The sequence below is a fragment of the Coregonus lavaretus genome (genome assembly GCF_964263955.1).
Source record: "Coregonus lavaretus genome assembly, chromosome: 2".
Classification (NCBI taxonomy): Eukaryota; Metazoa; Chordata; class Actinopteri; order Salmoniformes; family Salmonidae; genus Coregonus; species Coregonus lavaretus.
The window spans coordinates 22,465,640-22,609,818 of record NC_139989.1 but is presented as its reverse complement, the minus strand read 5'-3'; the positions used below and the strand labels follow the sequence as shown (position 1 = coordinate 22,609,818).

The 144,179-nt window shown below is 43.7% G+C and overlaps 4 protein-coding genes across 6 annotated transcripts; 3 read left to right on the top strand and 1 right to left on the bottom strand.

The window, feature by feature from the left end:
• Positions 1-30,130: 30,130 nt before the first annotated feature.
• Positions 30,131-54,211, bottom strand: eci2 (enoyl-CoA delta isomerase 2). Its single transcript, XM_084147009.1, has 10 exons — positions 54,063-54,211; positions 52,819-52,981; positions 38,818-38,916; positions 38,513-38,695; positions 38,116-38,185; positions 36,478-36,580; positions 36,253-36,373; positions 35,680-35,769; positions 35,299-35,442; positions 30,131-31,549 (listed from the first exon to the last, which is right to left on the bottom strand). The coding sequence occupies exons 1-10, from the start codon at positions 54,113-54,115 to the stop codon at positions 31,394-31,396; spliced, it is 1,182 nt and encodes a 393-aa protein (XP_084003135.1). The 5' UTR covers positions 54,116-54,211; the 3' UTR covers positions 30,131-31,393.
• A 24,028-nt stretch (positions 54,212-78,239) lies between these two features.
• cidea (cell death inducing DFFA like effector a) lies at positions 78,240-95,099 on the top strand (the record flags this gene model as incomplete). Its single annotated transcript, XM_084173352.1, has 5 exons — positions 78,240-78,307; positions 87,689-87,827; positions 88,895-89,041; positions 92,614-92,786; positions 94,943-95,099. The coding sequence occupies 5 exons, from the start codon at positions 78,240-78,242 to the stop codon at positions 95,097-95,099; spliced, it is 684 nt and encodes a 227-aa protein (XP_084029478.1).
• Positions 95,100-97,755: 2,656 nt separating this feature from the next.
• Positions 97,756-104,865, top strand: tubb6 (tubulin, beta 6 class V; the record flags this gene model as incomplete). 3 transcript variants are annotated; one of them, XM_084184340.1, is made up of 4 exons in its annotated part: positions 97,756-97,812; positions 98,353-98,461; positions 103,093-103,203; positions 103,802-104,865. In XM_084184340.1, the coding sequence occupies 4 exons, from the start codon at positions 97,756-97,758 to the stop codon at positions 104,863-104,865; spliced, it is 1,341 nt and encodes a 446-aa protein (XP_084040466.1). The 3 variants fall into 3 exon arrangements, with proteins under 3 accessions (XP_084040466.1, XP_084040465.1, XP_084040467.1); XM_084184339.1 differs by having other exon boundaries at positions 98,353-98,467; XM_084184341.1 differs by lacking the exon at positions 98,353-98,461 and having other exon boundaries at positions 97,756-97,789.
• A 19,557-nt stretch (positions 104,866-124,422) lies between these two features.
• On the top strand, positions 124,423-143,635 carry LOC311101013 (divergent protein kinase domain 1C-like). The gene is made up of 4 exons (XM_084142020.1): positions 124,423-125,175; positions 138,207-138,890; positions 141,506-141,670; positions 142,986-143,635. Exons 1-4 carry the CDS (start codon positions 124,981-124,983, stop codon positions 143,244-143,246), a joined length of 1,305 nt encoding a protein of 434 aa, XP_083998146.1. The 5' UTR covers positions 124,423-124,980; the 3' UTR covers positions 143,247-143,635.
• The last annotated feature ends 544 nt before the right edge of the window (positions 143,636-144,179 follow it).

Genomic DNA, 144,179 nt, shown 5'->3' with positions numbered 1-144,179 from the left:
TTAAAATCCTAGCATGACACTTTGTCCCTTTAAGGTGTTTAGACAGCGCATTCGGAAAGTATTCAGACCCCTTGACTTTTTCCACATTTTGTTACATTACAGCCTTATTCTAAAATTGATTAAGTAGTTTTCTTTTCTCATCAATCTACACAAAATACCCCATAATGACAAAGCAAAAACAGGTTTTTAGAAATGTTTGCACATTTATTAAACCAAAACAACTGAAATATCACATTTACATAAGTATTCAGACCATTTACTCAGCACTTTGTTGAAGCACCTTTGGCAGCGATTACAGCCTTGAGTCTTCTTGAGTATGACACTACAAGCTTGGCACACCTGTATTTGGGGAGTTTCTCCCATTCCTCTCTGCAGATCCTCTCAAGTCTGTCAGGTTGGATGGGGAGCGTTGCTGCACAGCTATTTTCAGGTCTCTCCAGAGATGTTAGATCGGGTTCAAGTCCGAGCTCTGGCTGGGCCACTCAAGGACATTCAGAGACTTGTCCCGAAGCCACTCCTGCATTGTCTTGGCTGTGTGCTTAGGCTCGTTGTCCTGTTGGAAGGTGAACCTTCGCCCCAGTCTGAGGTCCTGAGCGCTCTGGAGCAGGTTTTCATCAAGGATCTCTCTGTACTTTGCTCTTTTCATATTTGCCTCGATCCTGACTAGTCTCCCAGTCCCTGCCACTAAAAAATAACCCCACAGCATGATGCTGCCACCACCATGCTTCACCGTAGGGATGGTGCCAGGTTTCCTCTAGACGTGACGCTTGGCATTCAGGCCAAAGGTTCAATCTTGGTTTCATCAGACCAGAGAATCTTGTTTCTCATGGTCTGAGAGTCTTTAGGTACCTTTTGGCAAACTCCAAGCAGGCTGTCGTGCCTTTTACTGAGGAGTGGCTTCCGTCTGGCCACTCTACCATAAAGGCCTGATTGGTGGAGTGCTGCAGAGATGGTTGTCCTTCTGGAAGGTTCTCCCATCTCCACAGAGGAACACTAGAGCTCTGTCAGAGTGACCATCAGGTTCTTGGTCACCTCCCTGACCAAGGTCTGTCTCCCCCGATTGCTCAGTTTGGCCGGGCGGCCAGCTCTAGGAAGAGTCTTGGTGGTTCCAAACTTCTTCCATTTAAGAATGATGGGGGCCACTGTGTTCTTGGGGACCTTCAATGCTGCAGAATTTTTTTGGTATCCTTCCCCAGATCTGTACCTCGACACAAACCTGTCTCGGAGCTCTACGGACAATTCCTTCAACCTCATGGCTTGGTTTTTGCTCTGAGAAGCACTGTCAACTGTGGGACCTTATATAGACAGGTGTGTGCCTTTCCAAATCATGTCTAATCAATTGAATTTACCACAGGTGGACTCCAATCAAGTTGTAGAAACATCTCAAGGATGATCAATCGAAACAGGATGCACTTGAGCTCAATTTCGAGTCTCATAGCAAAGGGTCTGAATACGTATGTAAATAAGGTATTTCTGTTTTTTAAAATCAAATATGTAATCAATTTTAGAATAAGGCTGTAACGTAGCAAAATGTGGAAAATGTCAAGGGGTCTAAATACATTCCGAAGGCACTGTATATCAAGTTAAAAAGGGTGAGGATGGCATCATCTACACCTATGCATGCTCTATATGCAAATCGCAAGGGGTCTATGAATGTTATCAACCATCTCCACTACTCTATGATTACTTTGGGACCAATTCAGAGTTGAGAGAAGTACGAGCCACTCATATTTTCACGTAATGTCAATTGGAAACTTGTGAGTTAATCGTGTAGATCTCAAGTCAGAACAATTGCACCATTTCTGAAGTAAGTCTGGATCAGTTCCCTTTGGCAAATATGATAACATAATGAGTCATATAGTGTGTACTGGATGTAGCATAGGACATGTGTTTGTTAGAAAGACAACCCTTTTTATGACAAACTCTCAATGCTTGCAGCTTTTTTTTTTCTCTCCTCAAAGCCCCTTCATGTGATTGCTACATCAAATGGAGATATAATAAAATAGCATATTGTCTGGATCGAGCACTGTACTGTACACGTAGGTTCATAGGTGCGTGTTTCAGTGCTACAGTAGTTACCATCCCAGAAAGTCAAAATTGGTGCTGTGAATGTTTTTAGAACATTCATTAGGATGCCCCAAAAGTTGTAATAACACAAACACTGTCCAGTCGCCTGATGTTGCAAGAACATTCCTAGAACACATTTTGCTATTTGTCAAGGGCTGATGTGAGTGTGGTGTGGAAGTCAGGCGCAGGACACCGAAGCTTAGTCCAACAAAGTTTATTAGTTAACCACTAGGCAAAAATACAATAAACGGCCTCAAAAACACACAGAGGCGAGCGATTACGCAAACTGTGCGTAAACTCCAAAACAACAAACAGAGCAAACACACAGCACTAACTGACATGCGAAAAACAACACACAACCTAACCAATACAAAACAGGCAACTTATAGAACACATAATCAGACACAAACGGACACAGGTGCAATAGACAGACAAAAGCAATCAAACATAGAAACATTCAACGGTGGCAGCTAGTACTCCGGGGACGACGAACGCCGAAGCCTGCCCGAACAAGGAGGAGGAGCAGCCTCGGCAGAATCCGTGACACTATTACATTACCTGGAAACCTAATAAGAACATCAGGGGAATGTTCTGTGGTGGTTGTTACAAATGTTGAGCACAAAATTTTAGTGACTGTTAGGAGAACATTCCAAAAATATTTCATTCAAAACATAAACAATAAAGAACATTTTGGGATGTTATCATCCTAGTGTTAGATAAAACCCTAACTAGAACTTAATGTGAATGTTAGCTAATGTCCTGGGAATGTTCCCAGTTTGCTGGGATAACACTAAAATGTAAATATATATTAAAAACAATAGTTGGGTCATTTCACCAATTTGGTGCCTTTTGAGAAGTGTAAGTTGGTAAAAAAAAAAAATTGATGTTGATTTTACAGAAGACAAAGGACAGTGAGACACAGGTTTTTATCTTGGACACATGAAATGTAGGATGGATACGGAGGGTGCGGGGCAACAGATGGCTAACAGCGGGGAGCAGGGGTCCGGTTGCAATCCGCTTGTCGCGATACCTGGATGTGGTCTTCAAAAGAGCGGCCCGGGCTCTCTTCCAGGTACGGTGACAGCGGCGGATGAACATCTGGGCAGAGGGTATGCTGACTTCTTCCTCTTGCTCAGAGAAGAGCGGGGGCTGATATCCCAAGGAACACTCAAAGGGCGAAAGACTAGTGGCCGAGCAGGGAAGGGTGTTGCGGGCGTATTCCACCCACACAAGTTGCTGGCTCCAGGTGGTGGGGTTGACGGAGACGAGGCAACTAAGGGCGGTCTCCAGGTCCTGATTGGCTCGCTCCGACTGGCCATTAGATTAGGGGTGGAAACCAGAGGACAGGCTGGCCGACTAACCCAATGAGGGTGCAGAACGCCTTCCAGAACCGGGACGAGAACTGGGGACAGCGATCGAAGAGCATGTCGACCGGAAGTCCATGGATCCGGAAGACGTGCTGCATCATGAGCTGAGCCGTCTCCTTGGCTGAGGATAACTTGGGAAGGGGAATAAAATGGGCGGCTTTAGAAAACCTATCCACCACCGTCAGGATAGTAGTGTTGCCGTCTGACGGGGGAAGCCCAGTAACAAAGTCCAGGGATATATGGGACCAGGGGTGGTGAGGAACAGGAAGCGGTTGAAGAAGGCCAGCCGGAGCTTGCCGCGGAGTCTTATTTTGTGCACACACCGTGCAGGCGCCAACGAATGCGGAGACATCTGGCACCATGGAAGGCCACCAAAAGTGTCGTCATCCGACGGGAGCCTGGATGGCAGGTCAGTCTAGAGGAATGTGCCCATTCCAGGACCGGGGAACGGGCAGAGTCTGAAAGAAACATCCGGTTTGCCAGAACCCCTCCGCACAGGGGATAATGGGGAATATGGGCAACAACTGGAATGGGTGGAGACAAGCACAAAGACAGCTGAAACCGATCAGTGTGTGACAAAGTGCCTATTAAGTGCCAAATAACATAACAGGGTTGACAATTTCATTTTAAATCAGCCATGAATCCCCTTGTGACAGTGGGAATAGAAGCTTGTTGTGAGCAATTGAATGCAAGCTTCACCATTTTTTTTTTTTGTTGACTTTTTTTTTGGTCTATCTATGGGTTGACGTGTTATGCTCGACATGCTGTTCCCCACCACAAAACACCAGAAAATTGCCAAAAATAGAACCAGCTCAACTTGCTTTAACACTATGATTTGGCTATTAAATGTTCAATATTTATTTAGAACAAAAATATTTAAAAATGAATAGTTTCACCATATTAAAACGAGAGTTCAGTTCACTTAACAGGGTTTACCGTAAAATGATGGACAGATTTAAATGAATCACTAATGACATGAAATAAATTATCATCTTTAGAAATTACTTTGTCAAAGCAACAAATAACGAGGACATTACAATGATGGTGAAAACGTGGAGGCATTTTGGGGTTAAGTGGGTTAAATCTTCTTAGAAGTCACAGAGGCTGCACGAAAGGACATTATAAATTCTTTATTCATATTAAAAATCAGATTTATTGAATTCTACATGTGGTCTATATTAAATGGCACTTCATTTAATATAACATGCTTTTAAAATGCAATATTGGTGCACAATTTCTACTTAAAATATCAAAGGGATGCAAAAGGAACTCTTTTCGTGGAACGACCCACTTGTGTTTAAAGACAACACATAATGAATTGCAAAGAAAGTCAGAAGAAAACCTGCATGAAACATTTGTATCATCAGCTGTATCATCATGACTCGGTAGATCGAATGATTTCCTGTGTAGTAATCAGTGTGGTCATCTTTCGGTTAATGGTTTTCTTGCCGTCGTTGAACAACTTCTGGGGGAAACTCACTCAGCCCATATCTGGCACTCTGAATAGCACGTCTGAAATGCTAGTCAGAGGGTTTGATATGAGTCGAGTGAGTTTTCCTCAGAAGTTATTCACCAGTGGTGTGAAAGCCTTTGACGGAAAGCTTGCCACACTGTTTAAAACACACAGCGGGGATTAAAGCAAACACAGATAAACAACCTGTGCACTGTGACAGACTTTTCAAGACAATTTCTCATGTAAATCGCAGTGCCTAGTTCATTTATCTGCTTTTGGTTCAATCCCAGCTACAGATTCAATCCCGGAAAGAGGTAGGAATCTTTGTAGTGATTGGGTGTATTGATACACTATCCAAGGTGTAATTAATAACTTTACCATGCTCAAAGGGATATTCAAATTATTTTTTACCCATCTACCAATAGGTGCCCTTTGCGAGGCATTGGAAAACCTCCCTGGTTTTTGTGGTTTAATCTGTGTTTGAAATTCACTGTTAGACTGAGAGACCTTACAGATAATTGTATGTGTGGGGTACAGAGATGAGGTAGTCATTCAAAAATCATGTTAAACACTATTATTGCACACAGAGTGAGTCCATGCAACTTATTATGTGACTTGTTAAGCACATGTTTACTCTTGAACTTATTTAGGCTTGCCATAACAAAGGAGTTGAATACTTATTGACACAAGACATTTCAGATGTTTTATTAATTTGTTAAACTTTCCACTTTGACAATATGGGGTTTTGTGTGTAGGGCAATGACAAAACATCTCAATTTAATGAATTTTGAATTCAGGCTATAACACAACAAAATGTGGAAAATATCAATGGGTGTGAATACTTTCTGAAGGCACTGTAGATTCATATACGAACAAACACCTTTTCATAACATCCCCATATTATCCAAAGCTCTGAGAGATGGTATCACATTTGTATGGTTCAACAAAGGAATCCAAACATTTGGTCAACTGTATAGGGATGGTGAACTATTGTCCTTCCAACAACTGGAATCTCATTTTCAGTTACCACAAACTAATTTCTTAAAGTACCTGCAGGTCAGGCATTATGTAGCCACTCAACAGGAAGGTAGGATTCAGCCCATGAATACATCCACAACTGATAAACTGTGGTTGAAGAGGAGAGGGGTAAAAGGTTTCATTTCTTACATGTACTCTGGTCTTCAATCTCTGATAGGGAATGATGAAATTCTTGAAGATGAGAAGTGGGGAAAGCTATTTTTAGATGCTCAATGTCTTTAATTTAACACAAGGCACAAGTTGATGCAGTTCACTCTTTTACATAGGGTCAACTTTACACAAGAGAGACTATATAAAATCCATTCTTAATACTCTACATATTGTCAAAGGTGTAAAACAGGTACGGGCACCCTAATGCATATGTTTTTGTCCTGTCCTGAACTGGGTCCGGTTGCAACAGTTGGTCGTAAGCGGGTCGTAACTCTACGTCTGACGTAAAATGTGCTTTAAATAATACCTGTTACAACACCTGGGCATATGCCCGTCTACTGCCCGACCTATGACTGGGCATAGATTCTACGCCTAGTAAGGAGCAGGCGTAGGGTGTTAAATTGGAACTATCCTCTTTCATGATATGAACAGAAAATAAAAGCAATCTATATTTTCAAAAGAATGTTCATATTTCACAACATTTGCTGGCTTTTTGAGTTGCCTATGCACGGGTCAATATCTAAGTAATACACTTGATTTACAGTGCCTTGCAAAAGTATTCATCCCCCTTGGCGTTTTTCCTATTTTGTTGCATTACAACCTGTAATTTAAATGGATTCTTATTTGGATTTCATGTAATGGACATACACAAAATAGTCAAAATTGGTGAAGTGAAATGAAAAAAATAACTAGTTAAAAAATTTCTAAAGAATAAATAACGGAAAAGTGGTGCGTGCATATGTATTCACCCCCATTGCTATGAAGCCCCAAAATAAGATCTGGTGCAACCAACTACCTTCAGAAGTCACATAATTAGTTAAATAAAGTCCACCTGTGTGCAATCTAAGTGTCACATGATCTGTCACATGATCTCAGTATATATACACCTGTTCTGAAAGGCCCCAGAGTCTGCAACACCACTAAGCAAGGGGCACCACCAAGCAAGTGGCACCATTAAGACCAAGGAGCTCTCCAAACAGGTCAGGGACAAAGTTGTGGAGAAGTACAGATCAGGGTTTGGTTATAAAAAAATATCCGAAACTTTGAACATCCCACGGAGCACCATTAAATCCATTATTAAAAAATTGAAAGACTATTGCACCACAACAAACCTGCCAAGAGAGGGCCACCCACAAAAACTCACGGAACAGGCAAGGAGGGCATTAATCAGAGAGGCAACATAGAGACCAAAGATAACCCTGAAGGAGCTGCAAAGCTCCACAGCGGAGATTGGAGTATCTGTCCATAGAACCACTTTAAGCCGTACACTCCACAGAGCTGGGCTTTACGGAAGAGTGGCCAGAAAAATGCGATTGCTTAGAGAAAAGAATAAGCAAACACATTTCGTGTTCGCCAAAAGCCATGTGGGAGACTCCCCAAACATATGGAAGAAGGCATTCTGGTCAGATGAGACTAAAATTGAGCTTTTTGGCCATCAAGGAAAACGCTATGTCTGGCGCTATGGCTCTCATCACCTCGAGAACACCATCCCCACAGTGAAGCATGGTGGTGGCAGCATCATGCTGTGGGGATGTTTTTCATCGGCAGAGACTGGGAAACTGGTCAGAATTGAAGGAATGATGGATGGCGCTAAATACAGGGAAATTCTTGAGGGAAACCTGTTTCAGTCTTCCAGAAATTTGAGACTGGGACGGAAGTTCACCTTCCAGCAGGACAATGACCCTAAGCATACAGCTAAAGCAACACTTGAGTGGTTTAAGGGGAAACATTTAAATGTATTGGAATGGCCTAGTCAAAGCCCAGACCTCAATCCAATTGAGAATTGTGGTATGACTTAAAGATTGCTGTACACCAGCGGAACCCATCCAACTTGAAGGAGCTGGAGCAGTTTTGCCTTGAAGAATGGGAAAAAATCCCAGTGGCTAGATGTGCCAAGCTTATAGAGACATACCCCAAGAGACTTGCAGCTGTAATTGCTGCAAAAGGTGGCTCTACAAAGTATTGACTTTAGGGGGGGGGGGGGTACGCATGTTGTGTAAGTCAAATGATACAAACCACCCAAAAAACAATTTTAATTCCAGGTTGTAAGGCAACAAAATAGGAAAAATACCAAGGGGGGTGAATACTTTCGCAAGCCCCTGTATGCTACATTATAGCATGCTAAATGTGTTTGATCAGATATTAGCAAACTAATAGATGAGCTGCCATCACTTATTTGCCCAGCCAGAGATCAAAATCATTTTGGGGGGATGCTTGTAAAAAATATATAAATAAATATATTGTTAATAAAAAGATTATAAAGTCTTGAAACTTTTGCCTTTCATTCCAAACAGATTGTGTTTGAAGTGTCATTCCTCAGTTTACAACAGCAGTATCTTAAAGAGGCTCTACTGAAGTTTAGTTGCTAATTGTTTACCTCCAAATGTGTTGCCAGCGGTTCATATAAACATATGATGCAACATTAATACATTTCTTAACTCATGAAGCCTCCAAAATCTTAGTTTTAGGCAAACAGTAACATGCTTTTGGGCGTAGGGAGGTGTGCCCCTTTTTGTCCAATAAGGTCATTTCTGGGCAATATTTATATCCGTTTAGGTGATCTCTTTTGGCTCAGCACCCCCAGAGTTGAAAGTTCTTTATAGCGTCTTTAATGTACGCATATAAACACTGTTTAATAGCCACATGGTAAGAATAATTTATCAATAGTCTCATTTTAGTGTTTTTCATGAAGTGGGAGTGTCACGACTGTCTGTGAGATGCGATAAACGAAGTCAGGCGCAGGACACAGAACTCTCGGATACGTACTTTTAATACGAAAAGGATCCAAAAGGACACCGAAAATAACTCCACGCAGGGAGGAAATAACCCGCTCACAAAATAGACAACCGTGAAGGGGAAAACAATCACACACAAAGTACAGATGAGAGACAGGGGTAATTATAAGGGAAACAATTAACATAATGACGAACAGGTGTAAACAATACAGACAAAACTAAACAAACACCGATAACATCGAACGGCAGTAGCTAGTACTCCGGGGACGACGAACGCCAAAGCCTGCCCGAGCAAGGAGGAGCAGCCTCGGCAGAATCCGTGACAGTACCCCCCCCCCCCCTTGACGCGCGGCTCCAGCCGTGCGCCGACCCCGGCCTCGGGGACGGCCAGGAGGACGCGGAGCAGGGCGAGTTGGGTGACTCCAGTGGAACTCTGTCAACAGGGAGGGATCTAGGATATCCCTCCTAGGGACCCAGCACCGTTCCTCCGGACCGTACCCCTCCCACTCCACGAGATACTGCAGACGCCTCGAATCCACGATGGAACGGACTGAGTACGCCAGAGCCCCTTCGATGTCTAGTGGGGGCGGAGGGGCCTCTCGTACCTCATTCTCCTGGAGTGGACCAGCTACCACCGGCCTGAGGAGAGACACATGGAACGAGGGGTTAATGCGATAATTAACAGGCAGCTGTAACCTATAGCATACCTCGTTCAATCTCCTCAGGACTTTAAATGGCCCCACAAACCGCCGGCCCAGCTTCCGGCAGGGCAGGTGGAGGGGCAGGTTTCTGGTCGAGAGCCAGACCCGATCTCCCGGTGCATAAACCGGACCCTCACTGCAGTGGTGATCGGCGCTCGCCTTTTTGCCGTCTGATGGCCCGCTGCAGATGGACGTGCGCAGCGTTCCATGTCTCCTCCGAGGGCCGAAACCATTCATCCACCGCAGGAGCCTCGATCTGGCTCTGATGCCAGGGTGCCAGAACCGACTGATAGCCCAACACACACTGGAAAGGAGTGAGATTAGTGGAGGAGTGGCGGAGTGAGTTTTGGGCTATCTCTGCCCAGGGAATATACCCCGACCACTCCTCCTGCCGGTCCTGGCAGTAGGACCTCAGAAACCTACCCACATCTTGGTTTACTCTCTCCACCTGCCCAAGTCTCCCGAGTGGCGCAGTGGTCTAAGGCACTGCATCGCAATGCTAGCTGTGCCACTAGAGATCCTGGTTCAAATCCAGGCTCTGTCATAGCCGGCCGCGACCGGGAGACCCATGGGGCGGCACACAATTGGCCCAGCGTCGTCCAGGGTAGGGGAGGGAATGGCCGGCAGGGATGTAGCTCAGTTGGTAGAGCATGGCGTTTGCAACGCCAGGGTTGTGGGTTCGATTCCCACGGGGGGCCAGTATAAAAAATAATGTATGCACTCACTAACTGTAAGTCGCTCTGGATAAGAGCGTCTGCTAAATGACTAAAATGTAAATGTATTACTCTCAGGGTGAAAACCCGAGGTAAGGCTGATCGAGACCCCCAAACGTTCCATAAACGCCCTCCACACTCTAGAGGTGAACTGGGGACCCCGATCAGACACTATATCCTCAGGCACCCCGTTGTGCCGGAAAACGTGAGTAAACAGGGCTTCGGCCATTTGTAGGGCTGTAGGAAGATCTGGCATAGGGATGAGACGGCAGGCCTTAGAAAACCGATCCACAACGACCAAGATTGTGGTATTCCCCTGGGAGAGGGGAAGGTCCATGACAAAATCCACCGACAGGTGAGACCACGGCCGTTGTGGAACAGGGAGAGGTTGTAACTTCCCCCTGGGCAGGTGTCTAGGCGCCTTACACTGGGCGCACACCGAGCAGGAAGAAACGTAAACTCTCACGTCCTTAGCTTAGGTGGGCCACCAGTACTTCCCGCTAAGACAGTGCACCATCCGACCAATACCAGGATGACCAGAGGAGGGTGACGTGTGATCCCAATAAATCAGTCGGTCACGGACCTCGAGCGGCACGTACCTCTGTCCCTCTGGACACTCTGGGGGAGAAGGGTCGGTACGTAACGCCCGCTCGATTTCCGTGTCGACCTCCCACACCACCGGTGCCACGAGACAAGACTCCGGTAGTATGGGAGTGGGCTCAATGGACTTCTCCTCTGTGTCATATCGTCGGGACAGGGCGTCTGCCTTAACGTTCTGTGACCCGGGGATATATGTGATCTTAAAGACAAACCGGGCCAGAAACATGGCCCACCTAGCCTGACGGGGGTTCAGTCTCTTCGCTGCCTGGATGTACTCCAGGTTACGATGGTCAGTCAGAATGAGAAAAGGGTGGTTAGCCCCCTCAAGCCAATGTCTCCACACCTTCAGGGCCCGGACCACAGCTAGCAGCTCCCTGTCCCCAACGTCATAATTGCGCTCCGCCGGACTGAGCTTCTTAGAATAGAAAGCACAGGGGCGGAGTTTTGGAGGCGTGCCCGAGCACTGAGACAGTATAGCACCGATCCCCACCTCGGACGCATCCACCTCGACTTGGAACGCCAAAGAGGGATCCGGATGTGCCAGCACCGGAGCTGAGGTGAACAGGTCCTTCAAATGACTAAACGCCCTGTCCGCCTCAGCCGACCACTGCAAACGCACCAGGCCCCCCTTTAGCAGGGAGGTAATGGGAGCCGCTACCTGTCCAAAACCCCGGATAAACCTCCGGTAGTAATTGGCAAAACCCAAAAACCGCTGCACCTCCTTTACTGTAGTTGGAGTCTGCCAATTACACACGGCTGAAACGCGGTCAATCTCCATCTCCACCCCTGACGCAGACAACCGGTGTCCCAGGAAGGTGATGGACTCCTGGAAAAACAGACATTTCTCTGCCTTCACATACAGATCATGCACCAACAGTCTACCCAGCACCCGACGTACCAGGGACACATGCTCGGTACGTGTAGCGGAGTATATCAGAATGTCATCAATATACACCACTACCCCCTGTCCATGCAAATCCCAGAAAATCTTGTCTACAAATGATTGGAAGACTGAAGGAGCATTCATTAGACCATATGGCATCACGAGGTACTCATAGTGACCCGAGGTGGTACTGAAGGCTGTTTTCCACTCATCTCCCTCCCGAATGCGCACCAGGTTGTACGCGCTCCTGAGATCCAATTTTGTGAAGAAGCGCGCCCCGTGTAATGACTCCGTCATACTAGCAATCAGAGGGAGAGGATAGCTGTATTTAATAGTGATCTGATTGAGACCACGGTAATCAATACACGGGCGTAAACCCCCATCCTTCTTCTTCACAAAAAAGAAACTAAGGACGCAGGAGAAGTGGAAGGCCGTATGTATCCCTGTCTCAAGGATTCGGCGACGTATGTCTCCATACCAGCCGTCTCCTCCTGAGACAGAGGATACACATGGCTGCGAGGGAGCGCCGTGCCAACCTGGAGGTCTATCGCACAATCCCCCTGTCGATGAGGTGGTAATTGAGTCGCCTTCTTCTTACAGAAGGCGCTTGCCAAATCGGCATACTCAGGAGGAAGGTGCATTGTGGGCATTTGGTTCGGACTCTCCACCGTCGTTGCCCCTTCGGAAACACCTACACACCGCCCCACACACTGATCAGACCATCCCTTGAGAGCCCTCTGTTGCCATGAAATGTTGGGGTCATGAGATATTAACCAGGGAAGTCCCAACACCACTGGAAACGCAGGAGAGTCAATTAAATACAACTGTATAGTCTCCTCATGACCCTTCTGCGTTTTCATCTTCAGTGGCGCTGTGACCTCCCTAATCAATCTCGACCCCAAAGGCCGGCTATCTAGGGCATGGATAGGGAAGGGCACATCGACTGGTAATATAGGGATCCCTAACTTATATGAGAAATGGCGATCGATAAAATTCCCAGCTGCGCCTGAATCGACTAGCGCCTTATGCTGGGAGTAAGAAGAAACTTCTGGAAACATCACTTGGATACACATATGAACAGCAGAGAGCTCTGGGTGAGTTGGGACCTTACTCACCGGGAATGACTCATCAGTGCGCTGCCTGCTGCCTCAAATCCGAGGAGACCCTCCCCAGCACCGAACCGCCGTGTGTCCTCGGTGGCCACAGTTGGTGCAGGGGACAGCCTCCTTCCTGGCCTCCCTACTACCAGCACCCCCAAACTCCATAGGGCTCGGATCGGAGGTGCTGGGGGATGGAATGGACGGCCCCAGCGCTGGACGTCCGCGGGTAGCCAACAGGGTATCCAAGCGAATCGACATGTCCACCAGCTGATCGAAGCTTAGGTTGGTGTCCCTGCAGGCCAGCTCTCGAAGAACGTCCTCCCTCAGGCTGCATCTGTAGTGGTCGATGAGGGCCCTCTCATTCCATCCCGAATTGGCAGCCAGAGTCCGGAAGTCCAGTGCGAATTCCTGCGCGCTCCTCCTCCCCTGTCTGAGGTGGAATAGACGCTCACCCGCCGCCTTCCCCTCCGGGGGATGATCGAACACTGCCCTGAAGCGGCGGATGAACTCCGCATAGTTCACAGTAGCGGCGTCTATCCCTCCCCACTCGGCGTTGGCCCACTCCAGTGCCTTGCCGTACAGACAGGAGATGAGGGCGGACACGCTCTCGTATCACGAGGGTGCCGGGTGAATGGTTGCCAGGTAAAGTTCCACCTGGAGCAGGAAACCCTGACACCCGGCTGCGGTGCCATCATAAGCCCTCGGGAGCGAGAGCCGAATCCCACTGGACTCCGGATGTGAAACGATAGGAGTAGCCGATGGTGGTGGTATCATTGGAGGAGGTGTGGGCAAACCTCCTCTCTCCCATCGTCCCAAAGTGTTCATAACGTTATCCATAGCAGCACCAAGATTTTGGATAATCGCTGCCTGTTGTAGGACGCGCTCCTCGAGTGATCCAGTCGGTGCCGTCGCTCCTGCTGACTCCATGGTAAGGTGTGTGATTCTGTCACGACTGTCTGTGAGATGTGGTAAACGGAGTCGTGCGCAGGACACAGAACTCTCGGATACGTACTTTTAATACGAAAAGGATCCAAAAGGACACCGAAAATAACTCCACGCAGGGAGGAAATAACCCGCTCACAAAATAGACAACCGTGAAGGGGAAAACAATCACACACAAAGTACAGATGAGAGACAGGGGTAATTATAAGGGAAACAATTAACATAATGACGAACAGGTGTAAACAATACAGACAAAACTAAACAAACACTGATAACATCGAACGGCAGTAGCAAGTACTCCGGGGACGACGAACGCCGAAGCCTGCCCGAGCAAGGAGGAGGAGCAGCCTCGGCAGAATCCGTGACAGGGAGAGGGGTGTTAACAAAGAAACAACATACACTGCTCAAAAAAATTAAGGGAACACTTAAACAACACAATGTAACTCCAAGTCAATCACACTTCTGTGAAATCAAACTGTCCACTTAGGAAGCAACACTGATTGACAATACATTTCACATGCTGTTGTGCAAATGGAATAGACAACAGGTGGAAATTATAGGCAATTAGCAAGACACCCCCAAGAAAGGACTGGTTTTGCAGGTGGTGACCACAGACCACTTCTCAGTTCCTATGCTTCCTGGCTGATGTTTTGGTCACTTTTGAATGCTGGTGGTGCTTTCACTCTAGTGGTAGCATGAGACGGAGTCTACAACCCACACAAGTGGCTCAGGTAGTGCAGCTCATCCAGGATGGCACATCAATGCGAACTGTGGCAAGAAGGTTTGCTGTGTCTGTCAGCGTAGTGTCCAGAGCATGGAGGCGCTACCAGGAGATAGGCCAGTACGTCAGGAGACGTGGAGGAGGCCGTAGGAGGGCAACAACCCAGCAGCAGGACTGCTATCTCCGCCTTTGTGCAAGGAGGAGCAGGAGGAGCACTGCCAGAGCCCTGCAAAATGACCTCCAGCAGGCCACAAATATGCATGTGTCTGCTCAAACGGTCAGAAACAGACTCCATGAGGGTGGTATGAGGGCCCGACGTCCACAGGTGGGGGTTGTGCTTACAGCCCAACACCGTGCAGGACATTTGGCATTTGCCAGAGAACACCAAGATTGGCAAATTCGCCACTGGCGCCCTGTGCTCTTCACAGATGAAAGCAGGTTCACACTGAGCACATGTGACAGACGTGACAGAGTCTGGAGACGTGGAGAACGTTCTGCTGCCTGCAACATCCTCCAGCATGACCGGTTTGGCGGTGGGTCAGTCATGGTGTGGGTTGGCATTTCTTTGGGGGGCCGCACAGCCCTCCATGTGCTCGCCAGAGGTAGCCTGACTGCCATTAGGTACCGAGATGAGATCCTCAGACCCCTTGTGAGAGCATGTGCTGGTGCGTTTTGCCCTGGGTTCCTCCTAATGCAAGACAATGCTAAACCTCATGTGGCTGGAGTGTGTCAGCAGTTCCTGCAAGAGGAAGGCATTGATTCTATGGACTGGCCCACCTGTTCCCCAGACCTGAATCCAATTGAGCACATCTGGGACATCATGTCTCGCTCCATCCACCAACGCCACGTTGCACCACAGACTGTCCAGGAGTTGGCGGATGCTTTAGTCCAGGTCTGGGAGGAGATCCCTCAGGAGACCATCCGCCACCTCATCAGGAGCATGCCCAGGCATTGTAGGGAGGTCATACAGGCATGTGGAGGCCACACACACTACTGAGCCTCATTTTGACTTGTTTTAAGGACATTACATAAAAGTTGGATCAACCTGTAGTGTGGTTTTCCACTTTAATTTTGAGGGTGACTCCAAATCCAGACCTCCATGGGTTGATAAATATGATTTCCATTGATAATTTTTGTGTGATTTTGTTGGCAGCACATTCAACTATGTAAAGAAAAAAGTATTTAATACGATTATTTCATTCATTCAGATCTAGGATGTGTTATTTTAGTGTTCCCTTTATTTTTTTGAGCAGTGTATGTTGCGAATCAAAGAAGTCTATTTGTTGTCGTCGATGAATTATGAAATGTGTAGAGAACGCAGAATCAAATCCCATAATTATAATTTGGTCGACTCCCTTTTTGAACTTCATCATCGTGGCAAGTGTTTAACCAAGTGCATTCGCTTCACTCCCAATGCATTCCAAATTGACCCAAAAAGGCATGTCTCATGTCTAGACAGCCACTTAAAAACTTTATTTCCTTTAATGCAAACCACTTCCAAAAATATGCTCTGCCTTGTTGTACAGCAATTAGATTTTTTTAAAGATCACTGGAAACTAACTGAATGAAATTATTCATTACCAGTCGTAATTTTCCAAAAATGTCAAGGTTCTTTTTCACTTTCCTACCAGTAGTTCCATCTTAGCTGCACATTGGGATTCCTGTTTATTTGACGACTTGTCACGGGTAGGGCTGTGGCTCTCTGCAGACCTGAATTTTAAATGAACAGAATGTTTTCCCAGCTCTTGAAAGCATCTAGAGCGCAATGCTTCTCCAAAACTGTAGCTTCATTGTAAGAGAGAATTCCTAATGGTAGGAGTTGAATAAGTCAGAAGTGTTAAGAGAACCTGTGATGGAGTATCAGTCATGGTTTAGGGTATTGCACTTGGAGTTTTGTCACTTTGTCTGTCCCTGACAAGTTAGCCAAAACTCAAACTCTGAATGAGACCTCTATTCCAGGAAATATGTAATCTCGATTTCTGTGTGGCCCTGGTCAGATTGACACTACTAAAGGGATTGCTTTTTCCCAAGCCATACACATGTAAAATGTCACTGCCAAGATGTTAATTTATGTCTCCTCATCCAAACTCCTCTGAATATTACCTGCAACAGGAGACTGGAAGACGGGACGGAGAAACATCCTCCAAGTGCTAATGCGAGGTGCATTGACCTCGAATCGGAACCCAAAGCACTTAAAAGACTGTTATGGATCTTCACGTGTTGCATTTTCTCACCACTTTTTTAAACCGTGTCTCTTCCCCCTCTTTCTCGACCTCCCAAGAGCAGCAACGCTGGTACTTTCGGCCTGTCTGGTGTGAACGGTGCACAGGGCACAGAGCTGTCTGGACAAAGAGCTTATAAACCTGCACTCCTGCTTTTGGATATGAACAAGTGCTGGGAAAGAGAGCCCGGGAGAGCAGAGGGGGCTCCCGCTTTTGCAATATAAACGGTGTCAGTAGAGGTGAATGAGGTGCGAAGACTGCGTAATAATCCAACATTTCCGTCTCAATGTTTCCACAGAAGCCTAGGGAGAGTGGGACAACTCTCTTAGCTTTGGAGGAGGTCCAGACTCCACTTCCTCTATAATGGTTATGGAGCTGGTGGTCTGTGGCTGGCCCAGACACGCTTCAATGACTACTAATACCCAGGTACAGGACAAAGAATAAAGGCTGCCCTTAAACTAATGCTGTTAAAGATACACTATGAAAGTTTTAGGGGAAACCCTTTTGGCTCAACAGCAAATGTTCCAAACAGCCTCTTTCAAAGTCCAGCCTCAAATCTACCTCAAAATAAAATGAACTAGGGCCTCCTGAGTGGTGCAGCGGTCTAAGGCACTGCATCACAGTGCTAGAGGCGTCACTACAGACCCTGGTTCGATCCCAGGCTGTGTCGCAGCCGGCCGCGACACCCATGAGGCTGTGTACAATTGGCCCAGCATGGTCTGTGTTAGGGGAGGGTTTGGCCGGCCGGGATGTCCTTGTCCCATTGCGCTCTAGTGACTAATTTCACATTACATTTTCGCTCTTATCCAGAGCGACTTACAGTTAAGTGAGTGCATACATTTTCATACTGGCCCCCTGTGGGAAACGAACCCACAACCCTGGCGTTGCAAGCGCCATGCTCTACCAAATGAGCTACAGGGCACTCCTAGTGGCAGGCCAGGCGCATGCATGCTGACTACAGTCGGCAACTGTACAGTGTTTCCTCCGACACATTGGTGTAGTTGGCTTCCGGGTTAAGCGAGCAGTGTGTCAAGAAGCGGTGCGGCTTGGCAGGGTCGTGTTTTGTAGGACACATGGCTCTCCCGAGTCCGTTTGGTAGTTGCAGCGATGGGACAAGACTGTAACTACCAATTGGATATCACAAAAAAGGGGTAAATAAAATGAACTAATGGTGAGGCTTGATGGGTTTGACTAAGATGTATTATGACCTATTTTGAACACAAAAGTCAATGGAGGTTTAGCAGGTAAACATTAGTATCACAGCATAATACTGCTATTAGTAACTTTATTCTGCACCACATCCCCTTACTGTCAAAATTGTTTTGATGAATAATGACATCTAACAGTTGTTTCTATACAGAACCCCATTGGACCCTAGTGGGCCCACAGCTTGAGTGGTTTAATGCAGCCATAGAAAACAGCCTCACTTTTCTGGGCCTGAGGCCACAGACGCTCAGCCTCGCGTCTGTTCTCACTGTTGTGTGTCAGCATCGAACCACAACATTGCACATTTCAACGCCCAAACTTTGATGAGGGCTCCAGATCAAACAAGCAGAAGTGAGGAACAGCAGTGCAGTTTAAGGTTTTCACTTTGACTCTTTGAGCTATAAAAGCTGAAAGCTCACTTAGTCAGTAAACACAAAATAGAAGCAGACAGCCCTTGACATGAAAGAATGACATCACGGGGCGAGAAGGTGTCCTCCATTTTAATAATGCCCATTTAAGGATTTGTCAGAAAGGCAAAAGTGAAGGCTACCTCTGAATTTCCGGCACCTGAAAAACCACTGATTAGTCAGCACTGCCATTGAGCATTCAGCTACTGCTACCCCAGCTGGGCTGATTTTATTGTCCCATCTTGTAATGGGGTCGAGGTGTGTGTGTGTGTGTGTGTGTGTGTGTGTGTGTGTGTGTGTGTGTGTGTGTGTGTGCTGTAATACAACTGGTTGCCACAGTAAACATATTAGAGGCACACACCAGGAGATGATTCATGAAGCTTACTTTTTTGGGTGGGCTAATTTTATGAGGCAGATACTGGTGCCTAGGCTGTTAACGAATACAAATACTTTGGCTTTCAACATCTGGTAAATACTAAATTGAATGCAAGCGCACACTCACAGAAGTGGCTGACGTTATACTGCAATGGCCCAATGGTTCACATAACATGGATAGCCTGATCTTCAAATTCAGTGTCTTACACTTATTGCGCTACAAAATCACCGGTAAGTTTCTCTTGGAAACATAGGATCCTATATTCCTGGAAATACCTTTCTATCAAACGTTACAGTATAAGGCCACAATGGGCCCTAATTCATTCTAGAGTAAGTAGATTAAGTCAGAGCATGAAAACTATTTGGCTTATTTAGTTTTCTTTAGAGTAAAGTGATTCTAAGAGAGTCCAATGTAATAGGAACATACAGATACTATCACTGCAGTGGGAAGAAAGGTGAGCTGTGCAACATTTTACAAATTATTGCAATAAAATAATGTGCCTCAACCAGAAGAATTATTTGATAGACAGAGCAAAGGTCTGATCTATATTTCTACTAAAACAATGGTTTCCAGACTAAAATCTTTGCACAACATCATGGGTAAACTCAGAATGTTGTTTTCCATCTTGAAAAGTTGAGAAAACACTAGACTGGGCTTCTAACTAATTGTAATCTTTCATAAAAAATCAATAAAAAAATTAATGACATCAAATACAAAACATACACATACGAAACAACAACATACAGACGCACACAAACAACAACTAAATGTATTCTGCCCAGACCCGCATGCTCACACCTCCATCCCTCGTGCCTGCATTAATGTTCGCCACATGGCCTTAAATTTAACCAATTTGTTTTTCTTGGTCGCCCATGCTATTTCAATATTTCAATAATAAATCATTAGATTTTTCCATTGTGTTAATGACGGCGGATTAATTGATTTCCACGTTTTTAATATACGTTTTTTCAAGATGAGTGATGAGAAAATAATCGTCCAGCTCATTGGGTATCTCACTACAGCCCCATATGCCATATCTTGAAATATGCAGACAGACGGATTAAAAGTAAGTTTACATTGTAAGACTTCTGACAGCCAACTTTCTAGCTCCACCCACAAATTCTGGACCTGATAGCATTCCCAGAAAGCATGGATTATTGAGTCATTATTCGTTTTTCACTTAAGACATGACTTCGCCATTGTGCTGTAGAATTTGTGAATTTTGTCTCTTGTAACAAGTTGTAATCTGATGTCACTTTATCCAGAAAAATAGATTTCATCCAGAAAATGCTGTCATTATGACTTCTCATGCCAAATTTCAGTCCACTGGGAAAGTATTGTTGGGCTGTCCTGAAGACTAAAGGTTGTATTAAGCAAATTATGTCTCTGTTTGTATACTGTATGTTGTAGGTTAGTTACTTTGGAAGAGTGTATTCAGGCTTTACTTGCTGAGCTCGGCTCACGTCTTATGTGGATTTATTTAAAACATAGGAATTCACCTGGTTTCCTGAGCAGTCATTTAAACACATTCTGAGAGGGATAATCCATATTTTATTTTAAAGCTAACATAACATCCACTCACTGTTGAATTGTGATTCTAGTATCTGAAAATGAGTTTGGAGAAATTGGTTAATTGTACTGGGATCAAATGTACTGGAACCGAGGCCAAAAGGGAGAAGGATGTTTGACCTAAACTCACCTGAACATTCCTCACACCAAAGAAAACAGACATTGGAATTCCAATAAAATTTGGTCAGGAGACTGAGGAGAGTTTGCTAAATTAAAAGCATGGAATCTCAGGAAATATTTATGGTCATATCAAAAGGGAGCAGACTGCAGAGCTTACTTTAAAAAGGATGCACCATCGAAGTTCATTCAAGTTTATGCCAGGGAGGAAAATGTTTTGGCGATTAAACGTTTTTTGAAGATATCATGATTTACATTTATTCACGACACAAACCTCTTATTGAGTGTCACTATCCTACCCAATCTTAATAATTAAATCTAAGTAGTCTAGGCTTACTGTATGTATAGCAGTGGAGTGGAATAAGGGACTTTCAATGAGCCTGAATTCGAAGTCCTTGGATAACCCTTGTGGATATTTGATTTGTACACCAGCAGGTTGATGGATTTGTATTGTGACGAGACCAGCATAGTTGTGCGGATGTATTAATCAGTTCAGGATGTACAGTATTAGAGTGATATTACTTCTTTTTTTTATACTGTTTATATATTATAAACAAATTAATATACTGTAGCTACTCACTAATCGTATTTCATAGGTACAGTATGACTTGCAATCAATCATATGGATTAGGGAGACTTTACTGTAATTTGACCCCCATCTCTAAAGATATTTTTAAGCAGGGCTTTGTGACCTGAACTCGTGACCCCATGGCAAAAGGGATCCCAGTGGGAAAAAGATGTCATATGATGTCTTAAAGGTACACTCCAAAATCAAATGTTTTCACCCTGCAAACATAGTCTAGTGTCAAGATACATCATACTTTTTCAGTTATTTATTTAATGTTACTTTATTATTGCTGTTCATATACTTATAATAAAATATACATTTTTACAATAATACATTTTCCATATTACTTCCTTGCTATTCCTTTCAATTCCTCAAAGTATAGTGCCAAAGACAACAAATTAAAAAGAAAAAGAAAACATAACATATACTTCTTGGCCTGTATTCGTGACGTGAGTCGAACATGCTACTTTTTGGGCAACATATCAGAATTGGGCTGCCTGTGAGACGGTTGTGGCTAGATGGTATACAGCTACGGTAAAAAAGTTGCATGTTCGACTCACGTCAGGGAGAATTTTAACATTTTAGCTAACACTAAACCTAACTCTTTTACTAACCTTAACCTAATTCTCCTAACCTGCTACGTTAATTCTCCTAACCTGCTGCACACGTTCTCCTAACCTGCTACGAAAACTCACATATTATTGATAATAACATATTCCATCTTGTCAAAACCTGACATGACGTAATAGTTAAACTCAAGTCTTAGAGGTACAGTGCAAATCTAACTGACCCAAACAAAGGGACAACAGTTTATATTCAAATGAATTCATTTTATCCAAAGCTACAAAAACTCAAATGTGACCCATACAGAAACAACTAAAACACTAACTTTGCAAACAGTGTACAACCTGACTATGATGTCATAAAATACATCACAATGATGTCATTACAACCAGTTTTGCCCACTGAGGCACTTTAAACCTTTCCCTGAACAGTCCAGTGAGGTCATGGCTCAGAGCCATTGAACATCCTGGTTCATTATGCAGATATTGTACACTGAAAACCCACAGATTATCCAGTGACCTGGTGAAACCTCCCAACCCTCTCATCCTCTCAGCATCTCTCAATAAGGTACTTAACTTGGGATTGCTGTTTGAGTGTGGAGCCGCAACATCCATAAGACAAACCACTAAACTGTTTTTCATGCCTAAAATGTAATCCTGATCCCATTTCAGTTCGCTGAACTCTCTTTAGGTGAACAGTCCTTCAGTGATATTTATGTTATCATAGTCAACTCAATCAAATGCCTTTTACAATTAGAAATGAAAGTGAAGTCTAGGTAGCAGGTAGCATACACAAGGTGCAAGCAAAACATCCGCCGCCTTTTTCATCATTGGTGCCTTCCTTTGAGAAGTTGGGGGAGTGAATATTTTCTTTTTTACTATAGGACACGAAATGTGAAACTTTGAGAGAGTCAGCAGCCCATGCCTGTGTGACTTCCCGAGCCCCCAAAGTGCACTCGTGAGATAATAAACATTTCACGCCAAGGGCTTCCTTTTAAATGGCTATGGTCCTCGGTGTGAGACAGTACTCAGCACCAGGTATTCTAGGGCCGGGGCCCTCTCTTATTCTCCTCCGCTCTTCCCCTCTTGTCCTAATCGAAGCCCCTGGAGCCTCGTCGTTTCTCCCCCCACCACCACCTAAATGTTAACTCAGGACTCCCAGCTTAGGTTGGCCTTGCTTGGGGTCAGACAGGCAATCTCCCCTGGGGAACATCACTCATCTTGTGGCATGGGTGTCCCGGGATCCTTCAGTCTACCACTCCAGCTGACAGGGGCCTTCCTCTCTCTGACTCCTAAAATCCCACAGACCCCTCGCTCCTCCTTCCACATAGTGATGGTCCACGGGCCTTATCTCCTCACACCCTATAAACAAAGTGTCACGTGGGATGCTTCAGCGTATGTAGGGTACGTCGAATGCTTGTATCCGAGCACTCAAAGACACCTACTTAACACACACTGACAATGAACGAGGTAAATGGAGCGAGATGAGTCTACCAGGAGACCTAAAGACCAGGTGGATCGTAGCTACAACCCTGGTGTACTTTTAAATCACGGAGTCACTGGGACACATTATTTATGACCTTTAGAGGTTCTCCTTGGATTAGCAATAGGATACATTCTGAATCCTTCTTTACTGGACATGGAGGAACTGCATGCACAGTAATGGTGAAATATGTGACTCACCAAGTACACATTATGGATAATACCACACTAAACGTACATGGGATATGGGAACAATATTTAAGGAGGAAAGGAATAAAACATGTTTGTTTTTTCTACTGCAGCCTGTTTACATCGATGTATCCCTACTCTGCAGTCTGCATGTAACACAGGAAGGACGTGATAAGTAGGAACTGAAGTCCACCTTGACCATTATAGTGCCAGTGGAATCATTGTTCTTCGGGGAAAAAACAGACCAGACTTTTCATGGGGAAGACAACTTTATGTTACCATATTATGTAGTGTCTCCAAGGCACTCTGAATCCTAATTTGAAGCGGACCAAGGCCCAAAGCAGTATATTCCTACAAAAGAAAAGAAGGACATTAACATGTGTTGTCGTTTGGGTTAATCTTTGCCTTGTAATAAGAATGAACTTTACTGTACCTGATTTAGGCTGAATAGCAAGTGTGTGAAATTGCCAGCCAATCAATACACCAATTGGCCAATTACCTTGTCAGCGATAAAAGTGAATATGTTCCTTCCAAGTGTCATGCCATTTGCAAACGACCTGTTAGAAAATGATCTTGTGCACCTGTAAGAGCAGAGCAGCTCTCCCAGATGTCTGACAACTATTTCCACCCCCACCCCCTCCCTCACTCTCGCAGGGTCCTTGGATGTGCTAGCCTCTCTCTATTTGTACCTGTTTGACTTCCTCCCCATGGCTGTGCCTCCAGTGTCTGTGGTAATACTAGACAGAGGCCTGATTGCCAGTCCCTGTTGGGAGGGCTCATTCATTAGCAGTGTGACGGGCTGTGCTTAACTGCCATCTGTGAAACACAGAGTGGAGTGGGAGAGGAAGGAGAGGTCTGTCTGGGCTTGCGTTCAGCTTCCATGCTGTGGCCCCATTTAGGCCTACAGTCGAAAATACACAACTTTTCAAAAGTATAGCTAGACCGCCAACGCATTACTGACAACTTAAATTAATGGCCAAATCTGGTTGTTCACATTTCAAATGTCACATGAATAATACCACTAACGCATCATATGTCAGGCATTTTAAGATAGACAGGTAAATTGTACTTGTAGCTCCGACAACACTGTAGCTGACAGAGATGCAGATTCAAATCTGAGCTCATCAAGAACTCCTGGTTTTCAATAAAAGTATCAATTATTGACATTTTAATCATTTAGCAGATGCTCTTATCCAGAGCAACTTACAGTAGTGAGTGCATACATTGTCGTACTGGTCCCCCGTGGGAATCGAACCCAGAATCCTGCTGTTGCAAGAGCCATGCTCTACCAACCGAGCCACACGGGACAAGCAAGTCTGTAAATTCCATCATATACTGTAATTACAGATGACTAGGATGGCCTCTTTTATTGCAGTTGATCTGATTTCAGCTTTAGAAGGAAAGGGGGTTTGAGATTATGCTGTAGGTTTATGTAATATGGGAGTGTGTTATATTACATATACAGTATGTTGCGCCTACAAGTCTTGAGTTTATGGCATTGATCTTATGTGTCTATCACGTTGGAATGTTTAAATCAGGCCACAAAAGATAAGAAACAATCTTTTGAATTGCCTCATCCCATCATTGAGCTGTTTTGTTATGCCAATACCCATGTAAAAGAAAATAGACATGGGTTTCAGAGGCCTCCACTCCACACTTGTAGTGGTAGAATAACTGCTCTGAATAAGAGATGTGCTTTTTCTGATTTTAAATAATTATTGTGACTCAAAATTAACATGACACAGTCTGATGTCTTTTCGATGCGACTTCGTCTCAAACAGTTGTAGATCCGTAGGGGCCCGATGGTCGCCTTGCACATTCTACCACAAAACCACAACAGTCCATTATGCCGGGCCCAACCCACTGAAACACAGATGATTTAACGACAAGGGAGCTGCCGTCTAGCTTTTAACTCTCCCTCGCTTTTTCCCAAAAAAATCTCCTACCGGTATAATCCCTCCACCCGCACCACCCGTCTTCCCATCCTGCTGTCCTTGGGGACAATGGCCTGGGTCGCAGCGCCAAGAGCACCATTCAAAATTTAGTGGGTGTGGGCCTCGCTCTGTGGCGTCACGCAGGGGAACATTATCAGCGTTATTGCCCAGCCACTTCTGGCAATGCAAACATTTGGTCGGATGGGGCCTAACCGTGAAGGAGCGCTCAGTGCCCAGAGAGGAAAGTTGGGAGATAAAGAGTGGCTAACTTCCTGGACAAAGGAGACTGGTGTTTCAACAATTGCCTTTCAGTGACAACGCTCACGTGCCGCTAATGACCTCCAAGAGTTATCACTGCAAATGTTCGTTCCCTTGCTATGTGTTGATATCTAGGCAATACAGTATACATTGACATTTCCTTTTCTATATATCTACTCTTGACTTCATTGCTTCCTCAATGTCGGTTCACTGTAGGATTTCTAATCTCCTTGCTAGGTTTGTTCAGTGCTGATGCTGTTTGAATATAATCAAATGAGTCAACACCATTCTTTGTCTTTAACACCACTGATTTACTTGAACAGGCTTAGCTATTCAAAGCAACTGGCGAAAGGTGGTAGTGTAGTACAACCTTACAGCCATCATTGTTTGAATTTACACTATTCTAAACACCCAAGAGTCTAGTACGTCGTAATTCAAACTGTAGGCCTGTTATTTTAGTGTTTCATCCAACCTATCACATTCCATATCCATTCAGTTCACAGCCATTTGAATTTTCAGCCCACAGATAGGAAAGCTAACCTTTGCGGACCGCTTTATCGTTACAAGTGATTTGCTTGGCAAAAACAAGTTGTTATGTAGGCCTAGCTGCTATCGGTCAGGGAAAGGTTAAGCAACCAGGTGTGACATGCAAACCAGGGCCCTTAAGTGGGTTACGGACAGCCCAGTGTGGGGGCCCCTCAGTGGATGACGTGATAATGCATTTCCCCGTCAGTTGTGTTTGTCTGAAACGTCATGCAAGGGGGAAATTAACTAATCATTAATGCCTTGAGACCTACTGCGTTGGCCTATCAAACCTAATCCAATGGATAGAGGACCTACGCCATCTAGTGCAGAGGGTGTGAATAGAAGAAGTATTGGAATGCGCCTCTGGGGTGCTCTTGGGCCAAAAGGGGTCGCTCCAAATGGACAGAAATAGTGTCCTGAATTTAGCTCATTGGAAACAGACGCACACCTCCCCATACCCATGAGCAAAAGCAGACAGGTTTCATGAGATAAGAAATGTATTAATATTATATAATTTAGGTATACCAACATTTGAACCAAAATGTTATGTATACAATTAGCAACTAATCATCCTTAGCTCATCTTTCAAATGAAAACTGGCGCCGGAGAAGATGGCTGCCGTTTTACAGCCCTCTAACCAATTGTACTATTATGTGTGTTTTTCCGCGTTATTTGTAATTTATTTTGTACATCATGTTTCTGCCATCGTCTCTTATAACCAAAAAGAGCTTCTGGATTTCAGGACAGCGATTACTCACCTCGTATTGGACGAATAATTTTTCTTCAACAAGGCGGCCGCGAATGATATCCTACAGACATCCGACAAGGCCCAAATCCCCGTCATTCGCATGGGAAGAGACGGAGATATCGTGGACGTAGGTCGGGGTGCCTTGTAAGGATCCGACGGCGAGCGAGTAAACTGCCGCTCCCATCAATCCTATTAGCCAATCTTCAATCATTGGAAAATAAATTGGATGACCTAAGATTACGGTTATCCTACCAACGGGACATTAAAAACTGTAATAGCCGGCCGTGACCGGGAGTCCCATGGGGCGGCGCACAATTGGCCCGGCGTCGTCCAGGGTAGGGGAGGGAATGGCCGGCAGGGATGTAGCTCAGTTGGTAGAGCATGGCGTTTGCAACGCCAGGGTTGTGGGTTCGATTCCCAGTATGAAAAATAAAAAAATTAATGTATGCACTCACTAACTGTAAGTCGCTCTGGATAAGAGCGTCTGCTAAATGACTAAAATGTAAATGTAAATGTAATATCTTATGTTTCACCGAGTCGTGGCTGAACGACGACATGGATAACATACAGCTAGCGGGCTGTACGCTACATCGGCAGGATAGAACGGCTGACTCCGGTAAGACAAGGGGTGGCGTTCTGTGTATATTTGTAAACAACAGCTGGTACACAAAATCAAATACTAAGGAAGTCTCAAGGTTTTGCTCACCTGAGGTAGAGTATATTATGATAAGCTGTAGACCACACTATTTACCAAGAGAGTTTTCATCTATATTTTTCATAGCTGTCTATTTACCACCACAAACCAATGCTGGAATTAAGATTGCACTGAAATGAGCTGTATAAGGCCATAAGTCACTAGGAAAACGCTTATCCAGAGGCAGCGCTCCTAGTGGCCGGGGACGTTAATGCAGGGAAACTTAAATCCGTTCTACCTAATTTCTACCAGCATGTTAAATGTGCAACCAGAGGGAAAAAAACTCTAGACCACCTTTACTCCACACACAGAGACGCATACAAAGCTCTCCCTCGCCCTCCAGTTGGCAAATCTGACCATAACTCTATCCTCCTGATTCCTGCTTATAAGCAAAAACTAAAGCTCGGTTAATAAAAAAGTGGTCAGATGACGCAGATGCTAAGCTACAGGACTGTTTTGCTAGCACAGACTGGAACATGTTCCGGGATTCTTCAGATAGCATTGAGGAGTACACCACATCAGTCACTGGCTTCATCAATAAGTGCATCGATGATGTCGTCCCCACAGTGACCGTACGTACATACCCCAACCAGAAGCCATGGATTACAGGAAACATCCGCACTGAGCTAAAGGGTAGAGCTCTAACCCGGACGCTTATAAGAAATCCCGCTATGCCCTCCGACGAACCATCAAACAGGCAAAGAGTCAACACAGGACTAAGATTTAATCGTACTACACCGGCTCTGACGCTCGTCGGATGTGGCAGGGCTTGAAAACTATTACAGACTACAAAGGGAAGCACAGCCGCAAGCTTCCCAGTGACACAAGCCTACCAGCTAAACCACTTCTATGCTCGTTTCGAGGCAAGCAACACTGAAGCATGCATGAGAGCACCAGCTGTTCCGGATGACTATGTGATCACGCTCTCCGTAGCCGTTGTGAGTAAGACTTTTAAGCAGGTCAACATTCAAGGCCGCAGGGCCAGACGGATTACCAGGACGTGTACTCCGAGCATGTGCTGACCAACTGGCAAGTGTCTTCACTGACATTTTCAACATGTCCCTGACTGAGTCTGTAATACCAACATGTTTCAAGCAGACCACCATAGTCCCCGTGCCCAAGGACACTAAGATAACCTGCCTAAATGACTACCGACCCGTAGCACTGACGTCTGTAGCCATGAAGTGTTTGAAAGGCTGGTCATGGCTCACATCAACACCATTATCCCAGAAACCCTAGACCCACTCCAATTTGCATACCACCCCAACAGATCCACAGATGATGCAATCTCTATTGCACTCCACACTGCCCTTTCCCACATGGACAAGAGGAACACCTACGTGAGAATGCTATTCATTGACTACAGCTCAGCATTCTACACCATAGTGCCCTCAAAGCTCATCACTAAGCTAAGGATCCTGGGACTAAACACCTCCCTCTGCAACTGGATCCTGGACTTCCTGACGGGCCGCCCCCAGGTGGTAAGGGTAGGTAACAACACATCTGCCACACTGATCCTCAACACAGGGGCCCCTCAGGGGTGCATGCTCAGTCCCCTCCTGTACTCCCTGTTCACCCATGACTGCATGGCCAGGCACGACTCCAACACCATCATTAAGTTTGCCGACGACACAACAGTGGTAGGCCTGAACACCGACAACGATGAGACAGCCTATAGGGAGGAGGTCAGATACCTGGCCGTGTGGTGCCAGGATAACAACCTCTCCCTCAACGTGACCAAGACAAAGGAGATGATTGTGGACTACAGGAAAAAAAAGAGGACTGAGCACGCCCCCATTCTCATCAACAGGGCTGTAGTGGAACAGGTTGAGAGTTTCAAGTTCCTTGGTGTCCACATCACCAACGAACTATCATGGTCCAAACACACCAAGACAGTCGTGAAGAGGGCACGACAAAGCCTATTCCCCCTCAGGAGACTGAAAAGATTTGGCATGGGTCCTCAGATCCTCAAAAAGTTCTATAGCTGCACCATCGAGAGCATCCTGACTGGTTGCATCACCGCCTGGTATGGCAACTGCTTGGCCTCCGACCACAAGGCACTACAGAGGGTAGTGCGTACGGCCCAGTACATCACTGGGGCCAAGCTTCCTGCCATCCAGGACCTCTATACCAGGCGGTGTCAGAGGAAGGCCCTCAAAATTGTCAAAGACTCCAGCCACCCTAGTCATAGACTGTTCTCTCTGCTACCGCACGGCCAGCGGTACCAGAGTGCCAAGTCTAGGTCCAAAAGACTTCTCAACAGCTTCTACCCCCAAGCCATAAGACTCTTGAACAGCTAATCATGGCTACCCGGACTATTTGCACTGCCCCCCCACCCAATCTTTTTACGCTGCTGCTACTCTGTTAATTATTTATGCATAGTCACTTTAACTCTACCCACATGTACATATTACTTCAACTACCTCAACTAGCCAGTGCCCCCGCACATTGACTCTGCACCGGTACCCCCCTGTATATATATAGCCTCCCTACTGTTATTTTATTTTACTTCTGCTCTTTTTTTCTCAACACTTTTTTGTTGTTGTTTTATTTTACTTTTTTATTTAAAATAAATGCGCTGTTGGTTAAGGGCTGTAAGTAAGCATTTCACTGTAATGTCTGCACCGGTTGTATTCGGCGCATGTGGCCAATACAATTTTATTTGATTTGATTTGAAAAGCTGTTGTATTGTTTTTTGGTGCAGTACGCCCTCTACAGGATACTAAGTGAAATGGCAGACCTATCCTACAATCCTTCACCATAATTGTCCCTTCGTCACAAAAATACACATTGGAGAAAAAATAATCCTCGAAAATGTATTTATTACTGCAATCAAATAGATATAGATGTGTGAAACAATGATGCCATCTCCAATAATCATTTTTAGTGCATATAAAATACCTTTGGACACAATCCTCTTTGCTCAGTCCTTTTTGGACTGTAAGGCACTACCCACCTTCAATTGACCATATGCACCTCTTGGAAGCTTAGTCCATGAAAGTTACAGGTACAGCCAAAATAATGGAAACACTTGCATAAATGAGGGACACAAAGTATATTGAAAGCAGGTGTTTCCACACAGGTGTGGTTCCTGAGTTAATTAAGCAATTAACGTCCCATAATGCTTAGGGTCATGTATAAAATGCTGGGCAGGCCATAACTTCTGCCATTTTCCTGGCTACAATGGCTATGTCCCCATAGGATGACAATGCCCCCATCCACAGGGCACGAGTGGTTACTGAATGGTTTGATGAGCATGAAAACAATGTAAACCATATGCCATGGTTTACACTGTCACCAGATCTCAACCCAATTGAATAATTCTAGATTCTGGAGCGGTGCCTGAGACGGCGTTTTCCACCACCATCAATAAAACACCAAATGATGGAATTTCTCATAGAATAATTGGTGTTGCATCCCTCCAATACAATTTCAGACACTTGTAGAATCTATGTGAAGGTGCCTTGAAGCTGATCTGGCTCATGGTGGCCCAACGCCCTATTAAGACACTATGTTGGCGTTTCCTTTATTTTGGCAGTTACCAGTACATTCCATTACTGGTGTTTCAAAACATCGAATGCCCAGATATGTTAATTGAAAAACAAGCAAAATCAACAGTTAAACATCTACAGAATGTACAGAACGGGTTTTTGTTTGTTCATACTGTACAATAATACTACTATTATAATTAATTTACAAAACCCATCTGATAAAATTGTACGAGAAAAAAGGCATCTGCTCAAGGCTCAGCGTGGTTACAGGCTTTATCCCATTGACATCTCTTCTTACAGGTTAGTGAATCTAGGCTGGTGCGGCCCACTGGGCACCCTAGAGCTGTACTATGGGAGGAAAGGGGGGGGGGGGGTTCAGGTTGGTGTGATGTGAGTCATGATCATTAGGGCACATAACAAAATACATTTTCAAATGTTTTGCAACGGGAAACGTAAATGAGCGTTTCCAGGTTGTGGTAATGCCTCCGTGTTTCGGTCTGTTTTCTTCCTAATGAGCATGACTCAGGTTAGGTGCTCTTGTCTGTGGGTCTCTGGGGGGAGGGGGTGGATCCCCTCACAGCTTAGCCTTAGCCTGGAAGAAGCTCATGATGGCCTGCATGCACTCGTCTGAGAGCCAGCGCTCCACCAGGCGCTCCACCTCCTGGTCGTTGACAGTGTGGAGACGTTCCTTCTCTGTTCCACGGATCAGTTGCTTGGACAGGGCTAGGGACTGGACAGCCAGGGAACAGCCATGGGAAAAAGGTAGAGGTCAAATAGATAGGATTAGAAAAACGTTACTGTCCATCAAAATAAAAGTGGAAATGTGTCTTTGGTTTCATAATAGGCCGCGGCTGCGGATCCGTAGGTAACCGCCCCGTTCTGCCCTCCCTGGATACCCTAGAAAGAGCTGTATCATGTTCTGCATGCGTTTCTTTACCTCTATTTTATGTACAAAGTGTTGTGGTCACCCTCCATTCACATTTCTCACTTTCAATCGTGAAACGTCCATGCAGCATCATTTAGCAGATGCTCTTATCCAGAGTGTCTTACAGTTAGCGCATTCATCTTAAGATAGCTAGGTGAGACAACCACATATCAGTCATACTAAGTAAAATAAGTTACAGTGTGGGAAAAAAGTATTTGATCCCCTGCTGATTTTGTACGTTTGCCCACTGACAAAGAAATTATCAGTCTAAAATTATAATGGTAGGTTTATTTGAACAGTGAGAGACAGAATAACAACAAAAAAATCCAGAAAAACGCATGTCAAAATGTTATCATTTACATTTTACATTTACGTCATTTAGCAGACGCTCTTATCCAGAGCGACTTACAAATAGATTATAGTTATAAATTGATTTGCATTTTAATGAGGGAAATAAGTATTTGACCCCCTCTCAATCAGAAAGATTTCTGGCTCTCAGGTGTCTTTTATACAGGTAACAAGCTGAGATTAGGAGCACACTCAATTAATCAGATTCCAAACTCTCCACCATGGCCAAGACCAAAGAGCTCTCCAAGGATGTCAGGGAAAAGATTGTAGACCTACACAAGGCTGGAATGGGCTACAAGACCATCGCCAAACAGCTTGGTGAAAAGGTGACAACAGCTGGTGCGATTACTCGCAAATGGAAGAAACAAAAGAACTGTCAGTCTCCCTCGGCCTGGAGCTCCATGCAAGATCACACCTCGTGGAGCTGCAATGATCATGAGAACGGTGAGGAATCAGCCCAGAACTACACGGGAGGATCTTGTCAATGATCTCAAGGCAGCTGGGACCAGTCACCAAGAAAACAATTGGTATCACACTACGCCGTGAAGGACTGAAATCCTGCAGCGCCCGCAAGGTCCCCCTGCTCAAGAAAACACATATACAGGCCCGTCTGAAGTTTGCCAATGAACATTTGAATGATTCAGAGGAGAACTGGGTGAAAGTGTTGTGGTCAGATGAGACCAAAATCGAGCTCTTTGGCATCAACTCAACTCGCCGTGTTTGGAGGAGGAGGAATGCTACCTATGACCCCAAGAACACCATCCCCACCGTCAAACATGGAGGTGGAAACATTATGCTTTGGGGGTGTTTTTCTGCTAAGGGGACAGGACAACTTTACCGCATCAAAGGGACGATGGACGGGGCCATGTACCGTCAAATCTTGGGTGAGAACCTCCTTCCCTCAGCCAGGGCATTGAAAATGGGTCGTGGATGGGTATTCCAGCATGACAATGACCCAAAACACACAGCCAAGGCAACAAAGGAATGGCTCAAGAAGAAGCACATTAAGTTCCTGGAGTGGCCTAGCCAGTCTCCAGACCTTAATCCCATAGAAAATCTGTGGAGGGAGCTGAAGGTTAGAGTTGCCAAACGTCAGCCTCGAAACCTTAATGACTTGGCGAAGATCTGCAAAGAGGAGTGGGACAAAATCCCTCCTGAGATATGTGCAAACCTGGTGGCCAACTACAAGAAACGTCTGACCTCTGTGATTGCCAACAAGGGTTTCGCCACCAAGTACTAAGTCATGTTTTGCAGAGGGGTCAAATAAGTACAAGCTTTCTATTTTTAAAAAAATTGTATGGGGGGAGGGGGGGGTTATGGAATAAGACTGAGATGTCATATTTAAGAAACTCTTTGAAGAGGTAGGGTTTCATAAATTTTTTGAAGATGGGCAGGGACTCTGCTGCCCTAGCGTCAGGAGAGAGCTCGTTCCACCATTGGGGTGCCAGGAGAGAGAAGAGCTTTGACTGGGCTGAGCTTTGACTGGGATGGCCAAGAGACCAGAGCTGGCAGCACTGAGTGCTCGGGTTGGGGTGTAGGTTTTTGCGCTTAGCCCGAAGGTAGGGAGTGTGTGGAGGAGCGGGGTGACATGGGAGAACTTGGGAAGGTTGAACACCAGGCGGGCTGCGTCGTTCTGGATAAGTTGCAGGGGTTTGATGGCACAAGCGGGGAGCCCAGCCAACAGCGAGTAGTCCAGACAGGACATGACAAGGGATTAGGACCTGCACCACCTCCTGTGTGAAAAAAGGTTGTAGAGCATGAACCTGCAGGAGCGAGTCACTGCTTGATGTTTGCAGAGAACGACAGGGTGTTGTCCAGGGTCACGCCAACGTTCTTTGCACTCTGGGAGGGGGACTCCGTGGAGTTGTCAACCGTGATGGAGAGGCCTTGGAGTGGGCAAGCCTTCCCCGGGAGGAAGAACAGCTCCGTCTTTGAGGTTGAGTTTCATGGGAATATGTTTAGATCTTCTTAGATATGTACAGTGTTGTTTTGAATTATGTAGGCCTACAGTGAGCCAATTTTAGATGGTGGTGTTAACTGTAGCCTACCTGTGTTTTGTTTCAATCAAAGCACATATTTTGCCTAGTGGCGCGTGCTGTAGAGTTGTGGCCGCATGAAAGAAAAATGCGACCATTCGCAAAATCATCCTAAAATCTAATTTTGTCTTACAGTAACGTTATACTATTATATTCGGTTATGTTATGTACAACACTATCATAATGTGGTCTTGCATACACTGATTTATTAAACGAGCACCATTCACCATAGTAGCCTGTTCTCTACGAGTAGAGCAGAGACTGTGCGTAACTAGAGAAGCTTCAGGACCTTTAGACCCCGGGATAAGGGGTCCAGAAAAGTCAGATCCGCAGCCTCTCCATTCATAATAACACGACTGACATAAAAAATACATTTTAAATATATATATATATTTTTTCAAGTACAGTGCTCCATATGTATTTAGACAGAGAAGGTTTTTATTTGTTGATTTTTGCATGCAATGAAGGCATCAAACCTGCGACTTTATGAATTCTTTGCATACATTTACATTGTGTATTGGTTATGCCTTGCCCAATAGTAACAATAGTAAGTGAATGATACATCCCAAATGACGGCAAAGTTTGTCACAAAGCAGAATCAAAGGCTGAATGTGAGATGAAATCTATTTTGGCATGCATGACAAACAATTATAGGCTTATCTCTTCTACTGATCTGAAGCAAAACAATCTGCATTTTAACCATTATACAACTACAATTTTGCTTCCCAGTTGTCTGTAACTCCCTGCCAATTGTTGTCTGTAACTCCCTACCAATTGTGCAAATATTGTAGCCTTGCCATCATTGCTATCCAGACGTAATATCCTGTAATATTTTCTCTGCTTGTGTTAGCGATTATGTAATATTGTGGTTTAAATATACTGCCATATCATATATTAGTGACGCTTCACTAACAGTTTTGAATATTCAACTGTGCTGTCCATCAGGGGTGTCTGAACTAAATTCAATTTGCACAATGTGGCGCCCTCTGGTCCACGGAAGCGCAGCTACGGCCAATAACATAATAAATAATGCAGAATTCCTGGAACATTCCAAAGGAAGTTCTGTAAAATACAACCAGCTTTCATCAATATTGATACGTTCCAGGAATATTGATTAATACATTCCACAAAATACACAAACATTCAATATTTGCTGGGGCTTTTACTCACGTTTCTGGGCAGCTTGGCGTAGGCCTTGAGTCTGGTGGCCACCTCGGTCTGGAAGCTGCTGTCAGGGAAGACCTCGGTCACCAGGCCCTGGGCACACGCCTGGGTGGCTGTCAGCTTCTTGTTGAACAGCAGCATCTCACTGGCCTAGTCACAGAGTATGGCAATGTCTATTAGTGGCATTTCATTCAATTCCAATTGCAAATTCAATACATTCAAATAAAATACAGAGGTATAAAAAAAAAAATTGATCCGTGTGTAGGCTTTTTTGCATCAATCATGCATTGATGTTGGAAATAGGGAAACTGAGAAGATAGCTGCCTGAGAATACCCCTCTATGAAGTGCATCAGTTGCAGCAAAGGAACAAGTTTGTGCATCCATACCTTCGCATTGCCCATCATTTTAGGGAAGGTGTAGGAGGAGCAGCCCTCTGGGCTCTGTCCCAGCTGGCTGAAGGGGGTGTGGAATGTAGCCTGTCAGGAGGGGGGAGAAGCACACGTTAGGCAGGAAAAACCCCAACCTCTTACTGCAGAGTATAGTGAAGCATGGCAGTAGAGAATGGCAATGTGGACGTTGTGGTATTATGGGTGGTGCACTAGTGGTCACAACAATCGGGACCATGCTTAGCAGGTATGTTAGTGCTGGTGGGCAGGAACAAAAGCCTGGACACCCAGTATCTCTCCAGGACTGGAGTTGGAGAACCTTAATATAAACCAGGGTTGGGTTCAATTCCAGGCAATTCAGGAAGTACACTGAAATTCCAATTCCTTTGCTTTTCAATGAGGAACATTTGGAATTGGGTTTATTTTCTGAATTGACTGGAATTGAAATGGAATTGACCCCAACCCTGATATAAACCAATGCTAATCTTGTATTATCAACTAACAGACATGTATAGAGATACAATATAAATGTGTTCTTAGCCAACACTGAGTGGACATGACAAAGCACCTTACCCTCTCTGTGGCATAGACAATCTCGAACAGGCCCAGTAGAGTGACAGACACGCCCACAGCCGGACCGTTGATCACTGCAATCAGGGGCTTAGGGAAGTCGATAAACGCTTTGACAAACTCCCTGCACACACACACACACTGATTTGTCAGCAGAGGATATCAACAGTGATGAAAAAGGGTCTCTCAAGGTAAACTCTTGCCTGCTCCTCTTGGGTAAGTCCTTACCTTAGCAACTCGCCTGAATTCTTTGCCATCTGCTCGATTCCGCCCTCAGGGATTTGGGTGAAGTTTGTCAGGTCATTGCCACTGCAGTAGAAGTCTCCACTACCTTGAGGGGGTGAACAAGAACAGCTTTCATCAATTAGGGACAGCCACATAGAGCAATTGAGAAGACTGGAGCAGTGCAAGTTCAAATCAAATCTTATTGGCCACATGTGCCGAATACAACAGGTGCAGACATTACAGTGAAATGCTTACTTACAGCCCTTAACCAACAGTGCATTTATTTTTAATTTAAAAAAGTAAAATAAAACAACAACAAAAAAGTGTTGAGAAAAAAAAAGAGCAGGAGTAAAATAAAATAACAGTAGGGAGGCTATATATACAGGGGGGTACCGGTGCAGAGTCAATGTGCGGGGGCACCGGCTAGTTGAGGTAATATGTACATGTGGGTAGAGTTAAAGTGACTATGCATAAATAATTAACAGAGTAGTGGCAGCGTAAAAAGATGGGGTGGGGGTGGGGGGCAGTGCAAATAGTCTGGGTAGCCATGATTAGCTGTTCAGGAGTCTTATGGCTTGGGGGTAGAAGCTGTTGAGAAGTCTTTTGGACCTAGACTTGGCACTCCGGTACCGCTTGCCGTGCGGTAGCAGAGAGAACAGTCTATGACTAGGGTGGCTGGAGTCTTTGACAATTTTGAGGGCCTTCCTCAGACACCGCCTGGTATAGAGGTCCTGGATGGCAGGAAGCTTGGCCCCAGTGATGTACTGGGCCGTACGCACTACCCTCTGTAGTGCCTTGCGGTCGGAGGCCAAGCAGTTTACATACCAGGCGGTGATGCAACCAGTCACGATGCTCTCGATGGTGCAGCTGTATAATTTTTTGAGGATCTGAGGACCTATGCCAAATCTTTTCAGTCTCCTGAGGGGGAATAGGCTTTGTCGTGCCCTCTTCACGACTGTCTTGGTGTGTTTGGACCGTGTTTGGTTGGTGATGTGGACACCAAGGAACTTGAAGCTCTCAACCTGTTCCACTACAGCCCCGTCAATGAGAATGGGGGCGTGCTCAGTCCTCTTTTTTTCCCTGTAGTCCACAATCATCTCCTTTGTCTACGTCACGTTGAGGGAGAGGTTGTTATCCTGGCACCACACGGCCAGGTCTCTGACCTCCTCCCTATAGGCTGTCTCATCGTTGTCGGTGATCAGGCCTACCACTGTTGTGTCGTCGGCAAACTTAATGATGGTGTTGGAGTCGTGCCTGGCCATGCAGTCATGGGTGAACAGGGAGTACAGGAGGGGACTGAGCACGCACCCCTGAGGGGCCCCTGTGTTGAGGATCAGTGGCAGATGTGTTGTTACCTACCCTTACCACCTGGGGGCGGCCCGTCAGGTCAAGTTACTGTATCACGGTAAAGCCTTGAAGGTATAAAGAAAGAAAAGCCTGCACACAGTAAATCTTGCTCCCACATGCTTTTTTCCTGCACCGTAATAATATACTGTGTGCTGACTTTTCTTTATTCCTAGTGTTAATTTCTGGTCCAGCAAAATAGTGCATATTCATATCACTGATACTCTCTTCAACTGTATAAGGTCTCCATAATGCATTCATTATTTCCATGGGAGAAATAGGTTGGTTTGGCTCTACCTGTGATTACAGTAATGACAGAGTCATCTTTGCCAGCTTGCTCCAAAGCCTTGATGATCTCGTTGTACATCTGGATATCAAGAGGGAAACAATTGAAATAACAGAATTGAAGAACTGGATGATTACTGGATATTTGGGATGTTAGTAATTGCTATTTTCATAGACAGTAAGTAATCATTCACTATGACAAGGCATTTAATTGAAAAAAACACCAAATCATACTACAACATATGTAACACTTTGCCTTAGGACACTTTACCTATGGTCCCACATTGTTATGTAGTACTTACAACTGTCTATCTACAAAATGTGTCTACTGTTTAGACTGCCACTGATGTTGGGCGGGGGGAGATAGACTATGACACTAATGCTTAATAAATTAATGCTTTTGAAATACCTCCACAGTGATGGCATTCTTCTTCTGTGGCCTATTGAGGCGGATAGTGGTGATGTTGTCCTCCGTGGAGACCAGCAGCGTATTAAAGGTAGCAGCGCTCCCAGTGGGCTGTGTAGCTACCGCAGGCCCCTCAGCAGCCAGCAGAGTGTCAATCAAGTCCACATACTGCTGTCTGGCATCCTCCTGAGAGGAAGGAAAAAGGAGATATACAGTGTATTAATTAATGTCTGTCAATTCCATTGTGTGAAGACAATGGCACATGTTTTGTATCCTCAGTGTATATGCAATGTTGGAATGTAGATTACCTGAGCTACAGAGCCCAGAGACTTCCAGGCATCCCATTTGGCTTTGCCGACAAAGTCAAGCATCCCTGGCTTGGGGGTGTTACAGGGTCCCTGAGTAGCCTAATAAGACACCAAAGAGAGAAGAGGAGATACTGAAATGAAATACAGCCGGTGTCTCCAATACACTTTAAGGGCTCACTTTCCTGGTCCTGTCTCCTTCATGAACTCTAATAGGTTAAAAATATGGGTCATTTTCATTAGATGGAAGAAAACATACTTTTTTTTATGCTACACAGCAAATTCTCCAGTGTTAAAGTGGGGGGGAAAAGTATTTAGTCAGCCACCAATTGTGCAAGTTCTCCCACTTAAAAAGATGAGAGAGGCCTGTAATTTTCATCATAGGTACATGTCAACTATGACAAACAAATTGAGGAAAAAAAATCCAGAAAATCACATTGTAGGATTTTTAATGAATTTATTTGCAAATTATGGTGGAAAATAAGTATTTGGTCACCTACAAACAAGCAAGATTTCTGGCTCTCACAGACCTGTAACTTATTCTTTAAGAGGCACCTCTGTCCTCCACTCGTTACCTGTATTAATGGTACCTGTTTGAACTTGTTATCAGTATAAAAGACACCTGTCCACAACCTCAAACAGTCACACTCCAAACTCCACTATGGCCAAGACCAAAGAGGTGTCAAAGGACACCAGAAACAAAATTGTAGACCTGCATCAGGCTGGGAAGACTGAATCTGCAATAGGTAAGCAGCTTGGTTTGAAGAAATCAACTGTGGGAGCAATTATTAGGAAATGGAAGACATACAAGACCACTGATAATCTCCCTCGATCTGGGGCTCCTCGCAAGATCTCACCCCGTGGGGTCAAAATGATCACAAGAACGGTGAGCAAAAATCCCAGAACCACACGGGGGGACCTCCTGAATGACCTGCAGAGAGCTGGGACCAAAGTAACAAAGCCTACCATCAGTAACACACTACGCCGCCAGGGACTCAAATCCTGCAGTGCCAGACGTGTCCCCCTGCTTAAGCCAGTACATGTCCAGGCCCGTCTGAAGTTTGCTAGAGTGCATTTGGATGATCCAGAAGAGGATTGGGAGAATGTCATATGGTCAGATGAAACCAAAATAGAACTTTTTGGTAAAAACTCAACTCGTCGTGTTTGGAGGACAAATAATGCTGAGTTGCATCCAAAGAACACCATACCTACTGTGAAGCATGGGGGTGGAAACATCATGCTTTGGGGCTGTTTTTCTGCAAAAGGGACCAGGACGACTGATCCGTGTAAAGGAAAGAATGAATGGGGCCATGTATCGTGAGATTTTGAGTGAAAACCTCCTTCCATCAGCAAGGGCATTGAAGATGAAACGTGGCTGGGTCTTTCAGCATGACAATGATCCAAAACACACCGCCCGGGCAACGAAGGAGTGGCTTCGTAAGAAGCATTTCAAGGTCCTGGAGTGGCCTAGCCAGTCTCCAGATCTCAACCCCATAGAAAATCTTTGGAGGGAGTTGAAAGTCCGTGTTGCCCAGCGACAGCCCCAAAACATCACTGCTCTAGAGGAGATCTGCATGGAGGAATGGGCCAAAATACCAGCAACAGTGTGTGAAAACCTTGTGAAGACTTACAGAAAACGTTTGACCGGTGTCATTGCCAACAAAGGGTATATAACAAAGTATTGAGAAACTTTTGTTTTTGACCAAATACTTATTTTCCACCATAATTTGCAAATAAATTCATTAAAAATCCTACAATGTGATTTTCTGGATTTTTTTTCCTCATTTTGTCTGTCATAGTTGACGTGTACCTATGATGGAAATTACAGGCCTCTCGCATCTTTTTAAGTGGGAGAACTTGCACAATTGGTGGCTGACTAAATACTTTTTTTCCCCACTGTACACACTGGAACCAGTGTTAAATTAAACACACTGCTTAGTGTCAAATCTTATTCAATAATTTCCCAGAGTGCCTTGCCTTGAGTGAATTGTAGTTACCACCCATATTTCTATTTGTTAGTGACAGAAGCATGGTTATTGAATTCATACAGTTTCGGTCCTATGGACTTCACCAAGTCAAATCAAATGTTATTTGTCACGTGCCGAATACAGCAGGTGTCGACCTTACTGTGAAATGCTTACTTACAAGCCCTTAACCAACAATGCAGTTAAGAAAATATTTACTAAATCAACTAAAGTAAAACAAATAAAAAAGTAACAATAAAATAACAATAATGAGGGTATATACAGGGGATACCAGGTCAATGTGCGGGGGTACAGGTTAGTTGAGGTAATATTTCCATGTAGGTAGGGGTAAAGTGACTATGCATAGATAATAAACAGAGAGTAGCAGCAGCATAAAAATAAATAAGAATACATTAAACAAAAAAAAATGCTAATAGTCCAGTTAGCCATTTGATTAGCTGTTCAGAAGTCTTATGGCTTGGGGTAGAAGCTGTTAAGAAGACTTGGCACTCCGGTACCGCTTGCCGTGTGGTAGCAGAGAGAGAGAACAGTCTATGACTAGGGTGGCTGGAGTCTTTGAAAAAATGTTGGGCCTTCCTCTGACACCGCCTGGTATAGAGGTCCTGGATGGCAGGAAGCTTGGCCCCAGTGATGTACTGGGCCATACTCAATACCCTCTGTAGCGCCATGCGGTCGGAGGCCGAGCAGTTGCCATACCAGGCAGTGATGCAACCAGTCAGGATGCTCTCGATGGTGCAGCTGTAGAACTTTGAAAAGATTTGGCATGGGTCCTCAGATCCTCAGTCTCCTGAGGGGGAATAGGCGTTGTCGTGCCCTTTTCACAACTGTCTTGGTGTGTTTGGACCATGATAGTTTGTTGGTGATGTGGACACCAAGGAACTTGAAGCTCTCAACCTGCTTCACTACAGCCCCGTCAATGAGAATGGGGGCGTGCTCAGTCCTCCATTTCCTGTAGTCCACGATCATCTCCTTTGTCTTGATCACGTTGAGGGAGAGGTTGTTATCCTGGCACCACACTGCCAGGTCTCTGGGACTATTTTTACCCTACAACGGGGCTGAAACTCATACACATCACTGTGAACCAAAACCACACCCATCATTATCATATTTCCCAGCATGCTCTATTGCAGGTTGACTATTTGAAATGTTTCTTTCAATATCTATGTCTGCGTATTGATTGATTAATTAATCTTATGCTGAAACAAATATAAATGACATTCATTTTCTAAACTAATCTATAATGTAACTTGGACTTAATGCACCCATTAATTAAATGGTTATTCCTGTTTAGATGCTTTAGGTAGCCTCATACAGTGAGGGAAAAAAGTTTGATTTTGTATGTTTGCCCATTGACAAAGAAATGATCAGTCTTTAATTTTTAATGGTAGGTTTATTTGAACAGTGAGAGACAGAATAACAACAAAAACATCCAGAAAAACGCATGTCAAAAATGTTATAAATTGATTTGCAATTTAATGAGGGAAATAAGTATTTGACCCCTCTGCAAAACATGACTTAGTACTTGGTGGCAAAAACCTTGTTGGCAATCACAGAGGTCAGACGTTTCTTGTATTTGGCCACCAGGTTTGCACACATCTCAGGAGGGATTTTGTACCACTCCTCTTTGCAGATCTTCTCCAAGTCATTAAGGTTTCGAGGCTGACGTTTGGCAACTCGAACCTTCAGCTCCCTCCACAGATTTTCTATGGGATTAAGGTCTGGAGACTGGCTAGGCCACTCCAGGAACTTAATGTGCTTCTTCTTGAGCCACGCCTTTGTTGCCTTGGCTGTGTGTTTTGGGTCATTGTCATGCTGGAATACCCATCCACGACCCATTTTCAATGCCCTGGCTAAGGGAAGGAGGTTCTCACCCAAGATTTGACGGTACATGGCCCCGTCCGTCGTCCCTTTGATGCGGTGAAGTTGTCCTGTCCCCTTAGCATAAAAACACCCCCAAAGCATAATGTTTCCACCTCCATGTTTGACGGTGGGGATGGTGTTCTTGGGGTCATAGGCAGCATTCCTCCTCCTCCTCCAAACACAGCGAGTTGAGTTGATGCCAAAGAGCTCCATTTTGGTCTCATCTGACCACAACACTTTCACCGAGTTCTCCTCTGAATCATTCAGATGTTCATTGGCAAACTTCAGACGGGCATATATATGTGCTTTCTTGAGTAGGGGGACCTTGCGGGCGCTGCAGGATTTCAGTCCTTCATGGCGTAGTGTGTTACCAATTGTTTTCTTGGTGACTATGGTCCCAGCTGCCTTGAGATCATTGACAAGATCCTCCCGTGTAGTTCTGGGCTGATTCCTCACCGTTCTCATGATCATTGCAACTCCACGAGGTGAGATCTTGCATGGAGCCCCAGGCCGAGGGAGATTGAGAGTTATTTTGTGTTTCTTCCATTTGCGAATAATCACACCAACTGTTGTCACCTTCTTACCAAGCCGCTTGGCGAAGGTCTTGTAGCCCATTCCAGCCTTGTGTAGGTCTACAATCTTGTCCCTGACATCCTTGGAGAGCTCTTTGGTCTTGGCCATGGTGGAGAGTTTGGAATCTGATTGATTGATTGCTTCTGTGGACAGGTTTCTTTTATACAGGTAACAAACTGAGATTAGGAGCACTCCCTTTAAGAGTGTGCTCCTAACCTCAGCTCGTTACCTGTATAAAATACATATCTTTCTGATTGAGAGGGGGTCAAATACTTATTTCCCTCATTAAAATGCAAATCAAGTAATAAAATTTTTGACATGTGTTTTTCTGGATTGTTTTGTTGTTATTCTGTCTCTCACTGTTCAAATAAACCTACCATTAAAATTATAGACTGATCATTTATTTGTCAGTGGGCAAATGTACAAAATCAGCAGGGGATCAAATACTTTTTTCCCTCACTGTATATCTTTGTCTGCCAGGTAGTCTTCTCAACCCTGGAATTCATTCTGAAAAATACCAAATGTTGGATATCCCCTCTGGCTGGATTCCAATAGGTAGTGATGGGGAAATGAAGCACTGAGGTTTTCCAGTATATTGTGTCAAAAATAGGTTCATTACTTGAGGCTTTGATCAACGCAGTGTACAATAGTTGCACCTGCTGGTCAAAATAATGTATAGCAGCCAAATTATTATAGACCACGTCCCACACTCCATAGCATGTGCGCAGTGTAGTCTTCATGTCTTCTACCAATACCAAACCAATCAGGTGGTTGTTCGACGAAACAAAGCTTCGTACGTCGTTAATCATGTGCTTCTAATAAAGTGATCCAGGCATCGGCACTGTGCTGCCATCCTGTTAGAAGTTAGAGTAGTCATTCTGCACGCAGACAAGCAGCTAGAAACAACACTACTGTACAGTTCTTTCTGTGCAACTATTTCTTGTTACGCTTCAGCCTCGGAAAATATTTGTTTGTAAGTTCAATTCAAGCATATTGCTAGTGATGATAATATTGTTATTGATAGAATTACTTATCAATGTTAGTTGGTTACATTTACTCACGCATATTGCATTGACTTTCATGGATGTCGTCAGCGGTATTAGTTTGCTCGTGCGTCATGTAAAAGAAGGGTAAAACATACTATAGTTGTTACTGTTTCTAGTGTAATATGCTTTGTTATTTTACAGAGGTGTTTGTACATTATTAGAGTAATGAAAGGAGTTGGCTAGTTGTTACTCATACAGTAATTATCTATTTGGTTTGTCGTCATGTCAGATACATGGTAACTTGGCACTTGCTTTGTATTTATGCAACTTCAACTTGAAATGTATAATGTACAGCTACAGTATGTCAATGTGAATTGAATACTAAAGTATATTATTTTCTGTATTTGCAGTTTCACAACATAAACGTTTTCAATACATTCGTTCAAGAAAAGTCACGCCTTGGAAGTTTTATTGAAGTTGTTAGCCATCTGTCTAGTTTTGCATGGGAACGCAATTCCAGGGCAGAATAGGCACACTGCTTTGAAGTACACTGCTTAGCGATTTCGGTGCATTCCTCAGAGCTCCGGCATCAAACGTAACATCACTACCAATAGGAATTACGAATCACTTTGCAAGCCAGCACAATGTGACTTGCAGGCCTGTGTATTACTCATACAATTGTTTTTGTTTGTTTTGTTCTTAAGGGGTTATAAACATTTGCTTTGTACCATTAGTTATAGGTACATACAGTGGGGGAAAAAAGTATTTAGTCAGCCACCAATTGTGCAAGTTCTCCCACTTAAAAAGATGAGAGAGGCCTGTAATTTTCATCATAGGTACACGTCAACTATGACAGGCAAAATGAGAAAAAATAATCCAGAAAATCACATTGTAGGATGTTTAATGAATTTATTTGCAAATGATGGTGGAAAATAAGTATTTGGTCAATAACAAAAGTTTCTCAATACTTTGTTATATACCCTTTGTTGGCAATGACACAGGTCAAACGTTTTCTGTAAGTCTTCACAAGGTTTTCACACACTGTTGCTGGTATTTTGGCCCATTCCTCCATGCAGATATCCTCTAGAGCAGTGATGTTTTGAGGCTGTCGCTGGGCAACACAGACTTTCAACTCCCACCAAAGATTTTCTATGGGGTTGAGATCTGGAGACTGGCTAGGCCACTCCAGGACCTTGAAATGCTTCTTACGAAGCCACTCCTTCGTTGCCCGGGTGGTGTGTTTGGGATCATTGTCATGCTGAAAGACTCAGCCACATTTCATCTTCAATGCCCTTGCTGATGGAAGGAGGTTTTCACTCAAAATCTCACGATACATGGCCCCATTCATTCTTTCCTTTACACGGATCAGTCGTCCTGGTCCCTTTGCAGAAAAACTGCCCCAAAGCATGATGTTTCCACCCCCATGCTTCACAGTAGGTATGGTGTTCTTTGGATGCAACTCAGCATTCTTTGTCCTCCAAACATGACGAGTTGAGTTTTTACCAAAAAGTTATATTTTGGTTTCATCTGACCATATGACATTCTCCCAATCCTCTTCTGGATCATCCAAATGCACTTCAGACGGGCCTGGACATGTACTGGCTTAAGCAGGGGGACACGTCTTGCACTGCAGGATTTGAGTCCCTGGCGGCGTAGTGTGTTACTGATGGTAGGCTTTGTTACTTTGGTCCCAGCTCTCTGCAGGTCATTCACTAGGTCCCCCCGTGTGGTTCTGGGATTTTTGCTCACCGTTCTTGTGATCATTTTGACCCCAAGGGGTGAGATCTTGCGTGGAGCCCCAGATCGAGGGAGATTATCAGTGGTCTTGTATGTCTTCCATTTCCTAATAATTGCTCCCACAGTTGATTTCTTCAAACCAAGCTGCTTACCTATTGCAGATTCAGTCTTCCCAGCCTGGTGCAGGTCTACAATTTTGTTTCTGGTGTCCTTTGACAGCTCTTTGGTCTTGGCCATAGTGGAGTTTGGAGTGTGACTGTTTGAGGTTGTGGACAGGTGTCTTTTATACTGATAACAAGTTCAAACAGGTGCCATTAATACAGGTAACGAGTGGAGGACAGAGGAGCCTCTTAAAGAAGAAGTTACAGGTCTGTGAGAGCCAGAAATCTTGCTTGTTTAAAGTTGACCAAATACTTATTTTTCACCATAATTTGCAAATAAATTCATTAAAAATCCTACAATGTGAGTTTCTGGATTTTTTTTTCTCATTTTGTCTGTCATAGTTGACGTGTACATATGATGAAAATTACAGGCATCTCTCATCTTTTTAAGTGGGAGAACTTGCACAATTGGTGGCTGACTAAATACTTTTTTTCCCCACTGTAACACATTAGGTATCACCACACTGACAAAGCCATTTGTTCCTTGTAAGTGGTAATAATGTACCTCTACCATAGACCAAAAACTGATACAACACCTCCACTCAACACTTCCACCCCCACTAAGCCATGCCTCCAATATAATCTCCCTTTGTACCTTGCCTTTGAGTGAATTATAGAGTTACTACCCATGACTGTATTTGTTAGTGACAGAGACATGGTTGTTGAATTCATTCATTTTCAATCTGTGGTCTTCACCAAGTGAGTTCCTAGGTGAATGTTATCATAAAAATTCATGCCAATAAATTACATATTTCACAAGGCCTAATTTTTAGGCCTAGTGTTACCCAAATACAGTGGCCTGACACTCATGGTTTACAAGCCACATCAGGCCTGCAAGTAAAGTTTTCCAGAAATCCTGGTTGAAGGATTCTGGATTTCCTGATAATTCCCTCCAGTTGAGAGGCAGATTCCAAATGATTTCAGGAAAACCTGGGAGATTTGGGAAAGTTACCAGAATTCTGCAACCCTACATGCAAGTCACATTATACTGATGTTTAATGCCTATTGGAATCCACCCAGAGATAGGACATCCAACAGTTGGGATTTGTATTAACCTGCATTCAGAATGACTGCCAGGGTTAGGAACATTGTGAAAAACATTGTGATAAAATATTCACTTAGGATCTCACTTGTTGAAGTCCACAGGACAAAAGATTGATGAATGCAACAACCACGTCTCTGTCACTAACAAATACAGTCATGGGTGGTAACATTATTTAGCAGACACTCTTATCCAGAGCGACTTTCGGAAAATGGACAGGGACTCTGCTGTCCTAGCTTCAGGGGGAAGCTGGTTCCACCATTGGGGTGCAGGACAGAGAAGAGCGTGGACTGGGCTGAACGGGAGCTACCCTCCCATAGGGGTGGAGACCATGAGACCTGAGGTGGCAGAACGGAGTGCTCGTGTTGAGGTGTAGGGTTTGAGCATAGCCTGAAGGTAGGGAGGGGCAGTTCCTCTTGACGTTCCGTAGGTAAGCACCATGGTCTTGCAGTGGATGCAAGCTTTGACTGGAAGCCTGTGGAGTGTGTGGAGGAGCGGGTGACGTGAGAGAATTTGAGAAGGTTGAAAACCAGGTGGGCTGCTGCGTTCTGGACAAGTTGCAGGGGTTTGATGGCACAAGCGGGGAACCCAGCCAACAGCGACTTGCAGTAGTCCAGACGGGAGAGGACAAGTGCCTGGATTAGGACCTTCGCCGCTTCCTGTGTGAGGTAGGGTTGTACTCTACGGATGTTGTAAAGCATGAACCTGCAGGAGCAGGTCACTGCTTTGTTGTTTGCGGAGAACGACAGGGTGTTGTCCAGGATCATGCCTAAGGCTGTTGCGGTGACCGTATTACCGCCACACCGGCGGTCACGAGTCAAAAAGGCAGTCAAATTCCACGTGACTGTTTAGTCACGATAATTAGGCTTCTCCAAGCTCTGATGCTGCTGATGGTCATTAGTAGCCTACCAAACTTGCTAACTGCCTGGTACTCAGCACTCTATTGACCCTCTAATCACTCTGACATCAATGCAAATGTAATCGAAAATCTAATGAAACACTACATGAGAGCCCATGAGTTCATGTTGCGCAACATTTCAATAGGCTATGCAATTCCGCGAGAAAACAGAGTGATGGCCTCTACTAAAAAGGAGGAGGATCCCATCAGCTTTCTATAGGCTAGACCTACTATATTTATTTCTCAACTTTCCTAATATTAAGCACATTGCTTCTCTTTACAAAAGGAGTATAGCCTACCTGGCTGGCGTGAAAATAAACCACGGGGAAAAGCATCCTCCATTTGCTATTTAATTGCATAGATGAGATGTATTTTTTTCCGCTGACCCTGTTTCGATACAGGTGCATGATAACGGTCCATTCTAAAGCAAAACAAATTTCACACATATTATTTAGTATATGTAAAGACAAGATTAAATCAATAATAGTCTGATGGTGACAATATTAGCCTATCACTTGTGAATTCTATATTATCACTTGTGAATGATGCCCAGCATAAGAAACCATGGCTTTTTTTTTTACATTTGTAAATCATAGTCACACACCTCAGGTAGCCTAGCCCATAGGCCTATATGTTTTAATAAGGTTTGTATCACAACTAAAGTGGCCAAATTAAGCACATTCATCCGCTTTACAAGGAGTGTAGAGACTAACTGGCATACATAAGCAGCGCGTGAGTTTCAAGTTTGGGGAAGATAATTTTCACCATAAAAATGCACCTTTATAATAAAAGCATTACATGCATAATTGTATTTACGTCACTTTTGATAATGGTGTTTTCCACTAATGGAACATTCGCGCTTATAGCCTACTACCACGTGCGCATTGCTGCGCTTATAATGTGAAGAAATTGCCTAATATTTTATCATCATTTTAAGCTAAACATTCTGATCTCTTGCGTCAGCCACATTGCGTAAAAAAAGGTTTTTTGATGCTAGTGGTTGTATTAATTTGGGATCTATCGCATCCCACAACATGTTTGGAATATTTATTTCTCGCACAGAATAGGTTGACCTTTGTACTATGGGGGATAGTAGATTGACATAGGCTAGAGCTTTTGCTGTTCGTTAGGCCTACTCATATTGTTGGCTGACAAAAAGTAAATGTGGACAGTTCTTCCAATATCTTCAATATGCATCTCGGAATTGGATAAGGACGAGCGCAATTGCGTCACCGATGTGTCCGTCTTCACTTGTAGCTTGTGAGGAAGACCCGAACACGTGATGGAGAGCCGTGTGAGATGAGAGGTGCTTCGGAGCGGGCAGCATTTAGGGAGAAGGGCTGGAAAAGGCGCAAAAAACTAAGCAGAGCTCATGCCTTTCAAGTGACTTTTTTCAAATCATCATTAGAGTTGCATCATGCAGCCATACAATGTATTAAAAATCAAAACATATAGCCCAACATTTGTAGAACAACTAAAGTTACATTAATAACTCTAAATTAAGCACATACAGTTGAAGTCGGAAGTTTACATACACCTTAGCCAAATACATTTAAACTCCGTTTTTCACAATTCCTGAAATTTAATCTTAGTAAAAATGCCCTGTCTTAGGTCAGTTAGGATCACCGCTTGATTTTAAGAATGTGAAATGTCAGAATAATAGTAGAGAGAATGATTTATTTCAGCTTTTATTTCTTTCATCACATTCCCAGTGGGTCAGAAGTTTACATACACTCAATTAGTATTTGGTAGCATTGCCTTTAAATTGTTTAACTTGGGTCAAATGTTTCAGGTAGCCTTCCACAAGCTTCCCACAATAAATTGGGTGGATTTTGGCCAATTCCTCCAGACAGAGCTGGTGTAACTGAGTCAGGTTTGTAGGCCTCCTTGCTCGCACACGCTTTTTCAGTTCTGCCCACAAATGTTCTATAGGATTGAGGTCAGGGCTTTGTGATGGCCACTCCAATGCAAGCTGCCCCCTTTTTCCTCCAAACATAACGATGGTCATTATGGCCAAACAGTTCTACTTTTGTTTCATCAGACCAGAGGACATTTCTCCAAAAAGCACGATCTTTGTCCCCATGTGCAGTTGCAAACCGTAGTCTGGCTTTTTTTATGGCGGTTTTGGAGTAGTGGCTTCTTCCTTGCTGAGCGGCCTTTCAGGTTACAGTGGGGGAAAAAAGTATTTAGTCAGCCACCAATTGTGCAAGTTCTCCCACTTAAAAAGATGAGAGGCCTGTATTTTTCATCATAGGTACACGTCAACTATGACAGACAAAATGAGAAAAAAAATCCAGAAAATCACATTGTAGGATTTTTAATGAATTTATTTGCAAATTATGGTGGAAAATAAGTATTTGGTCAATAACAAAAGTTTCTCAATACTTTGTTATATACCCTTTGTTGGCAATGACACAGGTCAAACGTTTTCTGTAAGTCTTCACAAGGTTTTCACACACTGTTGCTGGTATTTTGGCCCATTCCTCCATGCAGATCTCCTCTAGAGCAGTGATGTTTTGGGGCTGTCGCTGGGCAACACGGACTTTCAACTCCCTCCAAAGATTTTCTATGGGGTTGAATCTGGAGACTGGCTAGGCCACTCCAGGACCTTGAAATGCTTCTTACGAAGCTACTCCTTCGTTGCCCGGGCGGTGTGTTTGGGATCATTGTCATGCTGAAAGACCCAGCCATGTTTCATCTTCAATGCCCTTGCTGATGGAAGGAGGTTTTCACTCAAAATCTCACGATACATGGCCCCATTCATTCTTTCCTTTACACGGATCAGTCGTCCTGGTCCCTTTGCAGAAAAACAGCCCCAAAGCATGATGTTTCCACCCCCATGCTTCACAGTAGGTATGGTGTTCTTTGAATGCAACTCAGCATTCTTTGTCCTCCAAACACGACGAGTTGAGTTTTTACCAAAAAGTTCTATTTTGGTTTCATCTGACATTCTCCCAATCCTCTTCTGGATCATCCAAATGCACTCTAGCAAACTTCAGACAGGCCTGGACATGTACTGGCTTAAGCAGGGGGACACGTCTGGCACTGCAGGATTTGAGTCCCTGGCGGCGTAGTGTGTTACTGATGGTAGGCTTTGTTACTTTGGTCCCAGCTCTCTGCAGGTCATTCACTAGGTCCCCCCGTGTGGTTCTGGGATTTTTGCTCACCGTTCTTGTGATCATTTTGACCCCACGGGGTGAGATCTTGCGTGGGGCCCCAGATCGAGGGAGATTATCAGTGGTCTTGTATGTCTTCCATTTCCTAATAATTGCTCCCACAGTTGATTTCTTCAAACCAAGCTGCTTACCTATTGCAGATTCAGTCTTCCCAGCCTGGTGCAGGTCTACAATTTTGTTTCTGGTGTCCTTTGACAGCTCTTTGGTCTTGGCCATAGTGGAGTTTGGAGTGTGACTGTTTGAGGTTGTGGACAGGTGTCTTTTATACTGATAACAAGTTCAAACAGGTGCCATTAATACAGGTAACGAGTGGAGGACAGAGGAGCCTCTTAAAGAAGAAGTTACAGGTCTGTGAGAGCCAGAAATCTTGCTTGTTTGTAGGTGACCAAATACTTATTTTCCACCATAATTTGCAAATAAATTCATAAAAAATCCTACAATGTGATTTTCTGGAATTTTTTTTCTCAATTTGTCTGTCATAGTTGACGTGTACCTATGATGAAAATTACAGGCCTCTCTCATCTTTTTAAGTGGGAGAACTTGCACAATTGGTGGTTGACTAAATACTTTTTTTCCCCCCCACTGTATGTCGATATAGGACTCGTTTTACTGTGGATATAGATATTTTTGTACCTGCTTCCTCCAGCATCTTCACAAGGTCCTTTGCTATTGTTCTGGGATTGATTTGCACTTTTCGCACCAAAGTACATTCATCTCTAGGAGACAGAACACGTCTCCTTCCTGAGCGGTATGACGGCTGCGTGGTCCCATGGTGTTTATACCTGCGTACTATTGTTTGTACAGATGAAAGTGGTACCTTCAGGCGTTTGGAAATTGCTCCCAAGGATGAACCAGACTTGTGGAGGTCTACTTTTTTTTTTTCTGAGGTCTTGGCTGATTTCTTTTGATTTTCCCATGATGTCAAGCAAAGACGCTCTGAGTTTGAAGGAAGGTCTTGAAATACATCCACAGGTACACCTCCAATTGACTCAAATGATGTCAATTAGCCTATCAGAAGCTTCTAAAGCCATGACATCATTTTCTGGAATTTTCCAAGCTGTTTAAAGGCACAGTCAACTTAGTGTATGTAAACTTCTGACCCACTGGAATTGTGATACAGTGAATTATAAGTGAAATAATCTGTCTGTAAACAATTGTTGGAAAAATTACTTGCGTCATGCACAAAGTAGATGTCCTAACCGACTTGCCAAAACTATAGTTTGTTAACAAGAAATGTATGGAGTGGTTGAAAAACAAGTTAATGACTCCAACCTAAGTGTATGTAAACATTTTCATGTTAAAATATTATGGGATGCATTTTTCTCCACCGTTTTTGATGGTTGGCCACTCTGGTAGGCCTACATGATCAAATAGCCACAGTAGCCTTATTGGCCACTTAAAACTGCAACCTAAAGCGGGTACAGCCTCAGTGTTCACAGTAAATGCCCTGGAGGTTGCACAGAATTTTCACAATATTTAAGACCTGAAATTTGCTCATTGACGAAAAAGATTAGAGGGAACATTGCTCTTGATGTTCAGAGACATAACAGCCAAGTAGTTAAGACTAAAGCACAATGACCTCTAACCTGTTTGAAGAGAGCATAGATTTTCAGCTTGGCCTCATTGCCAGGGTCTTCCTTCAGCGTGCCCATCTGACTCTTGGCATGATTGAATTGCTCCACCGTCGCCCCCATCATAGAACCAGTCGTGTGCAGCTTCAGATTGGGAATGTGTGCGACTTGGACTGCCCTGAAGAGATGATTTCAGGACAAATTAGTGACATAACTGGTACAGTTTCAAAAACAATTACTGACTGCCACAAAGGCTAAATTATTTTATAAGCCTAATTTTTCCAATAAAATGGTGAAGCACAAATTAACTGAACTTGGCTGAGGACATTAAATTAGATCCAAACACCTACAGTGGCCTTTCTAAATAATTAATTGTAATATATATGAGGAGGATCAGAACAAGACGAACCTTAACAATGTACTGAGAGTTACAGTACAGTTTCTGATACAATGTAGTGACAGCATTGGATGGGCCATCAAGAATGAGTTATGCGACCTTTCCTCTGGTTTTCATTCATTGGTAGCTAGTTAGACCAAAGAGGGTGTCTTTGGATAGACAGGGCTCCAACCTACGCCTGGATGTGGGGCCAAGGGCATGGCTAGCTGTTGAAAGGCTAACTAAAGTAACTAGCCTTCTAACAGCTAGCTATGCCCTTTGCCCCACGTCCTAGCAACAGGTCATTGTGCAGGTGTTTGTCGTGGTAGCTGATACATTGGAATGTTAGGTCATTTATGTGCTGTTTTTATATTGTCCCTTACAAAAAAAGATGGCAGTTTGGAAACTGCAGTAAAAGTGCTGTAAATTCAGTCGACTGTGGTATTTTGGACGCAGAAATTGCAGAATAACTGCAGCGTACTGTACGGTTGCACTCCAGAACAGCTTAGAGATAGCTAACGTTAGCTAAACTAGCAAGCTAAACTTCATTCCAAGCAAGACAGACAGCCCTAGCTCGTGCAGAACATTACATCTTTGAGACAACTTCTTTAAATACAGGCACCGAGTTTTAACAGGCTCTCGTGGCAACCAGCCAAAACTGCATGGTGAAAATAAAATAATAACTATTCGCAATGACGATTGGGCTATAATGGTAGCTAACGTAGCTCCCGGCATACACAACAACTAAAGGTAAAAAATGACATTTTCCAGGCAACTCAGTTTATGGTCTATGGTTTGACCTCAAATTCGTGCACCACAGGCTATATTAAATTAGCTGTAAATCCACTTTGCAAGTGAGTGTATTCTTTATAGCTAATCTTACCTGGCAAATCTGACAAATCGCCACGGTGAAATGTTGCGTAAAACCACAGCCATGACAGTGAGGTACTTTCAATCCAAAATACAGTACTTCGTTGTTCAAGACAATCCAGTGAAATTCATTAGCTGTTTACAATTCTGAACCCGCCCCTTGACCTTCGTCGTTCTTCACCATTGGCTAAGGCATTTGGATTGCGCCACCCTTTCCTTCAAGGGTGCGTTCCAGACTGTTGTCGTGTTGCTCAGGTAATGACAGTGGGGACTGGGAAGCTCTGCGCAAATTATTTCCCACAGAGTTAGATAGGTCATTACTCACTGGGAAAGTAAAGTACCTTAGTTTCTGCAATGTTAAACACTACTGTGAGCGAGCCCATGTTGCCTTTTTATACATCTACTTGTTTATAGGTATTTGTAGCGACCTTGTTTTAATTGTAGCGACCTTACTTCAACACCTATACTATAGCAACCACTTCAAGAGGCAACCTCTTGGCAACAGTTAGTGACAGTCGCAGGGACCCGCGGGGAGAGTGTTATGCTGCGTTCATAACCAAGTGGGAAGGTGTTATTTACCACATACGACTGGGAAAAATCGACTTGATTGCCCCTCCAATTGGTAATTACTAGTGGGAAACCCGTCTATCAGCTCTGAGCTCAGACTAACTGCTCCCACATGCTGAACGCTGACCTCACCTAGATAACATACTTTTTGGGCAGTTAAATGCAACAACAAATAATTTATAAAAAGCTTTTTTCACTATAATTTGTTTACTAGCATGATAGCTGTACTTTTAGTTTATGGTTGATGCAGCTTGTTGGCCATTAGCCAATAAGCGTTTCTCAACGAGTTCAAGGCACGTGAATGCATTGCATCCAACTGGTATTTACCACCTCATAACTTGTAATTACCACCTTCCCACTTGGTCAGTGGCAGACATACAATTAGGCAAAACAGGCAATTACCTGGGGCTTTACATCATCACAGGGCATAATAATAATGATGTAAAAAATAATGGTAAAAAAATACATTAAGCGTTAACGTTAGGTAGTAAGTAGCTACTGTGCTCGAAATGTAGCTAGCTTGTTGCTACCTGGATAGCTACTAAACAATAGCTGGAACGACCTAGCTAACAGACGCAAACTGGCCGAATCGATTCAGTGGCTAGCTTTGCACTTGGCTAGCTAACAGTAGCTGCTGGGGGTAAGTTATAACCTACATTTGCGTTTTGTTTTTCCATACTGGTAGCCAGAGTCGTTCAAGGGAATTTGGGACATGGGTGACTAGTTAATGTTAGCTTGGCTCTCTCTGTGTGTTAGTGCCGTGGGAGGACGGGTTTCTTCGTTGGCAGAAAGCAATGGCTAGCTAGTATGCTAACTATTCTAGCTAACTAACTGGCTGAATAAGTTGACGACGGACTCGCTCAAGCTGTCAGGACTAACCCACAACGTTAGACATGGACACGAATGATCTGCTTGGCATGTTGACACACTGGTGGTTTGTTGTGGCAGAGTATTGGTGCTAAACAGTGTTGTTGGAGGCCGGCATGCTAGTTGGCTGTGGCGTCATATGACTAGGTGCCCTGGACGGTTTTCACGGAAGAATACTGTACCAAGTTAGCTAGCTGAATAAACTAAGTTAGTCTATTCCTAGAAAACATTGAACCGCTGTAGTTTACAACAATTATAGTTTCTGAGGTGGAAGTTGGGAGAGTTATATTTGGGTGTTTCAGTGAAACGTAAGTGAGGGAGGCCCCGCTCTCTCGCTTTCCCAGATGTTTAGTTCATTTCATTCCGATCTCCTTTGCATTATTGTAGCCATTTTCTGTAGCCTGTCAACTATGCCTCTGTCTATCCCTGTTCTCTCCTCTCCGCACAGGCTATACAAACGCCTCACACCGCGTGGCTGCTGCCTCTCTAACCTGGTGGTCCCTGCACGCACGAGTTCCGGCAGCCTCTGGAACTGCCGTTCTGCGGCCAACAAGGCAGAGTTCATCTCAGCCTATGCTACCCTCCAGTCCCTTGACTTCTTGGCGCTGACGGAAACATGGATTACCACTGAAAACACTGCTACTCCTACTGCTCTCTCCTCGTCTGACCATGTGTTCTCGCATACCCGAGAGCATCTGGTCAGCGGGGTGGTGGCACAGGAATCCTCATCTCTCCCAAGTGGACATTCTCTCTTTTTCCCCTGACCCATCTGTCTATCTCCTCATTTGAATTCCATGCTGTCACAGTCACTAGCCCATTCAAGCTTAACATTTCCTTTTCATTTATCGCCCTCCAGGTTTCCTTGGAGAGTTCATCAATGAGCTTGACAAGTTCCTTTCCTGAGGATGGCTCACCCCTCACAGTTCTGGGTGACTTCAACCTCCCTACGTCTACCTTTGACTCATTTCTCTCTGCCTCCTTCTTTCCACTCCTCTCCTCTTTTGACCTCACCCTCTCACCGTCCCCCCCTACTCACAAGGCAGGCAATACGCTTGACCTCATCTTTACTAGATGCTGTTCTTCTACTAATCTCACTGCAACTCCCCTCCAAGTCTCCGACCACTACTTTGTATCCTTTTCTCTCTCGCTCTCCTCCAACACTACTCACTCTGCCCCTACTCAGATGGTAATGCGCCGTCGCAACCTTCGCTCTCTCTCTCCCGCTACTCTCTCCTCTTCCATCCTATCATCTCTTCCCTCTGCTCAATCCTTCTCCCTTCAATCTCCTGATTCTGCCTCCTCAACCCTCCTCTCCTCCCTTTCTGCATCCTTTGACTCTCTATGTCCCCTATCCTCCCGGCCGGCTCGGTCCTCCCCTCCTGCTCCGTGGCTTGACGACTCATTGCGAGCTCACAGAACAGGGCTCTGGGCAGCCGAGCGGAAATGGAGGAAAACTAGACTCCCTGCGGACCTGGCATCTTTTCACTCCCTCCTCTCTACATTTTCTTCATCTGTTTCTGCTGCTAAAGTCACTTTCTACCACTGTAAATTCCAAGCATCTGCCTCTAACCCTAGGAAGCTCTTTGCCACCTTCTCCTCCCTGCTGAATCCTCCTCCCCCCCCCCCCCCCCCTCCCTCTCTGTGGGTGACTTCGTCAACCTTTTTGAAAAGAAGGTTGACGACATCCGATCCTCGTTTGTTAAGTTAAATGACACTGCTGGTCCTGCTCACACTGCCCTACCCTATGCTTTGACTTCTTTCTCCCCTCTCTCTCCAGATGAAATCTTGCGACTTGTGACGGCAGGCCGCCCAACAACCTGCCCGCTTGACCCTATCCCCTCCTCTCTTCTCCAGACCATCTCCAGTGACCTTCTCCCTTACCTCACCTCGCTCATCAACTCATCCTTGACCGCTGGCTATGTCCCTTCCGTCTTCAAGAGAGCGAGAGTTGCACCCCTTCTCAAAAAACCAACACTCGATCCCTCTGATGTCAACAACTACAGACCAGTATCCCTTCTTTCTTTTCTCTCCAAAACTCGAGCGTGCCGTCTTTAGCCAACTCTCTTGCTATCTCTCTCAGAATGACCTTCTTGATCCAAACCAGTCAGGTTCCAAGATTGGTCATTCAACTGACACTGCTCTTCTCTGTGTCACGGAGGCTCTCCGCACTGCTAAAGCTAACTCTCTCTCCTCTGCTCTTGTCCTTCTAGACCTGTCTGCTGCCTTTGATACTGTGAACCATCAGATCCTCCTCTCCACCCTCTCCGAGCTGGGCATCTCCGGCGCGGCTCACTCTTGGATTGCGTCCTACCTGACCGGTCGCTCCTACCAAGTGGCATGGCGAGAAGCTGTCTCCGCACCACGTGCTCTCACCACTGGTGTCCCCCAGGGCTCAGTTCTAGGCCCTCTCCTATTCTCGCTATACACCAAGTCACTTGACTCTGTCATATCCTCACATGGCCTCTGCTATCATTGCTATGCTGACGACACACAACTAATCTTCTCCTTTCCCCCTTCTGATAACCAGGTGGCGAATCGCATCTCTGCATGTCTGGCAGACATATCAGTATGGATGACGGATCACCACCTCAAGCTGAACCTTGGCAAGACGGAGCTGCTCTTCCTCCCGGGGAAGGACTGCCCGTTCCATGATCTCGCCATCACGGTTGACAACTCCGTTGTGTCCTCCTCACAGAGTGCGAAGAGCCTTGGCGTGACCCTGGACAACACCCTGTCGTTCTCCGCTAACATCAAGGCGGTGACCCGATCCTGTAGATTCATGCTCTACAACATTCGGAGAGTACGACCCTGCCTTACACAGGAAGCGGCACAGGTCCTAATCCAGGCACTTGTCATCTCCCGTCTGGATTACTGCAACTCGCTGTTGACTGGGCTCCCTGCCTGTGCCATTAAACCCCTACAACTCATCCAGAATGCCGCAGCCCGTCTGGTGTTCAACCTTCCCAAGTTCTCTCACGTCACCCCGCTCCTCCACACACTCCACTGGCTTCCAGTTGAAGCTCGCATCTGCTACAAGACCATGGTGCTTGCCTACGGAGCTGTGAGGGGAACGGCACCTCCGTACCTTCAGGCTCTGATCAGTCCCTACACCCAAACGAGGGCATTGCGTTCATCCACCTCTGGCCTGCTGGCTCCCCTACCTCTGCAGAAGCACAGTTCCCGCTCAGCCCAGTCAAAACTGTTCGCTGCTCGGGCACCCCAATGGTGGAACAAGCTCCATCACGACGCCAGGACAGCGGAGTCACTCACCACCTTCCGGAGACATTTGAAACCCCACCTCTTTAAGGAATACCTGGGATAGGATAAAATAATCCTTCTACCCCCCCCCCCAAAAAAAAAAATATATAAAAAAAATATATATATAAAAAAATTTATAAAGTGGTTATCCCACTGGCTATAAGGTGAACGCACCAATTTGTAGGTCGCTCTGGATAAGAGCGTCTGCTAAATGACGTAAATGTAATGTAAATGTTACCAATGCGATGTAGCATGCGGTTGAAACATTTAATTGTTAAAACACATTCTCCTCAAACTATTTTAAATAATTACAGTGGTCTATGAATATTCTAAGAACGTGTTGTGGGTTGTCTATAAAAATACATTTCCCGGATTGCATTAGATCACACACTGCAGTATGAAAGGGAAAAATCTAACATCTCATGACAATTAAAAATACTGTTTGACAGTAATATTTGAAATGGTATGTGAACACTTTACATTAATAAGATTCGATCTCTCTCTCCCATTACTCTCTCCTCTTCTATCCTATCATTTCTCCCTTCTGCTAAATCCTTCTCCCTCCTGTCTCTTGATTCTGCCTCTTCGACCCTACTCTCCTCCCTTTCCGCATCCTATGACTCGCCCTGTCCCGTTTCCTCCCGGCCAGCTCGGCCCTCCTGTCACATTCGTTGAGTACAGGATTGGACCAAGGTGCAGCATGGTATGCGTACATGTTCGTTTATTGAAATAAACACCGAACAAAACAACAAAAGCAACGTAACGTGAAGTTCTACAGGCTAACATCAAACAAGCCAAACACACAGAAACAAGATCCCACAAAACAGGTAGGTAACATGGCTACCTAAGTATGATCCCCAATCAGAGACAACGATCGACAGCTGCCTCTGATTTGGAACCACATCCGGCTAACATAGAAATACAAAACATAGATATTCACATACATAGATATTCACACCCTGACAAAACCAACTAGCGAACTCTATGTCAGGGTGTGACAGTACCCCCCCCCCCCCAAAGGTGCGGACTCTGGCCGCATAACCTAACTTAACAGGGGAGGGTCCGGGTGAGAATCTAGCCTCGGTGGCGGCTCCGGCTCCGAGCAGTGACGTCCTCTCCCTTTCTGCCTCCCCGTTGCACCCCTGGTCCGGTCTGGACCTCGGCGCGATGCTTCCCCTCTCAGTCCTCCCACGATGCACCATGCCCTGTCTGGACCCTGGTGTGGGAGGCCCCGACCCTGGAGAGGGGCTGACGTCTGGGCCTGGACCGGCAATCCCCCCGCGATGCAACAAGCCCTGTCTGGACCCTGGTGTGGGAGGCCCCAACCCTGGAGAGGGGTTGACGTCTGGTTCTGGAATGGAGCCGCTGACCGGAGCTGAACTGGACCCCGGTGGAGCGGACTGCTCTGGCTCTGGACTGGAGCAGCTGAACGGGACAGGACTAGGCACCGGTAAAGCGGACTGCTCTGTCACTGGAGTTGAGCCGCTGACCAGAGCTGAACTGGATCCCGGTGGAGCGGACTGCTCTGGCTCTAGACTGGAGCAGCTGACCGGAGCTGGACTGGGCACCGGTGGAGCAGACTGCTCTGGCACTGGAGTGGAGCAGCTAACCGGAGCTGGACTAGGCACCGGTTGAGCGGACTGCTCTGGCTCCAGCCGTACCGGGCTGGGAACACGCACCACTAGTCTGGTGCGATGAGCAGGCACGGGCCGCGCCGGGCTGGAGACACTCACCACTGGTCTGGTGCGAGGAGCAGGCACGGGCCGTGCCGGACTGGAGACAGGCACCACTGGTTTGGTGCGGGGAGCAGGTACAGAGCGTACCGGGCTGGCGACACGCACCACTGGTTTGGTGCGGGGAGCAGGTACGGGCCGTACAGGACTGGATACACGCACCACTGGTTTGGTGTGGGGAGCAGGTATGGGGCGTACCGGGCTGGCAACACGCACCACTGGTTTGGTGCGGGGAGTAGGCACGAGCCGTACCGGACTGGAGACACGCACCACTGGTTTGGTGCGGGGAGCAGGTACGGGCTGTACTGGACTCGATACACGCACCACTGGTTTGGTGCGGGGAGCAGGTATGGGCCGTACAGGACTGGATACACGCACCACTGGTTTGGTGCGGGGAGCAGGTACGGGCCGTACCGGGCTGGGGAGGCGCACTGGTGACACCGGGCTGGCGACACGCACCACTGGTTTGGTGCGGGGACTAGGTACGGGCCGTACCGGGCTGGATACACACACCTCTGGTTTGGTGCGAGGAGCAGGCACAGGCCGTACCGAACTGGATACACGCACCACTGGTTTGGTGCGAGGAGCAGTAACGGGCCGTACCGGGCTGGGGAGGCACACTGGTGACACCGGGCTGGTGACACCGGGCTGGCGACACGCACCACTGGTTTGGTGCGGGGAGCAGGTACGGGCCGTACCGGGCTGGATACACGCACCTCTGGTTTGGTGCGAGGAGCAGGCACAGGCCGTACCGAACTGGATACACGCACCACTGGTTTGGTGCGAGGAGCAGGTACGGGCCGTACCGGGCTGGGGAGGCACACTGGTGACACCGGGCTGGTGACACCGGGCTGGCGACACGCACCACTGGTTTGGTGCGGGGAGCAGGTACGGGCCGTACCGGACTGGATACACGCACCACTGGTTTGGTGCGGGGAGCAGGTACGGGCCGTACCGGGCTGGATACACGCACCTCTGGTTTGGTGCGAGGAGCAGGAACGGGCCGTACCGAACTGGATACACGCACCACTGGTTTGGTGCGAGGAGCAGGTACGGGCCGTACCGGGCTGGGGCGGCGCACTGGTGACACAGTGCGTAGAACCGGCGTAGGATATACTGGACCGTGGAGGCGCACTGAAGGTCTGGAGCGTAAAGCTGGCACAACCCGTCCTGGCTGGATGCCCACTTTCTCACGGCACGTGCGGGGCGCTGGCACAGGACGCACTGGGCTGTGAAGGCACACTGGCGACACAGTGCGTCCTCCGCATAACCTGGTTCCACAATGAACACACGCTCCTTACAGCGAGTGCGGGTAGCTGGCTCTGCTAACCTCTGCTCTAACGACTTAACTCTCTGCTGGAGGGTTAATTTCTCAGCTTCTCTTGTTGCCTGGCCAGCTCCTCTCCCTGTGCAACCATTGACTCCTTCTCCCTAAGGGCCTCCTGCAGCGCCTCCTTTTGAAAGGAGCTCTCCTGCTCTATCTTCGCGATCAGCCCCCGTAAGGTGGTTGCCTCTTCTATCAGAGTGCTAATCTGCAGGTCTCTCCGAGCCTCCTGCTGCTTAGCCAACCACCCCGTGTGCCCCCCCCCCCAAAAAAAAAAAAAAAAAAAATATTGGGGTTGCCTCTCGGGCTTCCTTAGCGGTCAGCACCGTTGGCGTCGCCGTTGATCCTCTCCTACCTGGGCTTCTACCTACGCCCAGGGTCCTTTACCTGCAAAAATCTCCTCCCAAGACCACATCTTCCCCACCTGTGCCCAGGGTGTTTGCTCCTCCTGGGCACGCTGCTTGGTCCGTTGGTGGTGGGATCTTCTGTCACGTTCGTTGAGTACAGGATTGGACCAAGGTGCAGCGTGGTATGCGTACATGTTCGTTTATTGAAATAAACACCGAACAAAACAACAAAAGCAACATAACGTGAAGTTCTACAGGCTAACATCAAACAAGCTAAACACACAGAAACAAGATCCCACAAAACAGGTAGGTAACATGGCTACCTAAGTATGATCCCCAATCAGAGACAACGATCGACAGCTGCCTCTTATTGGGAACCACACCCGGCCAACATAGAAATACAAAACATAGATATTCACATACATAGATATTCACACCCTGACCAAACCAACTAGCAAACTCTATGTCAGGGCGTGACACCTCCCCTCCTGCTCCGTGGCTGTGTGAGTCATTGTGAGCTTACAGAACAGAGCTGCGGGCAGCTGAGTGAAAATTGTGGAAAACTAAATGTATAGAGGACATGTCATAATTTTACTCCCTCCTCTCTACCTTCTCTTCCTCTGTATCCGCTGCTAAAGCCACTTTCTATCATTCTAAATTTCTAACCTTAGGAAACTATTTTCCACCTTCCCCTCCCCCTTAATCCTCCCACCCTCCCTCCTCCCTCTCTGCAGACGACTTTGTCAAGCACTTTGAAAAGAAGGTTGACAACATACGCTCCTCATTCACTCAGCCTATTGAGTCCACTGGTCCCACTCACACAGAACTACCCTACGCCTTGAACTCTTTCTCCCCTCTCTGCAGATGAAATCCTGCAACTAGTGAAGTTCGGCCACCTGACAACCTGCCTGCTCAACCCCATCCCCTCCTCTCTTCCTTAGACCATCTCTGGAGATCTCCCATTCCTCACTTCCCTCATCAACTCATCCCTGACCACTGGCTGCGTCCCCTCTGACTTCAAAATGGCCCGAATCGCTCCTGTCCTCAAAAAACCAACACTCGACTCCTCCGACGTCAAAAACGTTTCTTTCCAAAAACACATGAGGGTGCTGTCTCTGACCAACTCTCTCACTATCTCTCTCTGAACGATCTTCTTAACCGTAACCAGTCAGGCTTCGAGATGCGTCACTCAACTGAGATTGCTCTTCTATGTGTCACGGGGGCTCTCTGCACTGCCAAAGCTGAATCTCTCTCCTCTGTTCTCACCCTCCTATATCTATCCACTGCCTTTGACATTGTGAACCTTAAGATCCTCCTCTCCACCCTCTCAGGGCTGGGCGTCTCAGGCTCTGCATACTCTTGGATTGCATCCTACCTGGCAGGCCGCTCCTACCAGGTGACGTGGAGAGGATCTGTGTCAAACCATGTACTCTCACTACTGGTGTCCTCAGGGCTCGGTTTTAGGCCCTCTCCTCTTCTCTCTATACACCAAGTTACTAGGCTCTGTCATATCCTCACATGGTCTCTCATATCATTGCTATGCGGACGACACTCAACTACTTTTCTCCTTCCACCCTTCTGACACCCAGGTGGCGACACGCATATCTGCGTGCCTGGCAACAATCTCAGTTTGGATGTAGTCCCACCACCTCAAGCTCAACTTCGAAAGGACGGAGCTGCTCTTCCTCCAAGACCTCTCAATCACGGTTGACAACTCCACGGTGTCCCCCTCCCAGAGTGCAAAGAACCTTGGCATGACCTGCAAACATCTGCAAACATCAAAGCAGTGACTCACTCTTGCAGGTTCATGTTCTACAACATCCATAGAGTACGACTCTACCTCACACAGGAAGCGGTGCAGGTCCTAATCCAGGCACTTGTCATCTCCGGTCTGGAATACTGCAACTAGCTGTTGGCTGGGCTCCCCGCTTGTGCCATCAAACCCCTGCAATTTATCCAGAACACTGCAGCTGTCACAGAATCAGCCGAGGCTGCCCCTCCTCCTTGCTCGGGCAGGCTTCGGCGTTCGTCGTCCTCGGAGTACTAGCTGCCACCGATCTATGTTTCGGTGTTTGTCTAGTTTGTCCTGATTGTTTGCACCTGTTTCCCATTATGTTATATTGTATTCCCTTTATAAACCCCTGTCTCTCATTGGTTATTGTGTGTGATTGTTTTCCGTTAGGTCGGCAGTGCTGGTTGTATGCGTTATTTGTTCCTCCCTGTTTGGAGGTTTGTTTTGTACTTTCTTTACTGTGTTAAGTAAAGTACGTTCTGCCAGTAGTTTGGTGTCCTGCGCTTGACTTCGTTTCCCGCCTACACGTCACCTTGACAGAATCACACACCACTCATGGAGTCAGCAGGAGCGGAGGTGCCAGCTGGATCAATGGAGGAACGGGTCGAACACCAAGCGGCCATGATCCAGGCTCTCGGCACCACCATGGAACAGGTGGTGAGCACTATTGGGCGATGGGAAAGAGAGGGTCTGCCTACGCCTTCTCCAACGATACCACCACCATCGGCGATGCCCATCGCTTCACCTCCGGGGTCCAGTGGGATTCGGCTCTCGCTCCCAATGGCTTATGATGGCACAGCGGCCGGGTGTCAGGGTTTCCTGCTCCAGGTTGAACTCTACCTAGCAACCATCCACCCAGTGCCCTCGGGATACGAGAGCGTGTCCGCCCTCATCTCCTGTCTGTCGGCAAGGCGCTGGAGTGGGCCAATGCCGAGTGGGGGGGTATAGACGCCGCTACTGTCAACTATGCGGAGTTCACCCGCCGCTTCAGGGCAGTATTCGATCATCCACCAGAGGGTAAAGCGGCGGGTGAGCGTCTATTCCACCTTAGACAGGGGAGGAGGAGCGCACAGGAGTTCGCGCTGGACTTCCGGACGCTGGCTGCCAACGCGGGATGGAATGAGAGGGCCCTCATCGACCACTACAGATGCAGCCTGAGGGAGGACGTGCGTCGGGAATTGGCCTGCAGGGACACCAACCTCAGCTTCGACCAACTGGTGGACATGTCAATTCGCCTGGATACCCCGTTGGCTACCCGCGGACGTCCGGATTCAGGGCCGTCCATTCCATCCCCCAGCACTGGTGCTAGGGAGACCAGGAGAGAGACCAGGAGGGAGGCCGTCACCTGCACCAACTGTGGCCGCAGAGGACACACTGCTGGTCGGTGCTGGGGAGGGTCTCCTAGGAATCAAGGCGGTAGGCAGCGCACTGATGAGTCATTCCAGGTGAGTAGGCACCCAACTCACCCAGAGCTCTCTGTTGCGCATATGTGTATTAAAGTTGTGTTTCCCGAGGTTTCTCCTCACTCCCAGCATAAGGCACTAGTAGATTCAGGCGCAGCTGGGAATTTTATCGATCGCCAATTCACCTATAAGTTAGGGATTCCTATTGTACCTGTTGATGTGCCCTTCCCCATCCATGCCCTAGATAGCCGCCCTTTGGGGTCAGGATTGATTAGGGAAGTCACAGCGCCGCTCAGGATGAAAACGCAGGAGGGTCATGAGGAGATACTACGTTTGTATTTGATTGATTCTCCTGCGTTTCCCATGGTGTTGGGGCTTCCCTGGTTAACATCTCATGACCCCAACATTTCATGGCAACAGAGAGCTCTCAAGGGATGGTTTGATCAGTGTTTCAGGCGCTGTGTAGATGTTTCCGTAGGGGCAACGACGGTGGAAAGCCCGAACCAAGTTCCCACCATGCACATTCCACCTGAGTATGCCGATTTGGCACTCGCCTTCTGTAAAAAGAAGGCGACTCAATTACCACCTCATCGACAGGGGGATTGTGCGATAGACCTCCAAGTAGGCGCTGCGCTTCCGCGTAGTCATGTGTATCCTCTGTCTCAGGAGGAGACGGCGGCTATGGAGACTTACGTCACCGAATCTCTGAGACAGGGATACATACGGCCGTCCACTTCCCCTGCGTCCTCGAGTTTCTTTTTTGTTAAGAAGAAGGATGGGGGTTTACGCCCGTGTATTGATTACCGTGGTCTCAATCAGATCACAATCAAATACAGCTATCCTCTCCCTCTGATGGCTAGTATGACGGAGTCATTACACGGGGCGCGATTCTTCACAAAATTGGATCTCAAGAGCGCGTACAACCTGGTGCGCATTAGGGAGGGAGATGAGTGGAAGACAGCATTCAGTACCACCTCGGGTCACTATGAGTACCTCGTCATGCCATACGGTTTAATGAATGCTCCTTCAGTCTTCTAATCATTTGTGGACGAGATTTTCCGGGACTTGCATGGACAGGGTGTAGTGGTGTATATTGATGACATTCTAATATACTCCGCTACACGAGCCGAGCATGTGTCCCTGGTGCGTCGAGTGCTTGGTAGACTGTTAGAGCATGACCTGTATGCGAAGGCGGAGAAATGTCTGTTCTTCCAGGAGTCCATCTCCTTCTTGGGACATCGGTTGTCCGCGTCAGGGGTGGAGATGGAGATTGACTGCGTTTCTGCCGTGCGTAATTGGCAGACTCCCACCACGGTGAAGGAAGTGCAGCGGTTCTTGGGTTTTGCCAATTACTACCGGAGGTTTATCTGGGGCTTTGGACAGGTAGCAGCTCCCATTACCTCCCTGCTAAAGGGGGTCCGGTGCGTCTGCAGTGGTCGGCTGAGGCGGACAGGGCGTTTAGACATCTGAAGGACCTGTTTACCTCGGCTCCGGTGCTGGCACATCCGGATCCCTCTTTGGCGTTCCAAGTTGAGGTGGATGCGTCCGAGGCTGGGATCGGCGCTGTGCTGTCTCAGCGCTCGGGTATGCCACCAAAACTCCGCCCCTGTGCTTTCTATTCTAAGAAGCTCAGTCCGGCGGAGCGCAATTATGACGTGGGGGACAGGGAGCTGTTGGCTGTGGTTCAGGCCCTGAAGGTGTGGAGGCATTGGCTTGAGGGGGCTAAACACCCTTTTCTCATTCCGACTGACCATCGTAACCTGGAGTACATCCGGGCAGCGAGGAGGCTGAACCCTCACCAGGCAAGGTGGTCTATGTTTCTCTCCCGATTTGTATTTAAGCTCACCTATAGACCAGGGTCACAGAATGCTAAGGCAGACGCCCTGTCCCGACTATATGACACAGAGGAGAGGTCCATTGAGCCCACTCCCATACTCCCGGAGTCTTGTCTGGTGGCACCGGTGGTGTGGAAGGTTGATGCGGACATCGAGCGGGCGTTACGTACCGATCCTACTCCCCCACAGTGTCCAGAGGTTCGGAGGTACGTGCCGCTCGAGGTTCGCGATCTATTGATATATTGGGCTCACATGTCACCCTCCTCTGGTCATCCTGGTATTGGTCGGACAGTGCACTGCCTTAGTGGGAAGTACTGGTGGCCCACTTTAGCTAAGGACGTGAGGGTTTATGTTTCCTCCTGCTCGGTGTGTGCCCAGTGTAAGGCGCCTAGACACCTGCCCAGAGGGAAGTTACAACCCCTACCCGTTCCACAATGGCCGTGGTCTCACCTATCGGTGGATTTTGTCATGGACCTTCCCCCCTCCCAGGGGAACACGACGATCTTGGTCGTTGTGGATCGGTTTTCGAAGGCCTGCCGTCTCATTCCTATGCCAGGTCTCCCTACTGCTCTACAAACTGCTGACGCCCTGTTCACACACGTTTTCCGGCACTACGGGGTGCCTGAGGATATAGTGTCCGATCGGGGTCCCCAGTTCACCTCTAGAGTCTGGAGGACGTTTATGGAACGTCTGGGGGTCTCGATTAGCCTTACCTCAGGTTTTCACCCAGAGAGTAAAGGCAGGTGGAGAGGGTGAACCAGGATGTGGGTAGGTTTCTGAGGTCCTATTGCCAGGACCGGCAGGAGGAGTGGTCAGGATATATTCCCTGGGCAGAGATAGCCCAAAACTCACTCCGCCACTCCTCCACTAACCTTACGCCTTTCCAGTGTGTGCTAGGTTATCAGCCGGTCCTGGCACCTTGGCATCAGAGCCAGATCGAAGCCCCTGCGGTGGACGAGTGGTTTCGGCCCTCAGAAGAAACCTGGAACGCTGCGCATGTCCATCTGCAGCGGGCTATCAGGCGGCAAAAGGCGAGCGCCGATCGCCACCGCAGTGATGCTCCGGTGTATGCACCGGGAGATCGGGTCTGGCTCTCGACCCGAAACCTGCCCCTTCGCCTGCCCTGCCGGAGGCTGGGTCGGCGGTTTGTGGGGCCGTTTAAAGTCCTGAGGAGATTGAACGAGGTATGCTATAGGTTACAACTGCCCATTAATTACTGCAATAACCCCTCGTTCCATGTGTCTCTCCTCAGGCCAGTGGTGGCTGGTCCACTCCAGGAGAATGAGATACGAGAGGCTCCTCCGCCCCCATTGGACATCGAGGGGGCTCCGGCGTACTCAGTCCGTTCCATCTTGGATTCGAGGCGTCGGATGGGGGGCCTGCAGTATCTCGTGGAGTGGGAGGGGTACGGTCCGGAGGAACGGTGCTGGGTCCCTCGTTTCCCGCATACACGTCACCTTGACAGCAGCCCACCTGGTGTTCAACCTTCCCAAGTTCTCCCATGTCACCCCGCTCCTCAGCATTCTTCACTGGCTTCCAGTCGAAGCTCGCATCCACTACAAGACCATGGTACTTGCCTACGGAGCAGCAAGAGGAATAGCCCCTCCCTACCTTCAGGCTATGCTCAAACGCTACACCCTAACCCGAGCACTCCGTTCTGCCACCTCTGGTCTCTTGGCCTTCCCACCCCTACGGGAGGGCAGCTCCTGCTCAGCCTAGTCCAAGCTCTTCTCTGTCCTGTCCCCCCAATTGTGGAACCAGCTTCCCACTGGAGCTAGGACAGCAGAGTCCCTGCCCATCTTCCGAAAACATCTGAAACCCTACCCCCCTTTTGTGAACTAACACTGGCACTAGACTTTTCTCTCCCTTACTAGCTCTGACTTTGCTGATAGCTACTTTATTGAGGAAAAACTTACTTACTAAGACGGTGATATTACATTTACATTTACGTCATTTAGCAGACGCTCTTATCCAGAGCGACTTACAGTTAGTGAATACATATTATTATTATTTTTTTTTTTTTATTTATTTATTTATTTTTTTTTTTTTTTTTATACTGGCCCCCCATGGGAAACGAACCCACAACCCTGGCGTTGCAAACGCCATGCTCTATCAACTGAGCTACATCCCTGCCGGCCATTCCCTCCCCTACCCTGGACGACGCAGGGCCAATTGTGCGCCGCCCATGAGTCTCCCGGTCGCGGCCGGCTGCGACAGAGCCTGGATTCGAACCAGGATCTCTAGTAGCACAGTTAGCACTGCGATGCAGTGCCTTAGACCACTGCGCCACTCAGGAGCTATGATATGTGGTTGTCCCACCTAGGTAGTTTAAGATGAATGTACTAACTGTAAATCGCTCTGGATGAGAGCGTCTGCTAAATGACTAAAATGTCAAATGTTGCTGCTGGTTTTTTTAACTACACATATTCAAAAGATTAGCCAGATGGCTTGGCTATGGCTGGTTTTGGAGCTGGATTTGTCATAAGCATTTAGGGAAAACTTCACCAAAGATGGATACATACAGTATATTTCAAATCGATATTAATATAATCCAAGTTTTCCTCACAGTAGTAGAAACAAGTGTCATTAATCACCCATAGACTGGTTCATAATGAACTATTCCAGTGCATTGTTAAATTAAGCTGTAGCAATAAGGCGCTTTCAGAGCAGAGCAGAGAAAGGAAAAATAAACACAATATTAATTTTAACAGAAAAATGACCTAAGTTAACAAATGTCTTTATTTAAAAAAACAGGTGCTGCTGATAATACTGCCATCGTCGTTGAGGCAGAGAACATGTGCACTGAACAAAAATACAAACGCAACATGTAAAGTGTTGGTCCCATGTTTCATGAGCTGAAATAAAAGATCCCAGACATTTCCCATATGAACAAAAAGCTTATTTCTCTCAAATTCTGTGCACAAATTTGTTTACATCCCTGTTAGTGAGCATTTCTCCTTTACCAAGATAATACATCCACCTGACAGGTGTGGCATATTAAGAAGCTGATTAAACAGCAGGATCATTACACAGGTGCACCTTGTGCTGGGGACAATAAAAGGCCACTAAAAAGTGCAGTTTTGTCACACAACACGATGCCACAGATGTCTCAAGTTTTGAGGGAGTGTGCAATTGGCATGCTGACTGCAGGAATGTCCACCAGAGCTGTTGCCAGAGAATTTAAAGTTAATTTATCTACCATAAACTGCCTCCAATGTCATTTTAGAGAATTTGGCAGTACGTCCAACCGGCCTCACAACCACAGACCAGTCATGTAGGCGAGCGGTTTGCTGATGTCAACGTTGTGAATAGAGTGCCCATTGGAGGCAGTGGGGTTATGGTATGGGCAATCATAAGCTACAGACAATGAATACAATTGCATTTTATCGATGGCAAAGTTGGAAGCAGAAAATCGTGTAGAACGTCATTGTATGCTGTAGCGTTAAGATTTCCCTTCACTGGAACTAAGAGGCCTAGCCCGAACATGTTTCCACTGCTCCAGAGTCCAATGGCTGCGAGATTTACACCACTCCATCCGACACTTGGCATTGCGCATGGTGATCTTAGGCTTGTGTGCGGCTGCTCGGCCATTGAAACCCATTTCATGAAGCTCGCGACAAACAGTTACAGTGAGGGAAAAAAGTATTTGATCCCCTGTTGATTTTGTACGTTTGCCCACTGACAAAGAAATTATCAGTCTATAATTTTAATGGTAGGTTTATTTGATCAGTGAGAGACAGAATAACAACAAAAACATCCAGAAAAACACATGTCAAAAATGTTACAAATTTATTTGCATTTTAATGAGGGAAATAAGTATTTGACCCCCTCTCAATCAGAAAGATTTCTGGCTCCCAGGTGTATTTTATACAGGAAACGAGCTGAGATTAGGAGCACACTCTTAAATGGAGTGCTCCTAATCTCAGTTTGTTACCTGTATAAAAGACACCTGTCCACAGAAGCAATCAATTAATCAGATTCCAAACTCTCCACCATGGCCAAGACCGAAAAGCTCTCCAAGGATGTCAGGGACAAGATTGTAGACCTACACAAGGCTGGAATGGGCTACAAGACCATTGCCAAGCAGCTTGGTGAGAAGGTGACAACAGTTGGTGCGATTATTCGCAAATGGAAGAAACACAAAAGAACTGTCAATCTCCCTCGGCCTGGGGCTCCATGCAAGATCTCACCTCGTGGAGTTGCAATGATCATGAGAATGGTGAGGAATCAGCCCAGAACTACACGGGAGGATCTTGTCAATGATCTCAAGGCAGCTGGGACCATAGTCACCAAGAAAACAATTGGTAACACACTACGCCGTGAAGGACTGAAATCCTGCAGCGCCCGCAAGGTCCCCCTGCTCAAGAAAGCACATATACATGCCCGTCTGAAGTTTTCCAATGAACATCTGAATGATTCAGAGGAGAACTGGGTGAAAGTGTTGTGGTCAGATGAGACCAAAATCGAGCTCTTTGCCATCAACTCAACTCGCCGTGTTTGGAGGAGGAGGAATGCTGCCTATGACCCCAAGCACACCATCCCCACCGTCAAACATGGAGGTGGAAACATTATGCTTTGGGGGTGTTTTTCTGCTAAGTGGACAGGTCAACTTCACAGCCTCAAAGGGTCGATGGACAGGGCCATGTACCGTCAAATCTTGGGTGAGAACCTCCTTCCCTCAGCCAGGGCATTGAAAATGGGTCGTGGATGGGTATTCCAGCATGACAATGACCCAAAACACACGGCCAAGGCAACAAAGGAGTGGCTCAAGAAGAAGCACATTAAGGTCCTGGCGTGGCCTAGCCAGTCTCCAGACCTTAATCCCATAGAAAATCTGTGGAGGGAGCTGAAGGTTCTAGTTGCCAAACGTCAGCCTCGAAACCTTAATGACTTGGAGAAGATCTGCAAAGAGGAGTGGGACAAAATCCCTCCTGAGATGTGTGCAAACCTGGTGGCCAACTACAAGAAACGTTTGACCTCTGTGATTGCCAACAAGGGTTTTGCCACCAAGTACTAAGTCATGTTTTGCAGAGAGGTCAAATACTTACTTCCCTCATTAAAATGCAAATCAATTTATAACTTTTTTGACATTCTTTTTTTGTTGTTACTCTGTAAACCTACCATTAAAATTATAGACTGATCATGTCTTTGTCAGTGGGCAAATGTACAAAATCAGCAGGGGTTCAAATACTTTTTTTCCCTCACTGTATTGTGCTGACGTTGCTTCCAGAGGCAGTTTGGAACTCTGTAGTGAGTGTTGCAACCGAGGACAGAAGATTTTTACGCACTATGCGCTTCAGCACTCGGCGGTCCCGTTCTTTGAGCTTGTGTGGCCTACCACTTTGCGGCTGAGCCGGTGTTGCTCCTAGACATTTCCACTTCACAATAACAGCACTTACAGTTGACCGGGGCAGCTCTAGCAGGGCAGAAATTTGACGAACTGACTTGTTGGAAAGGTAGCATCCTATGACGGTGCCACGTTGAAAGTCACTGAGCTCTTCAGTAAGGCCATTCTACTGCCAATGTTTGTCTATGGAGATTGCATGACTGTGTGTCAGCAACGGGTGTGGCTGAAATAGCCAAATCCACTAATTTGAAGTGGTGTCCACATACTTTTGTGTATATATAGTGTGGTTTCAGCCACTTGCGAATTTAAGTAAAGTAGCTGAAAGTTGGTGGGTCCACAGTGCACTGTTCGGATGCTGGAATTATTTTTGGATGAATGTGCCAAAGTAACCTACTTTACATTTACATTTACGTCATTTAGCAGACGCTCTTATCCAGAGCGACTTACAAATAGGTGCATTCACCTTATAGCCAGTGGGATAACCACTTTACAAATATATATTATTTTTTTTTGGGGGGGGGGGGGGTTGGGGTAAGGGGGGGGTAGAAGGATTACTTTATCCTATCCCAGGTATTCCTTAAAGAGGTGGGGTTTCAAATGTCTCCGGAAGGTGGTGAGTGACTCCGCTGTCCTGGCGTCGTGAGGGAGCTTGTTCCACCATTGGGGTGCCAGAGCAGCGAACAGTTTTGACTGGGCTGAGCGGGAACTATGCTTCCGCAGAGGTAGGGGAGCCAGCAGGCCAGAGGTGGATGAACGCAATGCCCTCGTTTGGGTGTAGGGACTGATCAGAGCCTGAAGGTACGGAGGTGCCGTTCCCCTCACAGCTCCGTAGGCAAGCACCATGGTCTTGTAGCAGATGCGAGCTTCAACTGGAAGCCAGTGGAGTGTGCGGAGGAGCGGGGTGACGTGAGAGAACTTGGGAAGGTTGAACACCAGACGGGCTGCGGCATTCTGGATGAGTTGTAGGGGTTTAATGGCACAGGCAGGGAGCCCAGCCAACAGCGAGTTGCAGTAATCCAGACGGGAGATGACAAGTGCCTGGATTAGGACCTGTGCCGCTTCCTGTGTAAGGCAGGGTCGTACTCTCCGAATGTTGTAGAACATGAACCTACAGGATCGGGTCACCGCCTTGATGTTAGCGGAGAACGACAGGGTGTTGTCCAGGGTCACGCCAAGGCTCTTCGCACTCTGGGAGGAGGACACAACGGAGTTGTCAACCGTGATGGCGAGATCATGGAACAGGCAGTCCTTGCCCGGGAGGAAGAGCAGCTCTGTCTTGCCAAGGTTCAGCTTGAGGTGGTGATCCGTCATCCATACTGATATGTCTGCCAGACATGCAGAGATGCGATTCGCCACCTGGTTATCAGAAGGGGGAAAGGAGAAGATTAGTTGTGTGTCGTCAGCGTAGCAATGATAGGAGAGGCCATGTGAGGATATGACAGAGCCAAGTGACTTGGTGTATAGCGAGAATAGGAGAGGGCCTAGAACTGAGCCCTGGGGGACACCAGTGGTGAGAGCACGTGGTGCGGAGACAGCTTCTCGCCACGCCACTTGGTAGGAGCGACCGGTCAGGTAGGACGCAATCCAAGAGTGAGCCGCGCCGGAGATGCCCAGCTCGGAGAAGGTGGAGAGGAGGATCTGATGGTTCACAGTATCAAAGGCAGCAGACAGGTCTAGAAGGACAAGAGCAGAGGAGAGAGAGTTAGCTTTAGCAGTGCGGAGAGCCTCCGTGACACAGAGAAGAGCAGTCTCAGTTGAATGACCAGTCTTGAAACCTGACTGGTTTGGATCAAGAAGGTCATTCTGAGAGAGATAGCAAGAGAGTTGGCTAAAGACGGCACGCTCAATAGTTTTGGAGAGAAAAGAGAGAAGGGATACTGGTCTGTAGTTGTTGACATCAGAGGGATCGAGTGTTGGATTTTTGAGAAGGGGTGCAACTCTCGCTCTCTTGAAGACGGAAGGGACATAGCCAGTGGTCAAGGATGAGTTGATGAGCGAGGTGAGGTAAGGGAGAAGGTCACCGGAGATGGTCTGGAGAAGAGAGGAGGGGATAGGGTCAAAGCATAGGGTAGGGCAGTGTGAGCAGGACCAGCAGTGTCATTTGACTTAACAAACGATGATCGGATGTCGTCAACCTTCTTTTCAAAATGGTTGACGAAGTCATCCACAGAGAGGGAGGATGGGGGGGGGGGATTCAGCAGGGAGGAGAATGTGGTAAAGAGCTTCCTAGGGTTAGAGGCAGATGCTTGGAATTTAGAGTGGTAGAAAGTGGCCTTAGCAGCAGAAACAGATGAAGAAAATGTAGAGAGGAGGGAGTGAAAAGATGCCAGGTCCGCAGGGAGTCTAGTTTTCCTCCATTTCCGCTCAGCTGCCCGAAGCTCTGTTCTGTGAGCTCGCAATGAGTCATCAAGCCACGGAGCTGGAGGGGTGGACCGAGCCGGCCGGGAGGATAGGGGACATAGAGAGTCAAAGGATGCAGAAAGGGAGGAGAGGAGGGTTGAGGAGGCAGAATCAGGAGATTGGAGGGAGAAGGATTGAGCAGAGGGAAGAGATGATAGGATGGAAGAGGAGAGAGTAGCGGGAGAGAGAGAGCGAAGGTTGCGACGGCGCATTACCATCTGTGTAGGGGCAGAGTGAGTAGTGTTGGAGGAGAGGGAGAGAGAAAAGGATACAAAGTAGTGGTCGGAGACTTGGAGGGGAGTTGCAGTGAGATCAGTAGAACAACAGCATCTAGTAAAGATGAGGTCAAGCGTATTGCCTGCCTTGTGAGTAGGGGGGGACGGTAAGAGGGTGAGGTCAAAAGAGGAGAGGAGTGGAAAGAAGGAGGCAGAGAGAAATGAGTCAAATGTAGACGTAGGGAGGTTGAAATCCCCCAGAACTGTGAGGGGTGAGCCATCCTCAGGAAAGGAACTTATCAAGGCGTCAAGCTCATTGATGAACTCTCCAAGGGAACCTGGAGGGCGATAGATGACAAGGATATTAAGCTTAAATGGGCTAGTGACTGTGACAGCATGGAATTCAAATGAGGAGATAGACAGATGGGTCAGGGGAAAAATTGAGAATGTCCACTTGGGAGAGATGAGGATTCCTGTGCCACCCCCCCGCTGACCAGATGCTCTCGGGGTATGCGAGAACACATGGTCAGACGAGGAGAGAGCAGCAGGAGTAGCAGTGTTTTCAGTGGTAATCCATGTTTCCGTCAGCGCCAAGAAGTCAAGGGACTGGAGGGTAGCATAGGCTGAGATGAACTCTGCCTTGTTGGCAGCAGAACGGCAGTTCCAGAGGCTGCCTGAGACCTGGAACTCCACGTGGGAGGTGCGTGCAGGGACCACCAGGTTAGAGAGGCAGCAGCCACGCGGTGTGAGGCGTTTGTGTAGCCTGTGCGGTGAGGAGAGAACAGGGATAGGCAGAGGCATAGTTGACAGGCTGCAGCAGATGGCTACAATAATGCAGAGGAGATCGGAATGAAATGAACTAAACATCTGGCAAAGGAGAGAGCGGGGCCTCCCTCACCGCAACCCCCAAATATAACTCTCCCAACTTCCACCTCAGAAACTATAATTGTTGTAAACTACAGCGGTTCAATGTTTTCCAGGAATAGACTAACTTAGTTTATTCAGCTAGCTAACTAGGTGCAGTATTATTCCGTGAAAATCGTCCGGGCACCTCGTCATAAGACGCCACAGCCAGCTAGCATGCCGGCCACAACAAACCACCAGTGTATCAACACGCAAGCAGATCGTTCGTGTCCGTGTCTAACGTTGTGGGTTAGTCCCGACAGCTTGAGCGAGTCCGTCGTCAACTTATTCAGCCAGTTAGTTAGCTAGAATAGTTAGCAAACTAGCTAGCCATTGCTTTCAGACAAAGAAGAACCCCTCCTTTCACGGCACGAACACACAGAGAGAGCCAAACTAACGTTAACTAGTCACCCATGTCCCGAATTCCTTGAACGACTCGGGCTATCAATATGTAAAAAAAAAAAAAAAAAACACAAATGTAGGTTATGACTTACCCCTAGCAGCTACTATTAGCTAGCCAAGTGCAAAGCTAGCCACTGAATTGACTCAGCCAGTTCGCGTCTGTTCGCTCGGTCGTTCCAGCTATTGTTTACTAGTAGCTATCCAGGTAGCAACAAGCTAGCTAAATTTCAAGCACAGTAGCCACTTGCTACCTAACGTTAACGGTTCAGACAATGAGGTTAGAAAACAACTGAATGGTAGGCATTTATTGTATGTAATTATTGTAGGCAGCCAGCTGGCGTAATTACAGGCACTCTCAGGCGTGAAACAACTATACCGTTGCTAATAGCTACTCGCCAGCTAGTCCAGGTGGTGGGTTAGCTAGCTAGCTTCGTGCTACACCCGGCACAGCCGAATACAATACTAACCTACAATAATTACATACAACAACCCACGATAACTACCTACAATACCTAACTACAATCTAAATACATAGTTTAAGCCTTACTCGACAAAGCCCAAGCTATGTATAAAGCCAAGCTTACCCGACGCCAAGCTTACCCGACGACCTCCTCCTCTTCTGTACTGTGTATACTACTTTCTGAAGTGATTTGTTTAACAATCAGATGAAAACATAATGACTGGTTGTGTTCATGGCACATTAAAATGTAATACATTTTTACAGTTAAATTACGTGTCTTTACTATAAAACCCATTTTTAAAAAAATATGCATGTGCTTGACTGGCCTCTGCCTGGGGCCTCCAAATCACAAAGTCCGCCCCTGCGTTTGTCTGCCAATCATTCAACACACTGTGTTTTAGGGACCACAAGCTGTAGATGTATGACTAAATGTTTCAGGCGATTGTACATTGTAAATCCTTGTGCACTTAGTTCGCAAATTAAATTCAGAGGTGCTAAATACTCTCCGCCAGCAAACGCTATTGGTGCTTCTGAGCCCTTAAAGGCGCTACATGGTCAATCTGCTGTCTGCATTGGCTGTGCCGCATTTACGGTGATAAGGCCTCTGCAGAAGTGAGGGAGGGTAGTCATACTTCTTGCGCTTCGCGGAGCAGTGCAGCGCTGTTGTGAAGGAAGATGTCAAGGAAGTGAATTTTGGTTTATACAGGATCTTCCGCCCCCACCTACAGTCAACCAATCATGTCAATGTTTAGCTTTATGGAGACCTCTGCATTGTTACACAATTTGAGAGGCGCACAGCAATGCGGCATGGAGCTCAATTTGGCCTCTCCGTGCCTCTGGCGGCTCTGAAATTGCGTCACACAATCCATACGGCGCTTCCGAGAATTTTTTTTCGGATCAACCATAAATTGGCTCTTAGCCTTCGTAATACATTAAGCGCAAGCTGGGTGTCAGTGGTTTTCAAATTATGTATAGGCCTATCAGGCTATTTATATATTTTTGATTGATTCTATGGTCTATCTGTATAATTTTTTTGTTGAATAATTAATTATTACGCAGATGGGACAACTTGTGGCACATGGTATTGCTTTTGTCACTAACTAGCGACCAATCCTGTGAGGGCAACCTTATAAAAAGGCATCACTATTATTGTTGGTCACTGAATGTAGAGGCGTAAAGTAAACCCTCGGTAATTCCCTTCGGTTGGCAGGGCCAGTGACCACCGGTAGGCTACAGGCGGGCAAGATCCGGGAATAGCGCGAGAACTTTCTTTTCTCATCTAGCCTACTTGATTTTCGATGTTCTTGCAAAACAAGGATTGCACTTGATTTTAAACAATGGCTTCACTGTCTATCAATTCAAGTGTGGAATATGCGAAAACCCTTCTCCCGGACTCTTGGGTGAGGTAAGGATAAACTACCCAGGTGTCATTTAATTACCCAACATTATAGGTAGCATATTTAGAGGTCTTACTACTAGCTGGGGAGAACCGGGACGAAAGTAACACTTTTTTGTTTATTTTCTAATTACTCAGATCGATAGCGGTAGGGACAGCATATTTTATGAAACTTCTTAGCCTATGTGTCCAATACCATTAGCAACTGTAATTTCATTTTCTAGGGTAAATTAGTTGAAATGAAATAGACCTAGAACAGACCAACGCAAAGTTAGTTTTGTAACTGCCGGCGGGCGACAGTAACACAGCATTGGGACAGAAGTAACAGCTAGCGATAAGTACACTGTCTTATGTCCGGTTTGTAATGCTCGTTACTTTCAACAAGTATGCACTATCAGCCATAATGTTTGTTTCGATTTGAATAATTATGCTATAGGTTTGACATCAACATTTTAGGCGATGAAAATGAACCATGAATCAACATGTTTCTCAACCACAATGTTTTGCCTAACAATATTAATCGGACTAAAATGGAACACATAACTATATTAACCATACTTTTCTCATCTCACTTTAATGGGAATGTAATAGGATATGTTACATATTTCCAATGACTATTCCGTTTTTTAAAACTTGCATCGCTCAAAACCACTAACTCGGTGTAACAGGCAGTTTTTTTTTTTGCAGGGTGTTCATCCTCCACATTAGGAACGTGCAGACTTCACTGCATCATTTTAGCTTCGGTGTTATCTGAAACAATTTTACTTTCGTCCCGGCTCTCCCCCATATCCTACTGCATTTAAGCCACCAAACATCGCAAACTTTGGGTTTAACTTTGAAAATACTATTCTGAATGATCTAAAGACGCACCTGTGAAGCATAGCCTACATAATTAGGATTTGCCAATTAGTAATATACCTGTGCGAGACAGACCGGTGGCGCGTTCAGCAGGGGTATATTCATTCTGTTGCAAAACATTTAATCAACATTTCAAACGTTTTTCAACAGAAACCGTTTACTCCAAACGCTCTTCAACATGATGTAAAAGCTGTTGGGTTCTTAAACGGAAGTTGTAGTGCATTTTAATTGTATTGTTTCAACACGTTGCAACTCGAATCGGAATATTCTGCAACAATTTTGGCTGCACATATATAAATGATAGATTATTCTGTGCTCTAAAGTGGAGTGGTGTGTGTGTGTTTCTTCCAACTTCTTACACACATATTTTTTTAGACACGACTGAACTACAACTTCTGTTTAAGAACACAACCGAACTCAACATTGTTTTGAGTAAACTGTTTGTTTTAAAACGTTTTGCAACAGAATCTGTGTAATAAATATACCCCTGCTGAATGTGCCACAGGTCTGTCACACACAGGGCCGTGACTAATTGGCAAATCCTAATTATGTAGGCTATGCTTCACAGGTGCGTCTTTAGATCTTTCAGAATTTTCAAAGTTGAACTTTCAAATATAAATATGTTATGTAGAGCAAACATGCCTATCCGACATGTAGAACAAGGAATCATGTCGATCCTAGTCATGACATTTCTTCTATCTGCAACTTTCAATGTTTTGGCAACTGAATGTGGCCCTCCTCCAAATTAGTAAAACTGTTTAATTATGGCAATTTTAAAACTCTTAAACTCAAACATCTGAACTTCAATCAAATTATAATAATAATGTAGGCTGAAAGCAAAAGATGTCAAGTAATAATGTTCATACTTCTGTGATGCCACTAATGCCTGTGTGCCCTTTGTCATACATTTCCAGAGGTCTACCTCCCCTCTCCCCTCATTGGCAGTGTAATGATGTTACAAACTGTGGGACTGATATTGAATAGGACTGAAGTTTTGTTATTACCGGATGTTGTCAATCACTAGATTTGACTCAATGGTTATTATGTGATTTGGCATGAAACTCAATTATTGATTGGCTGACACACTGGGAGAACAATCTGTTCAGACTTAACAACTCTAAAGCCTTGTTCACACTGGCAGGTTAAAGTAACTAAAATCCATTTTTTCTGCATATTCAAATCTGTTCTTTTCTCCTGCAGTCTGAACAGCCAAAAACCACATGGAATCAGATATTTCAAGACACTTTACAAAACACCTTTGTAGGTGCTTTGAAATCAGATGCAAATCTGGTTGATGGCAATGTGATTTATTTGCCCTTGTGGGTTTTAGACTTATTTGGCATATCTTGTTGCTTGCTACCTACTATGTTGACAGTTTGACAAGAACATGTGATAGCTAACTAGCTTGTAAATTGTTTACAAACAAATTAGTGAATGTGCTAGAAAGTTAACCTCTTTAGGATCTGACCCTTTTTTCCAATTTTTGCCAAAAGTTACATACCCAAATCTAACTGAAGCTCAGGACCTGAAGCAAGGATATGCATGTTCTTGATACCATTTGAAAGGAAACACTTTGAAGATTGTGGAAATGTGAAACTAATATAGGAGAATATAACACATTTAGATCTGGTAAAAGATAGTACAAACAAAACAAAAAACAAGTGTTTATTTTTTATTGTCTTTGAAATGCAAGAGAAAGGCCACAATATAATATTGCAGTTTAGGCGCAATTTAGATTTTGTGTGTGCAACGTTTCAGATTGATCCAGTGAAGCATTGCAATACTGGACTATTTTGTATCAAGTCTGCCCAAATGTGCTGAATTGATACATTTTCAAGTACATAACTATAGAAAACATGCATTTTGTATTACCATATCATTTTTGTAAGTTTACACACGCCCAGGAAAGTCATACATGATGGATCATTAGCTTATACACTAACTTTCACACATCTACATGGCCGGGTGTGGAGCCAGAGACAGCAGGGGTTCAAACTGTAGAACCCAGTTCCTACATTTGAATATAAAAATGAATTTTATCAAACAAAGCTATGCTACAGCAATACTAAAAAAAGTGTTGATAGGGGACAGAATGCGGTCGGACCATCATATAATAGGCATATACATTACTCTGACTGAATTTCCATGTGGGCGAGGATATTGGAAATTTAATCAAAGCCTATTGGATGATAATTTATTTATAATTAGAACAAAGGAATTTATAACTGACTTTTTCCAACATAACATAGGTACAGCGAATCCCCTTATTGTATGGGACACCTTTAAATGTGCCTTTAGAGGCCATGCAATTCAGTACTCATCTCGAAAACAAAAGCAATTTAGGTCAAAAGAGTTTATACTAAGAAAGGAAATAGAAAGTCTAACAGAACAGATAGATGGCAATAAAAACTGTAACATAGAGGCTCAGAATAAATTAGAGGAAAAAGAAATGGAAAAACTTATTCAAGAAAGATCAAGTGTAATATATTATAAAAATAAAGCAAACTGGATGAAATATGGGGAAAAATGCACAACATTCTTTTTTAATCTTCAACATAGGAATGCTACCAAAAATAACTTAATGAAACTGGTTACAATTGACGGAGTCACCCATAATTCACCTAATGATATTTTGAAGGAAGAAACAAAGTACTTTAAGCATATGTTTTCTTTTCAGTCGCCTCCATCTCCTCTAACTGAAGCTAATTGTAGAGATTTTTTTTCTATTGATAATATCAAATTAACAGCCACACAGAAAGACTCATGTGAAGGTGAAATTACAGAGGAGGAACTTCTGGATGCAATTAAAGACTTTAAGTCCGGGAAAACTCCAGGGTTGGATGGCATACCAATCGAGGTATACCAAACCTTTTTTGATATACTAAGAGGACCGTTATTAGCATGTTTTAACCACTCCTATGTAAATGGTAGATTATCTGACACTCAAGAAGAAGGTCTGATCTCATTATTACTGAAACAGGATACAAGTGGAAAATATAAAGATCCAGTCCATTTACAAAATTGGAGGCCCCTTACACTTCAGTGTTGTGATGCAAAAATCCTAGCAAAATGTATAGCGCATAGAATTAAAAAGGTATTGTCGGATATTATTCATTCTAATCAGACAGGTTTTTTACATGGAAGATACATTGGAGATAATATAAGGCAAGTATTGGAAACAATAGAACACTCTGGAAAATATGGGAAACCAGGCCTGCTATTCATAGCAGACTTCGAAAAGGCATTTGATAAAGTTCGACTGGGAGTTATATATAAATGCCTGGAGCATTTCAATTTTGGAGAATCTCTTATGAAATGGGTCAAAATCATGTATAGTAACCCTAGGTGTAAAATAGTAAATAATGGCTATTTCTCAGAAAGTTTTAAACTGTCAAGAGGAGTGAAACAAGGTTGTCCACTATCGGCATATCTATTTATTGTGGCCATCGAGATGTTAGCTATTAAAATCAGATCCAATAATAATATCAGAGGATTAGAAATACAGGGCTTAAAAACAAAGGTGTCATTGTACGCAGATGATTCATGTTTTCTTTTAGATCCACAACTAGAATCCCTCCACAGCCTCATAGAGAAATCTAGATACATTTTCTAACCTCGCTGGATTAAAACCAAATTATGACAAATGTACTATATTAAGTATTGGATCACTAAAAAATAAAAATTTTACATTACCATGTAGTTTACCAATAAAATGATCTGATGGTGATGTGGATATACTCGGAATACATATCCCAAAGGAAATAAATGATCTCACTTCAATAAATTTTAATAGAAAGTTAGCAAAAATAGATAAGATCTTACTACCATGGAAAGGAAAATACCTGTCAATTTGTGGAAAAATCACCCTGATTAACTCTTTAGTATTATCCCAGTTTACCTATTTGCTTATGGTCTTGCCTACGCCTAGCAAACAGTTTTTTAAATTATATGAGAAAAAAATATTCAATTTTATTTGGAACGGCAAGCCAGACAAAATTAAAAGAGCATATTTATATAATGAATATGAATTCGGAGGACATAAATTATTAAAGCATTAGACCTATCACTAAAATCTTCAGTCATCCAAAAGTTATACTTAAATCCGAACTGGTTCTCAAGCAAATTAGTAAGATTGTCTCACCCACTGTTCAAGAAAGGCCTTTTTCCCTTTATTCAGATTACAACCTCTCACTTTCAGTTATTTGAAAAGGAAATAATCTCCCAAATGTCACTATTTTTAAAACAAGCCATAGAAAGTTGGTTGCAATTTCAATTTAATCCTCCAGAAACGACAGAACAAATAATGCAACAAATATTGTGGTTAAATTCAAATATACTAATTGACAAAAAACCTTTATTTTTTGACAGAATGTTTAAAAAAGGTATAATCTTCGTAAATGATATCATCGGTAGGACTGGTGGAGTTATGTCGCACATGCAGCTAACAAAAACATATGGAAATGTCTGCTCTACCCAAAATTACAACCAAATAATTGCAGCCTTACCGCAAAAGTGGAAGAGGAAAATTGAAGGGGGAGAAAGTAAGGAACTTGTCTGTCGGCCTTGCATTAAAGAACATAATTGGTTAAGGAAAACTGTGATGAATAAAATAGTATATCAGTTTCACTTAAGGACCAAAGGATTGACAGCCGTCCCATATAGATTGCAAAATAGTTGGGAAGAGATCTTTGACGTACCGATCCCATGGCATAGTGTTTATGAACTGACACGCAAAACGACACCGGATTCAAAAATTAGAATCTTTCAATTTAAATTATTATATAAAATTCTTGCTACCAATAGAATGTTATTTATATGGGGGATACAATCTTCCCAGCTCTGCAGATTTTGCTGTGAAGAGATAGGATCATTTGTTTTGGTTCTGTCCATTTGTAGCTTGTTTTTGGACACAGGTCCAGGAATGGCTAAAGGATTGCAATATTTACCTGGAACTAACCTTGCAGATAGCATTACTGGGTGATCTGAAAAGTCATAGTCAATCAATAATATAATAATACTTTTAGCAAAAATGTTTATTTTTAATTCACAATCTGTAGAAGCAATGAGAATAGAAAGGTTCAGAACTTTTGTAAAACATCACAGTACGGTTGAAATATATATGGCAAATAGAAATCCTAGATGGATGGTGTTAAGAGATAGATGGGAGGTATTGAATAGAGTTGAAGGATGGGACTAATAACAAATGACAACAAATAATAACAAAGATAGCTAATAATGTAAGCATACTGTGTCCATAATAAGTATATAGGTTGTATGTTGGGAGCTTTTGGGAAAGAGCACAGTTAGAAAGATATGGCATTTAGAAGCAAACCGGATGGACATCATGAAAATGATCGGAGAGGTTGAGAGTAGAAGTAGTTCAGGGGCAAAAAAAAAAAAAATATATATATATATATATATATACAGTGGGGAAAAAAAGTATTTAGTCAGCCACCAATTGTGCAAGTTCTCCCACTTAAAAAGATGAGAGAGGCCTGTAATTTTTATCATAGGTACACGTCAACTATGACAGACAAAATGAGAAAAAGTTTTCCAGAAAATCACATTGTAGGATTTTTTATGAATTTATTTGCAAATTATGGTGGAAAATAAGTATTTGGTCAATAACAAAAGTTTCTCAATACTTTGTTATATACCCTTTATTGGCAATGACACAGGTCAAACGTTTTCTGTAAGTCTTCACAAGGTTTTCACACACTGTTGCTGGTATTTTGGCCCATTCCTTCATGCAGATCTCCTCTAAAGCAGTGATGTTTTGGGGCTGCCGCTGGGCAACACAGACTTTCAACTCCCTCCAAAGATTTTCTATGGGGTTGAGATCTGGAGACTGGCTAGGCCACTCCAGGACCTTGAAATGCTTCTTACGAAGCCACTCCTTCGTTGCCCGGGCGGTGTGTTTGGGATCATTGTCATGCTGAAAGACCCAGCCACGTTTTATCTTCAATGCCCTTGCTGATGGAAGGAGGTTTTCACTCAAAATCTCACGATACATGGCCCCATTCATTCTTTCCTTTACACGGATCAGTCGTCCTGGTCCCTTTGCAGAAAAACAGCCCCAAAGCATGATGTTTCCACCCCCATGCTTCACAGTAGGTATGGTGTTCTTTGGATGCAACTCAGCATTCTTTGTCCTCCAAACACGACGAGTTGAGTTTTTACCAAAAAGTTCTATTTTGGTTTCATCTGACCATTTGACATTCTCCCAATCCTCTTCTGGATCATCCAAATGCACTCTAGCAAACTTCAGACAGGCCTGGACATGTACTGGCTTAAGCAGGGGGACATGTCTGGCACTGCAGGATTTGAGTCCCTGGCGGCGTAGTGTGTTACTGATGGTAGGCTTTGTTACTTTGGTCCCAGCTCTCTGCAAGTCATTCACTAGGTCCCCCCGTGTGGTTCTGGGATTTTTGCTAACCATTCTTGTGATCATTTTGACCCCACGGGGTGAGATCTTGCGTGGAGCCCCAGATCGAGGGAGATTATCAGTGGTCTTGTATGTCTTCCATTTCCTAATAATTGCTCCCACAGTTGATTTCTTCAAACCAAGCTGCTTACCTATTGCAGATTCAGTCTTCCCAGCCTGGTGCAGGTCTACAATTTTGTTTCTGGTGTCCTTTGACAGCTCTTTGGTCTTGGCCATAGTGGAGTTTGGAGTGTGACTGTTTGAGGTTGTGGACAGGTGTATTTTATACTGATAACAAGTTCAAACAGGTGCCATTAATACAGGTAACAAGTGGAGGACAGAGGAGCCTCTTAAAGAAGAAGTTACAGGTCTGTGAAAGCCAGAAATCTTGCTTGTTTGTAGGTGACCAAATACTTATTTTCCACCATAATTTGCAAATAAATTCATAAAAAATCCTACAATGTGATTTTCTGGATTAGTTTTTCTCAATTTGTCTGTCATAGTTGACGTGTACCTATGATTAAAATTACAGGCCTCTCTCATCTTTTTAAGTGGGAGAACTTGCACAATTGGTTGCTGACTAAATACTTTTTTTCCCCACTGTATATATATATAGAATTATTGTAAAATAAACTCTGTCCATAAGGTGTAGATAGTAAGTATAGACCGGAAGTAGAGGCCTGGGCGTTGTTGTTCACTAATTTACTCCAAGTAGGGAAAGGATGGTGGGGTTGAAAAGTAATAAAGGGGAATATATATATAAAAAATAAACATGGGGGATTGGAAGTGATGCAGACAATTACATTGATAGAAGATACAATCTATCTGCAATATTAAGCTGATCCATTCCCCCTCAAAAAAAACAAAAAAAAACAACAAAAAACAAAGCTATGCTACATGTTATCTCTGGGAACCTTAGGATGACAAATCAGAGCAAGACTACTGAATGGAAGTATATTATTTACCTTCAGAGGTGACTGTAACAAACCAGTTGCCGTGATACGTTTTTTGTTTATGTGCACTCTCCTCAAACAATGGCATGGTATTTTATCACTGTAATAGCTACTGTAAATTGGACAGTGCAGTTAGATTAACAAGAATTGAAGCTGTCTGCCCATATAAGACATGTCTATGTCCTGGAAACTTTGCTGTTACTTACAACAGTCATGCTAATCACATTAGCGCACATTAGCTCAACCGTCCCGTATACGGGACACCGATCCCGTAGAGGTTAAACTGATATACCTAACTAGCTAGTTGACTGCTGTGGCTAGCCAAAAATGACTTGTTTTGAAAGTTGTGTTATCTTATCCTTTTGAGGTTTAAAAAAAAGTTACTTTAAACATTTTCTTACACTATAATTTTGAACATTCAAAGCAACTGGGAAATGTCCATGGCAGGCATTGGCACCTTAGCTTGCTACATAACCACTGCACACATCCATCATTATTATGAGAACTAGCATAGGCATGTCAGCAAATGATTGCTCTCTGAACACACACACATCCGATTTGGTCACTTGCTGTTTGGACAGTCAGTATTCCAAAACAGATTTAAGCTTTAAGGCCTGCAGTGTGACCAAGGCTTAAATGATATGAAGTTGTCAATTCATAAATTATAAGCCAGTTTTCCTTTTAAAGTCCAATTTCAGTTCTGCATAACTCAATCTGTCAGTTTGTTTACCAGCAATGAGGCCATTTAAATCAGGCCTGCAGAGTGAACAAGGCTGCTTGCTCTAGCCAACTTCCAATGTTGGCTTTAGTTTGAAACGCAAATCTGAATAATAGAGACATTCTTTGCATATACTTTAGAGTTCCACTTGCTCTATAATCTCACTTCATACTTATTCTGCTGAGACCTGATGATCCTAATGCAACATTTGAGATGCAGTCTCCTCGCTGCAGAGAGACGTGCAGTATGATTGAGTACTACCGAAGTACGATGTTTGAGCTTTGTTTCTCTGTAAGAAGTCCAACAAGTAGTATCATGCCACACTAAGAAGCTAGGCACAAAACTGTCTTAAACTGGAGACAAGTTTTGCTATGTTGTGCTATACTGAACACGACCCTGAACTGAACTCATTTTCCTTTTTGCTTCTCTACTGACAGGTCAGTGTCAACTGTCCGAACCACAATCTCACACTGGATCCTTCCCCCACCCCAGCCCCGTCCCTTCAGGCTCTGTACCCAGAGTCGAAGACAGAGGAAAGGGTTAATAGCCGCCTCCCTGGATGACCTTCTAGACCAGGTAAATGCATCCTCCTGGGCTACGTTCAGCAGGACAACGTTGTGGAGCGTTCAGATATAAATATATATTTTGCGGAACAAACATACATCTGACATGTAGAATAAGAAATCACTTAGTTTGTGCATTAATCTTAAGACCGCTAAGTCGCTCTGGATAGGAGCGTCTGCTAAATGACTAAAATGTAAATGGCTATAGCTCAATTCATGTAATTTCTATCTGCAACATTTGCATACTGTTTGTGCCGCTGGGGTATTCACAATGCCTGACATTCAACATGTCAGTTTCTGAAGTATTCAGAGAGCCATTTCATGGGGATGGAAAATCAGTCTCTCTAACACGTACATCAATTATTTAGTGGGGGTGTGGTTGATGTAAGATGTCACGTAAAATAAAAAAAATAATGTCTATTTAGATGAGGATTGTGAGGTGGAACTTTCTGGTAATGATGTCATCAAGTCCAAGGACAGGTTACATTACCTTGTGAAGTTAATAGACACAAAATTGCAAGCACTGCTACTAGACAGACAACTCTGTAGCCAAATTTTCAACACATTTAATCCACCCCTTGTCTACTGACACTGTTAAGGTGATGCTGCTTGTTGCAATTGTTGAGTAACCTCACCCGAGAGACTTGGGGTCTGGAGTGGAGTGAAATGTTATAGAATGTTCAGATAGAAATGATATGTAGAACAAGTTGTTTCTCGGTCTTATAGAACAAGGAATCATGTCGGCTCTATACAAGACATTTCTATCTGTAGAATGTTTTACCCTCCTGAACGCAACCCAGTCTCATGTTGCGCAGATGGCCTACAGTATTTGTGATTCGCAATTGGATATACTTAGTATGGTTGATCCTCCAAGGATGGTCACACCTGGCATGTCATCCGTAAAACAGCCGTAAAAGCGCAGTTCTACACAAACACAAATGTTCAATGTTACAATTTTTTATTGAACGCATCGTTGTTGCCTACTTTTAGAATATTTGTTTTCCTTTTAAAAAAACAATTACAACAACTTTCATATCACATGATGAAAAGTGTGTGTGCTTTGATGCCGGTCCTCCCCAGACAGCAAGTGCCTTCCTGTTGACATGCCAGTTCCTCATCCTGGTTCTAGAGGAGGATGGGACAGTGGTGGACTCTGAGGCCTTCTTCCAGTCCCTGGCCGCCAACACTCCGGTCATGGTCCTGCAGAAGGGAGAGATGTGGACTCGGGTACGTACACACACACACAGTCAGAAGCCAAAACGTTTGTATGCTAGGCATACTGTTGCCTTTGAAAAAGCGTTAGAAGATCACTATCTGCTGCAACTTCAAATCAAGTGAGGGCTGGCCATTGCTTACTTCTCTGTTTTAGGACTGTGGCTTTTACAATTTAGTTAGGATTTTCGGATGTCATATGTTTATCAATTGTGGAGACTTGCTGTATTATCACACACCACAAGAGGGCCACACTGTCACATCAAACCAGGGATCTCTGTCTGGTTCCGGAGAGCTACTGTGTGTGCACAGCAGGCTTTTGTTCCAACCCAGCACTGACCCCTGACTCAAAGCAGCAAGGTCCAGACTGAGCACAATTATTTATTGGTGATTGTTCTTAGACCAGCACTTTTCTATTTCTGTCCTGGAGTGTCAAGACACTTCTCTTTTTTTTTCTTTTCAACTGTAAATTAACTGTAGTCCATTGCACTATCCAGGCTCCCGAGTGGCGCAGTGGTCTAAGGCACTGCATCTTAGTGCTTGAGGCGTCACTACAGACCCCCTGGTTCGATTCCAGGCTCTATCACAACTGGCCGTGAGTCCTATAGGGCGGCGCACAATTGGCCCAGTGTCGTCCGGGTTTGGCTGGTGTAGGCCGTCATTGTAAATAAGAATTTGTTCTTAACTGACTTGCCTAGTTAAATAAAATAAAAAATCATACAGTAACTTCAGAAAGTCTTCACACCCCTTGACTCTTTCCACATATTGTTACAGCCTGAATTTAAAATTAATTACATTTAGAATTTTGCCACTTATCTACACACAATACCTCATAATGTCAGAGTGGAACTACACTACCAGTCAAAAGTTTGGACACACCTACTCATTCAAGAGTTTTTCTTTATATTTACTATTTCTTACATGTGTAGAATAATAGTGAAGACATCAAACTATGAAATAACACACATGGAATCATGTAGTAACCAAAAAAGTGTTAAACAAATCAAAATATATTTGAAATTCTTCAAATAGCCACCCTTTGCCTTGATGACAGCTTTGCACACTCTTGGCACTCTCTCAACCAGCTTCACCTGGAATGCTTTTCCAACTGTCTTGAAGGAGTTCCCACAAATGCTAAGCACTTGTTGGCTGCTTTTCCTTCACTCTGCCGTCCGACTCATCCCAAACCATCTCCATTGGGTTGAGTTTGGGGGATTGTGGAGGCCAGGTCATCTGATGCAGCACCCCATCACTCTCCTTGGTAAAATAGCCCTTACACAGCCTGGAGGTGTGTTGGGTCATTGTCCTGTTGGAAAAACAAATGATAGTTCCACTAAGCCCAAACCAGATGGGATGGTGTATTGCTGCAGAATGCTGTAGTAGCTATTCTGGTTAAGTGTGCCTTGAATTCTAAATAAATCACAGACAGTGTCACCAGCAAAGCACACCATAACACCTCCATGCTTTAAGGTGGGAAATACACATGCGGAGATCATCCGTTCACCCACATCGCGTCTCACAAAGACACAGCGGTTGGAACCAAAAATCTCAAATTTGGACTCCTGACCAAAGGACACATTTCCACTGGTCAAATGTCCATTGGTCGTGTTTCTTGGCCCAAGCAGGTCTCTTCTTATTGGTGTCCTTTTAGTTTTTCTTGCAGCAATTCGACCATGAAGGCATGATTCACACAGTCCCCTCTGAACAGTTGATGTTGAGTTGTCTGTGACTTGAACTCTGTGTAGCATTTATTTGGGCTGCAATTTCTGAGGCTGGTAACTCTGATTCAACGTTTTAACTTTTGTTTTGGTTACTACATGATTCCATGTGTTATTTCATTGTTTTGATATCTTCACTGTTATTCTACAATGTAGAAAATAGTACAAATAAAGAAAAACCCTTGAATGAGGAGTTGTCAACTTTTGACTGGTACTGTATGCTTTTAGACAAATTAATTAAATGAAAAGCTGAAATGTCTTTAGTCAAGTCTTCAACCATTTTTGTTATGGCAAGCCTAAATAAGTTCAGGAGTAAAAATTTGCTAAACCAGTCGCATAATAAGTTGCATGGACTCACTGTGCAATAACGGCATTTTTAAATGACCACCCCATCTCTTGTACTCCACACATATTATCTGTAAGGTCCCTCAGTCGAGCAGTGAATTTCGAGCACAGATTCAAACACACAGACCAGGAAGGTTTTCCAAGGTTCACAAAGAAGTGCACCAGACATTGAATATCCCTTCGAGCATGGTGCAGTTATTAATTACACTTTGGATGGTGCTTCAATACAACCAGTCACTACAAAGATACAGGCGTCCTTCCTAACTCAGTTGCCGGAGAGGAAGGAAACTGCTCAGGGATTTCACCATGAGGCAAATGGTGACTTTAAAACAGTTTAATGGCTGTGATGGGAGATAACTGAGGATGGATCAACAACATTGTAGTTAATTCACAATACTAACCTAAATGACAGTGAAAAGGAAGCCTGTACAGAATAAAAATATTCCAAAACATGCATGCTGTTTGCAATGAGGCACTAAAGTAATACTGCAAAACATGTGGCAAAGAAATTTACTTTTTGTCCTGAATACAAAGCGTTTTGTTTAGAGAAAATCCAACATCACTGAGTACCACTCTTCATCTTTTTCAAGCATGGTGGTGGCTGCATTATGTTATTGTTATGCTTGTAATTGGCAAAGACTAGGGAGTTAATTTTTGGACAGAAAGAAACCGAACGTTGTTTTAGAGAATTTAGCAGTATCTCCAACTGTGGTTTGCTGATGTCAATGTTGTGAACAGAGTACACCATGGTGGCGGTGGGGATATGGTATGGGCAGACATAAGCTACGAACACAATTGCATTTTATCTATGGAAATTTGAATTCACAGAAATACCGTGACGAGATCCTGAGGGCCATTTCTTTTAAGGTATCTGTGACCAACAAATGCAAGTCGGTATTCCCAGTCGTGAAATCCATAGATTAGGGCCTAATGAATTCATTTCAATTGACTGATTTCCTCATGAACTGTAACATCTTTGAAATTGTTGCGTTTTTGTTCAGTATACATTTGAGTTGCTTACCAAGACAACGTTGAATGTTCCTGAGTGGCCGAGTTAGTTTTGATTTTAAATCGGCTTGAAAATCTATGGCAAGACTTGAACATGGCTGTCTAGCAATGCTCAACAACCAATTTGACAGAGCTTGAAGAATTTCTAAAAGAATGGGCAAATATTGTACAATCCAGGTATGCGAAGATCTTAGATTTACCCAGAAACTCACAGCTGTAATCGCTGCCAAAGGTGATGCTAACATGTATTGACTCAGGGGGTTCAAGACTTATTAGTGTTTTATAGATTCTGTGTTTTTTTGCCACTGACAGTATTTTGCGTGATTGACAAATCAATTTTAATCCCACTTTGTAACACAACAAAATATGGAAAAAGTCAAGGTGTGAATACTTTCTGCAGGCACTGTCTAAATCATGCCTTGATTAGAGGGAAGAATGAACCATAAGTGTAACTCACCTAGAGGGCCAGATTTTAATAGCCCTGTCTTAGACTGACCTTTGTCCATTCTTGTACAGGTCCTCCCAAGTTCCATCCAGCCCAGGAGAAATGGAATCTGTAAATTGGTTTTTGACCTGTACAAGTTGAACCCCAAGGACTTCATCGGGTGTCTAACCATCAAAGTGTCTCTTTATGAAATCTACACACTGTCATACGACTTCCAATGCACCAGGGCCAAGATTATCTTGAAGTGAGTACATTACTACTACACCATCTCTCGAGGGGAAATTAATGGGGGCTGGGTTTTTAAATGTCAGGTGAAGTAGACTGATTTATGTTTCTATAGGCACTGGTCAAAATGTTCAATATTTTTGCAGAGAAATATACAGTGAGGGGGAAAAAGGATTTGATCCCCTGCTGATTTTGTACGTTTGCCCATGACAAAGAAATGATCAGTCTATAATTTTAATGGTAGGTTTATTTGAACAGTGAGAGACAGAATAACAACAAAAAAATCCAGAAAAAGTCATGTCAAAAATGTTATAAATTGATTTGCATTTTAATGAGGGAAATAAGTGTTTGACCCTGCTGCAAAACATGACTTAGTACTTGGTGGCAAAACCCTTGTTGGCAATCACAGAAGTCAGATGTTTCTTGTAGTTGGCCACCAGGTTTGCACACATCTCAGGAGGGATTTTGTTCCACTCCTCTTTGCAGATCTTCTCCAAGTCATTAAGGTGTCGAGGCTGACGTTTGGCAACTCGAACCTTCAGCTCCCTCCACTGATTTTCTATGGGATTAAGGCCTGGAGACTGGCTAGGCCACTCCAGGACCTTAATGTGCTTCTTCTTGAGCCACTCCTTTGTTGCCTTGGCTGTGTGTTTTGGGTCATTGTCATGCTGGAATACCCATCCACGACCCATTTTCAATGCCCTGGCTGAGGGAAGGAGGTTCTCACCCAAGATTTGATGGTACATGGCCCCGTCCCTTTGATGCGGTGAAGTTGTCCTGTCCCCTTAGCAGAAAAACACCCTCAAAGCATAATGTTTCCACCTCCATGTTTGATGGTGTTCTTGGGGTCATAGGCAGCATTCCTCCTCCAAACACGGCGAGTTGACTTGATGCCAAAGAGCTCCATTTTGGTCTCATCTGACCACAACCCTTTCACCCAGTTCTCCTCTGAATCATTCAGATGTTCATTGGCAAACTTCAGACGGCCCTGTATATGTGCTTTCTTGAGCAGGGGGACCTTGCAGGCGCTGCAGGATTTCAGTTCTTCACGGCGTAGTGTGTTACCAATTGTTTTCTTGGTGACTATGGTCTCAGCTGCCTTGAGATCATTGACAAGATCCTCCCGTGTAGTTCTGGGCTGATTCCTCACCATGATCATTGCAACTCCACGAGGTGAGATCTTGCATGGAGCCCCAGGCCGAGGGAGATTGACAGTTCTTTTGTGTTTCTTCCATTTGCGAATAATCGCATCAACTGTTGTCACCTTCTCACCAAGCTGCTTGGCGATGGTCTTGTAGCCCATTCCAGCCTTGTGTAGGTCTACAATCTTGTCCCTGACATCATTGGAGAGCTCTTTGGTCTAGGCCATGGTGGAGAGTTTGGAATCTGATTGATTGCTTCTGTGGACAGGTGTCTTTTTTTTTATACAGGTAACAAGTCGAGATTAGGAGCACTCCCTTTAAGAGTGTGCTCCTAATCTCAGCTCATTACCTGTATAAAAAACACCTGGGAGCCAGAAATCTTTCTGATTGAGAGGGGGTCATACATACTTCCATCATTAAAATGCAAATCGATGTATAACATTTTTGACATGCGTTTTTCTGGATTTTTTTGTTATTCTGTCTCTCTGTTCAAATAAACCTACCATTAAAATTATAGACTGATCATTTCTTTGTCAGTGGGCAAATGTACTAAATCAGCAGGGGATCAAATACTTTTTTCCCTCACTGTACAATGTCGGCAGGTCATTGGGTCCTCTTGTGTTTTTGTTTGTTTATTCCCACTGGGCACAGATGTCAGTTAAACGTCTAGTTTTGATTTACATTTAATGGAGTTGGCAACTTATGTGAATTCAAAGTGAAACCAACAAGAAATTGAACCATGTCATTGGACTAATGTTAAAATATAAATATATATATATTTTTTTTTTGCCAATTTTCTACGTCATCAGATGGGACCATTTTTGGTGTTTAAATGACATGGAAACAATGTTTATTCTACCAGTTTGTGTCGTGTTGGTTGGCTGCAAGGATCTCTTGAGATTCCACTTGTTTTTTAACGTGAACAAGTTGTGGCTTACAAATGGGTCTTCACTGAACAAGTTCTGAGATATCAGAATATGTGCTTTGACTGCTTCAGGAAGTTTTCAGCTCTCCCTTTTCACATTCTCTTTAGATCTCTTCTGCGTTGTCTGACATATGTGGCGAGGGTGGCGGGGCAGCTGCTTCTGTGTGGTTCCTCATACATACTGCAGTACATTGGGGATGACGACTACAAGGGCATGACCAAAGTCCAAGGCCCTGTTTTGAGCGCTTTAAAATGCACCAGGTGACAAGTGTCCAGGGCCTCTTGAATGCCATTTGTCTCACTAAGAAATGGGGAAAATTCCTTCATGAGATGCATGTAGGCCTTGTTACGGGCTGGTTTAGTTGAGCCATTGCAAATGTATGTAAAACAATGTTGATGAAACACATCAAATAAAAGCACTGCCCTGCTGGAGGAGGATGTAAATACAATATATGCACATTTCTACTACGGGCAACAACCCAACTTGCATTAATCTCTAGTTGGGATTTGGCCCACATGGTGATTTTTTTATTTTTTTAAAGTTGAAAAACAAAATAAAAAATCTGGTTGGCCTCTGTAGCAAAAGATCAATGTTCTTAAACTAGCCCTTGAAATCTGGATGGCTTCATTGTGTCATTGTATGTTTTTAAACCGTGGGGGTTCGGGTGAGAAGCATGCCTGACATGTTGCTTGGATTGACTTGATATTGTCTGTTTTAGTGGTTCCATTCCCCATTAGAAGAATGGCAATCTACTAGGCTGAATCTCAAGTCTTTCCTTGATTCCTCGCATCTTCTAAAATCGCATTGGAGGAGAAGATCACCTCAGATATTGTCCTCAATGAGTTTTGAGGAATTGAGGGAAGACTATGGCCCAACGCTAGGTAGCCTAGCATTGGGCCAGTAACCGAAAGGTCGATGGTTCGAATCCTTCAGCTGACTATCTGTCAATGTGCCCTTGAGCAAGGATCTAATTCCTCCTGTAAGTCGCTCTGGATAAGAGTGTCTGCTGAATGACTAAAATGTAAAATGGGGTTTACTCCAGGACTAATTGAAAGCCCAACTGTCTGTGACTGCAAGTATAAAAAAAGTTCCATTTGGAAGCACTCTGAAATTAAAATGTCACTGAATATTTGCCCTGTCTGTCAAATCTATAAATAAAGGTTTTTGTAAAAAGTATCAGATCTGACTTGGTGCAAGCGAATAGTTCTTTGTCAACATGATTGTATATTATTTTATGTGGGCTATTGTAAAATACATAGACATTGGGGATCCCACGCTTCAGTCAAAGGGCCTAGCTGCAGTCATTTTGCCGACTGCCATGATTTCCTTTGTCAGCCTTAAGCTCTTTTAAATCCATTGCGCTGTGTGCTAGTGATGGGTGGTCAGACATGGCACAGTACATTTCCTCTAATTCATTAATTCTGCTGGGTAACCACAGTGACACTTACATATCCTTCACCAGAGCAATAGACATACACATTTCTGTAAACAGGCATTTCGAATCTTTATGGGTGCAATCAGACTACTCGTGGACACTATTCCCAATAAATGACTGATCAATCCTGTTTGTTCTACATGGTACAATTCTATCTGAATGTTGTGTATTGTTGCACCCTCCTGTACCAAGGCCTTTGGTTCCTTTATGGGCAGTCCAAAATTAGCAGTGTGAAAGCCAGTCCTGATATCCTCAATTGGGTAATTTGATCCTTTTGTCTTGACACCTGCAGGAATGTCATCTATTCATGGGAGCAGTCAGGGGAATTAACGATAATAGGCTACATTCTGGGTTGTGTTCATAAGGGGACGCCGTAACAAATGGCATAAAATGGACAAAGACTACCAAGACTAGCTTGTAGAGACGCATTAATATGACCCATCTAGTCCCCCTGTTTCAGTCTGTGCGTCGTCACTCATGTACTTCCTTCGTGTGATGGATGTTTTGTCACACCCTATAAGGTACCTCCATTGTACTTTTTGCAGTTTGTACCTTTTTTTTTTTTTTTAGGGTACCAACACAGTGACAAAGATGTTTGTTCCTTTCAAGTGGCAAATATTAACCTAAGTCCCCCTTCAGAGGGTAGCCCCAACTGTGACTCGAAACCTGGGTCCAGCGGCTGTCAAGCCAACACCTTAACCATTACACCAAGAGGTCTGTACTTGACTAGGTTGCTTAGTGTTGGGTTAAGCTCGCTACAATATTGTCTATAGTGTCACATGCTCTTATGTAAGTCTATATAAAGACTTCAGAACTGGCAGCGGACATGCACAAACTTGTAATATAACAATAGACCACTTAAACTGGTACAACACTTCCACTCACGGGTGGCCAACAATAACTAATTGAAAGCCACACCCCCAATGATTGTACCTTTTTTAGATTCAAAATAATGGGTACAAAAATGTACCATTACTAGATTATCCGCACATTTACCCTAAAAGGTACCGAACAGTACCATGTGAAATCATGTGTACCTCTGAAAGTACATTGTGTATTTTTATATTATTGTACCCCAGGGAACAATACTGTACCCTAACGGTAGCCTTTTCTTCTGAGATTAGTGTGAGCTCAACTTCTAACTTTAACACTTGAAATGGTGCAAAGCCCAGGCTACTCTTTAATTATTCAACAATGATTTAATAGCCTACATTTGCATCATAAGTCACAACCGAATTGAATTCGATACATTATTTCAACAAACTAAGCCTGATAAGATACTTCTCTTGTGAAAACTGAGATGGGATGGAAGATAACGGTTCACTACTTTATTGCACAGCTGGGGTGTCATTCACTTGTCCCAGCCCTACTGGGCGTGGAAGATCGGCAGAGGAGAACAGGAATTTAGAGCGCCTGCTAATCAGTTGAGTTTAACCAGGCTGCATGCACACTCTCGCTGCCAAGACACCCTTGCACACAGACAGAATGAGAGAAATTGTTCACATTCAAGCCGGACAATGTGGGAATCAGATTGGCACCAAGGCAAGTAGAGACCTTTTGAACTGAATGGCTTTTTCATTTTAATTAACAACACATTCCATGTTTTGTGGAGATTTTTTTTTTTTTTAATGGATTTTGTGTTCAATTTTTACTGGAGCCAATGCTTTTTCAATGGGAGTCATCCGTTGCCAGATTTATGACAACGGATGACTAACGAATGGTCCATTTTTTAACTCTGAGAATACCGTGTGTGGCCTTAGCCTAAATGTTTAGAAGCTGATGTGACAAATTCATGCTTTAGGTCATAGGCTACGACGTAGGCCTTTTGAAAATATCAATTGGCATCGCTTAATTACAATTCTATTAAGCCTATAATAAACTTCATAACGGTCACTAGAGTGCAGCCAGGGAGTGGCATGAAATCCGCGCTGTGCGTGTCTATCCGTTTCAGCAGCTGAGCGTGCTGAAGTCATCAAATAAGACCGAAAGATGCACAATGTCCGATCGTTTTTTCATGATGTCTTGATAACTTTTGGAGATTTAACTGTATTATTTTTTCCTCCAATGTTGATAACTGGACAGTTTTGGGAAGTTATCAGTGATGAACACGGCATCGATCCGGCAGGAAACTATGTGGGTGACTCATCGCTTCAAATCGACAGGATTAATGTGTACTACAACGAAGCCTCCTGTAAGTGTGTCTGTGGTTGAATGAATCATCATGCTTACAAGTTGTTCCAAATTTCTAAAGGCATAGAGAATTTAACATAAGCACACTCATGGGCTACTACAGGGTCCTTACTTCTGGTGCTTTGACAAATTGCCATAACCCTTTTGCCACCCCTTTGCTGCAACTTGAACTCAGGGGTAGATGTAACATTGTAAATGTAAATCCGGGAAACTCCAATTAAACTTAACAAAAATAAACACAACATGCAACAATTTCAAAGATTTTACTGAGTTACAGTTCATATAAGGAAATCAGTAAATGGAAATGAATTCATTAGGTACTAATCTATGGATTTCACATGACTGGGAATACAGGATTTGTGTACAGATCCTTGCAACATGGGGCCGTGCATTATCATGCTGGAACCTAAGGTGATGGCGGCGGATGAATGGCACGAAAATGGGGGGGGTTCTAAATATGGAATTATTTTAAGATGGATCATTTAGCTATTGGATTTTAGTACCCCTTTAGGTCCCCAAAAATTATTTGATATAATATTGAATTTGGCCTTTACTACTATAGCCCAGAGAAATGTTTTGTATAACGCATAAATGGGGAAAAAATACAGTAAAAAAATCTATCATTAGAAATAAGGTTTTAAAGTGTCTGTCCTATATCTAGGAGATATAAGAAAGCTCTGGAAATATGCAGTGCATTCGGAAAGTATTCAGACCCATTGATTTTTTTTTCCACATTTTATGTTACAGCCTTATTCTAAAATTGATTTTATTTTTGTGTGCACATTTATAAAAAATAAAAAACTGATATTACATTTACATAAGTATTCAGACCCTTTACTTAGTACTTTGTTGAAGCACCTTTGTCAGTGATTACAGCCTTGAGTCGTCTTGAGTATGACGCTACAAGCTTGGCACACCTGTATTTGGGAAGTTTCTCCCATTCTTCTATGCAGATCCTCTCAAGCTCTGCCAGGTTGGAAGGTGAGCATCGCTGCACAGCTATTTTCAGGTCTCTCCAGAGATGTTAGATCGTGTTCCAGTCTGGGCTCTGGCTGGGCCACTCAATGACATTCAGAGACTTGTCCTGAAGCCATCTTTCGCTCGACCCTGACTAGTCTCCCAGTCCCTACTGCTGAAAAACATCCCCACAGCATGATGCTGCCACCACCATGCTTCACCGTAGGGATGGTGCCAGGTTTCCTCCAGACGTGACGCTTGGCATTCAGGCCAAAGAGTTCAATCTTGGTTTCATCAGACCAGAAAATCTTGTTTCTCATGGTCTGAGAGTCTTTAGGTGCCTTTTGGCAAACTCCAAGCGGGCTGTCATGTGCCTTTTACTGAAGAGTGGCTTCCATCTGGCCATGCTACCATAAAGGCCTGATTGGTGCAGTGCTGCAGAAATGGTTGTCCTTCTGGAAGGTTCTCCCATCTCCACAGAGGAACTCTGGAGCTCTGTCAGTGACCATCGGGTTCTTGGTCACCTCCCTGACCAAGGCCCTTCTCCCCCGATTGCTCAGTTTGGCCGGGCGGCCAGCTCTAGGAAGAGGCTTGGTGGTTCCAAACTTCCTCCATTAAAGAATGATGGAGGCCACTGTGTTCTTGGGGAACTTCAATGCTGCAGAAATTTTTTTGGTACCCTTCCCCAGATCTGTGCCTCGACACGATCCTGTCTCGGAGCTCTACGGACAATTCCTTCGACCTCATGGCTTGGTTTTTGCTCTGACATGCACTGTCAACTGTGGGACATTATATAGACAGGTGTGTGCCTTTCCAAATCATGTCTAATCAATTGAATTTACCACAGGTGGACTCCAATCAAGTTGTAGCAACATCTCAAGGATGATCAATGGAAACATGATTAACCTGATCTCAATTTCGAGTGTCATAGCAAAGGGTCTGAATCCTTATGTAAATAAGGTATTTCTTTTTTATTTTTATTTTTTATAAATAAGCAAACATTTCTAAAAACCTGTTTTCGCTTTTTCATTATGGGGTATTGTGTGTAGATTGAGGAACATTTTATATTTAATAAATTTTAGAATAAGGCTGTAACGTAACTAAATGTGGAAAAATGGAAGGGGTCTGAATACTTTCCGAAAGCAGTGTGTGTGTATATACAGCTCTGGAAAAAATTAAGAGACCACTGCACATTTTTCTTAAATCAGCATCTCTACATGTATGACAGCCATTCCACTGCAGTGTCTGTTGAATTCCAACACAGGCACACCTCATTCTACTGAATTAGGTACTGATTAGAAGATCACCTGAACCAAATCTTATTTAAAGAGGAAAAGTATAAAAACCACTGCTGTGGTCGTCGCTATCCTCTTGCAATAGGACCAGCTGGATGGCAAAAACAGTGCTAATAGTACCTCAAAAGTAATATTAATAAAAAATAACTATTGACCATGCCAAAAGAGTTGAAAAGGAAAGTTTTGAGTGAGGAAAATAAGGGTTCAATTCTGGCTTTACCGGCAGAAGGATACAGTGAGCGTCAGGTTACTTCCATCCTTAACATTTCAATGACGGTGGGTTCATAAGAACAAGTTCAAGCAGCAGACATTAAGGATAACAACGCTACAGACCGACAGAGGGCGAAAACGACTCTCTACTGACCGGGATGACCGCCAACTCATTCGAATGTCACACAACAACCGTAGGATGACATCAAGTGACCTACAAAAAGAATGGCAAACGGCAGCTGGGTTGAAGTGCACGGCGAGGACGGTTCGAAACAGGCTCCTAGGGGCAGGGCTGAAGTCGTGCAAAGCTAGAAAAAAGCCCTTCATCAATGAGAAGTAAAGAAGAGCCAGGCTGAGGTTTGCAAAAGACCATAAGGATTGGACCGTAGAGGACTGGAGTAAGGTCATCTTCTCTGATGAGTCCAATTTCCAGCTTTGCCCAACACCTGGTCGTCTAATGGTTAGACGGAGACCTGGAGAGGCCTACAAGTCACAGTGTCTCGCACCCTCTGTGAAATTTGGTGGAGGATCGGTGCTGATCTGGGGGTGCTTCAGCAAGGCTGGAATCGGGCAGATTTATCTTTGTGAAGGACGCATGAATCAAGCCACGTTACAAGGTTGTCCTGGAAGAAAACTTGCTTCCTTTTGCTCTGACATTGTTCCCCAACTCTGAGGATTGGTTTTTCCAGCAGGACAATGCTCCATGCCACACAGCCAGGTCAATCAAGGTGTGGATGGAGGACCACCAGATCAAGACCCTGTCATGGCCAGCCCAATCTCCAGACCTGAATCCCATTGAAAACTTCTGGAATGTGATCAAGAGGAAGATGGATGGTCACAAGCCATCAAACAAAGCCGAGCTGCTTGAATTTTTGCGCCAGGAGTGGCATAAAGTCACCCAACATCAATGTGAAAGACTGGTGGAGAGCATGCCAAGACACATGAAAGCTGTGATTGAAAATCAGGGTTATTCCACCAAATATTGATTTCTGAACTCTTCCTAAGTTAAAACATTACTATTGTGTTGCTTAAAAATTAACATGAACTTCTTTGCATTATTCGAGGTCTGACAACACTGCATCTTTTTTGTTATTTTGACCAGTTGTCATTTTCTGCAAATAAATGACAATATTTTTATTTGGAATTTGGGAGAAATGTTGTCAGTAGTTTATAGAATAAAACAAAAATGTTATTTTTTTCCCAAACACATACCTATAAATAGTAAAACCAGAGAAACTGATAATTTTGCAGTGGTCTCTTAATTATTTCCAGAGCTGTATATATAATTTTGTTTTACACATTTAACCCCTTTTTTTGGGTAGGCACAAAACTACTTTTTTTTTTTTTTAACCTTCAGACGAGTCCCGTGACACTTGTGGGGTCCCCTTTCCACAGTGGGGTGACATTAGTTTGTTGCCCAAACTTTTTCGGACGTTACAAACAGAAGTTGGCACATCGACGGGACCGACGTCAGACGAGTCTCCTGACACCTGTGGGGGTTGTAGAGTAAAGCCGTTTCTTATGCTACAGACGCTACATTTTCATGAGAAGAATGATTTTTGGGACGTCTCATGGTCTGACAAACACCGCTCTAGCTCTGCCACCTTTCACCGCCGATGCGGAAGTGCGACATAGGAGGATGCGGTGGATTGAGACGCATCCAATGCAAAAAAACATATCTCTAGCTTTTTTTAATTATGTTACTTAGATTGACGCACCGGGGTTAACCTTCTGTCTAATGTAAACATACTAAACGTAACATATCATACTAATTTGAGTGTCCCGGAATTACATTTACTATGTTAAGTCTAGTCTATGAGACCAGGCTTTTTATATAGCATGATGTGCACACATTATTTCTGAAGCATCTATATACACCTTTTAAATAAAGGCCTTTATAAAGGATGAATATTTAATTCAGACTTCAAAGTTAGTATTAGTTAGGACTGGCATATTCAATGTGAGTGAAGATGGCAGGCCGCAATGAAAAGGAAAATATTATTATGTTGTTGGCAATTCCTTAAGGTCTAAATAAGGAATGTGTTATAGGTAATAGGCATACCTGACGAAGTCTTGCTTGTGAAACATAGCCTACTGTACAATACCATACATTCAGATACATTTTAAATGTATTCCAATCTGTATAGGTGTCTGGTTGTCTTTTTTGCAGCACACAAGTATGTTCCCAGAGCAGTCCTTGTGGACCTGGAACCTGGGACCATGGACAGTGTCCGGTCGGGGGCCTTTGGACAGCTATTCAGACCTGACAACTTTATCTTCGGTAAGTGGACACTGTAACACTTTACCTTAAAAAACAGGGAGGGACTACCTAGGTTTGTCCAATATCATTTAAAAAAGTTTTCCATTGCATGACCTAATGAACACTGGGATGGATCAAGTGTGGCGGTCCCAGCAGAAGTTGTCAGGAGATTGCCTCCCGAGTGGCGCAGCGGTCTAAGGCACTGCATCGCAGTGCTAGAGGCGTCACTACATATCCGGGTTCGACATGGCCTCACAGTCATTTTCCTTTTCTTTAGCAGCTACGGGGAGACAATGGAAAACTATTTGACAGAACATGTAGCTTGTACAAATGCCAGACTCAACCTACATTCTTGCCTAAATGTTTTGGACATTTGTTTAATCAACTTTTCAGGGTTTTCACGTGGACTGTCCCACCCAGGACTTGAGCCTAAGAATCTCACCTCACACACACCCTGTACTGACCCCACATTTCTCTTGGCCTAGACTGGATGATAAATGGCTCACAATTAGCTTGTGTGTGTTGGGGTAGTGGGGGGTGGATTTGGGGTTACTGGAGGGATGGGGTGTAGGATTTAACTGACCATTTTCATCCCTTTTTGTTTTTGCTGCCCTTGCAGGGCAGACAGGTGCGGGGAACAACTGGGCCAAGGGCCACTACACTGAGGGAGCAGAGCTGGTAGACTCTGTGCTGGATGTGGTGAGGAAGGAGTGTGAGAACTGCGATTGTCTCCAGGGCTTCCAGCTCACCCACTCCCTGGGTGGGGGCACGGGCTCGGGCATGGGCACCCTGCTCATCAGCAAGATCCGCGAGGAGTACCCCGACCGCATCATGAACACGTTCAGCGTCATGCCCTCGCCCAAGGTGTCTGATACGGTGGTCGAACCGTACAACGCCACGCTCTCTGTGCACCAGCTGGTGGAGAACACTGATGAGACATACTGCATTGACAACGAGGCGCTCTATGACATCTGCTTCCGTACCCTGAAACTGACCACTCCCACTTACGGAGACCTCAACCACCTGGTGTCGGCCACCATGAGCGGTGTGACCACCTCACTGCGCTTCCCTGGACAGCTCAACGCAGACCTTCGCAAACTGGCCGTCAACATGGTGCCCTTCCCCCGCCTGCATTTCTTCATGCCTGGCTTTGCACCACTAACCGCCCGGGGGAGCCAACAGTACCGCGCCCTGACAGTGCCCGAACTCACCCAGCAGATGTTTGACGCCCGCAACATGATGGCGGCGTGCGACCCGCGCCACGGCCGCTACCTCACCGTGGCCACTGTATTCCGAGGGCCCATGTCCATGAAGGAGGTTGACGAGCAGATGCTGGCCATCCAGAATAAGAACAGCAGCTACTTCGTGGAGTGGATCCCCAACAATGTCAAGGTGGCTGTGTGTGACATTGCGCCCCGTGGCCTTAAGATGGCCTCCACGTTCATCGGCAACAGCACGGCCATCCAGGAGCTGTTTAAGCGCATCTCGGAGCAGTTCTCAGCCATGTTCCGCCGCAAGGCCTTCCTGCACTGGTTCACCGGGGAGGGCATGGACGAGATGGAGTTCACAGAGGCCGAGAGCAACATGAATGACCTGGTGTCTGAGTACCAGCAGTACCAGGAGGCCACGGCCAATGACGGGGAAGAGACATTCGACGACGAAGAAGAAGAGCTCAATGAGTGAGGATAATGTTGCCTGTTTGTAAAAAAAATAACGTTTTGTTTTTACTTGTGTTTTGATGTGTACTGTTTTGAAACTTTTATGTCCAGAGGTCTCGGAAGCAGTGGTGGAAATAAAACATTTTTAAAGGCTTTGAATGTGTTGTATGTTAAGTTTTCGTCTAGTAGAGTTTTGCACTGTGTGATATGTTGTGTATAGGGTCGTTCCATTTGATTTCAATCACTTTTTGACTGCACCCCTTTTGATTTGAACGAAACTTTCTATACATATTTGCCAATGGTGGAAGTGGTCAGAAAGTAACTTTTTGGACCTGAATGACAAAACATTTAGGGGATAGATGTGCTCAAAGTTTACCTGTTTTGCATACCTCACCGTAACATGAGACATCAATTTCTTCATCTCTGGAAAAGATAAATGGTTGAGTTTGATATCATTTAAAAGCTTTTCTAACAATGTTATAATTTCTTGAAAAAATACAAAATAAATAGTAATTGTCATTATTTAAACTTTAACGTAAATTATCTAAAAACGCGTAAACTCTTATTTTTTTCGTTTTCACTTACACTACCGGTCAAAAGTTTTAAAACACCTATTCATTCAAGGTTTTTCTTTATTTTTACTATTTTCTACATTGTAGAATAATAATGAAGACATCAAAACTATGAAATAACACATGTAATCATGTAGTAACCAAAAAGTGTTAAACAAATCAAAATATATTTGAGATTCTTCAAATAGCCACCCTTTGCTTTGATGACAGCTTTGCACACTCTTGGCATTCTCTCAACCAGCTTCACCTGGAATGCTTTTCCTTGAAGGAGTTCCCACATATGCTGAGCACTTGTTGGCTGCTTTTCCTTCACTCTGCGCTCCGACTCATCCCAAACCATCTCAATTTGGTTGAGGTCGGGGATTGTGGAGGCCAGGTCATCTGATGCAGCACTCCATCACTCTCCTTCTTGGTAAAATTGCCCTTACACAGCCTGGAGGTGTGTTGGGTCATTGTCCTGTTGAAAAACAAATGATAGTCCCACTAAGCCCAAACCAGATGGGATGGCGTATCGCTGCAGAATGCTGTGGAATGCCTTGAATTCTAAATAAATCACAGTGTCACCAGCAAAGCACCCCCACACCATAACACCTCCTCCTCCATGCTTTAGCTTTACGGTGGGAAATACACATACAGAGATCATCCGTTTACCCACACCACGTCTCACAAAGCCACGGCGGTTGGAACCAAAAATCTCAATTTTGGACTCCAGACGAAAGGACAAATTTCCACTGGTCTAATGTCCATTGCTCGTGTTTCTTGGCCCAAGCAAGCTTCTTCTTCTTATTGGTGTCCTTTTAGTAGTGGTGTTTATTTGCAGCAATTCGACCATGAAGGCCTGATTCACACAGTCTCCGCTGAACAGTTGATGATGAGATGTGTCTGTTACTTATTTGGGCTGCAATTTCTGAGGCTGGTAACGCTAATTAACTTATCCTCTGCAGCAGAGGTAACTCTGGGTCTTCCATTCCTGTGGCGGTCCTCATTCCTGTGGCGGCCAGTTTCATCATAGCGCTTGATGGTTTTTGCGACTGCACTTGAAGAAACTTTCCGTATTGCTGACCTTCGTCTTAAAGTAATGATGTACTGTCGTTTCTCTTTGCTTATTTGAGCTGTCTTGCCATAATATGGACTTGGTCTTTTACCAAATAGGGCTATCTTCTGTATACCCCCCCTACCTTGTCACAGCACAACTGACTGGCTCAAACGCATTAAGAAGGAAATTAATTCCACAAATTACACACCTGTTAATTGAAATGCATTCCAGGTGACTACCTCGTGAAGCTGGTTGAGAGAATGCCAAGAGTGTGCAAAGCTGTCATCAAGGCAAAGGGTGGCTATTTGAAGAATCTCAAATCTCTAATATATTTTGATTTGTTTAACACTTATTTGGTTACTACATGATTCCATATGTGTTATTTCATAGTTTTGATGTCTTCACTATTATTCTACAATGTATAAAAAAGTAAAAATAAAGAAAAACCCTTGAATGAGTAGGTGTTTTAAAACTTTTGACCGGTAGTGTATGTTGTAGCTTAGACCGTATTTTACATCATCAGAGGGTTTTCATGTTGGGTGTCATGTTTTGGCTGATAAATGGGAATAACATTTCAACTTTAAAATGGTAGCACAATGACGATTGGAGGTCACCACATCAGAAAATGTTGAATGAATGGGAATATCATTTGTTTGAAATTATAGTTTCAATCTTCAATAGGAAACCTATTGAAATCATAGAAATATAGTTAATAGAATAGATATTCCCATTTCAGTTGACATTCAACAATGGTGGGTTGACCGGCGGTCATCTTTGTGGTAGTAATTGGAAGTTAATATTTCAATTACATTTCCATTTAAATGATGTATCAGCTAAATTGCAGTGGTCTGAAGGGATATGTCCATTTTATGAATTATATTTGTATGATTGAAATGACCCACCCTGTCTTCAAGAGTATGCTGTGTCTTTTACACATTTTTAGATAATTTACGTTAAAGTTAAATAATAACAAATAAAAATAATAATATAACCCGTTTTTTAAGCTTTTAAATTATATAAAACTTAACCGTTTAACTGTTCAAGTGATGAAGACATGGATGTCTCATGGTAGGGTGGGGTATGCAAAACAGGTCAACTTTGAGCACATCTTTCCCCTAATAGTTTTTGCATTCTGGTCCAAAAAGTCACTTTCTGACCACTTCTACCATGGGAAAATATGTATAGATGGTTTTGTTCAAATCCAAAGGGGTGCGGTCAAAAAGTGTTCGAAATCAAATGGAACGACCCTATATTCAAATACTTTTCTCAATTCAAGTTGGTCAGTTGTGGGCATGACATGTTTGATGGTTGATGTGTATTTGATTAGTACATTGGGAGTCTGATTTGCTAAGCTTCTGCTCTAGTCTGGTGCAAAGCGAATGGAAGACAAAGCCAAAACATGAAACTGTCTTGATGAGCTTTTCCTTATTCATCTCTTAATCTTTATTTTACCTTAAACTTTTTATGTTTTATACCCTTTAGAATACCTTTAGAATATAACTTGTTCTATTGGTCTCGATCATAAAAGAAGTGTCAAGCCTTAAGGGACTTCCTGGATGAATAAAGAACAACACTGCTGTAAATGCTTAGTAGATATAACTCCAGGCACTCTATGGTATGGACAATACAGAAAAGTACACTGTCAATAGCTTGCTAATCGTTCTCCCTCCATTGTGTTTAGAACTTGATTTCCTAGCAGTTCTATTTAGGGGACAAAGAAAGGGAACCAGTCATTGTAAACCCCAAGTGCTTTGTTCATATCCGCCTCAGTCATTTACCACAGCAGACAGGCTTCAACGTTCCTATGGTGGGCAAATCACCCCTCCTACCCCTGGTTATTCACAACAGCTGCTGAGCAAGGCTTTCTCTACTTAGAACTGTAGAGCTAACAATAGGGGACCTCCAGTCTGCATCCAACTATTTAGAGCTATTCATGGCCTCAATGAGTCTTCTGCCATTCACATAATAGCTAACTGCGTCAGCTCAGTGCTAAAGTTGGAGGCCTTGAAGTGAGAAATAAATACCAAGTATGTGTGAAAAGGTTTATACCTTTAAAGACAACTTTACTATATGTCACAATAAAAGCACCTTGCATGCAGTGTGCTTTAGGAAAATGAAGCAAACTGGAAGTGAATCCTGCCCTGTGATATGAACAAGATGAAGCATGATCACCATCTGATTTTTAAGGCTCTCTCACTATATCAGCCCAATAGTGGGTACTTGGCCCTAACAACATTTACAGATCTGTAAGGTGGAAGCTCCACCACACTGCTTGCACTTACTTTATACAGATCCTTCAGATCTGTGAACATCGAAGTGTTAAGGCCATGGGGAATGGGTGGGAAGTGAATTGGTACTGGCTGTACGTTGACTTGATGTGGTGGTTAGAAGGGCTTGGCGTGGTATGCACAGCTGGTGTCACAGACGGTCTTGGCCTGGCCAGTCAGCTGGGAAGTCAGCTGCAGAAGTGGTTCATGCCACTCAAATTACATTGGCACTGACCCTGAGAACAACTCCAGGGTGGGGTGTGTGTGTGTGTGTGTGTGCGCGCGCCTTAAGTACTGTATGTATTACATTATTATTACATTATTATGAGCAGGCTGTTTATTACACTTTGATCTTAATACATGTTAACTGTATTCTGTATCCAACAGGGAATAGAACCTTGAAGCCCAATAGCTTGAAGCCCCCATCTTTGAAGACAATGTTATCTCACTGAGCTAAAGCTAAGGCATTAGCACTGGAAACACATATATCCAGCAATGACCTTGACAATGTTTTTACTTAATAGTGATTGTTTAAGTATTATCAGAGACTGTAAGTGTTTATCCCTGTAAAGGATTCACTCGCTCAAAAGTGATCAAATGAATCATTGATAGCAGAACATGTGAGCAAAAGAAAGAAAATTGAACTCTCTATAGAAAGCTGTTCTTGCATTAGAGCCAGAACCAGATATGGTAGATTGCAGTATGTCACAACCAACAACCAACCAAGTATTTTGCTTTAGTAAGTAAGATGTTGCAACTATGTTAGAGTATTTCGGGTCTGAATAGTATGTGAATCAAACATCAATAAATGTTTCCCTGAAATGGTCCTATTTTTGTGAGTTTGAAGATCGAAAATAACCACAGTTGGTGAAATTGTTGGACTCTGTCTTAAAGAGACAGTACTTGCAGCTGTTAAAGACCCAGTGAAACCCTCCCATGTGTCTCTGCAGCCTCACTCTAGCAGAAACCCACTGCCTATTAAGGGAGGACTGTACACTGGCTCTCAGACTGGGTTGCGCTGGCTCTCAGACAGGGTTATGAAAATATTGCCAAATAAGGGGAAGAGTGACTTAGTGTATGTACTTAATGGAGATGAATGGAAGGTGCACATTGGTACTGCATAGGGAGATACAGTATATGCATGAATGGCACCCTCTGGTGGGTAGATAGTGAACAAATAACTAAAGTAGGATAATGATGCTGTTGCTTTTCTGGATGCTTGAGCCATGCTTTTTGCCCTTTTCTTTAACAAAGGTTATGGCATACCCACACATACACCTGCAATTAGAGCCTATACAGCATATGGCAGCCTTAGCCTATAGGCTATTAAAGTTTGGTAATATTGTATAAGACATGTTATAAACAATAAAGGGATAGTTTTTCTTCCCTCAAGATGAGTTATGCTGCTGACATAAAATGTTATCATTTTAATCAAGTGACAAATTAGTTATTTAAAGGTAGACTAAGCGTTCTAACGTTGGCACAAGCAACACCACAGATATTAAGGTCATTCCAGTCCATCTAGGTCAGGCACAGGTGCAGTTGCCCATCCCTCGCATGCCGCATGCCTCACTTGGGACAACTTTAGAGATTCCTGTTTTCCTACAGTCAAGACTACAATAGCCAAAATGCTGTTGACAACCAACACAACCATGACTTCAGTTGTTTAACATAGCAGTCAACCTACACATTTTATTTAATGTAACAAAGTATAGTTTCCATTTCAAAGTGGAGCAGACTTTGTTGACTCACCCACATAAGTATACCTAAAGAATACCTATGGCTATTTGGTTTCAACCTTAGCACATGGCACGTGGTAGGTCTAATTGCCTGCAATTCGCACCTCCCTTGTAGATGGTGTTAATTAGCATAACACTGGGCTCTGCCCCTTTTTCCCGCCTAAAATGCTTTTGTTTGTAGTGCAGCATTGCTCCTTATCAGTCCAGCCTGGTCTCAAAGACTAGACGTAACATAGTAAAAGTAAATCAGCCACCTTGCCGCCTAGCTAGAATTCGTAACATATCATAATTTTAGCAAATTCATAACATATTGTATGTTTAGAAAATGTGTTACATATTGTACATTTTGCAAATTGATAACATTTACATTACATTACATTTTAGTCATTTAGCAGACGCTCTTATCCAGAGCGACTTACAGTTAGTGAATACATTTTTTTTTTTTATACTGGTCCCCCGTGGGAATCGAACCCACAACCCTGGCGTTGCAAACGCCATGCTCTATCAACTGAGCTACATCCCTGCCGGCCATTCCCTCCCCTACCCTGGACGACGCTGGGCCAATTGTGCGCCGCCCATAACATATAATATGAATTGTAATTCGTAACATACACTACATTTTACATTTACATTTTAGTCATTTAGCAGACGCTCTTATCCAGAGCGACTTACAGTTTTTTTTTTTTTTTTTTTCATACCCCCTGTGGGAATCGAACCCACAACCCTGGCGTTGCAAACGCCATGCTCTATCAACTGAGCTACATCCCTGCCGGCCATTCCCTCCCCTCCCCTGGACGACGCTGGGCCAACTGTGCGCCGCCCCATGGGTCTCCCGGTCGCGGCCGGCTACGGCAGAGCCTGGATTCGAACCAGGATCTCTAGTGGCACAGCTAGCACTGCGATGCACTGCCTTAGACCACTGCGCCACAAAAGTATGTGGACACCCCTTCAAATGAGTGGATTCGGCTATTTCAGCCACACCCATTGCTGAAAGGTGTATAAAATCGAGTACACCGCCATGCAATCTCCATAGACAAACATTGGCAGTAGAATGACAATACTGAAGAGCTCAGTAACTTTCAATGTGGCACCGTCAAGGAAAGCTACCTTTCCAACAAGTCAGTTCGTCAAATTTCTGCCCTGCTAGAGTTGCCCCGGTCAACTGTAAGTGCTGTTATTGTGAAGTGGAAATGTGGTAGACCACACAAGCTCACAGAACGGGACTGCCGAGTACTTTTTATTTATTTAATGTTTTATTTAACCTTTATTTAACTAGGCAAGACAGTTAAGAACACATTTGTATTTACATTGATGGCCTACCAAAAGGCAAAAGGCCTCCTGCGGGGACGGGGGCTGGGATTTAAAAAAAATTATAATACAAAATAAATAAATAGGACAAAACACACGTCACGACAAGAGGGACACCACAACACTATATAAGGAGAGACCTAAGACAACAACAAAGCATGGCAGCAACACATGCAACACAACATGGTAGCAACCCAACATGGCAGCAGCACAAAACATGGTACAAACATTATTGGGCATAGACAACAGCACAAAGGGCAAGAAGGTAGAGACAACAATACATCACGTGAAGCAGCCACAACTGTCAGTAAGTGTCCATGATTGAGTCTTTGAATGAAGAGATGGAGATAAAACTGTCCAGTTTGAATGTTTTTTGCAGCTCGTTCCAGTCGCTAGTTGCAGCGAACTGAAAAGAGGAGCGACCCAGGAATGTCTGTGCTTTGGGGACCTTTAACAGAATGTGACTGGCAGAACAGGTGTTGTATATGGAGGATGAGGGCTGCAGTAGTTATCTTAGATAGGAGGGAGTGAGGCCTTCAAGGGTTTTTGCCTTGCAAAAGTATTCATCCCCCTTGGCATTTTTCCTATTTTGTTGCATTACAACCTGTAATTTAAATTGATTTTTATTTGGATTTCATTTAATGGACATACACAAAATAGTCCAAATTGGTGAAGTGAAATGAAAAAAATAAATAACGGAAAAGTGGTGCGTGCGTATGTATTCACCCCCTTTGCTATGAAGCCCCTAAATAAGATCTGGTGCAACCAATTACCTTCAGAAGTCACATAATTAGTTAAATAAAGTCCACCTGTGTGCAATCTAAGTGTCACATGATCTCCGTATATATACACCTGTTCTTAAAGGCCCCAGAGTCTGCAACACCACTAAGCAAGGGGAACCACCAAGCAAGCGGTACCATGAAGACCAAGGAGCTCTCCAAACAGGTCAGGGACAAAGTTGTGGAGAAGTACAGATCAGGGTTGGGTTATAAAAAAATATCAGAAACTTTGAACATCCCACGGAGCACAATTAAATCCATTATTAAAAAATGGAAAGAATATGGCACCACAACAAACCTGCCAAGAGAGTGCCGCCCACCAAAAGTCACGGACCAGGCAAGGAGGGCATTAATCAGAGAGGCAACAAAGAGACCAAAGATAACCCTGAAGGAGCTGTAAAGCTCCACAGCGGAGATTGGAGTATCTGTCCATAGGACCACTTTAAGCCGTATACTCTGGTGCAAACCCAACACCTCTCATCAACCCGAGAACACCATCCCACAGTGAAGCATGGTGGTGGCAGCATCAGGATGTGGGGATGTTTTTCATCGGCAGGGACTGGGAAACTGGTCAGAATTGAAGGAATGATGGATGGCGCTAAATACAGGGAAATTATTGAGGGAAACCTGTTTCAGTCTTCCAGAGATTTGAGACTGGGACCGAGGTTCACCTTCCAGCAGGACAAGACCCTAAGCATACAGCTAAAGCAACACTCGAGTGGTTTAAGGGGAAACATATAAATGTCTTGGAATGGCCTAGAATAGTTATGCACGATCATGTTTTCTGTTTTTTTTTTGTCTTATTTCTTGTTTGTTTCACACAAAAAAATATTTTGCATCTTCAAAGTGGTAGGCATGTTGTGTAAATCAAATAATACAAACCCCCCCCAAAATCTATTTTAATTCCAGGTTGTAAGGCAACAAAATAGGAAAAATGCCAACGGGGGTGAGTACTTTCGCAAGCCACTGTAAATAAGCATCAACCAGTAGGTCTTGCGACGGGTATACAAAGATGACCAGTTTACAGAGTATAGAGTGCAGTGATGTGTCCTATAAGGAGCATTGGTGGCAAATCTGATGGCCAAATGGTAAAGAACATCTAGCCTCTCGAGAGCACCCTTACCTGCCTATCTATAAATGACATCTCCGTAATCTTGCATGGGTAGGATGGTCATCTGAATCAGGGTTAGTTTGGCAGCTGGGGTGAAAGAGGAGCGATTATGATAGAGGAAACCAAGTCTAGATTTAACCTTAGCCTGCAGCTTTGATATGTGCTGAGAGAAGGACAGTGTACCATCTAGCCATACTCCCAATTACTTGTATGAGGTGACTACCTCAACCTCTAAAATGTAGAGGTAGTAATCACACCGGTGGGGAGAGGGGCATTCTTCTTACCAAACCACATGACCTTTGTTTTGGAGGTGAATCAGAACAAGATTAAGGGAAGAGAAAGCTTGTTGGACACTAAGAAAGCTTTATTGTAGAGCGTTTAACACAAAATCCAGGGAGGGGCCAGCTGAGTATAAGACTGTATCATCTTTATATAAATGGATGAGAGAGCTTCCTACTGCCTGAGCTATGTTGTTGATGTAAACTGAGAAGAGCGTGGGGCCTAGGATCGAGCCTTGGGGTACTCCCTTGGTGACAGGCAGTGGCTGAGACAGCAGATGTTCTGACTTCATACACTGCACTCTTTGAGAGAGGTAGTTAGTAAACCAGGCCAAAGACCCCTCAGAGACACCAATACTCCTTAGCCGGCCCACAAGAATGGAATGGTCTACCGTATCAAAAGCTTTGGCCAAGTCAATATAAATAGCAGCACAACATTGCTTAGAATCAAGGGAAATGGTGACATCATTTCGGACCTTTAAGGTTGCAGTGACACATCCCTAACCTGAGCGGAAACCAGATTGCATACCAGAGAGAATACTATGGACATCAAGAAAGCCAGTCAGTTGATTATTGACAAGTTTTTCCAACACTTTTGATAAACAGGGCAATATAGAAATGGGCCTATAACAGTTAGGATCAGCTTGATCTCCCCCTTTAAATAAAGGACGCACCGTGGCTGCCTTCCAAGCAATGGGAACCTCCCCAGAGAGGAGAGAGAGGTTAAAAAGGTCAGAGATAGGCTTGGCAATGATAGGGGCAGCAACCTTAAAGAAGAAAGGGTCTAAACCATCTGACCCAGATGTTTTTTTGGGGGTCAAGTTTAAGGAGCTCCTTTAGCACCTCGGACTCAGTGACCGCCTGCAGGGAGAAACTTTGTAGCGGGGGAAAAAGAGGGAGGAGCAGCAAAACGCCCCCCAAGGGAGGCCAGTTTGGATTTGGCATCACACCAAACAAATCACATCAAAAGCAAAATGTCATTGTCAGAAAAAATAATATGTTTCTGGTCTACTTGTGACCTGTTGTTGTCCTGCAGTAGCTAGCTAGCTAAATCGTCTGGAGATGGGGATTTGGACTTGCTGTTTTTACTTGCTGTTTTTACTGTGTGGATCTATTTCTATATAAACATGTGAATAAACTCCAAGAACAAGACTATTTTCCTGATGCTGGGAGCGTCCCAAATTCTTTATATCTGTCTGTGTGTTAGGGATGTACTTCAACCTGAGGAAAAGAGCAGAGAGGGGGAAGAAATTAACCTCACTGCTGAAATTTCAGTCCTGGTTCAAGTTGCTGAGAACCACAACTACCTTTAATGTGCCATCATTTTGTAAACAGTTTTACATATTCATAAGCTTGATCAAGTTTACTTTTAGCTAGTTAATCTATTTGGAGTGAAATTGAGAGGGGCATTCTTCTTGCCAACTTTTTCAGTCACCAATTAATCAATAAACAGACAGTGGAATTAAGTAGTTTGACAAGTATTCAAAAGTCAGTAACAAGTCTTTAAAATATAGCTAGCAAATATATTTATATTTTCTAGAAACCCACAGTCGCTAACATTAGCTACACTGCATGCAGTGATGTTGGAGGGACTCTGAGTTAGCTAGCTTTCCCCGAATAGTTTCAATTTACCTATCTAGCTAGCTAATGTTATTTATAATCAACTATCAATCAGATGGCTAACTAGCAACTATATTAATTTACCCATCGCATCTAAAGCTGCCTGAGAAAGCTAGCCAGTTAATAGTAAAGCTAGGATGAATGTCAGAGGCCAGCTAGCTAATGCAATAGTGGCTGTCAATACCATAGCTGGTCTGGAGTTCATCAGAAATGTACCATTATATTTAACATGATAAGCAAACTACTATCGTGCCTACTCACAAACATTTTTAAAAATAAGTTGATGAACACATGAAAGAGATTATTACTTTCAAGTAGAACATTTTGGTTTCATTTACCTAATATTTTCTTGCTCATGTGGGTAGCTACTTCCTGAGATTTGATTTATGGAACAATCCAGCCAATGGTTAGGCGGCTGTGGTTTTGGGAGAGGGAACTGCTTGGTCAGGAGTAAAAGGTTCTGTCCTCAGATCGCAAATCAAATTTTTACTTGCAAATCTCTTTCTACTAAATGTACAAAACCTTTTTTTACAAGCGTACGAATCTCTAGGTAACGTGACAGAACTCAGAGCGTGCATTTTTCATTCACAGCAGAATATTCATACTCGTAAATGGAATAATTCTGAAAATAAATTATACTTGCAAATCTTAGTGAATGTATTCAAATGTCAAGTTACAAGTTTGTGACCGGTGTTAAATATTTCACACATCATGATACAAGCTTGCAAAATTAAATGACACATTTGGAATAGTACTTGCAACCATGAATCTCAATGTGCGATCACGAAATCTAAATACAAACGTAGTTCTGTCATCGTTATAATCCCATACACTAATTGCTAATTGCCTAGCAGAGGTGAAGAGCACGGAAGACAGGCAGCACTTAAAGTAGATGGCCCTAGCAAGCAAAAAGACAGAAATTGTACTTATCACTCCTGGAGATATCAGGAGTCCTCTTGCTATAGAATGAAGCATACCATCACTGGACATAGTCATATATAACATGTAATAGCATAACACAACAGATTAGATAAACTGGAATGACACTCTCAGTTGCACAAAAATAGCTGTGAACAAACCACACCCCAAAATATTATATTGCGCTGCCGCCCCTACATTGTAATTATCACTAAAAGTTGAAAGAACCCTTTCTTGAAATGCAAAGAACCATTGATGGGCTCAAAGGGTTCTTTGGGTCAGTATGGTTCCACATAGAACCATCACCCTTCACAAAGAACCCTTGAGGAACCCTCTTTTTCTTTTTGTGTACACCACATCAGGAATTTATATTTGAAAGATACTTGAATGTTTTATGTTTATCTAATTCTAAAGGTTCACAAGATACACAGGGTTTAGTCAGATGCACGTGTTGGAGAATGTTACCATGCAATTTTTTGAAAGAGCAAGATATACTGTAAGATGAATATCAAGATCCTAAATGAAGATGTACTGTATGAATGAATACAGGACCTTCTCATGTTAACCTATCATAGTTACATGTGCCTACGATCAGTAGATGGCGGTGTGATACAGCTTTAAGAAGGTGATACACTGTTCTATTAGAATTCAGTCAAAGTCTATGTATATTTATAGTCTTGGAAAAGTTATAATCAAGTGATCAACTTATTCACCAAGGTAGCAAGTGGGTACAAGTTCCCAACAAAGAGACTGAATGTTGTGAAAATACAAATACATATATGGTGTGTCACTATGATCAAACATATTCCATACAAACAATTGATTGCCCTGTCAATACATAAATTGCTTTGCATAACTCAAGATAATGTGAAATTCCTCCCATAGTTACACATAAGTGTTATTAGATATGTATTGGAGTTTTTACTCTTTCTTTTTTTGATTTTATGAGATTTGTACGTTTCAAGATGAGATACAATAGGGTATAACCCCATTTAAAGTATATCATGTCCAGTAATTTGGGAATGGTGTCCGACCATTAACATCAACCTGGCATATCTAATGAGTGGATAGCATTAATGAGTTTGGAGAATAAGAGTGTTATTTCATGTGCCAACACTGAGGAGCTACACAAAGAACACGAGACTGTTTAATTGGCAATCAAAATGACACAATTTCTCACTAAATGTATAAACATGCACAGATCTTGGCAAGGCTGCTGGTGCCTTTTCTGTGAGGTCATTAGAAATTCTGGGCACTTGTGTAACAGGGTTGGTTATGTTTAAACCTTCCACTGTAGATATGTATTCAATGTTTATGTATTCCGATTGGATGGCTCAAATAAGATGCCAATAAGGTGTATTGTCATTGGCTATCCTTGCATATAGGGGGAGATCGCGAACGTAAATTCTCCTCAGTATGATGATTCTATGCAAGTGTTAGGTCACGTTCTAAAATACTGTATTTCTTTTTCCTATTAATGTGCATGAGTTCACGATGTACATTTCCTGATGTGTATATACACTACCGGTCAAAAGTTTTAGAACACCTACTCATTCAAGGGTTTTTCTTTATTTGTACTATTTTCTACATTGTAGAATAATAGTGAAGACATCAAAACTATAAAATAACACATATGGAATCAAGTAGTAACCCAAAAAGTGTTAAACAAATCTAAATATATTTTATATTTGAGATTCTTCAAATAGCCACCCTTTGCCTTGATGCCAGCTTTGCACACTCTTGGCATTCTCTCAACCAGCTTCACCTGGAAATATTTTCCAACAGTCTTGAAGGAGTTCCCCCATATGCTGAGCACTTGTTGGCTGCTTTTCCTTCACTCTGCGCTCCGACTCATCCCAAACCACCTCAATTTGGTTGAGGTCAGGGGATTGTGGAGGCCAGGTCATCTGATGCAGCACTCCATCACTCTCCTTCTTGGTAAAAAAGCCCTTACACAGCCTGGAGGTGTGTTGGGTCATTGTCCTGTTGAAAAACAAATGATAGTCCCACTAAGCCCAAACCAGATGGGATGGCATATCGCTGCAGAATGCTGTAGTAGCCATTCTGGTTAAGTGTGCCTTGAATTCTAAATAAATCACAGACAGTGTCACCAGCAAAGCACCCCCACACCATCACACCTCCTCCTCCATGCTTTATGGTGGGAAATACACATGCGGAGATCATTCGTTCACCCATACCGCATCTCACAAAGACACGGATATTGGAACCAAAAATCTCCAATTTGGACTCCAGACCAAAGGACACATTTCCACCGGTCTAATGTCCATTGCTCATGTTTCTTGGCCCAAGCAAGTCCCTTCTTCTAATTATACTGCAATTTCTGAGGCTGGTAACTCTGATGAACGTATCCTCTGCAGCAGAGGTAACTCTGGGTCTTCCATCCTGTGGCAGTCCTCATCAGAGCCAGTTTCATCATAGCGCTTGATGGTTTTTGCGACTGCACTTAAAGAAACTTTCAAAGTTCTTGAAATGTTCCGTATTTACTGACCTTCATGTCTTAAAGTAATGATGGACTGTCCTTTCTCTTTGCTTATTTTATATGTTCTTGCCATAATATGGACTTGGTATTTTACCAAATAGGGCTATCTTCTGTATACCCCCCTACCTTGTCACAACACAACTGATTGGCTCAAACACATAAAGAAGAAAGAAATTCCACAAATTAACTTTTAAGTAGGCACACCTGTTAATTGAAATGCATTCCAGGTGACTAAATAATGAAGCTGGTTGAGAGAATGCCAAGAGTGTGCAAAGCTGTCATCAAAGCAAAGGGTGGCTATTTGAAGAATCTCAAATATAAAATATATTTTGATTTGTTTAACACTTTTTTGGTTACTACATGATTCCATATGTGTTATTTCATCGTTTTGATGTCTTCACTATTATTCTACAATGTATAAAAAAGTAAAAATAAAGAAAAACCCTTGAATGAGTAGGTGTTCTAAAACTTTTGACCAGTAGTGTATATATATATACAGTGAGGGGAAAAAGTATTTGAGTTTGCCCACTGACAAAGAAATGATCAGTCTATAATTTTAATGGTAAGTTTATTTGAACAGTGAGAGACAGAATAACAAAACAAAAATCCAGAAAAACGCATGTATAAAATGTTATAAATTGATTTGCATTTTAATGAGGGAAATAAGTATTTGACCCCATCTCAATCAGAAAGATTTCTGTCTCCCAGGTGTCTTTTATACAGGTAACGAGCTGAGAATAGGAGCAAACTCTTAATCTCAGCTTGTTACCTTTATAAAAGACACCTGTCCACAGAAGCAATCAATCAATCAGATTCCAAACTCTCCACCATGGCCAAGACCAAAGAGCTCTCCAAGTATGTCAGGGACAAGATTGTAGACCTACATAAGGCTGGAATGGGCTACAAGACCATCGCCAAGCAGCTTGGTGAGAAGGTGACAACAGTTGGTGCGATTATTCGCAAATGGAAGAAAAACTAAATAACTGTCAATCTCCCTCGGCCTGGGGCTCCATGCAAGATCTCACCTCGTGGAGTTGCAGTGATCATGAGAACAGTGAGGAATCAGCCCAGACCTACACAGGAGGATCTTGTCAATGATCTCAAGGCAGCTGGGACCATAGTCATCAAGAAAACAATTGGTAACACACTATGCCGTGAAGGACTGAAATCCTGCAGTGCCCGCAAGGTCCCGCTGCTCAAGAAAGCACATATACAGGCCCGTCTGAAGTTTGCCAATGAACATCTGAATGATTCAGAGGAGAACTGGGTGAAAGTGTTGTGGTCAGATGAGACCAAAATCGAGCTCTTTGGCATCAACTCATCTCGCCGTGTTTGGAGGAGGAGGAATGCTGCCTATGAACCCAAGAACACCATCCCCACCGTCAAACATGGAGGTGGAAACATTATGCTTTGGGGGTGTTTTTCTGCTAAGGGGACAGGACAACTTCACCGCATCAAAGGGACGATGGACGGGGCCATGTACCGTCAAATCTTGGATGAGAACCTCCTTCCCTCAGCCAGGGCATTGAAAATGGGTCGTGGATGGGTATTCCAGCATGACAATGACCCAAAACACACGGCCAAGGCAACAAAGAAGTGGCTCAAGAAGAGGCACATTAAGGTCCTGGAGTGGCCTAGCCAGTCTCCAGACCTTAATCCCATAGAAAATCTGTGGAGGGAGCTGAAGGTTCGAGTTGCCAAACGTCAGCCTCGAAACCTTAATGACTTATAGAAGATCTGCAAAGAAGAGTGGAACAAAATCCCTCCTGAGATGTGTGCAAACCTGGTGGCCATCTACAAGAACCGTCTGACCTCTGTGATTGCCAACAAGGGTTTTGCCACCAAGTACTAAGTCATGTTTTAAGAGGCGCCAAATACTTATTTCCCTCATTAAAATGCAAATCAATTTGTAACATTTTTTACATGCGTTTTTCTGGATTTTTTTGTTGTTATTCTGTTTCTCACTGTTCAAATAAACCTACCATTAAAATTATAGACTGATCATGTCTTTTTCAGTGGGCAAACGTACAAAATCAGCAGGGGATCAAATACTTTTTTCCCTCACTGTATATATATATATATATATATATATATATATATATATATATATATATATATATATATATATATTTGTGTGTGTGTGTGTGTGTGTGTGTGTGCACAGTACTTGTTAGATATTGGGGGCTTCCTGTGATGTGCTTTTGTATGTATGATTGCTGTATGATAGTTAGCTAGCATGTCACATTAGCCCCTGCTAATACACATAGTTCAATTTTATGATACTTTTCAAATAAATACCTGCAGTTTTGTGCAATACATTAGGAGATAAAGCATATTGCGTTCCTCATTTCACCTGTCACATTATTTTATATTATGAAGCTTACCATAGTTCCCCAAAACAGTTGAGTCAGTCACTTGTTTGTTTGTAAATAGTACGGGAGAAAGCGGGAGCAGGTGAGTCCAGCTGTGTATTGACAGGGGTCGCGTTTCATATTGAAAGTCAACACTGTTTTTTTGCTTCAATAGAGTGATCAGGTACGTGCAACTATAGTTTGCCTTCACAGAAAATACATTAGTACAACACATTCGGCAGAAAATAGAAGTGTAATGCTATTTTGCTGGCAGCCACACAAGTAAATGAGCTTACAATGAAAAAGCAAGGTCTTATTTGCAAAAACAATGCATGGCCATCATAGTTCTAATGTTTATCATAGAAAGAATGTAGCCAGCTACATTTCCTAATGTTTTGCTTGAAGTTAATCTTGAATTTTACCGGAGAAAAGTAGGCTGGCAACACCGAGAAAAGTACAGGAGAAAAGTAGCTACACAACAGTCAGAGCGTTGTCTGCTGATAGAATGCCCGTTCGTGCAACCGAGTGGAGAAGTGCAACTGAAGCACAAAATTAGTCTGATGCCGAGCAGAAATTACAATAAGCAGTTTACAAAACGCAGCAAGATATTTCTTATGTGTTTTATCTTTTTACCCTGCGTGACAATTGCAGAATTCTGCGTTAATGCATCCCCTATGTTTAACTTGCTAGTTATCTAAGTAGCTGAATTAATAAGATGGGCAACATATTGTGTTAGCTTTTTAACGTGTTTGAGAAGTCAAAGCCCTTTGGATTAGTTATTTGTACAGCTGCCACTCTTGATTTCCATGCATTTCTCGGCCGGTCTTCTCCTCCCCCCTCTTCTCCTGAGCAGAGCAGGCAGGCCTGTTGCCCTAGCGACTCCAGACTCCACACAGACACAGCGTGTACACATTCTGCTCCAGAGCCAGTACTGTTCTTCCTTCAGACAAGCATGCATCAAAATGTTGTTCATCTGCACAAAATGTGGGCAATTTGCATAATGTCTCTTCTTCACATTCACTTGTAAATGTCCAAACTCACCAAAAATGACATTCGGTAGCTCCTACGTATATATGTATAACTTTATGAGCTGGATTGCCAGTCTTTGCAATTTGTTTATTTTTGTTTGCGCTCATTGGCATATTTAGCTAGCAGCCTCCATGGAAATTCTCTATTACTTGTGCCAATTTTGTTAGCGTTCTGTTCATAGACGCCCAATGGGCTTTTTTTTTTGCGTTTTTGGAGCCTCCTTGTGTACTAAGCCAGTAATACTGTATATCCCAGGATGAGATAAGCACGATATGAAAATCTGGCTACCGCCCAACTCTAAACGTTACAAAGTAATTTTGATATTGTTTGGAATGATTCTACCCTATTTTCTTCTAACAGCCATTTTATAAAAATGTCCGCCCTGGTTGACTGACATACTTCCCAGACTGCCTCCATTCTTTAAAACGTTCCTTAAGGTACACTACATGACCAAAAGTATGTGGAAACCTGCTCGTTGAGCATCTCATTCCAAAATCATGGGCATTAACATGGAGTTGGTCCCCCCTTTGGTGCTATAACAGCCTCCACTCTTCTGGGGGACTTGCTTTCATTCAGCCACAAGAGCATTAGTAAGGTCGGGCACTGATGTTGGGCGATTAGGCCTGGCTCCCAGTTGGCGTTCCAATTCATCCCAAAGGTGTTCGATGGGGTTGAGGTCAGGGCTCTGTGTAGGCCACACCGATCTCAAAAAACTATTTCTGTATGGACCTCACTTTGTGCACAGGGGCATTGTCATGCTGAAACAGGAAAGAGCCTTCCCCAAACTGTTGCCACAAAGTTAGAAGCACAGAATAATCTAGAATGTCATTGTATGCTGTAGCGTTAAGATTTCCCGTCACTGGAACTAAGGGGCCTAGCCCGAACCATGAGAAACAGCCCCAGATCATTATTCCTTCTCCACCTAACTTTACAGTTGACAGTTCCTTTGCTGAAGTTGCTTCCAGTTTGGAACTCAGTAGTGAGTGTTGCAACTGAGGACAGACGATTTTTACGCGCCGAGTTCACGGATAACCCGTTGTTGCTCCTAGACATTTCCACTTCACAATAACAGCACTTACAGTTGACCGGGGCAGCTCTAGCAGGGCAGAAATTTGACAAATTGACTTTTTGGAAAGGTGGCATCCTATGACGGTGCCGCGTTGAAAGTCACTGAGCTCTTCAGAAAGGCCATTCTACTGCCAATGTTTGTCTATGGAGATTGCATGGTGGTGTGCTCGATTTTATACACCTATCAGCAACGGGTGTGGCTGAAATAGCCGAATCCACTAATTTGAAGGGGTGTCCATATACTTTTTTATATTTAGTGTATCTATAGAGTATTAGTGTACCAAGTTTGACACTTGTATCACAAAGTGGAACGATCTCTGGTATATTTGGTTCTTAAGCCACAGGACTAAAAGTTGTTTCCATGCTACAGATGAATCTACAGCCATCGACAGACTTCTGTCCTGCATGCTTGCTACTCTTGCTCCGATGATCGCATTAAAGATTCCCTGAGATAAAGTGAGAGTAAAAGAGAATTAACAGGTAGAGGGAGAGAGCGCGAAGAGAATGGAGCCAGTGCGAAAACATGTAATTCCCTTATGACAGCAGAACCTAAATTAGAAAGTTCAACCCTTTTTAAGCATCTCAAACATGATCCTTCCTGTGAACTATTAGTATTTTCTAAGGTAGACAGTAAAAAATAAAACCCTCAGATCAAATCAAATGAAATCAGTTCATGGCGAATGTATTTCACTTGCCGTATTTCATCAACATTTACAATTAGAGCAATTATCAACGAGCTTAAGGGCTGTTTCTACGGTTATGCCTGTTATGTGTGGCACAGGAGAAAGCACAGGAGGAAGCACAAAGAGAATAATTACAATTGGCAGCACACTCGGCAGACAGCTGCGCAGGGACTATGTCTTAGTCCCAGCTGCCGTGGTTATGTTAAAAAAAAAAGAGGGTTGTCCGGACGACGCAAAAGGAGGCGCCTCCACAAGAAGGGGGCGGGAGGCAGAGGAAATGGGGAAAGGTGGGGTGAGCATGGTAAGAGGAACTGAAAGAGATTGAAAGAGAGACGGGGAAAGAAATAAGGGATAGAGGTGTAGAGATAGGACGGGAGAGAGGGAAAACTGCATGGGAGTCTCTCCAGTTTGATAGGAAGAGTGTAGCATAGAAGAGTGGCTCAGAGGAGCTGACTGGCCGTGCATGCACTCAGCATAGCCACTTGACTGCGCTCATTCAGGAAAAACACACGCATACAAAAACACACACACACACACAGAGGAAGGAGCTGGGAGCCGGAAAGGAAACCCAGGAGGGGGAAACCGAATGGGGCAGAGCACGCGAGTTTGAGAACCAGCAGCAGTCGCAAGGGGGGGAGGAAGGGAGGGGGGGGTGTCCAGCCAAGCGACAGCCAGCCAGCCAGCCATGGGGAGCAGAGAGGCGGGAGAGAGAGAGGGTAAACCAGAGGAACGTGTACCCTGCAGCTCCCCAACTTCTCCCAGAAATGCGAGACAAGCGGGATGAGAGGGGGCCGGCTAGCTAGCTCTCGCTCCTGAGCGGCGGTTTAACCAGGGGTGGGAGGGGGGGTTGCAGTCAACAGAAGTGTTCGTTGTGGAGGACCATGGGGCCGGGGCCATCGCGGGGGGGCTGTCTGCTCAGGTGGCTGGGGTTGAAGGTGTGCCGCAGGAGCACGCTGGTGTTCGCCCTGCTCTGGTTCGGCACCTGGGTGTTCCTCAATGGTCTGGTGTTTGTGCACCGGACCATGCTCTCCGACTACTGCACGGATGACAAGAGCAAGAGGATCCTGCAGAGAGTGGTGAGTAGCCTGTTTTGATGTTGACACTGAACTTGAGGTTAGTGTGTATACTGACACACACAGTGTAAAGTTTGTGTGTGTGTGTGACAAACATGCCACAAACCACATACTAAGCAAAACAATATAACAGATGAAGATAATGTAGAGTAGACAGATTCAAATATTGACTGATGCAAACTAACTGACTCAGAAACAACATTTTCTCAGGGTAAAGTTATTTAATCAATAGACATCTGTCTTGGACAAATATATTTTTAATTCCACCAACCAACACTCACAGAGTGTAACACATTGCGATGCAATTAAGCTGAATTGACTCAACTGAATCACGACTCAATTGAAGAGCATTCCTAAGCAGTAGTAGACAATAAACCTATCTCCCTTATTCTAAACCTCCTCAGGGCTACTGCACAGCAAAATAGTGTGGTGTTATAAAAAATAAATTAATGCTGAGTGTTAAATCAACACTGAAAGTGTCAAGCCTGAGGACCCATATAGACACCGGAACAGTGTTAAATTAACACACTGCTCAGTGTAAAGCCTTATTCAAATATTTCCTAGTTCCTTGCCTTCCGGGTAAATTGTAGATTTACCACCCATCATTGTATGTGTTAGTGACAGAGACATGGTTGTTGCATTCATACATTTTCTCGGTCCTATGGACTTCATCAAGTGATATCCTAAGCGAACATTTTATCCCCCAAAAAATCTACAAATGTACACAATTGAACACTGTTCTGGTGTCTATATGGGTCCACAGACAAAACACTTTGTGTTGATTTAACGCGCTGTGTTAATAAAAACAAACAAAAAAAACACTGGATTTGCTGTGTGTAGTCTACCATATTTATGCATTTTAATAAACTTGCTCTAGGCGCCCAGAGTCCACAATCAATCCCACTGTTTACTTAGGAGACATAATTATCTCTGCGCTGCCACGCTCTCTACCAATTTTACCAACTAATGTTTCAACCCCAGCATCTTGATGTAGCCCTTGAGGCGTTTCACGGACTATGCATTTCGTGCACCGCAATTCTGGCTGGGATTACTTCTTGGTTCTAAAGTTTTCACGTAAATCTCCCTTTTGAACCAGTGGATTACACAGAATATTGTGTGTGCGACGAAATTGTGTGTCACTTATGGAAGTGAGCCGCAAATCTATTCGGAGTAGACGGAGACTGAAGTAGTTATTTCTCACCCAAGACACAAAAGGCTGTATTTGCGAAGCTTTTGCACAAGGTGCAAAGTTTGCAGCATTTTTTCCGAAGGGAATTCAAAATAGAGGGTAAAATTAAAAGATTAAACAAAGGTGACAAACAAACGTGACGAGCAAATATGAAACATTATTTTATGGCTTTAGAAAACAGGTGCCTATAGTAAATCTGGCCCATAAGTAAATCGACACTGTTGGTAAAAATCCAATAGGAGAAATATTTGATTGTCTATGCCTATGTGTGTACAATCTGCCCAATCAGATATACAGTGCCTTCAGAAAGTGTTCACACCCTTACTTTTTCCACATTTGTTGTGTTACAGCCTGAATTTAAAATAAATTCAATTGAGATTTTGGGTCACTGGCCTACACACAATACCCCATAATATCAAAGTGGAATTATGTTTTTCAAAATGTTTACAAATTAATTAAAAATGAAAAGCTGAAATGTCTTGAGTCAATAAGTATTCAACCCCTTTGTTATGGCAAGCCTAAATAAGTTCAGGAGTAAAATGTGGCTTAACAAGTCACATAAAAAGTTGCATGGACTCACTCTGTGTGCAATAATAGTGTTTAATATGATTTTTTAATGACTACCTCATCTTTGTGCCCCACACATACAATTACAATTAGGTCCCTCAGTCGAGTAGTGAATTTCAAACACAGATTCAACCACAAAGACCAGGGAGGTTTTCCAATGCCTCGCAAAGAAGGGGACCTATTGATAGATGAAAAAGCAGACATTGAATATCCCTTTGAGCATGGTGAAGTTATTAATTACACTTTGGATGGTGTATCAATACACCCAGTCACTACAAAGATACAGGCGTCCTTCCTAACTCAGTTGCCGGAGAGGAAGGAAACCGCTCAGGGATTTCACCATGTGGCCAATGGTGACTTTAAAACAGTTTAATGGCTGTGATAGGAGAAAACTGAGGATGGATCAACAACATTGTAGTTACTCTACAATACTAACCCAAATGACAGAGTGAAAAGAAGGAAGCCTGTACAGAAGAAATATAAAAAGTATTCCAAAACATGCATCATGTTTGCAATAAGGCACTAAAGTAAAACTGCAAAAAATGTGGCAAAGAAATTAACTTTATGTCCTGAATCAACACAATCTCACACTCAATTCGTGCAAATATGTACAAAAAGTATTTCAGCAGATTTCGTGCATTTTTGTGAGTTTTTGTGTGGCTTAATTGGTGTGAAAAGACACACATTTTTGTGTGAGATAATTCGTAGGAAAATATATTTTTGGGGGCAAACTTCTGAACAATCTTTTAAAAGTTATTAGAGCAATGCATGATGGGCAATTGTGTTCTTCACTGCCTTTTATAAAAAACAAACGTGTTAACAACCCAATATTGTTAATCAACCAGGTTGTCACTGAAATAATGATAATATAATAGTAGCCTTACGTTTTTTATAATTTTTTATTAATGCCAATACTGTTTTCTATGCTTGTTTTCGCTTAATACTTTGGGATACTGGTGCACTTGTAGTCAGAAAGGCCCTTTTTTCATGTAGGCAACAGTACACACTTTTCTTCATAACGCATTTAATACAAGGCTCCACTTTTTCGTGTACATTATACAATTTCTTTCATAATGCATTTTATAGAAGGCTATGTCGAAGTTTATGAGTGATGCCAGATTGGAGGGGGGGTATCGATGAAGGTGTTTGATTGGGGAATGGGGATACATTTTTATGATGGGAAATTATAATACACACAATAATACACACACGCACACAAACACTTACAAACATATACACACACTCACTTTGTTTGTATTCATGTTATAGCCAACTCTTGACTTTTGTATGAATTAGTTGTAATAAAATATTTGTATCTAGTTGTCATGTATTCATTATCTTTAACTGGTTAAATGTTTGTAGTTTGCCTCTTTCAGTAATGGTTAAATAGTTGTAGATCTATGGTTGAATTAGCTTTTGGTATATGTGGCATTTTTGTACATATTCTGTATTTCCACTGAAGAAAGCAATAATTAATCAACACACTACTGTAAATAAATGGACACTACCTGTTGTAAAATGGAAATTGCTCTCCGTAAATAAATGGTGAGAAATGCTCAGTCTGAAGCCATTTGGCTATGGGTTTCACAACCCTATAATAATGATACAAGTTATATCACCTTAATTTTTTTTTTTTTACAACCTCTGGGGTATCACATGTTGGGCAAAGTGGTATAGGAGAGTCTGACATAGAACCCCTAACTTGAGTTCAGTCTTCACCAATGAGAGCCAAGAGTGGCCTAGCTTCGTGCTTCATGACTGGGAAAGGCCTCGATTGTAGGCCGTAGAAAATCCTACATCCATCTCTTTAAATCAGAACAGGATGGATCAACAGTGATTCATATTACTGGTTTGCATCCTAAAAAAAGGGATAGTTGTGTTTTGCTGCATAACACACTTACATTATTTGTGTAACCATATGATGTGGATCATTGTCAGGTTTTTATATATAAGCTTCAGTAACAAAATAACACCATGGTTGTAATAACACTTTATACAGGTAGTTTGTAAATGTGTAGAATGTGTTTGTTTTGGGTCCACACTGGTAAGTTTACAGTAATTATGTAAATTAGACAGTCACAGAGCATTTTCTTCTGAATAACTGGTCAGGGTATAGCACTTTCCATTCAGCTTCAGGCAATTTTGATGTAAGGCTTGATCACACCTGTAGTGACTACTTCTATCCGTCAAGCCCATTGTTGCTTATCCATTGTTCACTAGATATATCATTGTAATTACACCCAACACAATGTTGAAAAACAGAACGCTTCCCATCACTAGATCACACAACTAGACATAACTAGACGTGAGCTGGACGTGATCCCAACGCTGCCACCAGTGTAGCGGAAGAAAGTGAAAGCTGCAACAGGGACTCTAACCAGGGCTCATAGTTGGCAAAGTGAGCTCTAACGGCAGTAGGCCTACAATGCTGGAATATGCCTTGTTACAATAGCCTAAGTATATAACATGATTGACACGACCGTAATAATCATCATGAAACGGCGTTGGAAGTGCCATAAGTGTAAGCCAACATAATTCATAACCCTCATAGAATCCGACATAGCACCAGTATCCCAAAGTATTAAGCGAAAACAAGCATAGAAAACAGCATTGGCATTAATAAAAAATTTATAAAACATAAGGCTACTATTTTATTATAAGTATTTCGGTGACAACCTGGTGGATTAACAATATTGGGTTGTTAACACGTTTGTTTTTTATATAAATAAATGTGGGACACAAAAGAAGGCAATGTAGAGCACCATTGCCCAAAATGCATTGCTCCAAAAACGTTCAAAAGATTGTTTACGAAGTTTGTCCCCCCCAAAAAAAATGTTTTTCCTATGAATGAAGTCGCACAAAAATGTGTGTATTTTCCTACGAATGAAGTCTCACAAATGTGTTTGTATTTTCACACAAATTAAGCCACACAAAAATGCACAAAATCTGCTGAAATACTTTTTGTACATATTTGCACAAATTGAGTGTGAGATTGTGTTGCCTGAATACAAAGCCTTGTATTTGGGGCAAATCCAACACAACACATAACTGAGTACAACTCTTCATATTTTCAAGCATGGTGGTGGCTGCATCATGTTATGGGTATGCTTGTCATCTGCAAGGACTAGGAAGTTATTTAGGATAAAAAGAGACGGAATGAGCTAAGCACAGGCAAAATCCTAGAGGAAAACCTGGTTCAGTCTGCTTTCCAACAGACACTAGGAGACAAATTCACCTTTCAGCAGGACAATAACCTAAAACACAGGGCCAAATATACACTGGAGTTGCTTACCAAGATGACATTGAATGTTCCTGAGTGGCCTAGTTACAGTTTTCACTTAAATCGGCTTGAAAATCTATGGCAAGACTTGATAATGGCTGTTTAGCAATGATCAACAAACATCTTGACAGAGGTTAAAGAATTTAAAGAAGAATAATGTGCAAATATTGTACAATCCAGGTGTGCAAAGCTCTTAGAGACATACCCAGAATAACTCACAGCTATAATCGCTGCCAAACGTGATTCTAACATGTATTGACTCAGGGGTGTGAATACTTATGTAAATGAGATATTTCAGTTTCATTTTAAATAAATGTGCAAACATTTCTAAAAACATGTTTTCACTTTGTCATTATAGGGTATGCATTTATCATAAATATTTCAGAGCAAATGTATGCCTTTGACCTTCCTATGATATGAACATTTAAATGACAGCCAAATGACCTGTGCAATAAAAACGTTGGCTTTTATTTGTATGGATGACACACGTCAAAGGGAGTCTTCAAGACATGAACCCAAACATTGCTGTTTTCTGTGTTCTCTCTTGATATTGTTTTGAGTGCCGTGACAGTTCACAGAGGAAATGTTACAACCCTCTGTCTCCTCTGGGAGAAGGCCTCAGCTCAACAACAAAAGTAGTAGGCTAACTTTTGATTCCACAGAAAGTTCTGTCCTCTAAATGAACTAGAATCTAGTAGAGTTGGAAAGAAGGACTCAGAGGAAGGGTATCTGACACAATCAGCTACTGCTGATTATCCAGCCATTACTTTAATGACAAAAAAAGACAAAACCTGTGGTAAGGGCAAACACTTAAGTACCAATTGCTTATTGCATTGCTACATCATTAAATCCCAATGAACATTGCACAAATAATTTTGGTAGGGAAGCCTGCACAAACAAAATACACAAGGTAATGATAGCTAGATTTCGTATTATGATTAAATGCAGGCAAAAAATTGTCTCCCGTCAACATTTTCTCTGCCAACCTCATAAATAACACCAAACATGCGTTGAAATTTGCAGCCAGTCTAATATATCATGTGGCGAGACAAGAAATGAGCACAAAACAGGCCAACAGTCAGTCGTATCTGGTTTTGGCTTTGTTGCAGGCCCTTATGTTGGCCAACCTCAAAAGGTATCCACTCTTTAGGGTCAAACTGACCAAAGATTTACTGGTCAGCATTGTCGGCCGAGGTAGGACAGGACGCAACTAAAAACACCCCAACTCGGCATTTGCTGTCTGCGTGTATATAACTGTTCAGACAAAGTTCCTGTTCTGGCTGATTACGTTCATCATTATTTGTTTGCATTTGTGCTGCATTATTTGCAACACAATCATATTGTTCATATTATGTACTCACATACAGTACTCAGAGTATTTACGTTTTTATTCTGGTAAAATGTACAGATAAAAACATGTTAAGGCTAGGCGTGTGCAGATGTTCACATTTTTAAGGGACGTTTCATCATGGCCTATAGATTATTTAGCTTTCAATCTACATTTCATTGCATATGAGGCTATATATATTATGTTGCTTGAGGCGACCACTGAGGCTTGAAGCTAAATTGTATATTATGTAACAGTTAAGGGTATTTTGAACTAAGCTACAATATTTAAACTATCACACTGATACCTTGTGAACCTATTACTAAAGCCACACACAGTGAAGGAAGCAGGTAACTTTGAGAGCGGACCTTGATGGAAATGCCCCATATCCTGATGATATACCCAGGGACTAACATTGACCCAATGTTGCTACGGTTTGCTACGGTTTCTTGATATGCAATTAAGCATATCTACAGCTTGGAACAACTTCTCACGATGGTAAGGGGGCATAGACACTCATTTCATAACTTCTCAGCTGGCAATAGGGACTTTGTGGTTTAGTTAAGCATCACGTAGCTATGTTTCCAAGCCCGGAGCAGACATGAAAGTGTCTGGATGTGTTCAGGACTATTGTCTATCTGTGAAGCATTCAGTCGGAATAATCAAAGAAAGGTAACATCCTCAGAGGATTTCCTCAGGTAAAGTCATATTTGTTTGTCAAGTTGCAGTATCCATGAAATCTCTTTTCTCATCCATAATGATAACAGACAAAAGCAAACGAAGGGAAACAAAACAACAAAACAAATTTAGACAATTTCAATATAACCTAAAAAAACACTTTGGTATGCCTGTTTACTTCCTTATCTAACCACATAACCACATAAAGACCCACAACAACACCCCACCCCTAATTGTGCTATGTAATAGATAGTACTAGAAATATTAAAGTTTTCAGGTTCTGATGTAGTATCTTAATTTGATCACCCTGTTGCAGGAGAACTTTCCTGCAATGCAGGACATTTTGAACTTGGAGTGTATTTGAGGTTTAAAAAGGCTTCTGAGGTTTGTAATTTCAACTAAGAAATGTCAGACTTGATTTTCCCTTAAGAAAAATGTATCAACCCCTACAAAAATGTCCATTCATTATAATCCACCTAATAATTCACATTTCCTGTTGCTACATGATTATTTTCCTGCTCTAGCAAACTGGCTCAAATTAAGATCCTACATCTATCTGTATGCTAAATTAACAAACTAAATCTAAAAGGATCCCATTCAAAAGGCTATGTTGTAAGTCCTCTTTTTAAACAGTGGAGCCATCTGTTGTACACACTGGTGGCACATTTCGGAGGTATTTTGGCAGCCTTTGCCAGTTGAACAAACCCCTTAAGATTTTTACGGCACACCGTAATAGCTTTCTACTCCAGGTCTTACACTACAGCTTGGCTATTTTATTCTTTATTTATGCATTTAGCCAGGCACAGATGGCAATGCCTAGAGATAGGGAGTGGTGCCAAGGCCACGTCAATGTGAATTCTAATGATGGTTGTGTTTCATAGGATAATTACAGTAGGCTACTGTGTTCCTTTTATGCCACATGCCATTGTGAATAATATGATTGGTTAATAATAGTGTGATAATTCCAAATGTTGTTGTGTTACAGCCTGAATTTAAAATGGATTAAATTGCGATTTTCTGTTACTGGCCTACACACAATACCCCATAATGTAAAAGTGGAATTATGTTTTTAGAACATTTTACTAATTACAAATGTAAACCTGAAATGTCTTAAATCAATAAGTATTCAACCTCTTTGTTATGGCAAGCCTAAATAAGTTCAGGAGTAAAAATGTGCTTAACAAGTCACGTAATAAGTTGCATGGACTCACTCTGTGTGCAATAACAGTTTTATGACTACCTCATCTCTGTACCCCACACATACAATTATCTGTAAGGTCCCTTAGTCGAGCAGTGAATTTCAAACACAGATTCAATCACAAAGACCAGGGAGGTTTTCCAATGCCTCGCAAAGAAGGGTACTTATTGGTAGATGGGTAAAAAAAAGCAGGCATTGAACATCCCTTTGAGCATGGTGAAGTTAATAATTACACTTTGGATGGTGTATCAATACACCCAGTCACTACAAAGATAAAGGCGTCCTTCCTAACTCATTTGCCGGAGAGGAAGGAAAATGGTGACTTTAAAACAGTTACAGAGAGTTTAATGGCTATGATAGAAGAAAACTGAAGATGGATCAACAACATTGTAGTTACTCCACAATACTAACCTAATTGACAGAGTGAAAAGAAAAAAGCATGTACAGATAAAAAATATTCCAAAACATGCATCCTGTTTGCAACAAGGCACTAAAGTAATACTGCAAAAAAATGTATTAAAGCAATTAACTCTTTGTCCTGAATACAAAGTGTTATGTTTGGGGCAAATCCAATACAACACATTACTGAGTATCACTCTCCATATTTTCAAGCATAGTGGTGGCTGCATCATGTTATGGGTATTCTTGTAATCGTTAAGGACTGGGGAGTTTTTCAGGATAAAAAATAAACGGAATGGAGCTAAGCACAGGCAAAATCCTAGAGGAAAATCTGGTTCAGTCTGCTTTCCATCAGACACTGGGAGTTGAGTTCACCTCTCAGCAAGACAACCTAAAACACAAGACCAAATATACACTGGAGTTGCTTATCAAGAAGATAGTCAATGTTCCTGAGTGGCTGAGTTACAGTTTTGACTTAAATCTACTTCTAAAACTTTGGCAAGACCTGAAAATGGTTGTCTAGCAATGATCAACAACCAATTTGACAGAACTTAAAGTATTTTTTAAAGAATAATGGACAAATGTTGCACAATCCAGGTGTGGAAAGCTCTAAGAGACTTACCCAGAAAGACTCACAGCTAATCGCTGCCAAAGATGCTTCTACAAAGTATTGACTCAGGCGTGTGAATACTTATGTAAATTAGATATTTCTGCATTTCATTTTCAATATATTTGCAAAAATAGCTAAAAACATGTTATCACTGTCATTATGGGGTATTGTGTGTAGATGGGTGAGAGAAAAAATCTATTTAATCCATTTTCAATTCAGTCTGTAACACAACAGAATGTGGAATAAATCAAGGGGTATTAATACTTTCTGAAGGCATAAATGGCTTCACATGTATGTAACCACCTATGGAGATGGAACAGGTCAAATTGAATATAATATTAATATAATGTCTGTGGTAACTATTGTGTTTTGTATTATGTGCTAGTAAACCAGCCTTTTGAGATTAGAAACAATATGACGAGGGCTTGAATCCCACAGCTAAACGATCAGATCATGCAACACTAAGCTACTGAATAAAGGGGTTTAGTTTCCAAATAAGCAGCAATGAGGTTGTGTATAGTGCATGCATACATAATTATGGGATACAAGTACTTCCAGTGAACTGGACTTCCCGTAAAACAGGCACCCTCTCAGTGCCCTCAAAATGAATGTATTTATTGTTCTTCTCCGTTTAAAATGAATAAACACAATGATGTCCACCCCACATTCACACTCCACACAGTAAGAGCAATTATGGCTACAGTACTGGCTTACATTGGCCTTGAGTGAGCCCAAATAATTCTCACATTGTTCCCGCTTAGCAATTCGAGCCAAATGTATATAATCTAGGCTACAATGTATATATTTATACGATTGTCTGTCGACTAATGGGGAACAAAAGGTCTTCTCTGGACGTATTTCAGCATATCTTTGTTTTCAGGCTCATTTTTCCAGTGAGAGAAATCTAAGTAGCGTTAAGGCCACTGTTGTAGGACATTCCAGACATGCCGACTCTGACCAGTGCTTGGGCCGGACTGTGCTCCGCTCGACGGACCCCAGCACACTGGTCCACTGCACTTTACTTGTGTGAAACTTATGAACTGTCCTGTGAACTGAAGCCACTACAGTTCAGCAATTTACAATAATTGTACAAAATAATTACGTTTTTAAAGCTTTTAATAACAGGAAACTAACCAAATTTATGACACATGCGCTGAACTAATGTAATTTGTTTGTTATTACATAAATGCTAAGGGAAATTGCGTTATTTATCTCCCTTACCCATTAGCTAATAAGATTACAGAATGGTGAGTACTGTAAAAACCTATACTACCACTTCCAGGTAGACTCTCTTCATAGCTTCGGTTTTCAGAATAAGAAGTGTGTGTAAACAGGCAGCAGTTTGTAAACTTTGGCTTTGTCTGTTTGATTGAATCCCAGTCATATAATAGCAATAAAACATAAATGGTGCAATTAAAGGCAAATATTTTATCATAGAAAAGTGGACCAATCTTTGCTGTGGCGCAGACACTTTAGTAAACCTTGCCATTGGGCTAAATAAACAATGTATGTGATTAGCTTTTGTTGGGCCTTTTAAGGTCAATGTATTTTGACATTAGTATATGGAATGTGCCCCAGAGATGGAGTTTGGGCTTTGCCCAGCCAATAGAGATTTCCCTGATTCTGATTGATGGCCAATAGATGTTTGCTTTGTTCATTGCCTTTTTGGGGATTTCGAGACATAAAATGTAAAAGAAGGAAAAGTACAGAAAGCAAACCCCTGCTGATTTTTTCATTGTTTCGACCCTTTAATCATGATGCTGTGACTTGGCTGGTTAACCGAAGGTTCATTAATAACTTGGACTAATTCAAAGTCTGGAGTGTATTGTTTCCCTGAGCCCACTTATTCATGTCATTAGCTAGAGTTTGAAACACCAAACAAACATGCTATGGGCGTCAGCAGGGCTATTTATTGACTTTAGCTCTTGTACTGTATTTTGGCTTGTCCGTACATATCCACATCTGACAGTATGACATGTAAACTATAGCTGAAGCCATGTTCATTAGGAATTTACTAATTCTTCAGAATCTAACACATTACAGACAGGAGTCTTTATGTACATTGTTTCTCAACAAAGCAATTATATGTACTGTACATTGTAAACTCCAACGCATATACAAATGCAAGCAATACATCATGACAGACTTGCCCACAGTCCAAACACCACGGTGGGAAAGTTTACATACAAACAGAAGCTAAAAACAGCTGCAGTCTGAAATTATGCAAGTCCCAGGACATCCAGGGAATTAAAATGGATGTGTAGAACTTGGCAGCCTCATTCCACACATCCATTTTAATTCCCGGGATTTCCTGGGACTTGCATAATTTCAGACTGCAGCTGTTTTTAGCTTCTGTTTGGCCACAGCACCGGTTAGCCTACACGAGGCCGAGAGATATCAGGGGCACATTAGGGGCCTCAAAATAATTGCAGGGGTCTCTGAGTTCAGCCCTCTGGAGATAAGGGGAGGACACTTAGGCCTTTCAGCTGGCTGCAATGACCGTCATACTATGTGATACAGCTCAAGACAGGCCACTTTCATTTGTGTTGTCACCCAGCCTAACAGATAGCAAAGCTGGAGCGCAGGATACAAAGTTGGAGCACCAAAACAATCATAGTATGAGACTCAACAAATGTAAATTGTGTATTAAATATCAGGCACACGCCAAGCAGAGAAGGAGGAGAATACTGTTACTCTTTTTCATTTATTTTGTGAAATACACATATGATTATGCTACTTGGACAACACTTAACTAGAAGTTGTTGTTAAGTTAATGCGTTGGGAACACATCTGCAATGAACATAAAACAATCACTAAATTGTAATGAAAATAAATAGTCCACAACCACAGTTTTCAATTATTATAATAATAATAATATGCCATTTAGCAGACGCTTTTATCCAAAGCGACTTACAGTCATGTGTGCATACATTTTTACGTATGGGTGGTCCCGGGAATCGAACCCACTACCCTGCCGTTACAAGCACCATGCTCTACCAATTGAGCTACAGTGTAGTTACTGTTGAATGACATGTAACCACGTTATTTCACCAATTAATTAACTTCAATGTGTCACTACATTGTGTGCATGTAAAGTATTACCTAGGCTTGTAGGCAACATGTAAGAGAGGCCACAGAGAGGAAAGGGTGGGGACGGACCAATAGACATTTGTGAGGGATGGTGATAAGAGAAACACACCTATGGCTAACGTGTTAATGCTATGCCACCCAGTCAAGGCTATTAGGCATCTCGCTGAAATCTTGAGAGACTCAATATGACAGCTGTTTACTTTGGAATGTAGGCAGAGAGGGATTTTTGATGTAATCCCCCAGGAACACTAATAATTTCCAACCTCTGGATGTACGTCTATGCACCGAGACGTACAACAATCACATTCGCTCGCGAATCTGAGACATTGAGAACAGGTTAGATAGTGGGCGAAGCTGTAGTGTAGTGTAATGTAATTTAATTCAACATCAACTGGAGAGAAAAAAATTCAGAAAATGTACTGCCTTGTACAGGATTGTCCATTTTAATTTCAGTAGCACAACCACACAGTGACATTCCCTTATTAGGATGAGACGTGGACTGCAAATCACATTTTTCAAATCTGCTGTTCACAAATAACCATTGTTTCGTGCAAAATTGTTGGTGCCTCATCATTTTAGAAAAAAAAGATTGGCAAAAAAAAATAAAAAATGTTTTGTGACTCTGCCATGACAACCTTACTATGTACACCAAAAATAATTAGATTTTGTCTGTGTGTGTCTGTCTGTCTGTCCCAGTGTGAGGAGTACCGCGAGGGCGCCCTGACTGGTGACCTGTGCGAGGACCTGTGCCTGAGCGGCCAGGTGGAGTACAAGCGCTGCCTCTACTACGAGAATGGCAAGAAGGTGATCGAGGCTCGGTGGCGTGGCACGCACGTAGTGCTCAAGTCCAAGCTGGAGAACTTCTCCTCCTACGAAAGCCTGGGCCTCCTGGAGTACCAGGACCCGGCCGAGGAGCTCGCTCCCCTGGACGTGGTCTTCTACGCCACCCTGGAGATCAGGAACTCCCTGGGGCTGGACATGGGTGGCAACGCCTCGCTGCCACCTCTGTGGGGCCAGAGGCTGAGGGAGCGCGGGCGGCCCTACTCGCGGGCAGAGCTGGCATCGCTGTGGTCCCTGCTCCAGCAGGAGGAGTACATCTTCCTGAGGGTGCTGCAGGACCTCAGCCGCCACGTGGCCAAGGTGCTGGGTTCCTGCGGACACTTCTACGCAGTCGAGTACTTGTCAGCGGGCCACGCCTGGGACCAGAACATATTCTCTCTGGAGGAGGTATCGGCGGGCCCATGGACGGCGAGGGACATGGTGCACCGCATCGCCCTCAGCTTCCTGGACATGGCGTGGCGCTTTGACAATGACTTCTCGCACCGCCTCCACCTGTGCGACATCAAACCAGAGAACTTTGCCATCCGGAAGGACCTTACGGTGAGCTGACCACGTTTGCACACACACACATATGAACACACTCACACACAGAGTACACCTATAGACACACACGCATATGCTTCAAAGCAATAAGTTGCTGACTCTTTCACACAGGAACGCTAATACAGCATGGAAGGCTTGTTTGGAGGGAAACCTGTCATTAAAACTGTCCCAGAGCGGCTGCTGGTTACCCCTCACAGATCTGAGATTTGTTTCTCTTTAGTGGGGGAGTTCAGATTCTTTCTGTGTAAACAAGAAAAGGTCAGATTTAGCTCCCTTTTTTCACAGTAAGACATTTATTTATCCATGCAATACTGCAGCACATTGATTCGCAGAGTGCAAACCGTTTGATGAGAACAACGCGCCATATGAAGAATGACGAGGCGCTAAGTTGTTTAATTGTTTCCCACAAGGACAAAAACAGCCGGTTGTGCCATTTATCACAATTATATTACTTTGCTTTTTAAGATGGAGGAAGCCCATGATCCAGGCAACACACAGAGGAATAGGATTAGAGATTTATTTAAATATGCTTTGTGGGGATACCCCCTATGCATTCAACAAAATAAGTTTGTCTGAGTTTCACCTGAGTTTCTCTGTTTGAAACCTATGTATCTTTGGCTGACTCTGACCTATCAAGGACTGAGAGCAAGGTGCATATACACCTCACGTTGCATTTTTGTACCCCAATTGTGCCATCAGTGTGCCAATAATCGGTATAAAACGTGTTGTATTTCTGCTGATGGGTGATTCAAAGCATAGATAGAAATCCAAAATGAACTTTCTGAGTACCCTAGATGAGACAAGGGGGGAAAAAAGGTAACATCATTAACACAAAAGCATAGTGTTACAATAGAGGGCATTACGATTTATTAACAGTCCTCTCTGTTGGCACCATTTTCATTTGATTTCCATAAAAATGAGAGAAACTTGCCAGGGCCATAAAGAATAAGCTGTTTGAGCAATCAATGAAAAACATATATATTATCTTTAGAGTACGCCAATTGCTCATGTTGGCGGCGGCATCCGAAACTGGAAAACATTAGTTTGATGAGGCCCTTGATGAGATAACCATTGTTATAGGGACACCATTTAGTGTGCAATGTGCGTAACAGTTAGCATGCCAATATCCTAATTACCCTTTGAAGTAAAAGAGAAACATGCAAGAAAAAAGAAAGATGGAAGCTTGTATTTGGCTTGTGAATGTTCTGACGAAAAAACAATTGGGGTCATGTTTTTTTCTCTGTGTAATTGCGGGTAAGTTTACACTTTTTTGAAAGCATAGAAAGTAAAAAGATGACACTGTTTGAAATTAAATATAACATTATCATCCCTATCATGGTTTACATAAACCGTGAGCTCATTTGATAGTGTGGACAAAGACCAGGAGAAAGGAGAGGAGTCCAAAGGAGGCTTGTTATTGTCTACATTTCTGCTGCTGCGTCAATAAAAAAAAGTATCCTTTCAATCCCACCTTTCTTTTTGTTTCAAAAGTACATGTATATAGCTCCAGGTGATACTTTGTTTTTTACCGTGCAGCTGATCCCTGCTTTAGTTTTCTCATGTGATAATAAACAGAGGAAGGGAAATCTCTATCTATGTTATATACTGGGGGGTATATAGAGAGGGTAGAGAGGGTGTATTGTGTATATTAAATGTTGGTGGGGTATACAGTATAGGGGCTATATTGTATATTAAAAGTATATTGGGAGTATATATTTGGTTGGCTTGCGTCGTTGCATTATTAGTAGTGAGTGATACATAGAGAGTATACCAATTATTATCATGTCTGTCAGATCTACAGCTCCTTAAAACGCTATGCTGATTTGGCTGGACATGATGGATGAGTGAAGAGCAATGTCGAGAATACCATCTCTTATTTTCACTGATCACTAAGGGCTCTATTCAGTCTGTATCGCTGAAGTGTTACAGATTGCGTGCTAGAAATGTAAAGGTAATTTCCGATTGAGCCGACATACCGTGAATGCAGTCTCCTCGACCACGGAAACATTGCCTTTAATTATCAATCACGCTATAAAGCTCAACTTCCGCGATACGGATTGAATAGAGCCATTAGACTATCTACCTTTCAGAGTTCGACATTGAGAGGTTTACATTTTTTGGGTGTTCTGACATGTTTGCTACAAATCAGCTGTAGCTGACATGAAGTGCTGTGGTGGAGTCATTCCTCATGGGCCATCACTTAAGCAAAGAGGACGACGATATCAAGCCATGCAGATGAAACAGCATCCCAACTCCCTTAAACAGACGCATGTTTGTTTTTTTACTGTATAATTCCATGTCAATGAGATTCAAAATATCTCCCAGAGCAATAGTTGCAATGTGGTTATTCTTGATTTATTCCTTTCTCTTAAAAAATGTAGAAGAACAAGTGGTGAAGGTATAGGGAGATAGATGAAAGGGGGAAAGTAAGACTGAAAGTAGTGAACGTAAATGAAGATACTGAAAATAAATGAGGCTATATAAAATAAATGTGATTGATTGATACGGGTATTAAACCCTTGCCTGTGGGGTCAATGTGAGCTCCGAAGTTGGCAGCAATGCAACTCGATCAGACTCCGGCACTTACGCCCTCTCTCTGTGCTGTTGTGCAGGTGGTGGCTATAGATGTGGACATGGCTTTCTTCGAGCCCAAAATGCGAGACATCCTCAAGCAGAACTGCACTAATGATGACGACTGCAACTTCTTTGATTGCATCTCCAAATGCAACATGAAGACGAACAAGTGCAGCTCAAAGCGGAGAAATAGCAACCTGCAGGTAAGTGTGATTGCATCGAAATATGAACGGTATTCCATATTATTTTCAACTCACTCTACATCTCACCATTAAGTAAGTTATTCAATTATTGGGTTGGTTGCTCCTCTCAAGAGCTATACTAGAGTACTCAACTTTTAATTACTTTTAATTATGAATGTGTAGTTGAGTGCTGCAAGGACTGTTAATTGCTTATGATAACACTATTGAATTTCAGAGCATGATTATAATACAAGAAGCAACCCCAGGATAGATAAGACCTCAAGAGACCATTTCCCACTTTCGCTGTAAACACAGCAGAAATCACTTTCGCTGTAAACACAGCAGATGTCAGCTTAAGCAGAAATCACCTTTACGGCCGGGATTCAATACCATCGCGTTTTGTCAGCGAAACACATTTTAAATGCTATGTTTCCGCGTTTGCGATCGGTTTGAAACCCGGTTTGAAACCCGGCCTAAAAGGCAATGCAGTACAAAAGCGCAACATGACTGCAAAAGAGACAGGTTGGAATGTCTGACAGAAATACTGGACAAATTAACCTTTTTTGTAAATTAGTGGTGTTTGAATTTGTTGATAAAATGCAGGACATGATTGTTTGGTTGCGGGACGCTGGACAAAAGGCAAGGTCCCGCACAATCCGGGACATGTTGTCACCCTAGTCAATACCTAGTCTTTGACATAATACGCATCTAATTGATAAGTTGAAATACTGTCGTCACTCATATTGCCGAATGCTGTGGAGAAGCGGAGAGCTCCCAGACAATGTCGCATACGTGATGACACCAGGTCCACCTCGAGGCCACAGGTGGCTGCTGCGAATGATACCTTTCCTCCGCTCCTGATCACTTATCGCGACCCTCGCTGACCCCTACCTCTCCATTGTACTGCCTGCCATCCGGGAGACAATGGTGGCTTTGTCTTTAAACGATTGCGGGGGTCAAGGAGACGATTTGTGTCTCGGGGGCTCTCGTCCCCTTCAAACGGGCGTGTAATAAGAATATGACTGATGATGGCCCCGGTGATAATGAAATAAGAACTAAGGAACAGTAGGTCACTCTCACAATGACCAACCCCCCTCCCCTTTTCTCTTGTCCACCCCTCTTTCTTCTCCTCTCTGACTGTCCACCTCTGTCATCCCCCCTCCCCCACTTTCCTTGTGTTTCTGACTGTCCCCTACTCTTCTCTCTCCTCTCTGTTACCCCTCTTCCTCCTTTCCTCTTGGGTCTCTGACTGTCACCCCCTCTTCTCTCCTCCTTTCTTCGCTCCTCTCTGGACTGTCATCCCCTCTTCTCTCCCCCTCTCTTCTGCTCTGGACAGGTGATCTGTGAGAAGATCTTCAGGCCCTGGTTCTCTCCCACGCTGCTGGGTGCCAAGGCGGGCCTCCCCCTCCAGGTGGACCTCCAGCGGGCGGTGCAGGAGTGCGCCGAGACGCCCTGGGGAGAGGACGAGGAGCGTGCCCAGGCCGTCCAGAAGCGCCTGCTGCACCTCCTTACGCGCCTTCTCCACCAGGGGACCTCCTCTGAGCGTGGGGGCGCAGATGGAGAGGGCATTCACTCCCACACAGCTCTTAACTTCTGAGACATTGCACTGTTCACCATCACAAAAACGATACAGTGAAGAAACCAACTATATTGGCTACATGAGACAGTTATTTAAAGTGTTTAGATGTTTTGTGATGTGGTTCCTGCGGACTGATACTGGTTGTTGATGTAACAAAAGATGCACTGATGGTGGTAGCACTGACTATGTGCCTTTAGTACCTACAGTAAGCAGACTATGGCAGTTTCTGAGGTAGAACTCCAGCATCTGCCAATAATTGGCGATCTATCAAGCAAGTAGTTCTTATTTGAGTCATCTTTACCTTAAATAAATGCAGATACTTTCTTTGAACCCTTTTGTACAGTCGATCTATTACTATGATCTCATGATGATCACTTTAATAAAAAGCTACAGTGAGGGAAAAAAGTTTTTGATCCCCTGCTGATTTTGTACATTTTCCCACTGACAAAGAAATGATCAGTCTATAATTTTAATGGTAGGTTTATTTGAACAGTGAGAGGCAGAATAACAACAAAAACATCCAGAAAAACGCATGTAAAAAATGTTATAAATTGATTTGCATTTTAATGAGGGAAATAAGTATTTGACCCCCTCTCAATCAGAAAGATTTCTGGCTCCCAGGTGTCTTTTATACAGGTAACGAGCTGAGATTAGGAGCACACTCTTAAAGGGAGTGCTCCTAATCTCGGCTTGTTACCTGTATAAAAGACACCTGTCCACAGAAGCAATCAGAAACTCTCCACCATGGCCAAGACCAAAGAGCTCTCCAAGGATGTCAGGTGAGAAGGTGACAACAGTTGGTGCGATTATTCGCAAATGGAAGAAACACAAAATAACTGTCAATCTCCCTCGACCTGGGGCTCCATGCAAGATATCACCTCGTGGAGTTGCTATGATCATGAGAACGGTGAGGAATCAGCCCAGAACTACACGGGAGGATCTTGTCAATGA

Coding starts and splice junctions, on each gene's coding strand:
- eci2 (XM_084147009.1), bottom strand. CDS start 54,115: ATGGCTGTGGTTTTACGCAACATTTCACCGTGGCGATTTGTCAGATTT. Junction 35,443..35,679: donor AAATGATGGGCAATGCGAAG/GTATGGATGCAC, acceptor CTCTGTGACTAG/GCCAGTGAGATGCTGCTGTT. Junction 31,550..35,298: donor ACGCCAAGCTGCCCAGAAAC/GTGAGTAAAAGC, acceptor CTGGCTGTCCAG/TCCCTAGCCCTGTCCAAGCA.
- LOC311101013 (XM_084142020.1), top strand. CDS start 124,981: ATGGGGCCGGGGCCATCGCGGGGGGGCTGTCTGCTCAGGTGGCTGGGG. Junction 125,176..138,206: donor AGAGGATCCTGCAGAGAGTG/GTGAGTAGCCTG, acceptor TGTCTGTCCCAG/TGTGAGGAGTACCGCGAGGG. Junction 141,671..142,985: donor GGAGAAATAGCAACCTGCAG/GTAAGTGTGATT, acceptor TGCTCTGGACAG/GTGATCTGTGAGAAGATCTT.